Consider the following 119239-nt stretch of genomic DNA (forward strand, 5'->3'; position numbering starts at 1 on the left):
TCTGGAATCTCTCCCATCTTCCATGACTCATCTATCTCCTCAGTCGGCTCCTGGAGTATTCTAGGATGCATTTCATCAGGCCCTAGTGACTTGAAGACCTCTAATTTGTCTAAGTAATTTTTAACTTGTTCTTTCCCTATTTTAGCCTCTGATCCTACCTCATTTTCACTGGCATTCACTATATTAGACGTCCAATCACTACCAACCTTCTTGGTGAAAACCGAAACAAAGAAGTCATTAAGCACCTCTGCCATTTCCACATTTTCTGTTTTTGTTTCCCCCCCATTGAGTAATGGGCCTACCTTGTCCTTGGTCTTCCTCTTGCTTCTAATGTATTTGTAGAATGATTTCTTACCCTTTATGTCTCTAGCTAGTTTGATCTCGTTTTATACCTTGGCCTTTCTAATTTTGTCCCTACTTATGTTGTTTGTTTATATTCATCCTTTTTAATTTGACCTAGTTTCCACTTTTTGTAGGACTCTTTGTTGTTATTTTTAGATCATTGAAAATCTCCTGGTTAAGCCCCAGTGGTCTCTTGCCATTCTTCCTATCTTTCCTATGCAGTGGAGTAATTTGCACTTGTGCCCTTAATAATGTCTCTTTGGATAACTGCGAACTGTCTTCAATTGTTTTTCCCCTTAGACTTGCTTCCTTTGGGATCTTACCTACCAACTCCCTGAGTTTGCTACAGTCTGCCTTCTTGAAATCCATTGTCTTTATTTTGCTGATTTCCCTCCTACCATTCCTTAGAATCATGAACTCTTCCATTTCATGATCACTTTCACCTAAGCTGCCTTCCACTTTCAAATTCTCAACCATTTCCTCCCTATTTGTTAAAATCAAATCTAGAACAACCTCCCCCAGTAGCTTTCTCCACCTTCTGAAATAAAAAATTGTCTCCAATACATTCCAAGAACTTGTTGAATAATCTGTGCCCTGCTGTGTTATTTTCCCAACAGATGTCTGGGTAGTTGAAGTCCCCCATCACCACCAAGTCCTGTGCTTTGGATGATTTTGTTAGTTGTTTAAAAAAGCCTCATCCACCTCTTCTTCTTGGTTAGGTGGTCTGTAGTCATAAGCACTGACTTGCCCTCTGCCCGGTGGGTGCTCGACCCTTCCACCCCTGCCCCACCTCTTCCCACCCCTGCACTGCCCTCGCCCCGCTCCCATTCCACCCCATTCCCCCAAGTCCCTGCCCCTGCCCTGCCTCCTCCCCTGAGCACGCCGCATCCTCATTCCTCCCCCTCCCTCCCGGAAAGTCCTAAGCGCCGCCAAACAACTGTTAGGCAGCGGGCGGGGGGGGGGGGGGGAACAGGAAGCACTGGGAGGGAAAGGGAGGAGTGCGGACATGGTGCACTTGGCGGGGGGAGAAGGAGATGAGGAGGGGGGAGCTTGGCTGCCGGTGGGTGCGGAACACCCGCTAATTTTTCCCCATGGGTGCTCCAGCTCTGGAGCACCCATGCAGTCAGCACCTATGTCTGTAGTAGACCCCTACCATGCAATCGCTCTTGTTTTTTACCCCTTTTATCCTTTCCACAGAGATTTGCAACAAGTCTGTCTCCTATTTCCATCTCAACCTCAGTCCAGGTGTATAAATTTTGAATATAGACGGCAACATCTCCTCCCTTTTTACCCTGCCTGTCCTTCCCTTCTATACCAATATTCCAGTCATGCGTATTATCCCAAGTCTGCCAAATTTGTCATAGTTGTTTATTTACTAGCATTTTGAGTTCTTCCTGCTTATTTCCCATACTTCTCACATTAGTATACAGCCACCTAAGATACTGATTTGATTCCCCCCCCTCCCCAGTTCTGTCTTGTCTCTCCTTTATCCCTGCTATAACAGCCCATGTTCCCCCCAAATTCCGACCCTACTCCCAGGTCTCCATGTTTTTGACTTACCTGTGGGCTTTGGTCACCTGCCTCCTTTGAACCTAGTTTAAAGTCCTCCTCACTAGGTTAGCCAGTCTGTATCCAAATATGCTCTTCCCCTTCCTTAATAGGTGGACTCTATCTTTGCTTAGCAGTCCTTCTTCCTGGAACAACATCTTGTGGTCAAGGATGCCAAAGCCCTCCTGGCGACACCATCTTCCCAGCCAGGCATTCACCTCCAAGATGCATCTGTCTCTGCCTGGGCCCCTACCCTGGACCAGAAGGATCAAGGAGAACACCACCTGCACTCCCAACTCCTTCATCCTTAGTCCCAGAGCCCTATAGTCACTTCTGATCTGCTGAGGGTCATACAGGGAGTTTGCCTGGGAGCCGTCCGAGAGGAGGTATGCTACGTGCTGCATTAGGGGGGCTGTGTTGGTGAGTATCTGAGTGCCTGCTGCTGGGACAGTTGGTCAGTTTGACCGTGTGCTTGATTGCTTGCTTGTTTGTTTGAAAAGTGTGAATTGGGAGTGCTTTGTTCCAGGTGGGCCTTGAGTGGGCCTGACTGGTATATAAGGGCAGTCAGCAGCGAACCAGCTGAGCGGCGAACAGCAGAGGCTAACAGCGGGAGTTTGCCTGGGAGTTCACTTGGGGAGAGCGCACTGAGGCTTTCATCTGCAGGTTTCTCTGAGTAGTTCCTGCAACAGTTGAGGAAATTCTTAAGAGGACGGTGATATGGAAGGTGAGCGATCAGCTGTTGTAACCTGCACAGGTTGTGCCATGTTTGTCTTTCTTCCACAGGACAGAAACGACTTTGTCTGTACAAAGTGCAAGCTGGTCTCCATATTGGAAGAGAAGGTTCGAGGGCTGGAGAAATGAGTATCGACTCTGCGTTGCATAAGGGAAAATGAAGATTTCCTGGACAGATGTCAGGAGATGCTTCTACGGCCGCAATGTTCTGAAGATTCAGAGCAGGCGCAGCAGGGACAGAAGGATTGTGAAGAGGTTTGGCAGCATGTGACCTCCAGAAGGAGAAAGAGGAGTGTCCATGAACCAGCAATGGAGATACAGGTGAGCAATCGTTTCCATGTTCTCTCTACAGGTACTAATGCGGAGAGTGGACTAGATGACCCATCTGAGGGAAGGGAGCAGAAGGAGACTCCACCGATTGGAAGGCAAAAGATGCACTGTCCTAGGGATGGGGGTTCCACGACCACCACTCCCAAGAGGAGGAGGAGGGTGGTGGTGGTCGGGGACTCCCTCCTCAGGGGGACTGAGTCATCTATCTGCCGCCCCGACCGGGAAAACCGAGAGGTCTGCTGCTTGCCAGGAGCTAGGATACACGATGTGACGGAGAGACTGCCAAGACTCATCAAGCCCTCGGATCGCTACCCCTTCCTGCTTCTCCATGTGGGCACCAATGATACTGCCAAGAATGACCTTGAGAGGATCACTGCAGACTATGTGGCTCTGGGAAGAAGGATAAAGGAGTTTGAGGCGCAAGTGGTGTTCTCATCCATCCTCCCTGTGCAAGGAAAAGGCCGAGGTAGAGACCGTCGAATCGTGGAAGTCAACGAATGGCTACGCAGGTGGTGTAGGAGAGAAGGCTTTGGATTCTTCGACCATGGGATGGTGTTCCAAGAAGGAGGAGTGCTAGGCAGAGACGGGCTCCGCCTAACAAAGAGAGGGAAGAGCATCTTCGCCAGCAGGCTGGCTAACCTAGTGAGGAGGGTTTTAAACTAGGTTCACCGGGGGAAGGAGACCAAAGCCCTGAGGTAAGTGGGGAAATGGGATCCTGGGAGGAAGCACAAGCAGGAGAGTGCAAGAGGGGAGGACTCCTGGCTCATGCTGAGAAAGAGGGACGATCGATGAGTTATCTTAAGTGCCTATACACAAATGCAAGAAGCCTGGGAAACAAGCAGGGAGAACTGGAAGTCCTGGCACAGTCAGGGAACTATGATGTGATTGGAATAACAGAGACTTGGTGGGATAACTCACATGACTGGAGTACTGTCATGGATGGATATAAACTGTTCAGGAAGGACAGGCAGGGCAGAAAAGGTGGGGGAGTTGCGTTGTATGTAAGAGAGCAGTATGACTGCTCAGAGCTCCGATATGAAACTGCAGAAAAACCTGAGAGTCTCTGGATAAAGTTGAGAAGTGTGAGCAACAAGGGTGATGTCGTGGTTGGAGTCTGCTATAGAACACCAGACCAGGGGGATGAGGTGGACGAGGCTTTCTTCTGGCAACTAGCAGAAGTTGCTAGATCGCAAGCCCTGGTTCTCATGGGAGACTTTAATCACCCTGATATCTGCTGGGAGAGCAATACAGCGGTGCACAGACAATCCAGGAAGTTTTTGGAACGTGTAGGGGACAATTTCCTGGTGCAAGTGCTGGAGGAACCAACTAGGGGCAGAGCTTTTCTTGACCTGCTGCTCACAAACAGGGAAGAATTAGTAGGGGAAGCAAAAGTGGATGGGAACCTGGGAGGCAGTGACCATGAGACGGTCAAGTTCAGGATCCTTACACAAGGAAGAAAGGAGAGCAGCAGAATACGGACCCTGGACTTTAGAAAAGCAGACTTTGACTCCCTCAGGGAACAGATGGGCAGGATCCCCTGGGAGAATAACATGAAGGGCAAAGGGGTCCAGGAGAGCTGGCTGTATTTTAAAGAATCCTTATTGCGGTTGCAGGAACAAACCATCCCGATGTGTAGAAAGAATAGTAAATATGGCAGGCGACCAGCTTGGCTAAACAGTGTAATCCTTGCTGATCTTAAACGCAAAAAAGAAGCTTACAAGAAGTGGAAGATTGGACAAATGACCAGGGAGGAGTATAAAAATATTGCTCAGGCATGCAGGAGTGAAATCAGGAAGGCCAAATCACACTTGGAGTTGCAATTAGCAAGAGATGTTAAGAGTAACAAGAAGGGTTTCTTCAGGTATGTTAGCAACAAGAAGAAAATCAAGGAAAGTGTGGGCCCCTTACTGAATGAGGGAGGCAACGTAGTGACCGAGGATGTGGAAAAAGCTAATGTACTCAATGATTTTTTTGCCTCTGTCTTCACGAACAAGGTCAGCTCCCAGATTGCTGCACTGGGCAGTACAGTATGGGGAGAAAGTGACCAGCCCTCTGAGCAGAAAGAAGTGGTTTGGGACTATTTAGAAAAACTGGACGTGCACAAGTCCATGGGGCCGGATGCGCTGCATCCGATGGTGCTAAAGGAGTTGGTGGGTGAGATTGCAGAGCCATTAGCCATTATTTTTAAAAACTCATGGCGATCGGGGGAGGTCCCAGATGACTGGAAAAAGGCTAATGTAGTGCCCATCTTTAAAAAAGGGAAGAAGGAGGATCCGGGGAACTACAGGCCAGTCAGCCTCACCTCAGTCCCTGGAAAAATCATGGAGCAGGTCCTCAAGGAATCAATTATGAAACATTTAGAGGAGAGGAAAGTGATCAGGAACAGTCAGCATGGATTCACGAAGGGGAAGTCGTGCCTGACTAACCTAATTGCCTTCTATGATGAGATAACTGGCTCTGTGGATGAGGGGAAAGCAGTGGATGGTTGGCAGCCGGTTTCAAGCGGAGTGCCCCAAGGGTCGGTCCTGGGGCCGGTTTTGTTTAATATCTTTATTAATGATCTGGAGGATGGTGTGGACTGCACTCTCAGCAAGTTTGCAGATGATACTAAACTAGGAGGCGTGGTAGATACACTAGGGGGTAGGGATCGGATACAGAGGGACCTAGACAAATTAGAGGATTGGGCCAAAAAAAAACCTGATGAGGTTCAACAAGGACAAGTGCAGAGTCCTGCACTTAGGACGGAAGAATCCCATGCACTGCTACAGACTAGGGACCGAATGGCTAGGTAGCAGTTCTGCAGTAAAGGACCTAGGGGTCACAGTGGATGAGAAGCTGGATATGAGTCAACAGTGTGCTCTTGTTGCCAAGAAGGCTAACGGCATTTTGGGCTGTATAAGTAGGGGCATTGCGAGCAGATCGAGGGACGTGATCGTTCCCCTTTATTCGACATTGGTGAGGCCTCATCTGGAATACTGTGTCCAGTTTTGGGCCCCACAATACAAGAAGGATGTGGAAAAATTGGAAAGAGTCCAACGGAGGGCAACAAAAATGATTAGGGGGCTGGAGCACATGACTTATGAGGAGAGGCTGAGGGAACTGGGATTGTTTAGTCTCCAGAAGAGAAGAATGAGGGGGGGATTTGATAGCAGCCTTCAACTACCTGAAGGGGGCTTCCAAAGAGGATGGAGCTCGGCTGTTCTCAGTGGTGGCAGATGACAGAACAAGGAGCAATGGTCTCAAGTTGCAGTGGGGGAGGTCCAGGTTGGATATTAGGAAAACCTATTTCACTAGGAGGGTGGTGAAACACTGGAATGCGTTACCTAGGGAGGTGGTGGTGTCTCCTTCCTTGGAGGTTTTTAAGGCCCGGCTTGACAAAGCCCTGGCTGGGATGATTTAGTTGGGAATTGGTCCTGCTTTGAGCAGGGGGTTGGACTAGATGACCTCTTGAGGTCCCTTCCAACCCTGATATTCTATGATTCTATGATTCTATGATACCTTGCAGTATCATTAGTACCCGCATGGATGAGTACCATGGGGTAGTAGAAGGCCGGATGATCCTCGACAATCCCTCCGTAAGATCTTAGCTATGGGCCCCTGGCAGGCAGCATATCTCCCAGAATGCCATGTCAGGGTGACAGATGGGTGCCTCTGTGCCCCTCAGAAGAGAGTCACCAAGCACTACTACCCTATGCAGGGCCGGCATTAGGAAGTGTGGGGCCCGATTTGAATACCTGGCAGTGGTACAGGTCTTCGGTGGTACTTTGGCGGCGGGTCCTTCACTCGCTCCAGGTCTTCTGAAGGACCCACTGCCGAAGTGCCACCGAAGACCCGGACTGCCTCAGGGTGAGTAAAAATTAAAAAGTTAGGCGCTCTTCTTGCAGGCGCAGGGCCCGATTCAGGGGAATCAGCCTAAAGCCGGCTCTGACCCTATGTTTCCTCCTTGGAGTGGTGGCTGCGATCCTCCCAGCCTTGGGGGTACATGGCTTCTCCTCCTCCACCATGCCTTGAATAGTGCACGTAGTGCTGGTCGCCCCATCTCAAAAAAGATACATTAGAATTGGAAAAGGCACAGAGAAGGGCAACAAAAATGATTAGGGGAATGGAAGAGCTTCCATACGAGGAGAGAGTAAAAAGACTGGGATTGTTCAGCTTGGAAAAGAGACGACTAAGGGGGATATGATAGAAGTCTATAAAATCATGACTGGTGTGGCGAAAGTAAATAAGGAAGTGTTATTTATCCCTTCACATAACACAACAACTAGCGATCAACAACCCATGAAATTAATAGGCAGCAGGTTTATAACAAACGAAAGTGCTTCACACAACACACAGTCACTCTATGGGACTCATTGCCAGGGGATGTTGTGAAGGCCAAAAGAATAACTGGGTTCAAAAAAGAATTAGATTGATGGACTATCCTCCACAAATCTAATCTATGGGGTCTTTAGTAATGGGACAGCCCAGCAACACCCAGAGATATTGGGTTTTAAAAGTATGACATTATTATCTAGATCTAGAAGATCTGTCTCTGACCCAATGTGACTCTTGCCCATTCTGGGCCTTGGGCAGCAATATTTTGGGGGAAATGCCACATTTATGGGGAGAAGGAGGAAATGTTTATCTGCCAGGTTGATCTTTTTGAAGCTGTTCTGTTTGAGTGAAAGTATAAGCTCTGGGGACACAGATTAGTTAATGGTCTGAGTGCAGGGGAAGCAGTCAAAGGTGGGCGATACATTCTGTGTCACAAGTATGTCATGCCCACATACCTGGCCTGTGTGCATGTACATGTGTATCTCACCAGACCTGTTGCCATGGTGAGCCTGCTGGCGGAGCAGCCCTCCCATGGTGCCAGGCCCTGCTCTAGTAGAGGCTGCGCCTGCCTTGGCTGTTGGCTACATCCTCTCTGGCTCAGAGTACCTGATCTGAAGCCAGAGCCACCTATTGCAGCCCCCTTCCCCAGCAAGAGGGACGTGGGGGTGGAGGAGACCCCATGCCAGGAAGCAGCTGGGTCAGGGCCTAGCATTCCCCTCAACAAGGGAGAGAGAGGAGAAATTCCTTCCCCCCACACACTTCGGGGTGGAGATGGGGAATGGAGCAGAAAGTCCTAGTGGGGACTCTTTGGAATGCTACTCTGAGTAAGAGAAATGGGGATGGGGAGACAGACCCCCTGAAGGTTGGGAACAGCGTGGGGAGGGGGATTCCCCATGGAGGAATGAGAGGAAATGCAGAGAGAGAGAAGCCCTAGTATGGAGACCAGTCAGAGAGACCCTCAAAGTGGAGAAGGGGAATAAGGGGAGAGAGATCCCCAAGTGGGTAGGAGGACAAGAGAGAGACCCCAATATGGGGGGAGAGGCCTGCAAGAGGGAGAACCATAGGAGAGGAGAAACGTAGGAGAGACCTGTCCCCAGAGGGTGTAAAGTGAGCGGTCTCCCCACCCATATAGGAGGTGATTAAAGGGGGAAGGCGAGTTGGATGAGCACCTGCAAAAAGAGAGAGCCCAGAGCAGAGGCCAGAAGCAAGCAGAAACACCAACAGGGAAGAAGAGGAGAGAGACCTCAGTTGGGAGACTCAAGAAGGGGTCAGGATTGGGTGGGGCAGGAGCTAATAGGGCAGCCAGGGGTGGGAGAGTGCGGGAAAGGAGAAAAGAGGAACATAGGCAGCAAAATTAATCAGACCCTGAATGAGACAGAAGAGGAGTGAGGAATGAAAGATGATTCATAGACTTTAAAGCCAGAGGGGAGAGCTATGCTCATCTATTCCAGGAGTTTGGGGCCACAATGGCTCTGCCCTTCCCATGCTGCTAAATGGGAAGGGGCTCCTGGCCAGATGCCAATTAGATGGCCGGGGGACGGGGGGGTGTCCAATGATGGAGAACCACTTAGTCTGATCTCCTGCAGATAACAGGCCTTAGAATTTCACCAAGTGCTTCCTACAGCTGAGAGAACTAATCTTCCCTGCTAGGTAAGTGCCACTATTGAGCCCAGTAATCTGTGGTTTGAACTAGAGGACAGCAGAAAAATCATCAGAGGCCCAGCACACCACTGTTATTTGTATTATCTGTGTGCCATGTACTTTACAGATTGGCAGGAATAGTGGGAGGTGTTCTGCTATGTGCTACGGCAGCGTATAGGGGCTTTAAATGCCCCTTTGCCAGCCAGGCAAGAATTCCCCTGGCACAAGCCTTATGCAGGACAGCTGCAGACTGCCCTGTGCAGGGCCCTCAGTTTGGGAGGGCATGGGGCTGGGCACAGGTGCTAGAACTAGGGGTGCTGCTGCACCCCCTGGCTTGAAGTGGTTTCCATCACATACAGGGTTTACAGTTTGGTTCAATGGCTCTGAGCACCCCCACTATACAACTTGTTCCAGTGCCCCTGGGGCTGGGAGCGGGAGGAGGCAGAACTGGGGACTACCTGAAAGCAGGCGAGGGAGTGGTGGGGGTGGAAGCAGTAAAATAGAGCAGCTCCTGACTGCGCTGTGCTATACTGAGGGTTGCTTTGGACCACAAAGCACCCTAGAATAGAAGAATCAAGAGTGGTTTAAAGCCACTTGTGCCCTCCCTGGGCTGCGCCTTTCTGTACTGAACCTCCTGGAGGCACAGCACAGCATCTCTGCCAAGGTGCCTGCCCTGGAGAATTGGATCTAAATAGACAGCCTACATATGACGGGAGAGGGCAGCAATGAAAACCAGAGTGATGGAAAGGACATGTGCAGGATTGCCAACTCTTCCCATTTTATTTCAAGTCTTGAGATGTTTGGAGTTTTCTTAAAGCCCACCTCCTGGAAGATATCAGTATCCGTTTGCATTTGGAAAGGAAGATGATATCTGTCTGTATTTGTGCAAGTTTCTTCATGAGGTTGATAGATTTCCATTCCATACGGCTAAATGCAGTGCCTTGCATGGTGTCGAGTATCAGTTGCTCTGTTGCTCCTGGAAGATGGTGATTATGACAGCTTTTAGTTTTCAGCTTTTAGTTTAAAAAAGAATAAGTTTCTAGTCCTCATGATTGCAGAGAAGAGCTGGAAAAGATGACCTGAATTTAACCTAATGGCTCAGTAAATAACAGACAAATAAAAGGAACCCCAAAGTTATTACTTTTGAAAAATTGAATGATTTTTCACCAATCTCATGATTTTCTGTGGCCTGACTCATAATTTCTGACCATTTGGGGCTGGCAATGGTGGAAACTGTGCTTCACTCAGCCTTTAACTAGTCGGATGTTTTAAAGTTTTAAAATATTTTTATAGACTGTTGCCTAGAAAATACAACCATACTTTGATTTTGTAAAGCAGGAACCCTATGGGGCACAATTCTGTACAATGAGGGTGAGGTGTTGAGTTTTGTAAATAAGAACCGGAATGGGTGCTCCACATCCCTGTGTTCAGGAAGGAGTATGATGCTTTGGTATTATGTTGGGTTTTGTTTGCTTTTTTAACAGTGATGCCATGCTTCTGAATCATCTTTGTATGTTCCAGTGTGCGACTGGTAGGAAACAGGCCAGCGTGGTTCAGGCCTGCAGTTCTGTTGGTTTTGGTGTTTGTTTATCAGTGTTTTAAAGGAAGCAAAATATTAAAACACAGAGATAAATAACAGGCAGGTGGTTTTGCTTAAAAATTATTTTTAAATATCTTAAATATCTTCAAAATTGTCCAGTGAAGGCTCACTCGACCCTTCCTTTAAAAATCCTCAACGGTTCTTTTATAATCTCTTGCTTTGCTTGGCTGTATGTGTATTTCTATCATCTGCATCTGTGTTTGTCTGCATAACCTGAAGAAAGACTGACTATTCCTGCTCAGCTTCACCATAGCTATGCCATGCCTCAGCTATCGATTTGTTTCCAACAAAGAGAGGGAAATGTCTGGGAATCTAATCTCAACACAGATTGTTGAGTGTATACAATGTTTTAAAACCTGTCATCAGGGCCGGCTCCAGGCACCAGCTTCTCAAGCAGGTGCTTGGGGCAGCCGTTCCGGACAGGGGTGGCAGTTCCAGGTATTCGGCGGCAATTCGGCGGAGGGTCCGTCACTCCCGCTGAATTGCCGCCGCAGATCGCGATCGCGGCTTTATTTATTTATTTTTTTTTGGTTTTGGCTGCTTGGGGCGGCCAAAACCCTGGAGCCGGCCCTGCCTGTCATCAGGTAGTTAAACACAGAGAAAGGGAATAGTAAATAATATCTAAAAGGAAAAAAAGAGGTTTGTGATGCTGCATAGACCCCTAATCATCACAAGAGAAAGACCCACATAAAGAGAAAAGGCAAAGCAGAGCAATAATCGGGAGGAGCAGGAGTGGCTAGCTAGTGGCACTGATTTGCTCCAAATGTAACTCCATATGCAGCCCTCCATGGGGGTGGCCAGCATGGAACAAAGTGCTAAGGTGAAAGCTGTACTCCTGAGGGAATTCTGTGCCACTTCACAATGCAGAATTTTGCGGAAATTAACGTTGTGATGCAGAATTTCCTTCCCCCCACAGAAATTGGCTGCAGTGCTGTTAGCTGCCACTGAACCCGACAGAGCACAGTTTGCACATAGAAGATACTGCGGGGGGCGGGGGGGAGGGGGGAGCGGGAGCTAGAGGGTTCCTGACAGCTGCAGTTCCCAGCATGCCCTGAGGGAAGGAGAGGGTGGCATGCACGAAACTCCATGCAAGGCTGGGACCCAGCATGAGGCTGTTTCTTCCTCTGGATCCCTGGGCTCTGGGGGAAGGGGGTGCGGCTATCTGGGCCAGGGGGCTCCCACGGCTGGGATCTGGAGGGGAGGGAGTGTGGGTATCTGGGCAAGTGGGGGACCCATGGCTAGGCTCTGGGGGGGAGGAGGAAGGGTATCTGGGTCAGGGGGTCCCATGGGTGGGCTCTAGGGAGGAAGGGGTTGCGGGTATCTGGGCCGGGGGGCCCGTGGCTGGGCTTGGGGAGTGGGGGGAAGGAGGGAGTGCAGGTATTTGGACTGAGGGCCCCTGTGGCTGGGCTCTGGAGGGGAGAGGGTTGGGGTGTATTGGCTGGGATGGGCCCCGTGGCTGGGCTCTGAAGGAGAGGGGTTGTGCATGTCTGGCCACCCGGCTGGGCTCTGTGGGGGAAGAAGGCAGAGAAACAGGACTGGGTTGTCATAGGGTTGTTTTTAACTCTCTACTCTTGGGGGAATTTTTGTGTGTGTCTGTATTGTTACAGACATACTTGCTGACAGGTATTTTGAAATAAATTACCAAAATAATTGAAACCGGCATGATTATGTAGTGTTATTTTGACAAATAAAATTTGCAGAATTTTGCAAAATTTTAAAATATTGTGTGCAGAATTTTAATATTTTTGGCACAGAATGCCCCCACAAGTAAATCTCACCAGGGGTGAGATCAGAGAGACACACATGTCACACAGATGGGCTGAAACGTTGCCAAAAGCTTAACTAAAACAGTGACACTTAATGGTTAGCAAATTGGCTACAATTGGTTTTGTGGGTGCCCAGCATGTTGTCAAATCAAACCCATTTTTGTCTGTTAGATGGAGATAACAAAATTTACCCATGCAACACAGCTTGAGGGTGTGAGAATTAATGATAGATATTGTTTGTAAAGAGCCTTCAGAAATGTAGATGATATAACGATTCATAGAACTTAAGGCCAGAAGGAACTTTTCTGATAATTTAATCTGATCTGCCGGAGGCCATGGGATTTCACCCAGAAATTCCTGCAATGGAGGGAAATATTCTTCCCTAGTATGTAAGTGACTACTACTGAACTAGCTCATAGAAATATGCTGCAGAAGGGCATAATATCGATTTATTTACATCACCAAGACTTGAAGCCATTACTGCCTATAGGTAAATTCATGTGCAGAAGCTGATATTTTTCTGAAAATTCATGAATTACAACCTGGGGTAAAGGGCTGCCTTTTCCTTCAAGTGAAATAAATGTTTTCATGGCAATAATTATTGATTTTGTAGAGAAATTTTGCAGTTTTTGCAACAAAATGGCCATTTTACAGGAGAAAAATGCTGAAGTGGTTTCCCATCATTGAGCCTGATGTTCCTCACAGTTACAGTGGAGTAAAGAGAGAGCAACTCCATTAAGACCAGCAGAGTTTCACCAGTGTAAAACCAGTGGGAGTGAATGGAGAATCAGATTAGTTGCATGGAGAAACTGCCATTAATTTGTATGAAGAATTTCAGGCAGGAATGGAAAATGATTTGCCTTTTAGTGGCCAGATAAACAGGTGATGTTTTTAACTAGTGATCATGTATTCTTTTCTTTATTATTGTGTCCTAATAATGCAAATTACAGAAAAATGTGCATACCCCAAGGAGTTTATCTTGTAGGTGTGTGAGGGGTGTGGACTGGGGAATATGGAGAGCAGGAGGTCCTGGGTTAGCAGTTTGGATGGCAATTAGAATCTCTCTGCATTGATTTCATATTGTTAGGGTTTGAGTGTGTCTCTCTCTGCCCCAACACAACTAGGGTGACCAGATGTCCCAATTTTTATAGGGACAGTCCCGATATTTGGAGCTTTTTCTTATATAGGCACCCATTACCCCCCAACTCCTGTCCTGATTTTTCACACTTGCTGTCTGGTCACCCTAAACACAACAAAGAGTTCAAACCCACTGGGGCAGATTCTGTCCCCAGCTGAGACCCCTTTATGCTACTATGGGGCCAGAAGAGCTCCCTGATATAGGCATCCCTACGCTGTCTCCAGGCCCGGCTTTAGCAAGTGCGGGACCCGATTCCTGGGGCTTGTACTCACCAGGCGGCGCTCCCAGTCTTCAGCGGCACTTCGGATTGCCGGCCAGGGGAGGTGGGCCACAAGGCTTGCCGCGCTCCGGCTGGGGGAGCGGGGCTGGGGGCTCTGGCTGGGGTCGTGGGGCTGCCGCGCTCCAGCTGAAGCTCCAGCCAGGAGAGCGGGGCCGCGGGCTTGCGGCGCTCTGGCCGGGGTCATGGAGCTGAGGAGCGGGGCCTCAGGGCTTGCCGCACTCCAGCTGGCGCTCTGGCCAGGGGAGCTGGGCCACCGAAGACCCTGAAGCGGACCGCCGGCGGGATGAATAAAAAAAATTAAAAGGCGCCTAAGGCGCAGGGCCCGATTCCAGGGAATCGGGCGAATCGGCCTAAAGCCGGCTCTGGCTGTCTCACATACACAGGACCCTGAGTGTTTGGCGGTATAAAGGAGTGCTGGGGGAGTGGCTGAGGTGGCATGGAACAGTCAAAGAGTGGCTGTGAGGAAGCCACCATTAGCTCAGCCCCTTGTCCAGGAAAGCCCCACACACTTCCTGTTGAGATGCTGGGAGCCCTTAGCTGTCACTGAACTTAACTGGAGTTGAGAGCACTCAATGCTTTGCAAGGCCAGCCCTTGGGGTATGTCTACACTGCAAAAAAGAAAAAGAAAGTTAACTTGAGTTAAAATAGTAATGAAGACACAAAACTCCATTTTTAAATTTGGGTTAGCAGCTCAGGTCACAGCCTAAAGCTAACCCCAGTTAAGAACACACCTTTGCAAGTGCACTTCACTTCATTGGAAGTGGTGGTGTGACTGTAGTGCAGGCACACGTATCTGTGCTAGCATGGGTCCCAACAGTAGTGTAGATAAACGTGGTAGCATGGGCTTCAGCCGGTCCCCCACATCAGATAGCTTGAGAAGCACTGAGCTAGCTCACATCATCCCTTGCAGAGCATTAGGAGTAAGGTGGTTGGAGGCTGGCATGGGGTAGGTGCAGCTTGCTACTGTGGAAGTCACAGGGCTAAGGCGAATTCCCCAGTGGGACTGAGTAGGTGCAGCTGTGGAAAGGGGCAGCAGTATAGGTTAGAATATTAATGATATTTCAGTGGGCTTGTTTGTGAAAATACCTTGTGCTCAGGCTGTAGCTCCCTCACCTCCTTCTCCTCAAGGCTTCTAGCCTAGCAGCTGGATCTCAGGACTGAGTGTTGATTTGGATGGCCCACTCTGACTGGGAATTGCAGGTTGGGAAAAGGCTGGCTAGGGAGACCTGTTCCCAGGCAGCAGCCAGACCCTCTGCTCTGCAGTGCTGTAAAGGCTACTTTGATTTGGGGATGACTTCAGCATGGCTTTAAAAAGGGGATTGTTTGCAAATAAGGAATGAATTTAACACCCCGACCTGTGAACGAAGCACTCGCTGGGCACAGCTCTTACCAGTTTCAAAAGCCCTGCACACAGAGATAAACACAAGGCAAGAGCTGGGGGCAGATTTCACAGCTGGCCCCTGGCTTTCTAATGGGCTGATTGAAACCCCCTGCTCCAGCCACCCAGAGCCAAGTCCCAGCCATCTCCCCCTCCCAGGGCTGCAGCAACAAAGAACGTGGCCCCCTCCGAACATATGTCCGGGAGGGGCCCCTTACAATGCAGAAACTGGAATGCGGTATTTATTTTATACAATATACAGGGTTCATATTATGTGTACACAGGCCTACAGTGTACATGTATTCCGTATTTATGCAAAGCGCTTCTTTCGAGCCTTGTTCTCCGCAAATTAGTTAATCAATGCATCATAGTCCAGAGATCTGGCAATCTTTATTTCGATTGAGATAACTGCAAGCGCCGAAAGCCTGTCATCTGTCATGGTTGAGCGCAGGAAATTCTTGATCAGTTTCATTCTGCTGAAGCTCCTTTCAGCAGCAGCGACAGTAACTGGTGTGGTCAGAAGAATTCTGATGCAAATGCAAAGATTCGGATATATCTCCTGAAGGCTGTTCTTGTATATGTACGTTAAAAAATTGTTTGCCGTGACAAGTCCTCTCTCTTTCTCGATGACATAAATAAAACGATTCAATTCCATTATGAGTTCGTTGGCATCAATGTCTCCCATTTTTCTTTCAAAATTTTTGCTGTGATTCTCCAGTTCATTTTCTCTGTGACACTGCTTCAGGCTGTTAGCGTTGTACAGAAATCCAAACAACTTATACCACTCCACGAGTTGGTCAAATCGCGACAAAACAGAAGATATGGCCTGATCAGTGAGAACAAGAAAGAACTGCGATTTGAATTTTTCTTCGGCAGAAAGACGACTCAAATCATCAGCACATTCGTAATCAAACATTCTCTTCTTATGTCGCACCCTGGTTTCTGGAAACACCTGATCAATACCCATATGCTCTGCTATTTCACGTGCATTTGTGACCACAGAGATATATCCTGTATTTCGATAGTCTTCCAAAAACTTCTCTGTAGCACCGACTTCTGCCTGCGGTACGTCAATTGACACATCTGGTGACTGAATTAATTTGCTGGTTTTATTGACATGAAATAGTATATCGCACCACGTGTACACAGTCAGAACAAAAGGCCATGTGGTAAGGGTCTAAAAGCGCACCGGCTTCTGTTGCTGTATTGCCATCTTTCTTTTCGAGCGCATATTCTCGCAAAGATGACAAAGCATTGCACAATTCTTCAAGGTGATAACGCAATGGCTTCACAGCATCAATTCTCGACTCCCAATGAGTTTCCAATAACCCTTTAACAGATATTGGCATATGTTCTTGAAGTATATCCCAACGTGAAGGTGAAGAAGAAAAGATAACGTATATTCTGTTAATCAGACTGAAAAAGTCAATGGCATATTTCGATGACTTTGCCGCGTCTGAGATCACAAGATTCCAAGTGTGAGCTCCACATGGTACATACAAGGCACGGTCATTTATTTCTAGCATGCGGGCTTGAACTCCTTTATTCTTTCCTCTCATATTTGCGCCGTTATCATAAGCTTGGCCTCTCATGTCAGCAATGTCTATTCCTAAATTGTTTGCCTTTTCAAGAAACGCTTCCAATAAGCCCTCGCCAGTTGTATCATGAACATTAAGAAAACCAACAAACGCTTCACGAATATTGACACCATCTTCACCGTTGCATTCAACAAAGCGTAACACCATGGACAGCTGTTCTTCATGTGACACATCGGGAGTACAGTCCAAAATAACTGAATAATATTTTGCTTTTTTAAGCTGCGCTATGTTGGCCTCTTGAATGTTACTGGCAACAAGTTGAATCAGCTCGTTTTGGATCTGGACTGAGGTACTGAACATGTGTCTCTGCCTTCTTAATCCTCTATAAAAGTTCGCTGAGGACAGTATCATACTTTGCAAGCAATTCAAACAGTCCCAAAAAGTTGCCATTCGAAGGATCACCGAGCTTTTCATTACTTCCTCGAAATGCCAAGTTTCTTTCGGACAAGAAAATAACGACATCAACCATGCGTTTGACAACATTTCTCCAGAAATCTCTTTCTTTCAGAAAAGCCTGCAATTCGAGTTGGTCAAAAGATGTACGGTTTACTATGCCTGACCGAAGGTCAAACCATTTCACCATACAGTCTTGATGACCTTTGCCTGTTTCATGCTGCTGAAGTCTTTTTGACAGTGCTTTCCAAGCAGATGTTCCACAACGTAGCGGTATGTTGCCAGTGCCAAATAATTTACAACAAAAACAAAAAATGGCATCTTTCTGAACTGAGTACATTAACCATGAACGTCTTATTTTTTCGCCATTTGCCATGGTTCGATAGAAATGAGTACTTGTGAACCTCCATCTTTCCTCGTTAAATGGAAATTCGTAACTTTCATTCTACTGCGGTGAGCCACATGCAACAATGTCACACACTTGCCTGTCCGATATTATAGACGGCCAATCTCCTGGATCATCAGTCAGTGGTTCAGATTCAGATACTTCTTTCCCGGCAGCAGCTGGAATATCTGTCACAGTTTGTTTGGTAGAACAACTGGCTTCACCTTCGACCTCACTTGAAGCACTTCTGGATATTTCTGGATACGATTCGTCGCTGCTAGCGCTGTCCGTTTCATGTGCCTGTACCTGTACGTTGGATTGCAGCGCAAAATACGTTGACAACTTTGGAATTTTCTCAAGTTCCTTCTCGGCATCTTTTGCTGCCTTTCGTTTACTAGCTCCGCTCTTATACGTTCTCTTAGACATCACAAAGCACACTTCTGCGTTGGAAACGAATCGTTTCAAACGATAAAAAATTAAACAACTAAATTAATAACATTTATCCGCCGACTGCCATTATGAACGCAAATACACATTCTTTGAATGGGTCCAACTAAAATTCGAAACTGACCGACAGACAACTGATGTAGCCAATAGCATTATGACGTATCATAATGACTTCACGGTTTTGTCAGTAAAACCGACATGGATTGTGCAATAGCGTCAATAAATGTCACTTACCTAGTTATACCTTATATATTTTTTGCCACTTTTAGGGGCCCCCTTCCTTGCGGGGCCCCCTCCGGTTGGAGGATAGGGAGGGCGCTCGCTATGCCTCTGCCCCCCCCCCACGTGAGCAGCCTTTAAGAGTGCTGGCTTCGGAGGAACTGCCCCAGCCCTGTCCCGAGGCACCTGGGCCCGGGTCAGGGTGCACACAGCTGATGCACGCGTTGTGAAGTGACACAAGCGAGGGCTGAGGTTGCTGGAGCAGATGCATTTTGCCTGCGCTGCCCCTAGCCGGCGGCCTCGGTTTCGTTGAGTCGCATCCTTTTCTCCTCGCGCTGGTTTTGCAGCTTTCACTCCTCGCTGCTGAGCGCCCCTTTCCCTGGAGACGAGCCCCCTTCTCCCCTCCTTCACATGCCTTCCATGATGTCAGCACGGCGGGGAGGGGAAGGGAGGGGGGGAGCTTCCTTAAACCTCCCATTACCCAGCCTCCTGCAGCCATCAATGAGAAGGCAGCAAACGGGGAAACAGGCAACGGCTTTTACAAGCAAGAGCCGGGTCTATTGTGCGTCTCCTTCAGCCTGCCAGGAGATGAATGGCAGGAGGCAATACAGATCTTGTGCCATGGCAGGGCTTGGCCCCTTGAATGCCAAGCTGGGATCCTGAGTACACATGGCTCAGCGACAGGAGGAATAAAGCAGCAGATCGGGGCATACTGCAGGACTTCTTGCCGTCTCTTTGTTATCGCTATTTCCCCTCAGCGTTATGGGCAGAGGTTTTGTGCAATGAATGTTGCCTCCAAAGCTTTTCTCCGAGCGAATATGGGCACAGCTGTATCCAAAAGGAAGACTCTGAGGAATGATGCTATGTCTTCTGTAGCAGCGAAAGTTAGGTGAGTGATCACCTCTGTCTAGACAAGTTTATAGCAAGGGTGGGATAAAAATAACTACCCAAGAAGATTCTGGCAATGCTGGGAAGAAAACAATGCCTTGCTCAACGAAATGCCAATTCAATGTGATACCTGGGGTGTGCAGTCTAACTGGGCTAACTGCATTACACATGTCAGCATAGAAGCAATCTGGGCATTTGCAGAGGGCAGGGTGTGTGTGTGAGGGGGCATAATGAGACTCAATATTGCAGGTGTTTGCATTTGTCTCCTCTCTTTCTTTCCGGTGAAATTCACCAGGCGAGTAGTGCTCGAACATGCAAACATTTTAGATGCCTCATTGTTTTTCCAGACAAGGTAATATCTCTGCAAAGCAAACTAAACTGACAAGACAATCAGGCTGGTTTGTGTGGGTGAGGAGAGAATAAGATGCTGGTTTCCTTGCTCCCTTTAACTTAGGCTGACCTGCAGGCTCCAGTGGAGAATACTGCTTATTTATTTTTAGCTTTATTCTGGCTTTCCGGTGGGTTTAAATAGCAAATGACATGAGGTGTAAGGAACCATCTGCTTAGCGGGAGGCCTGTCAAAAAAAATCACTCATGGGGAATAACACAAACAAATCTCAAGTAATTAATGGCATTGATTTGCAATCAGGAAATCACATTTGGGATATGAACTTTACATATATAATGACATAACTTTTTGTGTTCCTCAGAAACACCCTGTGGGGGCAAAATCTCACTGTCCCTTTGGTTACTGTATGTGTGAGTGAGCACCTCAGGACTAATAAACAGTGCAGTTCATGCTGCATTTATTATGAGTGCATTAAGCTAATAGAAATAATCTCTCTCTCTCAACAGTCCTTCTGTAGGTAATGTAACTAATGGCTAGTTAGAGTAGGAACATTGTTCAGTAGAAACTACATTGTACCTCTGCATTCTAGAAATGCTGAGATATACATGCCATATACGTATGGCTAATATTTGAAAAATGTCTAATATATGATAAATATTTGCTTATCCTGTACAAAACAGAAAGTTCACTCCTAAATGTCTGACATGCATGATCATACCATGCAATTCTCTCAAGTGTGGTATAACTGTTTTCAAATTAACAACCTTCAAAGAGTTAATTCATCTGTGAAGGTTCTACCCAGGGCATATTCCCCAGTTCTGCTAGCATCAATTGGTATTGCTCATTATGCCCTCTGCCAAATGCCAGCCCCACTGAGGCAGGGGTTTAATGCTTTAATGAGCTAGTCATCAGAGTGGATCCTTTCAATCCTTGTAAATGGCAAATACTTTGAATTTGCCTAGTTTGATTTGCATCTGAATGTCTGACCACACAGCTGGTGGTAGCTTTCTCAGTGAGGTGATCTCCTGTAATAAAAAAGCCATCCTGTGAAAAGTCAAACCTACCAAATATCCCCATTTATTGGAATGTCTCATTTTACCCTTTTACCCTTTGAAAGGTTTTCTTTTCTTAGTACTTGGTCCATGCTATAGAATTTGGGTGTATATTGCCCATTCCTGTTACCTTTTAATATGGTAAAACTTATGAGGAAAGATTAATAAAACTGGGAATTTTCAGCTTGGAAAAGAGACGACTAAGAGAGATACAATACAGGGCTATAAAATCATGACTGGTGTGGAGAAAGTAAATAAGGAAATATTATTTACTCCTCCTCATAACACAAGAACTCGGAGTCGCCAAATGAAATGAATAAGCCGCATATTTAAAAAAAACAAAAGGAAGTATTTCTTCACACAATGCATAGTCAACCTGTGGAACTCCTTGCCAGATGATGTCGTGAAGGCCAAAATAGGGTTCAAAAAAGTCTAGATAAGTTCATGGAGGATAGGTTCATCAATGACTATTAACCAGGATGGACAGGGAGAGCCTCTGTTTGCCAGAAGCTGGGAATGGGCAACAGGGGATGGATCACTTGATGATTACCTGTTCTGTTCATCCCCTCTGAAGCATCTGGCCTTGGCCACTGTCAGAAGACAGGATACTTTGGTTTGACCCAGTGTGGCCGTTCTTATGGCTCCTGGGAGATCCTGAAAAACTTCTCTGTTGCTTGATGGGACTTGGGATTTTTTTTTTTTAATATAGATGAGCTTCACATCTTAAACTGACTGTGGAATATTGGCCATGAAGATGGCAGAGAGCTGGCTCCATCCCTGCTGTGTGGCAAACACAGCTGCAGCCCTCTAAAGATATTTTCCTTTTGCTTCTTAGTGGCTGCTGGGCTGATATTATATGGACAATCATAGAGGGAATAGGTCCATTAGTAGCACTGGCTGCTTCCCCAGTCTTAGCCGTTCACTGCTAAGCAGATTGGAGGAAGTGAACTTTTCATATGAACCCAGGGGGAGGCTCTTTTTGCTAGAAAAAATTATAGCCGAGTTCTCTGTAGAGCTCAGTCGATGCTGCACTGACAAATGGACTTAAAGCAACTTGTCACTCTGAAGCTCTAAGGCACAACATTAAATCCCAATGATGGTAATAGTGGGGTAAGAAGAGAGGAAGTGATGTAGTTAGAAATGGACATGCAGAAGGCAATATAGTTCAGATTATTTTTAGGGCTGTCAAGCAATTAAAAAAATTAATTGTGATTAATCACGCGATTAAAAAAATTAATCACGATTAATCTCACTGTTAAACAATAATAGAATACCATTTATTTAAATATTTTGGATGTTTTCTACATTTTCAAATAGATTGATTTCAATTACAACACAGAATAAAAAGTGTACAGTTCTCACTTTATATTTTTGATTACAAATATTTGCACTGTAAAAAACAAAAGAAATAGTATTTTTCAGTTCACCTCATACAAGTACTGTAGTGCAATCTCTTTATCATGAAAGTTGAACTTACAAATGTAGAATTATGTACAAAAAATAACTGCATTCAAATGTAAAACTTTAGAGCCTACAAGTCCACCCAGTCCTACTTCTTGTTCAGCCAATTCCTCAGACAAACAAGTTTGGTTACAATTTGCAGGAGATAATGCTGCCTGTTTCTTGTTTGCAATGTCACCTGAAAGTAAGACCAGGTGTTTGCATGGCACTTTTTGTAGCTGGCATCGCAAGATATTTACATGCCAGATGTGTTAAAGATTCATATGTCCCTTCATGCTTCAACCACCATTCCAGAGGACATGCTTCCTTGCTGATGAGGGTTCTGCTCGATAACGATCCAAAGCAGAGTGGACTGACGCATGTTCATTTTCATCATCTGAATCAGAGGCCAGTAAAAAGTTGATTTTCTTTGTTGGTGGTTCAGGTTCTGTAGTTTCCGCATCCGAGTGTTGCTCTTTTAAGACTTCCGAAAGCAGGCTCCATCCCTTGTCCCTCTCAGATTTTTGGAAGGCTTTTCAGATTCTTAAACCTTAGGTCGAATGCTGTAGCTATCTTTAGAAATCTCACATTGGTACCTTCTTTGCATTTTGTCAAATCTGCTGTGAAAGTGTTCTTTAAATGAACAACATGTGCTGGGTCATCATTCGAGACCGCTATAACATGAAATATATGGCACAATGCAGGTAAAACAGAACAGGAGACATAAAATTCTCCAAGTCTTTCAGTCACAAATTTAATAAATGCATTATTTTTTTAATGAGCATCATCAGCATGGAAGCATTTCCTCTGGAATGGTGGTTGAAGCATGAAGGGGCATATGGATGTTTAGCATATCTGGCATGTAAATACCTTGCCATGGAAGCATTTCCTCTGGAATGGTGGTTGAAGCATGAAGGGGCATATGGATGTTTAGCATATCTGGCATGTAAATACCTTGCCATGTGAACTCCTGTTCTCACTTTCAGGTGACATTGTAACTAAGAAGCAGGCAGAGGTATCTCCCATAAATGTAAACAAACTTGTTTGTCTTAGCGATTGACAGAACAAGAAGTAGGACTGAGTGGACTTGTAGGCTCTAAAGTTTTACATTGTTTTGTTTTTGAGTGCAGTTATTGGGAGAAAAAAAATCTGTTTGAAAGTTACACTTTCTCGATAAATAGATTGCACTACAGTTCTTGTATGAGGTGAACTAAAATACTATTTCTTTATAATTTTTACAGTGCAAATATTTGTAATAAAAATAATAATATAAAGAGAGCACTGTACACTTTGTATTCTGTGTTGTAAAAGAAATCAGTATATCTGGAAAATGTAGAAAAACATCCAAAATATTTAATACATTTCAGTTGGTATTCTATTGTTTAACAATGTGATTAATCGCAATTAATTTTTTTAGTTAATCGCATGAGTTAACTATGATTAATCGACAGCCCTAAATATTTTAGTTTATAAAGAAATCTGTCCATCAAAGCTTTCAATGCAGCTTCTGGAATGTCTGCCCACAACATGAGGCTAAAATGCACAGTGAGTAGTTTTTAAATATACATATTCTATAAAGAAGATGAAATTCTCTTCAGCATATGACAGCCCTGTGAGTTTAGCAAGAGGACAGAAGCTGGAGTGTAGATGTTTTAATGTGAAAAATACAACTTTGGTCCAATGGGATTAGAAAGAAATTCTATTGTGGGCCAGAAGAATTCAGATGATGGCATGGATTTTTGACAGATGGCTAATGCTGGGTGTATGGGAATCATTTTGGGGTGCTACTGTTTGTGACTTCATATCTGGAGGAGATAGGTGTTACCCAAATAATACAAATACCGTGGAATCCAGGATTGGGCCAAGAGACTCTTGCTTACTTTGGCATCTGCTATACAGGTATGACAAGATGCTGTGGTGATTCTTATGTAGGAACTTTTAGATGCCCCTTAATCGGTTCCAGTTCACATGCTGGGATCAGGAAGCATAGCTGCGTGGGCCTGTTCTGGGTGTTCAGCCAGTCAGGTCACAGCTCTGGCTGTTCCTAGCTATGGCCTGTGGACCCCCCATACTGCAGAGACGCCAAACTGAAGGGGAGGGAAGGCAGAAAACCTCCTGACAACCCCCCTGCAGAATTCTCCCTGAACTGTTTTTTGGGGGGGGGGCATGTTCTGTGTGGCAGTGGTGCTGCCCCCAAATCCTATGGAACTGAACACCAATAGCCAGGGTCCTCCATTCCTCTGCCCTGGTTCTGTGGTTCTCTGACAGTGTGACAAGGGTTTCCATGGCAAGTGCTGCCCCCTGGATTTCTGCAGCATGGAGGGGGCAAGGAAGTGAAAATTCAGCTCTGTTTCATTTCATGCTGCCACCTTTTCCACAGGGCTTTTAGGGGAGGATGATGCTTGGTTCGCCAGCTCCATCCTTGGCCCTTCTCCATTGGCCCCTGCCCATACCCTCTTTATCTAGGGAGAGGGCTCTGCAGGGCAGGAGATGGGCCCCAGTAGTGGATTGCACTATCCTCCACACAAAGAGAAGAAGACTCTCCATGCGGGCCTCCAGTCCCCTGTGATTTTATGTAGGCAGCCCAGGGACCATACTCTGCCCTCAGGAGGGAGATGCTCTGTGACTGTGTCACTGTAGCTGCTGAGCGGCTTCCCTTTAAGGTTTCACCTGAGGTGCGGCAGACATTTTTACTTAGAACAATTTCTAGTAGACAGCTTTTCTTCCATGTGAGATACATGAATATATCACCCTCAGGGGCGGTTCTAGCTTTTTTGCCGCCCCAAGCCCGGCAGGCAGGCTGCCTTCGGCGGCATGCCTGCAGGAGGTCCGCCGGTCCCATGGCTTCGGCATACCCACTGCCGAAACCGCTGAACCAGCGGACCTCCCGCAGGCATGCCGCTGAAGGCTGCCTGACTGCCGCCCTCGCAGGGACCGGCAGGGCGCCCCCCGCGGCTTGGCGCCCCAGGCACGCGCTTGGCGCGCTGGTGCCTGGAGCTGCTGCTGATGACCCTATTACTGAGCAGGGTACAGAATTTGTTTACTGTTGTGTGACAAGCACGATAATATGGTCTCAGCAACAGGTCTGAAATCCCTCGAACCGTAAATTCAAATCCCATCAGGTTTGAGTCAGCCCTTCAGCTTTCCCAGGTGGATTCATTAACTTCCAAGCAGTTTACTGCAAGTTGTCTCTTTCAAACAAGTCTTTAAAAACCAAGGCCCTATCTGCTCTTCATGGACATTACCAATACCTTGATAAGAACAAGTGATTGCCCTGACATTCTTGGTCAACATTACCTCCTCTTCTGATGTAGTTATAGTATAAAGTGTAATGATCAGGTGCAATCTCCACTCCAGAAGTGGCTGCAATTCAATGTTGCATTGCTCATACTTATAACGTATGAAAGATCCTGTATAAGTGTAAGAGGGGTAGCCGTGTTAATCTGGATCTGTAAAAGCAGCAAAGAGTCCTGTGGCACCTTATAGACTAACAGACGTATTGGAGCATGAGCTTTTGTGGTATTCACCCACGAAAGCTCATGCTGCAATACATCTGTTAGTCTATAAGGTGCCACAGGACTCTTTGCTGCTTGTATAAGTGTAAAATAGCATCATTATTATATTGCTTTATTCCTTGTTAGAGCAATAAGTGGGAATGAAGTCTTCCCATGCTGTGTACAAATGAACAGAATGGAGGGATTTATGTTGCATGGCAGGTAGCCTCATATGATTATTCTTTGGGTGGACGTATAGGATGGCTTTCATGCACAACTCTTGTGTCCCTCCCTTGTTATATAGCAGACCTGTTTCGGTTGCTGTTGTGCTGCAAGTGAAGTCTTTACAATATACCAGCTTCTGCTAGGGTTCATGGATCTCATGATGTTTTGTTACAATTTTAGTGGGAAAATGTGTGTCAATTTTATGAGCTTATAGCATAATACATGTGACCATCCCTTTGCTTCTTCTACACAGCTGCTGGCATGCACACAGGATACCCTCTCCCTGCTCAAGACCCCTTTTATGAGGTTACATGAGATACAATATCCTATAGTATAAAGTCCTTCCAGATTCACCATATTGTACAGCATGCCAGCTTCTTGCCACCTACTGAACCTGTCTAAATCTCCTATATTGCTTTGAAAATGTCAATGTCTCTTTTAAAGAGCTGAGCCCAGTGCTGGTACCTATGATAACAAATAGCTGCAATAAGGAATCTGTTTTAACCAGCCAAAGGAAGCAGTGATAGACTTTGTATGTGTTCTCCTTGTCAATCTAGGCTAGGTGGAGGAAAATCTAAAGGCGTACGTTGCTCTTGGACATTAATAGTACCCTGGTTACGCCTTCTGACACCTCTGAGTTGGGGCAACATGTTTAGGCTCTTTGCAGTCACGTTATTTACCTGAGGCAAGTTTTCTCTTTTCATGCTTGACAGTTAAATGAATATCCCTTGCTCACTGGGCTCCAAGGTGTCAACCACTGTGAACGGTTTTCTGTCCAGGTCATGGATAATTTTGGTGGGTTTTGAACCACATTTGCTGAGTTCATAGTGGCAGAATTGAGGGGTGGGGGAAATGGGGCAAACATAGAATATTAGGGTTGGAAGGGACCTCAGGAGGTCATCTAGTCCAACCCCCTAATCAAAGCAGGGCCAATCCCCAGACAGATTTTACCCCAGATCCCTAAATGGCCCCCTCAAGGACTGAACTCACAACCCTTGGTTTAGCAGGCCAATGCTCAAACCACTGAGCTATCCCTACCCCCCCCCCCCATAAGATATATTAATAAATGTTGCTAATAAAGCTTTATTGATTTTTGGTTTGAATTACAAAATTAGAGCATGATGAGAACACAGTAGCTGCCATATGATTGGTTTTAGTAAAACATTCAGTAGTATCTTATGAAATTGTTATGATTTCCAATTGGATTAGGTAGGAAAACTGCCATGTAGAATTGCGCATTGGTCACAGACTCTAAATAAAGAAAGGGTCATGGTAAACTGCAGTGCATAGGCGTGCACGTGGGGTGTGCCGGGTGTGCCCAGGCAAACCATAATGCAGGGGTGGGCAAACTACGGCCAGGATCCGGCCCCTTGGGGCTTTGGATCCGGCCCGCAGGACTTGCCCCGCGTGGGGCCGCAGGCCACACGCCGCTCTCAGAAGCGGCTGGCACCACGTCCCTGGGGCCCCGGGGGTCGGGGGCAGAGGGCTCTTTGCGTTCCTCTAGGCACCGCCCCCTGCAGCTCCCATTGGCCTGGAACGGGGAACCGCGGCCAATGGGAGCTTCGGGGGAGGTACCTGGAGGCGTGGCAAAAGCAGCGCGTGGAGCCCTGTGCCCCTCCCCCGCTCCCCCAGGGGCTGTGCAGGGACGTGATGAGCGGTGGGGTGTGAGGCCAGAGTAGGCAGCCAGGGAGTGCGTCGCTACCACTCCGAGCCACTTTAGGTAAGCGGCGCTGGGCTGGAGCCCGAACCCCTCCTGCACCCAGCCCCCCAACCTCCTGTCCTGAGCCCCCTGCTGCACCCCTGCTGCACCCCAACCCCCTGCCCTGAGCCCCCTTCCTGCACCCCTCCTGCACCCCAATTCCCTGCCCCAAGGTCCCTGCCTGCACTTCGCACTCCAACCCCCTGTCCGGGGCCCCCTGCTGCACCTTGCATCCCCATGCACCCCAACTCCCTGCCCTAAGCCCCCTGCCTGCACTCCGCACCCCTCCTGCACCCCAATCCCCTTCTCTGAGTCCCCTAATACACTCCGCACCCCTCCTCTGCCCCAATCCCTTGCCCTGAGCCCGTTCCTGCACACCGCACCCCCTCCCACATCCTGCACTCCCTCCCGCACCCCAACCCCTTGCCCTGGCCCTGCATACAATTTCCTCACCCCGATGTGGCCCTCAGCCCAAAAAGTTTGCCCGCCCCCTGCCCTAATGTCTCAAAAAAGTGGCTTTTTGTTTTAATTTAATCGCATGATACGCTCTTTTAGTTTTAAAGTATGGATTGTTGTATTATGCAATAAGCGCCGAATTGCATAATATAGATGTTGTAGAAATGTATAGAAAGCCCACGTTCGCTCGCATCATGCATCCCCACTACTGCGGCGCCACATTACCATTGCTCCTCCCCTCCTCTTCCAACTACTATTCTAGAAAATTCTTTGATCTATATAAGTGGCCGCGTCAGGCGTGCCCAGTGCAGTGTCTACAGTGTTTGTAATTTTGTAGCATGTACTCTACTGAAATAGCATAACAAGCCCGTGGCTTTACGTTTTAATTCAATCGTATGATACCCCCTTTTAATTTTGAAATATGGATCGGTTCGTTGTTAAGATAAGAAAAGGAGCAGACAAACTGAATTATAATGAATGTGCTGACAGTAGTGCAAATACCTCGGTTAAGAACTTACATGAAGATAATGCCGCCACCAGTTCCAGTGCGTGCGATAAACTGAGTAATGACCAACAGAAACAGACTTTGTCTCTTAGGGTATGTCTACACTTACCTCCGGGTCCGGCGGCAGGCAATCAATGTTCTGGGATCGATTTATCGCGTCTGGTCTAGACGCGATAAATTGATCCCGGATCGATCCCGGAAGTGCTCGCCGTCGACGCCGGTACTCCAGCTCGGCGAGAGGAGTACGCGGCATCGACGGGGGAGCCTCCCTGCCACGTCTGGACCCGTGGTAAGTTCGGACTAAGGTACTTCGAATTCAGCTACATTATTCACGTAGCTGAATTTGCGTACCTTAGTCCGAAGTGGGGGGTTAGTGTGGACCAGGCCTTAGTTCAGGTCAGTGTAGTTCCTATTCAAAGCAATCAAACATTCCATCTGATGACCCGGTCTGTGATATGCCAAAAAATAGATTAGAACGCCAGTTTCAATTATCTAGAGGTCCTTATCAGCCTATATTGAGCATGTTTCCTAGAAGTAAAATAGGGAATAAACAAAGAAGTTTTCAGTCTGATTGGTATGAAAAGTATAGGTGGTTAGAATATAGCCCATAAAAGGTCGCAGCATTTTGCTTTTACTGCCGTTTCTTCTCCTCTAATGATGCAGCAAACAAAGGTCACACTGATCCAGCATTGATTGATAAGGGATTCAGAAACTGGCATAGGGCTAATGAATGTTTTAAAAACCACCAACTGTCAAAATCTCATGTGTTGAGCTGTTCTTCATGGTCAAGTTTTAATGAAGGGAAACCTATTGATGTATTGTTGGATGAGGGCAAGCAGGCTTATCTGTCTAAACAAGAAGAATGGTGCCATAACTGAAGTGTAATAGAGCGACTGATTGACATTGTTCTGTGTTTGGCAAAAGGTGGGAGACCATTCAGGGGTCACAATGAGAAAGCTGACAGTTTTGAGAGAGGTTTATTTCTAAATCTTGTCAATATGCTCCAAAAAAATGATCCTGTAATGGCAAAGCATGTGCAACAATCTCCTCGAAACGCTACCTATCTGAGTAATCGCATCCAAAATGATTTAATTGTGGCCTTGCACAACGTTGTGCAACAAAAGATTGTGTCTTCGCTAAATGGAAAAATGGTCTCGATAATTGCCGACAACACTACTGACTGTGGACACCATGAACAGATGTCCATTGTGGTGAGGTATTTTGACAATGAAAAACCTAGTCCAGTTGAACATTTTGTGTCTGTTCAGAGACTATTAACAGTTGATGCTCAGTCTATTTTTGACCAGTTAAATGACATCCTTGGCATTCTTAAAATTGATTGGTCATCAGTGATGTCTGTCTGTTTTGATGGCGCATCTACTATGTCTGGATGTACTGCGGGAGTTCAAATGAAATATAAAGAAAGAAACAGTGAAATACTCTATGTACACTGCTATGCACATTGTTTGAACATCATCCTAGTAGATGCATGCACTTCAAGTAAACAAAACAGAACTGTCTTTCTTTTTTTGGTGTTATTCAGACTCTTTATGCCTTCATGAAGGGGAGTCCTGTGCGACATGCAGTAATTGAGAAGATTTCACAAGAAGTAGGATCCCAGTTGAAGACTTTGAAGTCACTATCAAACACAAGATGGCATGCAGAGCAGAAGCAGTGGCTGCTGTAAAACAAAACTACTCCATCATTTTATAAGCTTTACAAGAGATTATTGAAACAACTCGCCTTGCTGATGCTAAAATAAAAGCCAGAGGTCTTATCCATGAACTAAATTCATTCAAGTTCATCTTTGGCCTTCACATGATGCACCCTATTCTCCAGATGGTGGTAAAAGTGAGTAAGGCTCTTCAAGCTCCAGATCTCAACTTACTTACTGCAATGACAGGGGTGAAAAGCTTGCGTAACTCTTTGGCTGCGATGAGAAGTGGCCCAGAATATTTTCAGTCTGTTTTCAATGACAGTGTGAAAATGTGTGTAGAGAATGATATATCGATTCCCCCAGTTAAGAAGAGAAAAACGTCCACTCGTATTGATGACGCGTTTGAGTCCCAGCATCACTTTGATACAAAAGAGGAGCAGGAAAGAATAACTTAATTTTACCCACTCCTAGACTCAGTGATTACCGGCATTGACCAGTGATTTGAACAGGAGATTTGTAAAATTGTGACTGCAAACGGAAAACTGCTGAACTTAGACACTGGTAGGGACGATATGAGAATCATTGGCAACAAATTTAAAGTGTCCTTGGATGAGTTGGAAGCTGAAGTCGGATTGCTTCGGGGTTATGACGGATCTGTTCCTAAAGGTAGCACTACGAACACCACCAGAGAGTGGCTTGATTGGCTGAAGGAATCGGATCGGTCTTCCATGTTCCAGGCCTTTTACAAATCTATTCAGTGCTTTGCAGTCTTACCTGTTACAAGCTGTTCATGTGAAAGAGCCTTTTTGAAACTAACACATGTAAAAAACAAACTAAGAAGTACAATGTCCCAACAGCGCCTCGACTCACTCATGGTTTTGTACACTGAACAGGAATTGGCTTCGTCAGTTACTTACAATGATGTGATTGAGGAATTTAAGTCCATAACACCTGGTGAGCGATGTCTAGTTCCTTGACTGTGCCAGGACTTTCAGTTCACCCTGCTTGTTTCCCAGGCTTCTTGCATTAGTGTAGAGGCACTTAAGATAACTTGCTGAGCAAGACGATCAGCAAGTTATCTTAAGTGCCTCTACACTAATGCAAGAAGCCTGGGAAACAAGCAGGGTGAACTGGACGTCCTGGCACAGTCAAGGAACTATGATGTGATTGGAATAACAGAGACTTGGTGGGATAACTCGCATGACTGGAGTACTGTCATGGATGGATATAAACTGTTCAGGAAGAACAGGCGGGGCAGAAAAGGTGCGGGAGTTGCATTGTATGGAAGAGAGGAGTATGACTGCTCAGAGCTCCGGTATGAAACTGCAGAAAAACCTGAGAGTCTCTGGATTAAGTTTAGAAGTGTGAGCAACAAGGGTGATGTCGTGGTGGGAGTCTGCTATAGACCACCAGACCAGGGGGATGAGGTGGACGAGGCTTTCTTCCAGCAACTAACAGAAGTTACTAGATCACAGGCCCTGGTTCTCATGGGAGACTTTAATCACCCTGACATTTGCTGGGAGAGCAATACGGCGGTGCAAAGACAATCCAGGAAGTTTTTGGAAAATGTAGGGGACAATTTCCTGGTGCAAGTGCTGGAGGAACCAACTAGGGGCAGAGCTCTTCTAGACCTGCTGCTCACAAACAGGGAAGAATTAGTAGGGGAAGCAAAAGTGAATGGGAACCTGGGAGGCAGTGACCATGAGATGGTCGAGTTCAGGATCCTGACACGAGGAAGAAAGGAGAGCAGCAGAATACGGACCCTGGACTTCAGAAAAGTAGACTTTGACTCCCTCAGGGAACTGATGGGCAGGATCCCCTGGGAGAATAACATGAGGGGGAAAGGAGTCCAGGAGAGCTGGCTGTATTTTAAAGAATCCTTATTGAGGTTACAGGAACCTCCAGGAACAAACCATCCCGATGTGTAGAAAGAATAGCAAATATGGTAGGCGACCAGCTTGGCTTAACAGGGGAAATCCTTGCTGATCTTAAATGCAAAAAAGAAGCTTACAAGAAGTGGAAGATTGGACAAATGACCAGGGAGGAGTATAAAAATATTGCTCAGGCATGCAGGAGTGAAATCAGGAAGGCCAAATCACAATTGGAGTTGCAGCTAGCAAGGGAAGTTAAGAGTAACAAGAAGGGTTTCTTCAGATATGTTAGCAACAAGAAGAAAGTCAAGGAAAGTGTGGGCCCCTTACTGAATGAGGGAGGCAACCTAGTGACAGAGGATGTGGAAAGAGCTAATGTACTCAATGATTTTTTTGCCTCTGTCTTCACAAACAAGGTCAGCTCCCAGACTGCTGCACTGCGCAGCACAGCCCTCTGTGGAGAAAGAAGTGGTTCGGGACTATTTAGAAAAACTGGACGAGCACAAGTCCATGGGGCCGGATGCGCTGCATCCGAGGGTGCTAAAGGAGTTGGCGGATGTGATTGCAGAGCCATTGGCCATTATCTTTGAAAACTCATGGCGATCGGGGGAGGTCCCGGATGACTGGAAAAAGGCTAATGTAGTGCCCATCTTTAAAAAGAGGAAGAAGGAGGATCCGGGGAACTACAGGCCAGTCAGCCTCACCTCAGTCCCTGGAAAAATCATGGAGCAGGTCCTCAAGGAATCAATTCTGAAGCACTTAGAGGAGAGGAAAGTGATCAGGAACAGTCAGCATGGATTCACCAAGGGCAAGTCATGCCTGACTAACCTAATTGCCTTCTATGAGGAGATAACTGGCTCTGTGGATGAGGTGAAAGCAGTGGATGTGTTATTCCTTGACTTTAGCAAAGCTTTTGATACAGTCTCCCACAGTATTCTTGCCAGCAAGTTAAAGAAGTATGGGCTCAATGAATGGACTGTAAGGTGGATAGAAAGCTGGCTAGATCGTCGGGCTCAATGGGTAGGGCTCAACGGCTCCATGTCTAGTTGGCAGCCGGTATCAAGTGGAGTGCCCCAAGGGTCGGTCCTGGGGCCGATTTTGTTCAATATCTTCAGTAATGATCTGGAGGATGGTATGAACTGCACTCTCAGCAAGTTTGCAGATGTCACTAAACTAAAATTGGAAAGAGTCCAGCGGAGGGCAACAAAAATGATTAGGGGGCTGGAGCACATGACTTATGAGAAGAGGCTGAGGGAACTGGGATTGTTTAGTCTGCAGAAGAGAAGGATGAGGGGGGATTTGATAGCTGCTTTCAACTACCTGAAAGGGGGTTCCAAAGAAGATGGATCTAGACTATTCTCAGTGGTAGCAGACGACAGAACAAGGAGTAATGGTCTCAAGTTGCAATGGGGGAGGTCCAGGTTGGATATTAGGAAAAACTTTTTCACTAGGAGGGTAGTGAAGCACTGGAATGGGTTACCTACAGAGGTGGTGGAATCTCCTTCCTTAGAGGTTTTTAAGGTCAGGCTTGACAAAGCCCTGGCTGGGATGATTTAGTTGGGAATTGGTCCTGCCTTGAGCAGGGAGTTGGACTAGATGACCTCCTGAGGTCCCTTCCCTGATATTCTATGATTCATTCTCTAGGACAGGAAGATGAAGAAACCTTAATCTGTTTTGATCAATTTGGGTTAGCTCATTATCTGGTTAAAGATCATGAAAATTGACTGTATCTGTGTATATGCCTGGTTATCACTACAGCAAAAAATTGTTATTTTGTGTTGTATTTTTTAAGTAAAGTTTAGTTGTTAATTTAAAAAAAAATAAGTTTAGTTAAGTTTTAGTTTCTTTTGTTTGTTTGATGAATAAAAATAATGTCCTTTATGATTGAGTGTTCAATAAATGTTCGCCGTCTGGGTGCACACCCTAATGAAATCTGCTGTGCACGCCAATGCTGCAGAGTATTGAGGAGTGGGCTGCCTGCTGCAGAGCCGGGAAGTAGGTCTGGTCTAATTTAACTTCCCAATTAAGGTTCTGAAGGAGGGCGTACCTAGTGCAGCAGTGGCATTTGCAGATGGTGCTAAACTGGAATAGCTGTGAAAACTGGTGAGGGTAGAGAAATAACACAAAGGGTTTGGCATAGAGAGATTAGACATAAGGACAGCTACATGAGATGGAGCTTGGCAAAGTGCAAGCTAATACACCTGGGGGAAATATCTGAGACTCTGAGTCCATGAGAAGGGATTGGATACCAGAAAGCAGGAATGCAGGAGACCAAAGGGTTAGTGTGGACAGCAAATTAGACAGGAATTTGCAATGGAATTGGCTGCAATGTATTCATATAAATGGCTGAATATTGTATTGACTGGGAAAAGGCTAATGTAGTGCCCATTGTATTGATATTGTTCTAGTCTCACTGGTTGATAAGCACTGCCATGGCAGCGTTTTAACGTTGCTGCCCCGTTTGCCCCCCCAGGCCACCGATGGGGGGGGAGGGGCAAAAGGGACAGCTGCTCTGGGGCCCAAAGGGACAGCTGCCCTGGGGCCCGACGAGCTAAGAGGGCCTGGGGCTCCTGGCTACCGCCGCCACTACTGCAGCAGCAGCCGGAGCCCCGGGCCCTTCTCAATCGCTGCCGGAGCCCTGGGTGCCACGGGCCGGGCAGCGCAGAAGGGCTGGCTGGGGGAGGCTGACCCCCCAACCCCACACCCCTTCCTGGGTCCCGGAGCTGGCCCCCATACTGGTAAGCCTTTTATGTGACTTTCACCCTTGCCCTGAGGCATGGGTCAGTCACATTAACAGCCCCTGCATCCTCCTAAGTTTTCAAGCTAGACAAATTCAGATGGGAAATCAGGCATAATTTTTTAACAGTCAGAGTAATTAACCACTGGAACCACGTACCAAGGGTTGTGGTGGATTCTCCATCACTAACCATTTTTAAATCCAGGCTGGATGTCTTTCTAAAAGATCTACTCTAGGAACACTTCTGGGGCAGATCTCTGGCCTGTGCTATACTGGAGGTCAGCCCAGATGATCACAATAGTCCCTTCAGCCTTGAAATCTAGGAGTGTCCCAAGTGCAAGGGTGGCTTCCTGCTGGTGTCCCTTGGAGTGCTACCCTGACAATGGGGTGGGGTTCTAGCTCTGCCCCTCCCCCCCCCCACTGTAACGAAGGCAAAGGGGAGAGAGCATTCTGCACTCTCCTAAGGGGTGCTGCAGTGGGTGCTCTGCTGTGTACTTGGGAGCTCAGGGAGGCACAGGAGGGGAGCATTACCCCCAAAACAAGCCTGTCTCAAGGGAACATCCAGTCTTTGGACTAGACAAGTGTGTGGGATGGATGACCGTATCAAAGCCTTAGCACACTACATTTGCTATCTGTAGCTAAGCAGAGAACAAAGCTCTGCTGCTTTCACAGGTGGAATCAGCTCTCCAGCTCAATACATTTTGCATCCTGCAAAGTCCTGGGGAAATCAGATCACTTCCCTTCTTTATTGCTTTGATAGTCTCCATTCCCAGTGTAATATTGTTTGCGGCTCACAAACGGGCCTTCCATTCTTACCTATGCCAGGCACACTTGTGAATACACCCTGGGGAGATAGTGTATATGTGCAGCGAGGAAAACCCCTGACTGCGTGGATGAAGGGCTGTTGCACTGTCCTGTCATCAAGTGGCAGAATAGAAGGGAAGTCAGGAGCTGAGAGTAAGTGTAAATTTGAGCACAAGTGCTGTTGCTTTCACAAGCAGACTCTCATGGCAGCAACTGCAGCTTCACCTTGAGAGACAGAGGCTTACTCTGAGGTCAAGCACCTCCGATGGAGAAAGATAACAAAAGTGCTCTAGCAGAGAGAGAGGAGAGAGAGCTGTCCCCATTGCAGCTCACCTTCCTACTGTGCTACCTACTTGTTGTAAATGTAATTATTGTCATGAGCTTGTTTATTTTATTGGTCCTAATTACCTCTTAAACAATCCTGTTCAGTAGCACCAGAGGAAGTGTAATGGGTGCCCCATAGCTTTGGGTAAGGTGAATGGATGGCTATTCATATTGTAGGAGCTGGAGCTGCTAACATGTTGGAACATAAAGAAAAAGGACCAGAAGATTGGTTGGGACTGGAATATAGAGGCTCTCTCCACTAGGCTACCAGTCTGAATTTGACCCAAGCCAAGCTGGTAGCTGTTACCATCTCAGGGCCATTCGGCAGCTCTCGGAAATGAGGCAGTGCAGCCCAGTTCCCAGTGTTTCAAAGTCATAAGAAACAAGACCATATTGTACAACAGTTGGTCCCCTTGTTTGCAGTCTCACCAGAGGCCAAAGACTGAACAAACCATGGAGCTGCACTTCCATCTCGCTCCTAGAGATGTTCCAGACCGATACAAGTTGAGGCACCCCTAGCCATCATAGTATACTTGTGTTGGCATCAGCTGAAAGTAGAGGGAGGAACAAGGAGACTTTTGGGAAATAGCACTCATTAAAATGCTCTTTGTGATCGCAAATAGCTGTTCCTACACTAACCTTTACTCCTCTCTTTTTGTATCTGCCGCTGTGTGTTCCCTGGCATTTGGACTTTCAGGGCAGCAAGGGCTTTTGGAGAGTATCTTTCACAAAACCACCCTGAGGGCAGAAATGGCTCAGGTAAGAGAAATCTTGTGTGACCTTTATACTGATGTGTGGATGGTGCTCGTGTGTCATAGTGGACTTTATACCAGATGCCCTATTCTTATAAAGAGTCAGCATGGGGTGTCAGCATCTGAGAGGGGAGGGCCCAACCCCTTGGAGCCCATTATTAAAGCACTTTAGAAGAAAAGGCTGAGATAATCTACACATGGTGAGTTGGGGGTATAAGTTCTGTTCATAGAGGACAAGTGCCATATCACAAAACCATCATGACAGCTGGCCTCCCTTGAAGGAAGTCTCAGCAGGGAGGATAAAGTCTGAAATGCACAAGGAGACTGAGCTGGCACCTCATGCTTAGGCCTTGTCTTCACTTGGAGAAAAGGTCTGTTTTAATGTGTTAAAAACCTAGTGCAGGCAAGGCAAGTTGTAGTGTTAACCCATAGTCGTTGGTTGAGATAAGCTCTAGGCTCGCTCCTAGGGTTTACCTTCACCAACGTGTTAAAATTACAGTTACCTTGTCTCTATTAGGATTTTAGCATGTTAGATAATGTGTTAAAATAAAAACACACTTGTGTAGTGTAGACACCCCTAGAAGTGGTCCCTTGTAAGCATGTAGGTGGGTGTGGCTCTCCGTCGCTGTCTTTCTCCGAGGGAGGCCATGCCCCTTTGCTACATCCCCACAGATCAGTGTTGAGGCATTTTGATGGGAGAAGCGTGCCCGGCTGCTCCCTTTGGTGTCCCTATTCTGTAGAGAAAGACAAGAGGCTCCAAAGCTGTCGATACAAAACATTTCACTAGCAGTGCAGCCACTAAAACCCTCATGAAAACATCAGGCTCCTCCACAGGGGAGGAAGTTATTTAATAGGATGTAAAACCTAGCATTTGCAATTTGGGGCCTCAGCAACACAGCTGACATTTTGCATGTGTGGGGAAATATCTTTTGCCCCAAATGTATAAAATAATATGTCAGCTTTTGCCAGACAGCCAGATAACTCCCTGCTTAGTCAGTGCTGACAACCTACAGAATTGGTCTGTCTGCTGAAGAATGTTGATTTAAAACAATGCCCCTCCTGCTATATATTCTCTTCCCCATTCACAGAGTGTGATGTCCCTTTGCATTTGTTAGGTATGATAGTCTCAGACAAAATGACTCTGGGGTGCCGATGATTCATAGGTACCAAGGCCAGAAGGGACCATTGTGATCCATGAGGAGATCAGTAATGTCTGCTTCAATGCCGCATGTTATGGACAACAGGCAAGTGCCTTCAGCACAGTTGCCCTGAAACTGACCTAGCAGGAATAACAAAGAAACGATGGTTTTAGTATGCTCAGCATCACTGTACATGGGGGAGGGTGGTGGTGGGGAGAATGGAACTAACGGAGGCTCGTTATTCTCAGAACCTGTAACATGTATATGTGCACTTACAGTGGTGCATGCTCAGAAAGATGGTCTCCTGTTTCTGTTCCCATGTTCTTGGATCCATATTAGCCTTGAGGGGACAAATCTGAGTGCTTGTGAAACTATCTGTCTGTGGGCACGGATCGGACAGTGAAAGGGTAAAATAAATTTACTTGTGCCTGGAGCCCTTATGGAAAAATCTTAGAGACTTGAATAGGAACTAAATCAATAGGATTCAATAGAAATTGGTCTAAAAGCCTGTAGAATATAATAGAGAATGCAGTCTTTTTTCCATAGATTTATTAATCATCCTATGACATTCTATATAATTTAGCGTATTCTGTAGGATATGATGGAGCAAAAATCATTACAGTAGGAAGGTTATTCTGCAAAATGCAGTAGGGATTTTGTGAGTGCAAAATGTGAGCACAGGTTTCTGTTGTCCTCACAAGCAGAGAGGTCAAATATCAGCCTTTCTGCAAATGTTCCATGCTATGGGTTTGATCCTTGAGCACTCTGTCTTTAATCCAGCAAAGCCCTAAAACGGTGTGCTTAACTTTAAGATAATAAGTAGTCCCATTGACTTCAATGGAATAAATTAAATGCTTAAAGTGAAGTTCATAGAATATCAGGGTTGGAAGAGACCTCAGGAGATCATCTACTCCAACCCCCTGCTCAAAGCAGGACGAACACCAACTAAATCATTCCAGCCAGGGCTTTGTCAAGCCGGGCCTTAAAAACCTCTAAGGATGGAGATTCCACCACCTCCCTAGGCAGGGCCGGCTCCAGGCACCAGCTTAACAAGCAGGTGCTTGGGGCGGCCAAGGGAGAGGGGCGGCACCTGCGGCAATTTGGGGGCGGCAGGTCCCTCACTCTCTAGGAGCGAAGGACTTGCCGCTGAACTGCTGCCGCCGATCGCGGCTTTTTTTTTTTTTTTTTTGCTTGGGGCGGCAGAAATGCTGGAGCTCTCCCTGTCCCTAGGTAACGCATTCCAGTGCTTCACCACCCTCCTAGTGAAATAGTTTTTCCTAATATCCAACCTAGACCTCCCCCACTGCAACTTGAGACCATTGCTCCTTGTTCTGTCATCTGCCACCACTGAGAACAGCTGAGCTCCATCCTCTTTGGAACCCCCCTTCAGGTAGTTGAAAGCAGCTATCAAATCCCCCCTCATTCTTCTCTTCTGCAGACTAAACAAGCCCAGTTCCCTCAGCCTCTCCTCATAAGTCATGTGCCCCAGCCTATACTTTATTGCTTTGCTGGATTGGGTCCAGAGTGCTCATCATCTTGCAGGATTGAACCTCGTGGGTGTGATTGCACAGCATGTGTGTGTGCACTATATGTGCGGCTGTGTTGTATATGTATTGGCACACTAAGAGTCATCGATTGGTGAGACCTGCAGGCTTTTTAGTGTAAAAACTGGTGTTCTAAAAAGGGATCATAGGTTGCTCTTTTTATTACTTACTATTTATACTGTGGTAGTGCCCCAAAGCCGCAATCAGGATCCAGGCCGCAGTGTGCTCGGCATTTCACAAATGCATAGTGAGAGACAGTCCCTAACTTAGAGTCTACCGACTAATTTAAAACCAGACAAAACAAGTGTGGGTAATGGGGTAGGGAGGACCAGTCTGGCAGTGATAGAAACACCTGGCTACGTAGACTAGCTGTGCACGCAGCATCACCACTTAACTTCCCACGCTGCTGGTACGATGAGAGAAACAATGGGGGGGAGAATTTATATTCTATTTCCTTGAAGTGTCAGGAACGGGCACTGCTGTTTACACTCCTTCACTCATTGGGATAGGACTGATTCTGAATGATAAGAGAGGCCACATGTATGATAAATCCTCAACTGAGAGAAACTGTTTCACAGAACCCCGACTCGCACCCCATTGTACTAATCCACCTGGGTATCCCTTCGACAAGGGGACTCACGCAGCCATGCACACGCTGCTGGCCAGCTGTTTTAGTAGCACACTGCTAGATTGAGAGAGAGCTGAGGCATCTCTTTCAACCCTTGCTTAACAGAAGTAGGAGAATCCTTCATGTTACCCATTTAAATCCCAACCAAGTCAATTATAGATTTTTTCCCCCCCCAGCTGTGTTGAAGGGCCTTCATCCAGTCTCCCTGCACAGCAGAGCTCTCCTGAGCACCCTGACTCATTCTCCTGTTTGGGAGTACCTGAGATATGTCTTGGCTTTGGAGGTGAATAGATTTTTGCCATCTGCAAATCACACTTGTTTCCTCTGGTGGGAATATGGCAGCTTCTTTCTGCAGGAGAGAAAGTTTCCAATGCTCTCCTGCCTACGTGTTCTTCCAAACACAGCTCTCATCTCACCCTTAAGGCATGCACTTGAACAGTCCATGCTCTTTGAAGAGTGCTTGCCAAACTCTAACAAATTTTGCTGTCTTTCATCCATTCTCTTGAAATAGCTGTGCAGTTGGTCTGTGCTCCCTTTCTCATGAGTGCTGATTACTAGGATTGTGTGTTGATTTGTTTGTGGTTACAGAGATCCTTGTGTTTGATCAGAAACTGCCTCCTTTCTCACTAGCCTGCTCCTATTGTCTAGTGCCAGGGCCTGTGACACAGCAATCACTTTGTGGGGATGGTTGTGACATCACAGAATGGACCAGATGATGGCTAAACTGGAGTTTATTTTCAGGACTTGAAGTATTTGAAATACGCATTCATGTTTCTTATATATTTCAGGAACCCTGGTAGAGACAGCATGGGTAGTCCTGACAACTATGGGAAACATGAATGTGTATTTCACTGCAATATTTTGGCTCTAGATTTTTCTATGCAAATTATATTTTTCACTTATTGAAAAAGAATTTCCATTTCTTCCTCTTCCCTCTTGTAACTCACTCTATTTTCATTGTTCTGCCTGCCTGCCTGCCTCTTGTTTTTTAACTGCCCCCCTTTCTTCAGTCTAAATTGCTCCTCTGTTGCCTTCCTCCTATGTTCCACCATTACATCCACTCCAATCGGTCCCTGCTCTCTCTCTCTCTCTCCCCCCCCACCCAAATTCACTCCCCTCTGCCCCAGATGGAGTCCCAGGAGGGCAGAGGGAGCTGATAGGGACATCTTCTTGCCCCTAGGATCAGACTAGTCCTGCCTTTTCCCACTAGAGTCAGGGGGAGCCAGAGGCACTCAGATACAGAAGTGATAGAAGCCTTATAGCTCTCTGGGTAGACACTTGGGTAGCAAGAACCTCATTCCCCTAGAAGCACTGGGGACAGGGTTTCCTCTTCTTCTGAAGGAGGAAGAGCTGGCAATGGTGCAGACTTCATGCTGAAGGGCAAGCAGATAGGAGTCTTCCAGCTGGGATGCCCCTTCTTTTCCAACTGCAGCTAAGCCTTCAACTCTGAGGCAGAAAGCTGGAGCCCAGAGACTCCCCATCCAGACACAAGCTCCTCCATTGAGATGCCAGCAGCATTGACACCCTCTGAATTCATTCCACCTGTGCCACACCCATGATCGGAGTGTGATATTCCCTTTTGGTTTTGTGTTGACAGAGGCTGGGGAGGGAAAGCGGCTGAACCTGTGGCTTTGGCAGTTCCAAACTGTTGCTTCATGTTGCACCAGTGATCTGATAATCTATTGTCTTTCATAGGTAGCTTTTGCCTTTGAAGTGTGTGTGTGTGTGGGTGTGTGTGTTCACGTGCATGTGTCTGGAGAGTTTATGTGTGTGATAGGGCAGGGACCTGGGGGTGCGATAAATCATTGCAAACCAATTGTATATCAGCAGAATGGGCCAGCTGCCACTGTCTGGATGGTTTGGCGAACTGTGATTTATTTGGAAGGCTTTGGTTGGGGTGCTGTTTTTCAATGCTTGTGCAGTTGGATGCCCATCCCTCAGTCACTGAAGCTATAAATGGTAGATAGTCTCCTCCTTCCCTATGGAATTAAATTCCAGTCTTAGGTATAGGCAGACAGGAGTCTGCAGAGTACTGCAGTGTGTAACTTTAGCAAGAACGATTTTTGTTGGAGGAGTGGAGAGTGTTTGTGGGTTTTTTTTTTTTAAAGGATCAGAAAACGTTGGGTCACTTTTCCTTTAATTATTTATTTTTTGCACTAGGTTTTAGCTGAAGTGAAAACACTGAAATATTATGAGTGAGAGGCTGTTTCAAGCTCCTCCTAGCTGAACAGCAGCAGAGACTACTGGAAATCGCATAATAAAACCTCTTCTACTGAATTGGCCGGGCTGGTTTGTTTACCTGCCATGTCTGCAGGTTTGGCCGATCGCGGCTCCCACTGGCCAATGTGGGCTGCGGGAAGTGGCGTGGGCTGAGGGATGTGCTGGCCGCCACTTCCTGCAGCCCCCTTTGGTCTGGGATGGCAAACTGCAGCCAGTGGGAGGCGCGATCAGCCAAACAAACTGGCCCGGCCAGCCAGGGCGCTTACCCTGGCGGGCTATGTGCCAAAGGTTGCCGATCCCTGATGTAGATGAATTAGCAGTGTTGGGAGGAGCAGAATTGAAATGGCCTGAGGCTGTGCACTGTGGCTAAGATGCACTGGCAGAGCTTCATGGGAGCCCAGAAGAGAATGACCACAGGTGTTGCAGGTCAGGACTGAGGGGCGTCAGCAGAGATGTATGATAGTTCAGGATTGGAATTGCAGGGGTATTGTGTGTCAAGCAAGACTGAAAAGTGTTCCCAGAGCTCTCTGAGGGAAACTTGCTCAGTTCACATTCTGCCCGATTCTGACCGGTCCCCATCACTCTGCCCGATTCTTTCAGATGCAGCCTGTATCTCCATAACTCATGAACATTCATTTGCCCTAACATGAACCGCATGGATGCATTTTTGAAAGAAGCTGCAAATCCAAGTTTTCAAACCCTGCTGTTCCTTTCCATCTCACATTGTTAAGGGCCCAGAGGCAATAGCTGTCCCTTCATTTAATGGCAAAGCTATAATATAGCTGGAGAAATATAATAGCCAGAGAAGCATCACTGCAAAAAAAGGAAACACACATCTTCTGAAATCTGAGGTGATAGTTATTTCCTCTTTGCTCCCTAAGACGGTGGGGTTTATCTAGATGCCCATCTCTTCTTTGTCTCCAGTGCTGGGTTTGGGATTCTGGAGCCAGGATACTTTCATTCTCAGTTTGGTTGCTAATAGATTTGCTCCTTTTTATCTTCTGCTGTCCTCACTCAGTGGGCCAAATTCTGCTCTGACATACAACCTGTGCAGCCTCACTGAAGTCAGAGGGCTGATACAGAACAGAGTTTGGCCTGCTATATGGGGCCAGATCCCCAGCTGATGTAAATTGGTGACAGCCAGCTGAGAATCTGGTCCTGAGTCAGTACAACAGTGCAAGAAGGCAAGGGCAAGGTAATGCTGTTTTCCTCATTTGACAATGTCTCTGTAAAAAAAAGAGCATTTAAAGGAACATGTCATTGGGTCAGACAATGCACTCCATTTGACCTACAGTGTTTTAAAATTATTTTACGCTGAGAAAGTCCTCTGGAGTCTAAGTATGTGATTTTTAGCTGGTGAAAATCCAGACTGCGCTGACAGTAACCAAGAAATATTTTTGTTCTGTTTCTGTATCCAGTCAAGGGATCACAAATGGGTTAATAAATGTTATTCACAGAATTATGCTGGTGTCACTGGCAATGTCTAATCAGTGATGCTCATGATGTGAGAGCTGTGTGGGCCTGTGCTCCATGCAAATTGGAAAAAGAAAGACCACTCTTTGCCAGATAGGAATGAGCAAAACCAGTATGGAAAGAAGTGTCACTTCGAAACTTCTGAGGAAGATGTTGGAGTGAATAAACCAACGCTAGTGGGCTGGGCTAGTGGATGGATCACAGGGCTGATAATGGGATATTGAACCTTCAGCCTCTTGATGGCCTGTTCAGATCCAGCTCCTGTGGGCAGCTAGGTAACATCTGTTACCATCTGCTCTTTGGTCTGAGGCTTCGTGGTCTCCTGTTCCTAGTGGACAAGTATCCCCACTAAAAAACCCACCACAAATGACACTACCTGGTGTCAGCAATCTCTGCAGGACTGGCCAAGCACAGATTAGACATGGAGGCAGAAAGCTAGATCCTCAGCTGGTGTAAATTGGCATCGCTCTGCTAAGTGCCATGGAGCGATGCTGATGAATAGCAACTGGGGTCTGGCCCTGAGATTCAAACTCCATGTGTCATGCCATTGCATACCAGTCAGTGTTACCAGACAGCCAAACTGAAGCACTGGAATGGGTTACCTAGGGAGGTGGTGGAATCTCCTTCCTTGGAGGTTTTTAAGGTCAGGCTTGACAAAGCCTTGGCTGAGATGATTTAGTTGAGGACTGGCCCTGCTTTGAGCAGGGGGTTGGACTAGATACCTCCTGGGGTCCCTTCCAACCCTGATAGTCTATGATCCAAAGGGAGCAGTAATCAGGATGAAAAGGAATCCACTCTAGGAGCCCTCATCTTCCTGCTCCAATGTACTTAAGTAGATAAGATTCTATAGGGCATGCGTTTATTGTGTGTGTGTGTAGGGGGGGGGGGAAGCAGTGAGAACAGGAGTGATTAACAAGTCAGTTTACACCATTCCCATTTGCCTCGAGAGAGAGGAGGGCACAATGCCAGGTTTCCTGAGTCCCTGCCCTAGGGCTGGCATAGCTATTGGTGGAACAGTTGGTTGTGGGAGAGGTGGCAAGAACAACGTGGAGATGAAATGAAACTGAGCAGCAGTAACCAGGAAGAGGGTGTTAACAGAGGTCTGCTTCAGATGACTCTTAGAAGGCAGTTCCAAAAAAGCTCCTAGTTATTGCTTCTCTGCTCCCTGCAGTGAACATCACCACAGCTAATGTTTTATTCAGCTTTGGAGGGAAGTAGCTCTGCCTCCTGTATCAGCTCTGACTTGCTCCCCTTGGGGGAACAAACCATAAACCCAGCGCTCTGCCATAACCAAGCCAAAGCCACCACAGTGCTCATCCGCCTGGCAACTGAACCTCATCTCTCTCAGGAACAGAGGCGAAGACGGAACAGGATTGCAGTTGCAAGATGGACTCTTCAAACGCCCAGTGAGCACACAAAGGCACAGGACTACTGATGCATAGCAGGAGGAACGATCCAGCACACAGACTCAGCATACCTGTGATGAGCGTGGGTTCATTTCTGAGCAGGGTGGTGATTTCATGGAATTGATGGATGCATGAAAAAACCCAGTTTTTACATTTTTATTAACTTTCCTTTGTGGATTTAAACTTTCAGTTGAAAAAGAATTAATTGACTGTTCCTATTCCCTTGGCACATGAAATTGTTTTTCCTACATGTAGCTAAGCATTTGGCTAGGAAGAGAAATAATTAGCCACCCAATTGGTTGAGAGAGGCAGCACATGGAGGTGGCCTATAGAGATGTACAATATTTCTGTGTGAAAATTCCTTGCTCTTTAGAAGTCAAACCATTTTTTAATCAGGGAAAAGGAACAGACGTAGGAAAATCCATCCATCCCTCCAGTTACAACTTTAACAAAGTCCATCACACTTTTTAAGTAGTTAGAACTAGGAATATTTTCACAAGAATTTTAACTTTCACAATTTACAGGTTGAATCATATGTCAGGCCAGTTCTGCTGTCATTTACACTGGTGTAAATCTGGAGTAACCCGACAGACTGCAGTGTCAATCATTGAAGTTCTGAAATCAGAATTTGAGACTGCTTAGAAATTCACACTATTAACACCAATATACAGGCTTGTCTGACAGATGCACAGGGTGGGCCTATCAATGAAGTGTATATAATTAATATCATAAGGATGTGATTAGGGCTGTCAATTAATCATAGTTAACTCAAAAAAAATTAATTGCGATTAATCACACTTAGAATAGAATACCAATTGAAATTTATTAAATATTTTGGATGTTTTTCTACATTTTCAATATTGATTTAAATTATAAGTGAGCACAGTGCTCACTTTATATTATTTTTATTACAAATATATACACTGTAAAAATAATAAAGAAATAGTATTTTTTTAATTCACCTCATACAAGTACTGAAATGCAATATCTTTATTGTGAAAGTGTAAGTTACAAATGCAGATTTTTTGTGGTTACATAACTGCACTCAACAAAACAGTGTAAACCTTTAAGAGCCTACAAGTCCTCTCAGTCCTACTTCTAATTCTACCAATCGCTAAGAGGAACAAGTTTGTTTACATTTACAGGGGATAATGCTGCCTGCTTCTTATTTACAATGTCACCTGAAAGTAAGAACAGGCATTCGCATGGCACTTTTGTAGCTGGCGTTGCAAGGTATTTACGTACCAGATATGCTAAACATTCGTATGCCCCTTCATGCTTCGGCCGCCATTCCAGAGGACAGGCTTCCATGCTCATGATGCTCATAAAAAAAAAAGCGTCAATTAAATTTGTGACTGTACTCCTTGGGGGGAGAATTGTATGTCTCCTGCTCTGTTTTACCTGCACTCTGCCATATATTTCATGTTATAGCAGTCTCAGATGATGACCCAGCACATGTTTATTTTAAGAACACATTCACAGCAGATTTGACAAAACTCAAAGAAGCTACTGATCTGAGATTTCTAAAAATAGCTACAGCACTCGACCCAAGGTTTAAGTATCTGAAGTGCCTTCCAAAATCTGAGAGGGATGAGGTGTGGAGCATGCATTTAGAAGTCTTAAAAGAGCAACACTTTGATGCGGAAACTACAGAACCCAAACCACCAAAAAAGAAAATCAACCATCTGCTGGTGACATTTGACTCAGATAATGAAAATGAACATGCGTCGGTCCTCACTGCTTTGGATCATTGTTAAGCAGAACCTGTCATCAGCATGGACGCATGTCCTCTGGAATGGTGGTTGAAGCATGATGGGACATATCAATCTTTAGCGCATCTGGCACATAAATCTCTTGCAATGCCGGCTACAACAGTGCCATGGAAACACCTGTTTTCACTTTGAGGTGACAATGTAAACAAGAAGCAGGCAGTATTATCTCCTGCAGATTGTAACCAACCTTGTCTGTCTGAGCGATTGGCTGACCAAGAAGTAGAACTGAGAGGACTTGTAGGCTCTAAAGTTTTACATTGTTTTAATTTTGAATGCAGTTTTTTTGTACATAATTTTACATTTGTAAGTTCGTTCAACTTTCATGATAAAGAGATGGTACTACAGTACTTGTATGAGGTGAATTGAAAAATATTTTTTTTACAGTGCAATCAACAATAAATATAAAGTGAGCATGGTACACTTTGCATTCTGTGTTGTAACTAAAATTAATCCATGTGATATTTAATCCATACAGGTAACCTTTGAATGGGCCATGAGTATCTATAGCTGTCTGTGTTTTGCTATGTATCACGATTCCTCTAGTTTGAGTGCACCCAGATAGATCTTGCAGTGCTTGTGCAGGCACTAACGTGTAACACAGAGAGGTACAGGCCTAGCACTGGTCTGAGCTTTTAACACAGGTTCTGGTGTGTGTAGCCCTTGCCAAAGCTGCAAGTGCTGTACGGTCTGGGTGGAATAGAAGCCAGAGTGGTGGTGGTTTGCCGAAGGCATGCTGGTTCTGGATCACTGCTGGAGGTGGAGCTGGAGAAGAAATGGAAAGCTGCAGTGTAAGAACTCCTTTCTCTGGTGTCTTGCTGCATTCTTAGGGGTGAAGAGTGACACAAGCCACTGCGGAGTCTGTGAGCTTGTACTAAACCAGCTTAGTGTGGGATGTCCAGTCTCCCAGTCCTATCTGAACCCAGGGAACAAGGAGTCTGCTGTTGAGTGACAAGCTACAGCTAATGGAGTGACTCCTGTCACTTGAGCACTAGGGGTTCGTGCTGTTGGTGATGGAGGTCCTATCCACGATACTGCTGTTATCCGTGGTGCATGTCTGACTGTAGCAGAAGGTTATCTGAATGCTTCTCTTCCTCTACCCTCCACATTTTCAGTGTGTGACGTGGGGTCATGGGGAGCAGTTAGATGATTTGCCAGCAAAACCTCCCCTGTGAATGCAATGAAAAGATGATCACAGCTGCCACTGGGTGCAGGAAAACTGTACTATCCCTGAGGCCTCACCAAGTCACAAGTGAAATGAACTGGATGGGTCTTGACCTGAACTGTTCCTTAAACCGTTTCAGCCCATAGCCATGAACAGGATGACCAGTTCGGCCCCCCAGAAACACTTTCCTCTGACAGGGCCCAGTGGCTGTTGTGCTGTGTTCCTATGGAGCAGGGAAAGGAGCTGAGGGTCACGTAGCGTGTGCTCAATACCAGACATCTTAGGTGGGGGCAGTGCTGGGATCAGTGTTCAGCCCTTGGAACAAACCATACGAGATTAGTCCTCACTGCATGTGCAGGATCCACACTTGCCTCTAGTCCGAGAGCCATGGAATCAGGGGCGGCTCCAGGCACCAGTACAGCAAGCATGTGCCTGGGGTGGCAAGCCGTGGGGGGCGGCCTGCCGGTCCCTGTGAGGGCGGCAGTCAGGCTGCCTTCGGCGGCATGCCTGCGGGAGGTCCGCCAGTCCCACAGATTCGGTGGCAATCTGGCGGCGGGTACGCGGAAGCCGCGGGACTGGCCGATCTCCCGCAGGCCTGCCGCCGAATCGGCATGACCAGCGGACCAAAAGCCGCCTGACTGCTGTGCTTGGGGTGCCAAAACACATAGAGCCGCCCCTGCATAGAATAGACACAGCTTGGAAGGACTCTCCTCCCAGTCAATCCAGACAGTGTGTCACCGGCACAAGAGCACCTCCCCCAGTCAAATGGAGGGACCAAATGGAGGGGAAAGGAAAGTGGGGTCGAGTGTAGGGATGAGGAGATGGGTTGGATGATTCAATGGAGCAGACTTATTTGCAGATGCATCACAGCCAGTCTCTGTCCTAAGGCTACTCCATTCATCCAGGCCAGCTCCTGCACTCTCTGGAGGGTAGTTACGGGGCTGGCCGGGATCCTGAAATCTTTTAGAGGTTCTTTCTAATCACAGCTCAGCTGCTAGAGGAAACATTTTCATTAAAAGTCTAATGAAGCAAAGGTTTGGGTTTGGTTTTTATTGTCCATGTTAGAAGTTAGTATCTCCTTGCGCTTCTCCTTCCTTCAGTTGGGAAGCAGCTAGGGGTCTCATTAAAAAGTAATTGGCAGGGAATGCACCTCCTTTGCCCAAAACCCCCACAAAATGATTAAACAGCTCTCTTGGAAAAGAAAGAAAGAGGCTGGCAGATGGGTGGCGACAGCTGTTGGGTCTGTGCAAAGAATAATGCAGAGATTTCCTGGCATTTCACTTACTGCATGTGCTCTGAAAGGAGATTACATTTGTAATTCCCCTCCACATGCTGGGCTTCTCTCTCTTGCTCAGCTCTGGCTACATTTATTCCATGCAAGGAGTCATTGCTTCTTCCTTTCAGTGCAGCTTTTGTAGGGATGCAAACATGGTTTACAAACAGTGATGATGGCTGTTTGCTGGTGGTGTCACCTAGAAAAGGGCTTCCCATCACCACTCCTCTTTGGATTTGTTGTGCATACAGAAAATCAGCCTGAAATCTCTGATGCTTCCCCCTCTCCTTCCGTTTGTTTTTAAATAACAGATGCAGAAAACAATTTCGTGCAAGAAGAATGCCCATACCAATAGCTTGTTCCCAGAGTCCAGAGGACATATACTCTGCCAATATGGCTGCCCATGTCTATACACCTGACCTAGGCAATCCCTGCTTTCTGGGAACAGTCTGAAGCCATGTGCATTGTGGCAGTACCAGAGCCAAGTTGGATGGTGTGTACATGTCTGCATGCCATTATTCAGAATGCCCTTCCAACTCTCCTCCCTCTCCCATGGTCGTTGCTGGGGTCTGCTCTCTGGGAATAGGCTGAAAGGTTTGGGCATGCTTTTGGGTGCATGCATGCCTTTGGTGTTTGTTCCACAAGTCAGGGCCTTGTCTATGAACCTTCCTCACCTAAGTAGCCCCTATTTAGGTGGGCAGCTCTGTTGAAGTTGATAGGACTGCTCAGGGAGTAAGCATTTGCAAGTTCAAGACCAGAACCATGAAGATGTTTGTTCCCCTGCTGTCAGCTTCCAGCCCTTTCTTGTATTTGGGACATTTGCAAGGAAATAAAATAGGCACAACTGCAAGAAATGCCTCTTGTTCAGCACCAGTTGTCGAGATTTATGAGGGCAATGGGTACACATTCTACTGCCTAGTTTCACAGGTGTATCTGCCCTCCTCTCTTTCTCCCCCTTCTACACAGATAACACAGGCTACAGCTCCATAGCACCTACTATGTCAGTGCCTGGGGTAAGCCAAGGGTCTAAGCGATAAATACCAAGTGTGCCCTCTGTTTCAGATCACCTGTTAGCGGACTCCTATATTGGACAGGAAGACTCCCCTGAGATGCAGCAGGCAGCTCAGAACAAGCGCAGGCTGTCCGTCATCTCAGATGGCAAGTTTGAGAGAAGCTTCTCTGAGGAGCAGGCCGAGAAGATCCCGAGCGAGGGGCCGAACGCACGGGTGTATACTATCTCCGGTGAGAGGCCGATGCTGTCAGACCACGAGAACGAGAGCATGGAATTGGTGGTGATGAAAGGCACTGGCCGAGAGGACTGCCACCATGGCCAGCCTCTGCAGAGCGCTGGCAGCTCTCACAACATTAGCAGGCATTGCAAAGGCTGGGCAGGCAGTCGGCAGGGCTCCAAGGAGTGCCCAACCTGTGCTCAGTTGGCAGCCCACTCCCAGCACTCCTTTGACCTGGAGCAGCACCAGTCCAGCGAGACAGGATGGCGTAGGAAAAAACTGGAGAGGATGTATAGTATTGATCGAGTGTCTGGTAAGTGAGTGTGGATGTTGTGTGCACGAAGGGTACAATGGTTCCTATTGACATGGACTGCTGCACCTCTCTCCCAGCTTCAGAAATGAATCTCCAGGGAACAGTGATTGGCCTAGAGAACTTGAACCAGTATCCCTTGGGCTTTCCATTGAGTGCTTTGCTAGTATGTGGTGCCAGCACTGGGCAGAGGGAGGTGGCAAAACAGTGAGCATAGAATAAGTCAGGAGGATGCACTATTGGGATCTTCTGTTTGGCAGCAGGAGCAAGGTCCTCAGAGTGGAGAGCACCCAGCCTTAAACGCTCCTGATGTGACCAATGGGAGTCCTGCTGTTGGCTCAGCTCCCAGCCTGGCAGCAGCAGCAGCACTAATTGGTGCCACAGAGTGTCCATAAGGAAGCCTATTGCACCATCCAATAAGCTCTGTATGGTGATGCTGTAAAGTGTCTTTGATGGACGCTACATTGGGCAGACACTCTGTAATATACTGCTTCCCTGGAAACGCTATTGTGGGTGGAGTGACATAGTTCAGTGCTCCCTTGCAGTGTGATACCATACAGTGCCTTTCTATGGACACGGCAGTGATATAAAATTGTACTTCTTTCCTCATCAGTGGTCTGTTTGCCGCTCACGCTCGCACCATGAGCATCTTCAGGCAAAATGATATATAATGTCCTCATCTGGGACTAAGAAATTCTTTGATTTCTTTAATATCTAAAGCTTTCATCACATTTTACACCTCAATACGTACACTGTGTGTGTGTGTTACATTTAATGCAATACTTGTATGTCTATCTCTATCTAGTCTATGCCAGTAAGAAAGGAGATGTTTGACTGTGTGGCAAAGGTGCTCACGTTGTTTTCTTGACTATTTTTTTACAAACAGCACAGACTTTAAGAGACAGGAGTCAAATTAACTACAGGAGGGCTCAGGTCTTGTTTGCAAGAAGAAGAAAATATAAGGGAGCTCAAACGATGGCTCTTCCCTGGATCATATCCTTATCTGTGTGCATGTAAAATGTCATGAAGATTAGGCAAGGGACCACGTTTTCAAACCTGGCTGCCTGAAGTTAGGCACCAAAATTTATACGTAGACTATTGTAAAGAAAAATCCCTGGATTTTCCAAGTTTCAGAGTAGCAGCCGTGTTAGTCTGTATCCGCAAAAAGAACAGAAGTACTTGTGGCACCTTAGAGACTAACAAATTTATTAGAGCATAAGCTTTCGTGGACTACAGCCCACTTCTTCTGATGCATATAAAGTGGAATAAATATTGAGGAGATATATATACACACATACAGAGAGCATAAACAGGTGGGAGTTGTCTTACCAACTCTGAGAGGCCAATTAAGTAAGAGAAAAAAAACTTTTGAAGTGATAATCAAGATAGCCCAGTACAGACAGTTTGATAAGAAGTGTGAGAATGCTTACAAGGGGAGATAGATTCAATGTTTGTAATGGCTCAGCCATTCCCAGTCCTTATTCAATCCTGAGTTGATTGTGTCTAGTTTGCATATCAATTCCAGCTCAGCAGTCTCTCGTTGGGAGTCTGTTTTTAAAGTTTTTCTGTTGTAATATAGCCACCCGCAGGTCTGTCATTGAATGACCAGACCGGTTAAAGTGTTCTCCCACTGGTTTTTGAGTATTATGATTCCTGATGTCAGATTTGTGTCCATTAATTCTTTTGCATAGAGACTGTCCGGTTTGGCCAATGTACATGGCAGAGGGGCATTGCTGGCACATGATGGCATATATCACATTGGTAGATGTGCAGGTGAACGAGCCCCTGATGGTATGGCTTTAGGTTGGGGGGTTGTCTGTAAGCGATAGATAGAGACAAGTACCTACAAGATCTCTATCAAGCATTCTTAAAACTACAATACCCACCTGCTGAAGTGAAAAAACAGATTGACAGAGCCAGACGAGTACCCAGAAGTCACCTCCTACAAGACAGGCCCAACAAAGAAAATAACAGAACACCACTAACTGTCACCTTCAGCCCCCAACTAAAACCTCTCCAGCGCATCATCATCAGTCTGTAGCACTGCTACAGACTAGGGACCGAATGGCTAGGTAGCAGTTCTGCTGAAAAGGACCTAGGGGTCACAGTGGACGAGAAGCTGGATATGAGTCAACAGTGTGCTCTTGTTGCCAAGAAGGCTAACGGCATTTTGGGCTGTATAAGTAGGGGCATTGCCAGCAGATCGAGGAACGTGATCGTTCCCCTTTATTCGACATTGGTGAGGCCTCATCTGGAATACTGTGTCCAGTTTTGGGCCCCACACTACAAGAAGGATGTGGAAAAATTGGAAAGAGTCCAGCGGAGGGCAACAAAAATGATTAGGGGTCTGGAGCACATGACTTATGAGGAGAGGCTGAGAGAACTGGGATTGTTTAGTCTCCAGAAGAGAAGAATGAGGGGGGATTTGATAGCAGCCTTCAACTACCTGAAGGGGGGTTCCAAAGAGGATGGAGCTCGGCTGTTCTCAGTGGTGGCAGATGACAGAACAAGGAGCAATGGTCTCAAGTTGCGGTGGGGGAGGTCCAGGTTGGATATCAGGAAAAACTATTTCACTAGGAGGGTGGTGAAACACTGGAATGCGTTACCTAGGGAGGTGGTGGAGTCTCCTTCCTTGGAGGTTTTTAAGGCCCGGCTTGACAAAGCCCTGGCTGGGATGATTTAGCTGGGAATTGGTCCTGCTTTGAGCAGGGGGTTGGACTAGATGACCTCTTGAGGTCCCTTCCAACTCTGATATTCTATGATTCTATGATTCTATGATCAGAGATCTACAACCTATCCTGAAAGATGATCCTTTACTCTCACAGATCTTGGGAGACAGACCTGTCCTCGCTTACAGACAACCCCCCAACCTAAAGCAAATACTCACCAGCAACCACACATCACTGAACAAAACCACTGACCCAGGAACCTATCCTTGTAACAAAGCCCGATGCCAACTCTGTCCACATATCTATTCAAGTGACATCATCATAGGACCTAATCACATCAGCCATACCATCAGGGGCTCGTTCACCTGCACATCTACCAATGTGATATATGCCATCATGTGCCAGCAATGCCCCTCTGCCATGTACATTGGCCAAACCGGACAGTCTCTACGCAAAAGAATTAATGGACACAAATCTGACATCAGGAATCATAATACTCAAAAACCAGTGGGAGAACACTTTAACCTGTCTGGTCATTCAATGACAGACCTGCGAGTGGCTATATTACAACAGAAAAACTTCAAAAACAGACTCCCAACGAGAGACTGCTGAGCTGGAATTGATATGCAAACTAGACACAATCAACTCAGGATTGAATAAGGACTGGGAATGGCTGAGCCATTACAAACATTGAATCTATCTCCCCTTGTAAGTATTCTCACACTTCTTATCAAACTGTCTGTACTGGGCTATCTTGATTATCACTTCAAAAGTTTTTTTTCTCTTACTTAATTGGCCTCTCAGAGTTGGTAAGACAATTCCCACCTGTTTATGCTCTCTGTATGTGTGTATATATATCTCCTCAATATTTATTCCACTCTATATGCATCAGAAGAAGTGGGCTGTAGTCCATGAAAGCTTATGCTCTAATAAATTTGTTAGTCTCTAAGGTGCCACAAGTACTCCTGGATTTTCCAAGGTGCTGAACACCACAGCTCCCAGTAATATCCATGGCCAGCGAAAACCAGGGCACTTTTATTTGATGTCTATCATATGGGTATCTATGCTTAACCTTAAAAATACACATTTGAAAATGTTGGCCTTAATTTATTATTTTGGTTTCTTCTGTACAAAAAATGATTAGTTTTCCTTCATTTTTGTCACGCATGACTCTGCCCTGGTAAGGGATTGTTTTGTGTGTAATGACCGAGAGAAGGGTTGTGTGAGAGCACAATAAGAATGTAGTTTCTGTGGCTGGACTTATCAGAGTGAGAGCCCAGATTCTCTTTGGGATTTGGTTTTGTATAGGTAGTAATGGGAGTACGCTGCTCATAATTTGGGTCCAGTGTGAGCCAGGAAGGGATAACATTCTAAACTTGGTATATTTATGTTTTAAACCATTTTTTTGGAATATTAAAGAATGCACTTTGCAGGAATGGAGCTCTTACAGATTACTCAATACGAAACAATGGGACAAAGCCATGAGAATGGTAGGTTGTAAAATTCAGTTATCAACATCACTTGTTGGAAAAAAAACCCAAAACAGAATTCCCAAAGCCAAACAAATGCTGTACTTGGAAGATTCCGTTCTCCATTCTGATCTTCTCCATGCAGACTTTGCCTCCTTAGACTTTAAGGGATATATTTTCAGCTATGCAACCTTGTGAGGGGAAATGGCCTCTGCTAAACAGACAAATGGCCTCTACCTTTCTGAAACTTTACTTCTGAGAATGAGAAAAGTAATGACTGTTTGCTCAGAAGAACTAGAACCAACTGGGTGGCATTGGGCCTGATCTTGCAAACCCTTACATTAATAGTGCTTTCTCATGTGAGTAGCACTGCTTACCTGAGTAATGATTACACAGATGTGTAAGGGATTTGCGAGACCTGGCTCTTAAACCTCAGCAAAAACAGCAACTTTACATTTCTTGATATTAACTGCATCAGTTTTCCTCACTTATATGTGAGCTTATTGAAGGCCAGTTGGCTTCTGTCACTTCTTGTGCTGCCTTCTCAATGGCAGGCAGAAACCTCAGTCGCTTGCTCATCTGTGTCTCATTCTGCAATTCAGAGATCTAGTCATGTTCTTTGCAGAGAGGGGTCCTGTGACTTGTTTCACAGCCTGAAAGTTCACATCAAACCCTGCCTTGGTGTAAACAGCCAACAGCTGTCCGGTGTGAGTGTGATAGGCTTCATAGCACGCTCCATGTGCACCTCGCCAGAGGTTTTGGATAGAGATGTGAGGATCTGCAAAAACTGGAAACTTTTTAAAGGGAAAAACAGAGGGTTTTTTCTGGGTGTTTTTCCCCCTGAGGCCTGGTATGGGAAAAATTGAAAAGAAACTGTTACCTGGAATATTTTCTCTCAGAATGACCAGTAAAAGAGAAAGGAAAGAAGGAAAAACTTGAGCTATGCTAGCATTTCCCAGAATACATTAGCAACTGTTTGAATTATATTATACTGGTTCATCGGGTGGCTAGTTATGTCTACAATTTCAACACTTATGGCATATATGATAATGCACTATTAAAGAATCTGGTGTTACTAATATAAAGTTTGGCTATATATACACATTTACTCTTAGTCCTTAATATTGTACTTTGTTAACTAAATTATAAACGTTAATTTTTGGGGCTTTTTCTCTACAAGCATGAATTTCTTCTGTATCTGCCTGATAATGTCAGGTCAGCGCTATTTACATACATTTTTCTGAGCCCAAAGGACATAACCTTCCTTTTTGTTTACAACAATATTGAGGCTTTCTATTTTCAACTTTTTATATATTTTTCCTGTTCACCTTGGTGTGCAGCTGCAACCCCATCTTTAACACTAGATATGTTTGTCATTATTATTCAAATAAAAACTAAATAATTTTACTTTATTTATTTAATAAGTGTAACCCTTCTGCCTGTTGGAATTGGCAGTAACAGGGGCTGGGTTCAATATCTAGGGGTTTCTCTTCAACCATACAACACAAAACCAACTCAAGCCCCCACCCAGTAACATACCACCCTCTGGGCGCCTCTAAGAGGCAATACTTCCTCTCTCGTAAGCACAGAGTCTGAGTGTAGAAAATAATTTTTTAAGAAAAGGAGGGAATTAACCTGGTATTAATTTGGGAAAACACCACAAACAGGATTCATAAACATAAATCATGAGCAAAAGTCTGATCCCCAATAAGTTGGGCAGTGTCCTTTTCTGTCAGGTTCTTAAGTTCAGCAACCACAAGTCCCTTTAACATGCCCGTCCCTTCTCTGCACCCCACTCACAGTTGTTGTCCTTGGTCAGTGCAGACCCAGAGTCCAGAGGTGTATCTGCAGAGTTCACCTCCTGCCCTGAGTGGAGGGGGTGGGGAAGGCACTTTACTTGCTCCACTGCCCAGACACTTGCTGCTCCTCTTCGCCACCACTCTGCCGGCCGATCAGTGCTCCGTTCCTTCCTGCCAGCTGCCCTGCTGGTCGATCACTGCACCTCTTCACTGGCCTCCCTGCCAGCCTCTCTGCTGGCTGCCCGCACGATCGCCACACCTCTCTGCTGGCTACCCTGCCAGCCACTTGCTAAGCCACCTGGATGGTCCCACACCTTACCACAGCTCTCAGTGATGTCAGCTGTTACTGGAGAGCCTCACTGCTGGTGCACACTGGGCAGTCTCTTGCATCAGAGACACTTTCCCAAAGCAGGTCTAATGCTTAGACCTAGGTATCAGTGATTTCAGCTCTGCAGGGTGTAACAATACTCTCAATGGAGTCTGAATTAGCTCTGTTATTATAGAGTGGAGAGAGGAAGGGTCAAGTAGTGTCTGGGGCCTACACCACCAAACACAAATACCTATCCCCACCATCTCTCAATTCACTGAGCTTTGGCGCCCATGTCTCCTGCCTAGCAAGTTCCATTTATATGAGGGTGAGTCCCTCAATCAGGCCATGCCAAGTACAGTTCTGCTGCCCTTGATTCACACAAGGATAACAACCCTTTGTTACTCCTGCCCCAATAACAAGGAGACTGGGGATCCAACACCAGCCAAAAGTGACCATTTGGGCAAGCAGTCCCATCATGCTGAGCACCTAGGCAGGGTGGGTGCAAACAAGATCAGCTCCTGATGTCCTTTCCACAGCTCACCGCTAGATGTCAGGGGAGAGCTCATTCAGACTCTGCTTACATAAGTACACCAAACAGTACTTTTGACATTCTAACTAAATTATAGATAATACATTTCTCATTCTTAAAGAAGTAAATAAAGTTTAGTTTTGATAAAGCAAGTAACTACTGCAGATATTTTGGTTTTGCCCAAAATTTCTATTATATTCCAGAACTCCCCTGGAAAAAAAAACCTGCTTTTTTCCCATGCCTTCAAAATTTCTGGAAATTTTACACCCTTAGTTTTTGATGGTTGATTCTTAGTTGACAGTTTATCATACTCTTGCCCAAAACCTTCAATGATCAAACCCCATTATACATATTGGCACCACATCCTGAAAGACTTTTCAGATCTTGTCTACACTAAAGGTTAATTCAGTATAACTTATGTTGCTCAGGGGTGTGAATAATCCACACCCCTGAGCAATGTACGTTACACTGACCTAAGCCTGGTATAGATCGCCCTACGTCAGTGGGAGAGCTTCTCCCAGCGACAAAACTACCACCTCTCGCAGAAGTTATTAAGCCGATGGGAGAGCTCACTCCCATCAACTTAGAGCATCTCCACAACAGGCTGCATTGGCGCGGCTGTAAGTGCTGTAGTGTAGGTGTAGCCCTAGCCGTCTAGAAATTCACATCTGTACTGTAGTGTTACAGCCCAAGGCAAACCCATGGCTACACAGTGGAAATGCAACAGATTATATTAAATGTTGCATAGCAAATCATTCACACGTGGCAAGAGCAAAAGTTATTGGAACTGTGCCCCTAGCAACGCGAGGAAGCAAGAAATATATTCCCTCATTTCCCCAAAGGCTTGAATTTTAGTGCTGCGCTTGCCCTGCAGTGTAGGGATTCATGGTGTGAATTAAAGCTGCAATATCACCGTGCTGCCTACAGTTCAGTCTAAACCAGTCTCATCCCCTTGGTATCTGAACCCCATTCCAGAGGGTTAGGGGCTCTTGTCTATTGTGCAGCTGCTGATACAGCCACTGAAAGGAATGTTGAGATGTTTCAGGCAATCTGGCTGGCTAATACAGAGGACATCGTTGCTAATTCAGACAACATCACCCCTAAATAATTCCCTACGCCTATGACCATCCTCCAATTTTCACCATACAATAGCAACACCTGCACTGGCTCTAGTCATTTCATGGGGGTTAACAAATAAGTGGATTCATCATCTGCTTATAGCAACTGGTCATTAAACTCCAGGAAAAGCACTGCACCTCTGTTGTTTTTTGGTTAGATTGACATTTACAACTCTCAGTTTACACTGCAACTCTCAGATTGGGTGGAGTATGACCTGCTTTAAGAAAAGGAGAACTTCATGCTTATAAATTAAAGTTTACCCTGCCAGATGAGCCCTGGAGTCTGAAATCTGCTCTCTAATTACCGAGCAAGCATAGCAGACGCTTCCCGGATGCCACTGCGCCTCAACCCTGACTTCTTTTAGGAGTGAGAGTATAGCTCAATCCTCCTATTCACTCTCTCTGCTGAGGATGGAGAGCAATGGGGGCAATTAATGTCTTTTGTGATGTGGACCTGTTTACTGGGAAGTAGATGGAGACTAGCAGCTCCCTTCACCCAGGCTATTCCCGGAGCTGTTGTCAGATGGTATTGACTGTTGCCCATAATTTTCCTGGTTTGAATCTGAACTAGTGACCTAGAGCTGAAAGCCTCCATAGCATAATCACAATCCATTACACTATCAGTCCCTGAGGCATCTATTCAGTAGGTGCTCTTCATCTAATTGTGGGATAGGCAGGAATTCAGAGCCCCACCTGCTGGCTGTGGGTTCAAGGATCACAAACAGATATAAACTGTTTAAGGTCTGTGCTCCATTTTGCATTGGTTTCCTGTTTGTGTTTCTGGGACAAGCAGACTCAATGCTCAGTAATGATTTTGTTGCAAGCTCTTAGTCATTAGCAATGATGTGGAGATTGAGGTCCTGTTGCAAGGGAGCTGGGAAAAAAGTAGCCACTGGTTGGTGCAGGATAGTTTATACACAGAGGCGCCAAATGAGTGCCGGGGTGTCTCGGGTGCCTCCAGTCTCCCTATCGGATGTTCCATTTGAATTCTAAAGGGGGGACAATCCAGATATACATGGCCTAAAACTGGTGACATTGCTTCCCAGTTTTCCTATCTCAAGAGGCATCTCTCTCCCTTTGATAGTTTCCCTTCAGAGTAACACATTAGGTAAACACATTGGAGAAGGTACAGCACAGTCCATGGCAGTTACATGTGCACATACATACACACATGCACAAACATGTCTAATGTCCCATTTAGCACAGGGCACAATATAGGTGAGGCTCATGTGTATTTCAAGCTCAGCTGCTCTTTCACATTACTACAGAAGGTAAAAGATAATTTGTGTTGGCATGGAAGTAGCAAATTGTGTTCAGGATTCTTTCCTATGAATGGAAAGAAATTGCCAGCCTTCAAGCTTGTTTGGTTGTTGAGAAGACTGTTTTGGAAGGATGTCCCCATCACTAACTACATCTGTGTGAAACCTATGTATGTCTGGTTGGCACTCACTTTTAGCTCTGTCTCTTCCAGATGATGTCCCCATACGGACCTGGTTCCCCAAGGAGAACCTCTTCAGTTTTCAAACTGCTACTACAACTATGCAAGCGTAAGTGAAATGGCTGTTGCTGCACCAACCTCTTTTCTCAGAGTTAGTGTGTGGCCCATGCATGACTGCATCTTAGGATATCAAAACTTTGGACAGTCAAGTTCTTACGAGCTCCGGTTCTTGTTTGGTTGTTGAGAAGACTGTTTTAAAAAAATAAGTGTGTCATCCAGGTGAGCTACCACATATTGGCCCAGAATGTCCTGGAGAACGTCATTAATAAAATGTTGGAACATTGCAGGCATGCTTGTCAAACCACAGGGGCACCACGAGATATTCAAAGTGACCACAACAAGTTTGAAAGGTAGTCTTCCATTTATTCCCAGCTCTAATACATACTAGATTATTTCCCCCGGGAGGTCTAGTTTTGTGTACTCCCAAGCAGTGCCCATGTAGTCCGTTAGCTTGGGGATCAGTGGTAATGGATATTGGTTTCTAATAATAAACTGATTCAGTGTCCAATAGTCCATGCCTAGTCAGAAGCAATCACCTTTTAAATGTGTGAAGTGGACTTATGAATAAACCGATGGCTAGGTTCTCCTAAAAGGTAGCTGTGCAGAGCAGATAGTTAGGGTTCAGACATGGCATATGTATGCCTGAACAGAACAGAACTTTTATCCTGGGTTGTAGCTTGATTGGGCAATCACAGTCCCTGTGCTGGAGAAGGCATCTGCATTTTTTTTTCCTCATTGTAATCACTGTTTTTTTGGACTGAAGTTAAGGACTGGGATCAGCGGGAAACTACTGTGTGCTGCCCATTTCCTGGGGTCAAGCAGTGCTGCTGGTAGAATTCTGAGAGAAAGCTGACTTTTAGTTCCCGCTGATCTCAGTCCTTGACTTCATAAGAATTCTGTGGGGGCTCTCCTCCTGCCAGGCTCCTGTTACACCTGTTGCCCCACCCCCCACATTTTAGATTTGTCTCCCATATTCAGTTCATCCCAGTTTTTTTGGCTCCGACCCTCTTCAGGGGAAGTAGCTTCTGGGTGGGGCCTGCTTCCTGCAGCTGGGGGGTCAAAGAAGCCAGAGCCTCCAGCCATCACGGAATTGAGCTGAAGATCAAAGACACAGCTCAACACACAAGGTTATTTTCTACAAAGAATCCTGGCCCTGAGGGACCCCAGCTCTGTTACCGAAGGGGAGGTACTACATGGCAACCTTTAAGGGGTGGAGGCTGAACTCCTTACCTCGTGGAGGACAGTGACAAAACTCCCAGTGACTTACTGGGGCCAGGATTTCATCTGCAGAACGTGCAGCATGAGTCGCTGTCCCTGGCAGACAGCTACCCGCCACACAACCATGGGAAGGCTTTCACACCATTTATGCCCAAATAAATTTGTTAGTCTTTAAGGTGCCACCAGACTCCTTGTTGTTTTAGTACAGATCTATGTATCCTCTTGCAATGTTTGCACCCACTCCAAGATACAACACAATAATCCCTTCAGACTCTTTCAACCCCTCGAGATTCCACCTGGCCCCTACATGTCATTGCCCCAGATTTTGTAGTAAAAGTACCAGAGTCCAGTGGGTTCATGACTGTTCTGACCGTCATGGACTACTTCTCAAAGATGGCTCATTTTGTCCCTTGCATTGGTCTACCCTCTCCCAGGAAGCCTTCCAGCTCTGGGTGGATCAAGTTGTCTGCCTCCATGGCCTCCCGGAGCGCATCATCTCTAATCATGGTACTCAATTTATTTCTTGCTTCTGGTGAGAAGCTCTCCAGATTTTGGGCATCTGCTCCTGTCTCTCCTTTGCCCATCACCCCCAGACAACTGTCAAACAGAACTAACCAGATCCTGGAGCAGTATCTTCAATGCTACATAAACTTCCACCAGAATGGCTGGTCCTTGCTGGAATGCCTGAGACAGAGTTCACGTATAATAACGCAGAACACCCCTCTAGAGAACAAAGCCCTTTATTTTCAAACTATGGGTTCCACCCTCAGTTCTACCTGGAGCTACCACAACTTCTCAAACCCAGCAGTCCTGGGCTAAATACAACAGAAATGTCAAGTCCAAGATTACCTAAAGGTTCACCTGGAGGACACCAAGAAGTGCTACAAATAATATGGGACTGTTGATGACAGGAGGGCCTGCGTTTTCAGTAGGCCAGAGGATATGGATCTTAATGAAACATTTATACATGGAAAGCTATCTAGTAAATTGGACTTCCACTTTCTTGGCTTTTACTGAGCTCACCTGTAAATTAACCCATTCACATCACTCAACTTAATCCATTCCCTCTGAATACACTGTTTTCCATATCTCTTCTGAAACCCTACATTCAGGACCCATTCCCTCATCAATCCTCACTCTATGCCCCCCCACTATGCAACTATGTGTATATTGTCCACGAGATGCTTGAAGCCAGAATCAGATGGGGGGGGGGAGATACTTTGGTATCTTGTGGATTGGGAAGGCTACAATCCTGAAGAAAGCTCCTGGGAAGCAGTGGAGAACATCCATGCCCCTGACCTGGTAAATGCCTTCCACAAAATTGCCCCGGGAAACCTGTCTCACTACCACCCAGGATGGGAGAGGGGTGATGTGAGGGATCATGGGTTTTGAATGCAGGCCATGCTCAGGCTACGGCTGCCACTCAGCATCTCACTGGAGCTGCTGGAGAAGGGGACTAGTGGACCTCTAGCTCACCAAGGGCTCCACCTACAAAGCTCCTGATTGGGAGATGTCCAGCCCCACCAATTGGCCTGGATGCTCTACGCTAAGCAGAAGGAGGCACAGGAAGTTGTCTGGCAGCCAGCCAGGAATTCACCTAGTTGCTCAGTCACTACAACTCTGCCTACTGGCCTAACTCCTGAGCCTGCCTTCCTGGCTGTTCCTGCTTCCCACCGTCCTTATCCCACATCTGCATTTTCCCCTGGTTCCTGCTTTTGCTCCAGGTCCCTGCTCCTATGCCACACCCCTGGCTCCCAACTCTGGCTCCAACCCTTGGCTTGACCCTGATTCTGGCTCTGGCTCTGGTCCCTGACTCCCAGCTCTAATCATTAAGCATGCCTGCCCATGCCCCATCCTTGCACTCTGATCCCCATTCCACCTTGGTACTGAGGGGATAATTCCAGCTCTGAAAAGAAGCCAAAAGTTTTTCCTGTGATGTTCCTGAAGCCACGTCAGAAACGTCAGGGGCCAGCACTCTGATGGCAGGTAGACGCCCAGGGAAGTGGTGAGGTGTAGGGTTGGTGCAGGAGGAGCTAGTTGCTGAGGTGTGGAAGAGGTGTGGACCAGAGAACAGTTTTCACCCACCTCCTGAACTGAGCCCTGCATCGCTTGCCTGGCATATGAGCCTACACAGGGGAAGCACTTCCTGATCAGAGCTGGTTGGCAGGTTCTGGTTAAGACCTTTGGGTTCAATATGCAGAATGCCCGGCAGTGGCTGAGCACTAATGCATGTCTCTTCTCTTTTCTTTCTCCGCTTCTCCTGGGATCTCTAGCATCTCGTAAGTATGGCCTTTGTTTCTGTTTCCTTGTTTGTTGGCGTCTTGGACAGAACCCCCCTGCCATCTCATTTTTCTCTAGGGCTTCCCCTGGTTGAAGGCTGCATGGTCAGCTTGCCAGATGATTGATGGCTGCACCTGGATGCCTAAATAGAACAGATTTCAGTCACCCTCATCTCCAACCTGGAGACTACAGGTCCCAGCATGCTTTGCCCTAACTTGATCCAGGCAAGAACAGGTGTTGCCATTGGAGCTGGAACTAGGAATGCTGGGGGTGCGGCCGCACCCCCTGGCTTGAAGTGGATTCCATCATATTGAGAGTTTACAGTTTAGTTCAGTGGCTCTCAGCACCCACCCTCCACAAATTGTTCCAGAACCCCTGGGTGTTGCATGCTGGATCTGTAGTCTCTAAGGTCCAAACCTCCATGTTAAGAGTGAGGACTAGTGTCAGCCATTTTGCTGGCCATACTTTGGGTATCCTTGTGCTAGCTTTGGGAGCAGCCACCTTCCCAGCCTCCTGTAACAGCTGTAAATAACTAGTATGCAATGGTTTGATGGTCTCTTCTCAGTCCCTGACTTCTGAATGGTTCCATGTGGCCTGGGTCTCTTCCACAGAGCCAGACTGTGTGTTGGGAGGGTCATGCCTCTCTCTGTTGTCTGGTGAGAACTTGCTCTCTCTGTCTGTCTGTTTCATGTCTTCTTCAGTTCAAAGCTGTGTAGTTGGTTAATGGCTTAAAATGGTTTCCCAGGGCATTCAGGGGCTACGCAGAGAGGAAGAGACGGAAACGAGAAAATGATTCGGCAGCTGTTATTCAGAGGTAGGGCCTGTTTTCCTGTAACCTTGCCTGGCATTGCATGGGCCCGTCGGGTGTCATCAATGACGCTTGATGATGTTGAACATGGTTGTCCCTTGTCTGTGTTGCTGTTTTAGTGAGGACGCTAGCGGTGGCCATGCTGAAAGTCTGCAGGGCAATGAGTCTATGGTAAGCAAGCTAGCCAGTCTCCAGCCTTCTTAAAGGGACACTGTCAAGTACTTTAAGCTCCAAATCAAAACAGACAGGATCTTAAAGCTCAGATATGTAATAATGTAGGTGCATAACTTACAGATGCAATGAATTATATTAATTCAGTAACTCTGTGTGATGATGGCCAGTTAAATGCCTAGCGGGTCATTTCCATTTACAGTTGTTGAACTTTCTAACATCACAAATGTACCAGCACATGTGTATTTTTGGCAGCTGGATGGGCAGGATAAGACTCTGCATTAATGACAGCTGTTAAAAACAACCATATTCACTGCAGCTCTATTCAAAACAGAGGGAGAAAAAAACAATGTTTCTGCAACACAAAAGGATGAAATTGGCAGGGAAAAGAAGGCATTTTCTAGTGTCTAAAGTTTTCTTTTTTTAATCAGAATGGAAAGAAACGAGAGACAATTACAGACCCTATAAATGACTAGGCAGTGTTTCTTTAAAAAGGAGCTGGCTCAGAGTTCTCTAGATGGCGATATGACTATGTTAGAAAAGAGAGAGTCTTCATTGTTCATCCAGCCTGGCAGTATTTGAGCTGTGCACCTGCCATTGATGTACACAACAGTCAGGTAATTCGGTTACTGGGCCTTACCCTGAGTTGTTAGAGGAGAGAGTAAACGGAGGGTAGAGTGATGTGCGCTTTGTGGGACTATGCAATGCATCTCCTTACCTCCCACAGACCCTCGGGATCAGGGCAGGTTGTGGGGTCCAAGTCGGTTTGTATTCTCTCTTGTGGTGGAAAAGAGACAGGATTTGGTTGCAATGAATAAAGTGGATCCATTACTGAGGCTGCAGGACATAGCCAGGTCCCTGTGGTTCTCTCTAGCTCTTAGTGCCCCGGCTAACTCTGCTGCCTGCTCTAAACTAAGGGGTCAGTGCCATAAAGTTGAGCTCTCTATTCAATCCCAGCTTCTCCTCCATCTCAGAGGCTCACCCCAGCGTCCTTTCCACTGTCAGGAGGAGTTGTAAGAATTTAAGCAGTGGAATTGGAGCTGCAGCATTGTGCTAACCATGGCAATGCGTCTGGTGCATTGGCAAAAACACTGCCTCAGTCGCTGGACTTGCACCTCGGCATTGTACATCCCCGTTAAAAGGGGTATGTGCCAGTGAAACCCTGGGGCTTGAGATTGCCTCAGGCAGCAACTGCAGGGGAATGGAGGGGTCCGTGGTGGTTGCAGTTAAATGTCAGGATTGTTGGGTTTAGGTCCTGTATTGCAGCAGAAGGGATCTGATTGAGAAGCTAAAGTACTTAAACAATTCTCCTAATAAAAGTGCTTCTATTGAGCATGCAGAGGAGTTCAGGAGAGCTGGCTGTATTTAAAAAAGCCTTATTTAGGGTGCAGGAACAAACCATCCCGATGTGCAGAAAGAATAGCAAATGTGGCAGGCTACCAACTTGTCTTAACAGAGAAATCTTTGGTGAGCTTAAACTCAAAAAGGAAGCTTACAAGAAGTGGAAACTTGGACAGATGACAAGGAAGGAGTATAAAAATATTGCTCGAGCATGCAGGGGTGTAATCAGGAAGGCCAAAGCACAAATGCAGTTGCAGCTAGCAAGGGATGTGAAGGGTAACAAGAAGGGTTTCTACAGGTATGTTAGCAACAGGAAGATGGTCAGGAAAAATGTGGGACTCTTACTGAATGGAGGAGGCAACATAGTGACAGATGATGTGGAAAAAGCTAATGTACTCAATGCTTTTTTTGCCTCGGTCTTCACAGACAAGGTCAGCTCCAGACTGCTGCACTGGGCAACACAGTATGGGGAGAAGGTGAGCAGCCCTCAGTGGTGAAAGAACAGGTTAAGGACTATTTAGAAAAGCTGGACATGCACAAGTCCATGGGGCCGGATGCAATGCATCCAAGGGTGCTGAGAGAGTTGGCTGATGTAATTGCAGAGCCGTTGGCCGATGTAATTGCAGAGCCGTTGGCCATTATCTTTGAAAACTCATGGCGATCGGGGGAGGTCCTGGATGATTGGAAAAAGGCAAATATAGTGCTCATCTTTTAAAAAGGGAAGGAGAATCCGGGGAACTACAGACAGGTCAGCCTCACCTCAGTCCCTGGAAAAATCATGGAGCAAGTCCTCAAGGAATCCATTTTGAAGTACTTGGAGGAGAGGAAGGTGATCGGGAACAGTCAACATGGATTCACCAAGGGCAAGTCATGCCTGACCAACCTGATTGCCTTCTGTGATGAGATAACTGGCTCTGTGGTTATGGGGAAAGTGGTGGATGTGATATGCCTTGACTTTAGCAAAGCTTTTGATACGGTCTCCCATAGTATTCTTGCCAGCAAGTTAAAGTAGTATGGATTTGATGAATGGACTATAAGGTGTATAGAAAGCTAGCTAGATCACCAGGCTGAATGAGTAGTGATCAACGGCTCGATGTCTAGCTGGCAGGCAATATGAAGTGGAGTGCGTGAGGGGTCTGTCCTTGAGCTGGTTTCGTTCAAAATCTTCATTAATGATCTGGATGATGGGATTAATTGCACTCTCAGCAAGTTCGCAGATTACACTAACCTGGGGGGAGAGGTAGATACGCTGGAGGGTAGGGATAAGGTCCAGAGTGGTTTAGACAAATTAGAGGATTGGACCAAAAGAAATCTGATGAGGTTCAACAAGGACAAGTGCAGAGTCCTGCACTTAGGACGAAAGAATCTGATGCACTGCTACAGGCTAGGGACCGACTGGCTAAGTGGCAGTTCTGCAGAAAAGGACCTGGGGATTATAGTGGACGAGCAGCTGGATACGAGTCAACAGTGTGCCCTTGTTGCCAAGAAGGCCAATGGCATATTGGGCTGCATTAATAGGAGCATTGCCAGCAGATCGAGGGAAGTGATTATTCTCCTCTATTCAGCACTGGTGAGGCCACATCTGTAGTATTGCGTCCAATTTTGGGGCCTCTACTACAGAAAGGATGTGGACAAATTGGGGAGAGTCCAGCGGAGGGCAACAAAAAAGATTAGGGGGCTGGGGCACATGACTTATGAGGCGAGGCGGAGGGAACTGGGCTTATTTAGTCTGTAGAAGAGAGGGGGGGGGGGAATTTGATAGCAGCCTTCAACTACCTGAAGGGGCTTTCCAAAGAGGACAGAGCTAGGCTGTTCTCAATGGTGGCAGATGACAGAACAAGGAGCAGTGGCCTCAAATTGCAGTGGGGGAGATCTAGGTTGGATATTAGGAAAAACTATTTCACTAGGAGGGTGGTGAAACACTGGAATGGGTTACCTAGGGAGGTGGTGGAGTCTCCTTCCTTAGAAGTTGTTAAGGCCCGGCTTGACAAAGCCCTGGCTGGGATGATTTAGTTGGTGTTGGTCCTGCTTTGAGCAGGGGGTTGGACTAGATGACCTCCTGAGGTCTCTTCCAACCTTAATCTTCTATGATTCTATGCAAATTCCTCAATTCAGACAGACCTGCCTGCTGTGTAGTGTAGGAAATTGTACCCCGGGATGGGCTGCATCTGTCTCAAGAATCTTTGGATGGAACGCCTCCCAGGGGCATGGAGTCGTGGCTGTACAGACTGTGGTGGAAAGTTGGTGCTGGCAGCAGTAGGAGCGATATTTAGGAAGAGAAATAACAAATAGCGCCTCTTTCCATTTTTAACTTAACTGCTGCTTTCTGCATGTGGATGGACGAAGAGATTTTTGACAAGTTAAAGGATCAGATTGTGTTGTGTTGGTGAGTGCAGGCATTGGTAATTCGCCCCAAGCCCCCTCGTCACGAGTCCTGGGTGGGTCTTCGTATCTCCTGTGACTTCCGCTCCTCCAAGGGTAACTGCGTCTGCTTCTTGGCTCTTTGGCTGCTCCTTATGGATAAGGACAGAGGTCAGACTCGAGACAGAGTGACATAGTTGTACAAATCAGTACGGATGGAGAGGCCCAGCCTGCTGCCTAGTGGATGGGATGGGATCATGTCACTCCTTTCCAGAGCGTTTCTTTCTAGAGGGGCAGGGGAAGGGATCCTTTTACTCCCATGTTTACTCTCTCCTGATCTCCCACGGGCTTGTGTCATGGTGACCTTCCCTCCAGCTCTAGAGAGTGGGATACAACTCCCACGAGAGCCTGTTAGTGCTTCTCTCAGCACTGCTCAGGGGATGTCTCTGGAGCTCTCACTTAGGGACAGACCATGCTGTCCTTGTAGTTTTCAGCACAGTGAGAGAATGCTCTCATACTGCAGAGCCCTGTTCCCATGGGGCTGGGTCCATCCTCCAAGGGGAGCTGATCCTTTACAGCACCCTGGGTGGTTGAGATTAGCATGTTAGCTCTAGCAGGGCAATGCAAACATTTCAGCATTAACCTGGTACAATGTAGGTTTGAAAACTGCATTTTACTGGGCTCCCTTCCAGAAATGTGCCTATTTCCTTTCAAGGATGAGACGTTACACTGACACCTCTGGCTGGGTACTGGCCAGTCGCCACAGGGATCAGGAAGGAATCCTGCCCCCACTCCAGATAGAGCACTGCACAATAGCCAGGGGCAGCATGTGTTTAGGAAGCCACAAGTCTAGGTCACAGCTAGGGACTGGATACCCATCTAAAAGGGGTGTGACAAAGTTCCTCCTCTATCTTGGTGAGTCCTGCGCTTATTGGCGGATTTTCTTGCCTCAGAAATTCACCATGTGGGTTGGGGAACAGCCCAGAGACCTTCCCCTCTGGGAGAATCCACAGTCCAGGTCAATTGGGAGGTTTAGGGGGAACCTGGGTTCCAGCCCAGGGCCCTGTGGACTGCAGCTGTCTATAGTGCCTCCTGTAACAGCTGCATGACAGCTACAACTCCCTGAGCTACTTCCCCATGGTCTCCTCCCAACACTTTCCTTATTCTCACTACAGGACCTTCCTCCTGGTGTCTGATAACACTTGTGCTGCGCTGCCACACCTCTTGCTCCCAGCTCCTCACACTCACACCACAAACTGAAGTGAGCTCCTTTTAAACCCCAAGTGCCCTGATTAGCCTGCCTTAATTGATTCTAGAAGCTTCTTCTTAATTGGCTCCAGGTGTCCTAATTAGCCTGCCTGCCTTAACTGGTTCTAGCAGGTTCCTGATTACTCTAGTGCAGCCCTTTTCTCTGGTCAGTCAGGGAACAGAAAACTACTCATCCAGTGACCAGTATATTTGCCCTCTACCAGACTCCTGTACCCCACTGGTCTGGGTCTGTCACAGGGGCCAGGGGCCTGACCCATGATAATGAATATTGTGACCTCCCAGTAAAGCTGATCAGTCCTGCCAGGTGCCAGATGAGTGTAATTTACACACCAAGGAGCCAGATAGAGAAGCAAGTTGAAGTAGGATGGAGGCTTTTCTTTGTCCCCTCCCACATGCGTGAATTACACCAGCTGAGTCCCCTTGGAGCCAGCTCTGACATACTGCTCAGGTCCCACTGTGAGTCGGTGTCAGTCTCGGGGAACCTAGAGATGGCACAGTGTACCTTCGGGACTCCATCTGCATTTGGGCCTCGGCCTTGGTCTCTCTCAGGGTATATTTGCCCAGCCCACGGCAGCGAGCTCGCAGCCTGGGCCAATAGAGGTGGTCTGGTGGGACTCATGCTAGTGCCCTGACAATGGCTGTGTAGACAGGTTTCAGAGTAGCAGCCGTGTTAGTCTGTATCCGCAAAAAGAAGAACAGGAGGACTTGTGGCACCTTAGAGACTAACAAATTTATTAGAGCATAAGCTTTCGTGGACTACAGCCCACTTCTTCGGATGCATATATCATATATATGATATATGCATCCGAAGAAGTGGGCTGTAGTCCACGAAAGCTTATGCTCTAATAAATTTGTTAGTCTCTAAGGTGCCACAAGTCCTCCTGTTCTTCTTTTTACTGTGTAGACAGCGCTTTGAAGTTGCGACTCAGGCTGGGGCTTGAACTCTGAAGCCTGGGGAGGGGGCTGGGCTCCCAAACTCAGCCCCCACTCGAGCTGTGACTAAAGTGCTGTCTACACAGCTATTTAGAGTGCTAGCGTGAGCCCCACTATTGTCCTGGGCTGGGAGGCTCCCTGCCGTGGGCTGTGGAGCTATATCCTCTGGGCAGCTGCTGACACTCAAGTCAGATTTATATAGAACTGAGTCTGGGGTGATTTCCTGGGGGCAGTTGCCATGTATCAAGGTGCCATCCTGTGGCATCCTTTACCTCTGGGGTCTCTGCTTCCTCTGTATCCCCACCCATCCCCTGGCCTGTGAATCCCAGGCAGGAAGGTGCATGTTGAGAGATGCACTGTTAGCAAGTAGAGGCAAAACACCTGCCCCAGGAGGACCTTCCTGCTTCATGACTGTCCCATTCTGGGGGGCAGTCCAGACCAGTGAGCCCTGTACCTTGGAGTGGAATTTAAAGATGGAAGAGGCCCCTGGGGGGGTCAGCACAGGAACCCACCTGCCTAGCATTCAAGTCACTGTGAATGTTAGCACTGGAAGCACCCCCAAATGTGCTTTGGGAATGGGCAGAGCTGTGAGTGTGGCATGAGCCTGGGGTGGGGAAGAGGACCTCTGCACTCCTGCTGTACTGTCTGGGGCAGGGAGGAGTGGAACACCTGCCTTTGGTTTCCAAGTGAACAGGAAGAGTTAGCAGCTCCTCGAGCCCTTTGCCAGCTAAGGTGGGCAGCATGCTCTGGGGCCGTGGGAAGGTAGGTGGGGAAGGGTGAATCAGGGAGAGTGGAGGCAACAGCCCAGAGGACGTTGCGTGAGGATGGCTGATGCACAGCAGCTCCGTGGCACAGGATTGAAAGGGAACACAGCCGCTCCCTTCAGCTGGCAGACGAGCCGCACTCTGGCCACTGAACAAATGCAGCTGGAGTTGCTCTGGGAGTTCTGTGGTGCCCTGTGTGACTGCATTTAAATGCCTGGAAAACGAGAGCCTTCCCCCTGCTGCTACTGCTTGGGTCAGTTGGTTTCTGACCCCAGCGCTCATCACTGGGTTTGTGTTACTTTTCTTTCAGGAATTTTCGGAAGCATTTGCGCATGGTGGGGAGCCGCCGGGTGAAAGCGCAACGTGAGTAAGAAGCCACAAGGCATGGCCGGGAGATGGGAGGCAGAGGGTTAATGCTGATGGGACATGAGGCTGGAGAACGGTGCTGAGGAACCAGACTCCTCTGTAATTAGTCATTGTTTTGCTGTCTGTTGTAAGTGGAGGGCTGGAAAGCACCAGGCACAGGTGCTGAGATGAGGTTTTCCTCCCTCACACTGCTGTGTGTAGAGAAGAGGCCAGCTGGTCCCCCAAGCCTCCATACACACCAATGTATGACACTGGCCTTTAACTGTGTGATGTGGCATAGCATAGCATAGCATAGCAGGCAGCGTGGCGTGACGTAGACCCCTTCCCCTCATTGGGTAGGAGTCCCAACATGCAGAATCCCACGTTGTTGTCAGGGCCATGCAGGAGCAGTCAGGAAGGGGTCCCCAGCTCTGTGTGGGATACAGGTGCAGGTGACTCCTGTACTCACTAATGCTAGAGATGGGTACATAAGAGGGCTGCACTGCACTACAGGGTTAGACTCCCCCATTAAGTCGCTCTGAGAGAGATGCAGCGCGTAATGAGGGCTGCTAGGCTTCTCACTGCTTCATGGGGCACAGCTACAAACCTGGGAGGCTTTGTGTTTTCACAGGGCTGAGCTGTCCCTTTCGCACCTCTCTCCTCCCATTCTGCTCACCGCTCCCCACCCCCAACCTGCTGCCCTCACCTCCTGCCTGCCTGAATTTAAGCTAAGAGGAAAACCCAACTCTGCCACTGTAGTGCGACTAGTGGGCTCTGGCAGCTGGGGAGCATGACAGTTTGCGCTTAAATAAAGAGAGTTATATCCATGGGCCTGAAGGGTGACTGTAAGGGCTACAGACAGGGTGGCAGACATATGGGCCAGGACCCTGTCCTGCGGCCAGCAGTTCCCTCTGTAATTACCAAGGCAATCTGATTTGCAGCTCAGAAGTTGGGCACAGACCCCTGTCCCCTTCTTTCACCCTCCTCTTTCCTAGTAGTGGCCATTTGTACGCACCATGGCTGTGGGGGCCCATGAATCCCCAGACTCAGAAGGAGTTGTTTTCCAGCTTCCTTCCCCCATCCCTTCTGCCGGTGCTGAGCCCTGTGATACCTTCTCTCTGCCTCTCCCCTACCACTGAGCCCAGCAGCACTGGGCCCACGGAGGAGGCTGCTTTCCTACCAACCCTCCCAGCTGTTGCCACTACTGAGCCCAGGTTCCGGAAATCGCTGCTTCTTTCGCTGTCTCCAAGAACAGGACCCAGAGGGAGAACCCCTCATGGGGAGGTGTGAGATGGGTAGGAGTGGAGTAGGAAAAGAGATGTGAGGAGAATGACCAAGTGGGCCATGTGTGGAAGGGAGGAGGTGGGGGCCAGAGAGAGGCAAAGGTGGGGACCCTCATGAAAGGTGACTGGTATTAGGGACTGGTGAGCTAGTCAGCAGCAGAGGGGAACATTGAACAACACTTGCGGAAGTAGTGCCCTTTGCAGTCACACTGCCACATTTTTCTCTTGCCAGTGAACCGTTTACTTCCGGCCCCCAAGCCCTATCAGCAAGGGCAGCTCACCCCTCAGCCCAGCACGTGTGTGACACCCCTGCATGGCCTGGTCCAGTTAGCTCCTGGGGGCTTGTCCAGGGAGGCCATTGCCATTGGGGTAAGAATCGAGTGTGCTGCACACAGTCATCCAGGATTTACTAAGCTCTCAATAGCTGAGCTCCCCTTCAGGCAGGTGACACAGGTTGTGCTCCCACTTGGTGCTGTCGTGCTGCTGGTCAAGGCCTGCCAAGAATGAACCACCACTCCTAGGAGAGGGGTGTGTCTTCCCAATATGACCCTTCCCCTCCTTTTGTACACACTGTGGGCACGTCTAACTGCACTCCCGGCGAGTGATTGCCACTTGAGCTAGCTATAACCTAGCTTTTACCAGAGGAGTGAAGCTACAGCAACATGTGCTTCGGTGTGGGCTCTACGAGACTGTCAAAGCCCCACGGGAAATTACCTAGGGTCCAGTCTGCGCTGATGCGGCTTCACTGCTTTGGCACCTGAGCTAGCTAGATTAAAGCTAGTCTGGGTGTGTCACATCAAACTGCAGTCACGCCCCCTGATAGCAGTCTAGACAATTCCTTTGACAAGTAATGTAATAATTAACAGTGGTGACATTTGAAGTGGCATTACTGGTATCCAAGTTAGCCCCCTTTGAAATGGATTGGGAACAACTCATCTCAGAACTATTGTTTCAGGCTCTCTGCAGACTCAGGCAGACAACATTGCGGATAACACTCAGGTCATGTTTTCAAGAGAGATGTTTTTAAAATGAAAGCTGAGGCTGTAATACAACTGCGAGGCTTATATGTGTCCCTCTACCTCCCAGCTAGTCCTTTACATCTCCCCCAAAGGTGCCCCCACATCTTGGGAAACACCCCAACAAATAATAAGGATCTTCTCAGACTCTCATAGTGCATGTGCATGGAGATGTTGGAACTATAATTAATAAATTCAAGTTTGAGCAATAATGTTTAGGGGCAGATTACCAAATTCCTCTTCTGTGTCTCACTCACCAGCACACACTTGTGTGCAGAAATTGACACCTGTATCCCATCATGCATAGGCTGGGCACTTGTTTGTCACATGGGATGGACTCATGTTTGTCACATGGAAGAACAAATATGCAAGCGTGTTTGTGATCTTTAGCTTTGATGGAACCCTGCTGGGCGTTTTGGTTTTTGCTGGCAGAGCAGTGGTGGCTTTGGAGTCTGTTAATGTCCCGGTTTGGTTTTATCCTAGCATTTGGTGAGCGGCGAGAGAGAAGCTTCAGCAGGTCCTGGAGCGACCCAACTCCCATCAAAGCTGATTCCTTCCATGACTCTCGAGAAAGTGAGTTCTGAGACCTTTGAGCTTCTTCCCATGGCCAAAGCTGCCAACCAAGGCATTGATTGGAATCTCATAGGAGTGAACTGTCCATCCTTCTAGCCCCCTGTGATTGCTTCCTTTCATTAGAGCAAAGTAGTTAACACTCTGCATATGCACATGTAGCCTTACCTCTGGTGCTCTTTAGTTGCAGAATGAATGCCCATCAAAGTGTGGCCCATAGGCTTGTCACTACTTCCTGTGTTCCATGAGGGCTAACCACTGCACTGCACTGCACTGCCATGTTCACATACGTCAGCATTCCAGGGGTTAATCGATCGCAGTGAAGCAGGCTGGCGCACATGAGGGCCAAACACCTAGTGCCTACCTATCCCAGGCTGGCAGGAACTCGGGGCACAGGAGAGGTGCCCTTGAGATGTGTCTTTTGGTTAACAGGTCTGCAGGTGGCACAATCTGGATTTAAAGTTTCCCAGCAGAGACGGTCTACTGGGGGGACCTGGTCTCCCATGGCCCTGCAGAGGTTTCACATAGGTAACCCCGCCCACACTGTGTAAACGCCCTGCATAGGGGATCAGATGCTTGGGTGCAGACGTCCCCCAGGGATTTTTAGTGCCCTCTCTCTGCCTTTATAATGGGGCTGTTGTTTTGTCTCAGCATGTTAGAAATAGTCCAGTGAAACCACTGCAAGCCCCTGGATTCCTGTAGATCACTGACATATTCCAGGGTAGGGAAGTTATTCTCATGGTCGGGTAGGCCTGGGCCTTCCTGTTCTAGGGGTGGATCATATTGTTTAATCATTAAACTAATAAGCAAGGAACCAACTCCCCAAAGCCAGAGGGCATTGTGGGAGAGGGTGGGTGGGAAAAGTGTTAGAAGGACCAGGTTCAAAACATGACCTGATTGTTCCCAGGCAGTCTGAATTCTGCCCCTTCCCCAGCCATCTTAGCGACTAATGGAAAGGGAGCATTTCAGAAGGGGTATGTTCTCCTCTGCACCTGTCACTGACCCTCTGGCTCCCACAGGCCTAGCACTGGGGGCTTGGCTCTCTTGCCTGGGGAGGTTTAGGTTGGATATTAGGAAAAACTTTTTCACTAGAAGGATGGTGAAGCACTGGAATGGGTTACCTAGGGAGCTGGTGGAATCTCCTTCCTTAGAGGTTTTTAAGTCCCGGCTTGACAAAGCCCTGGCTGGGATGATTTAGTTTAGTTGCTTTGGGCAGGGGGTTGGACTAGATACCTCCTGAGGTCCCTTCCAACCCTGATATTCTATGATTCTATTGCTTAACAGTGCCTGAGTTGCTGGCTTCAGGAACCATTCTTAGCCTGTAGTGTGGTGTTATTTTATTTTGATTTCGAAGTATCTTTTCCCCAAGGAGCATCAAACAGCATGAGGCAGTGATTTATGGGAGCAGATTGAGGCCTGCTGGGTTTTTCTGGGACAGCTGCTGAGTGACTTTAGAGGGCTGCACCATTACAGTTTGGCAGGTCCTAAAAGTCCGATGAGTTTCTTTGACCTGCAAAGAAACTCTGAATCCTGGGGTGCCACGTTGCCACAACCTGCTGCGACACGCCAGTTCAAACGCCATCGTCTCTTGAACCGCAGGATTCCAGCTCAGTCTGGGTAGCATGTACCAGCAGGCGAGCTGGTACAGGCTGCACTGCAGCCCAGGCTGTTGCGGCTTCACTGCTATGTTTAGTCCTGCTAGCTGCATTCAGGCCAGCGTGGCTCTGCCTAGGTGTGTTGCAGTCAGCCCCCCAGTTGCAGCACTGGCACACCCTATCGTTATCTGCCTGGTTAAACCGCCCAAAGGTTAGGGGTGAAGCACTGAACCCTTTGGAATGGTCCCTGTGCTGACTCTTGTCACTTTGGGAATGAAGGTTGTAAGTCATGATACATTGAACAAGTTAGTCACCCTGCCAACAGGATGGGGTGGAGAAGGCAAGAAGCCCTATGGCCTGGTGCCTGGTGTAATGCTTCTGTCCTGCTGTTGTCTGGCAGGCCATGATCTTCAGGACTACTGCTGTGCTCTGGATGATGACTTTGACTTGAACTGGGAAACAGAGAAGGAACTTGAAGCTATGGCATGTGATGGAGATGACTTTATTCCACCCAAAATAATGGTGAGGGCTGTTCCCACCCTCCCTTGCCCATGCACCTCATTCATCTTTTCACAGTTGCTGATTAGGTATTCATGGAAGAAGGGCAGAACCTTCAGATCTCTCTTGGGGCTACTAGGGGGTAAGGGAGGACGCCATTTGTGATGAGGCATAGAAAGGAAATTACCCAGCTTGGTTCTCAGATCCTAGGGGGAGTGTGCACGGCTGGCAGTTAGAAACACCCTCCCTTCCTCATTTGACTTGTACACTGCAGCTCCACGATGCCGTTTGTGCACTTTAACCTGTTCTTATAGGCTAGGCCCTTCAGCCTTCCCTCCTTTACTCCTGTTCTCGCTGGTCTGGTTTAGTGATGTCCTTACGTAGGGTCAAATCCTGACATCCTTCCTTAGCCCTCACTCAGGCAAACGACCATTGACTGAGCAAAAACTGAGTACAGAACTCTGAGTTTGACCTCTACTCAAGTGGTTAGTTGGGCAGCAGAACCATTAGGGCATTGCTGATGCTACATCTGAATGGGCCAACTAGCATGCCATTGGGTTACTAATATAGAGGATAGTGGTGGTGAGGTTGTCTTTTCCTTATACTCCTCCATTTTATTCTTTCCCTGGCATCCCCCCACCAAGGCAGACTTTTTTTTCCTAGTGCAAGGGATGGGGGGTGTCAGGGTAAGACATCTCCCCCTAGGTTTAACAGGATATGGAAATATGGGGCCCAATCCTCCTTTAACTTACTGTCTGGGTCTAGATGAAGAGGGACTTGACTTGTGTCAGCAGAGCCACGATGGGGTGTACTCCCACTGAGCTTTGTCACTGGGCTGATGCTCCAGGCACTTCCCTAGTTAACATTTCACTGGTGCAGCTGACTAGCCTCCCTCAGTGCTGATGATGGCTGGCTTGCTGAGCTGTTCCCTTGCTACAGCCTGAATGCAAAAGGACAGGCTGGGGCTAGAGAGGGTTTCTTAGTATGGCCGATGAAGTGAGCAGGCAAGGAGCTCAGGGGCTAGAGGGGGCCTAGCAGAGGAGTGGCCAAGATATTCCTACTGAGCAGGCTTTCACTTGAGTTACCAGCAGAGGGAGGAATCCCAGCTTTCCCCAGATACCAGTTATGAATTTTGGCTTGACGTCCTAGTTGATGCCATGTCAGGAGGGTGCCTTTAAGCAAAGGCCCTTGCTGCAATCACAACCATATTACATAATGTGTTTGGGGTCTTAGGCCATACCACTGTTTTCTATACATGGAGGGACTAGCTGGGCCCAGGGTCCCCACTATTTGCTTTCTACAGTGCAGAGAGAAAATAGAAATAGCCTCTTTTAGCAGCTTATTTCTGACCTGAAAGAAGAAATATTTGCATCCAGAGGCATTATGGAGACTTCTTATGGAATGAGGATGCAGACAACATCACTCCCAGTGTACAGTGCCTGCCCACAGTCCCTTTGTGTCTCTGCTCCTGACCCATTTCTATTTCTCATTTCCGTTCCTAGCTTATTTCTTCCAAGGTCCCCAAAGCTGAGTACATCCCAACGATTATCCGCAGGGATGACCCCTCCATCATCCCCATTCTCTACGTGAGTAGCCTAGCTCTTTGCATGTTCATTGGGTACTGGAACGTTGGGTTGGCTCATAAGTGGAAATGAGTTTAGTGATTGTATCCTAGTCCCTAGATGGCATCCGAATGCCTCAGAAGAACCATTGCACAACTGAGCAAAGCTGGCAAATACCTGCTCAAGAGAGGCACAGTATTTTGGCAGCAGACATATTAGGTCAGGATTCAGGTTTATTGGCAGAGCTCTGTGGGGTGTCCAGGACTGGAATAGTGGGGTGGCTGCAGGACACTATCAGAAGCATGTGTCTAGGGACCTGGGACTGGAGTAACAAGGGGGCTATGAGCTGGGACTGAGGAACATCGTCCATGCTGTGTGACACCAGGAGTTGAATAGAGTCCAGGTTGCAGGTCAGGACTGAGGCACATTAGCAGAGCTCTGTGTGTTGGAAGGCTCCACAGTTCTTTGCTGCATTTGACCCATTCCTAGACCATTCAGGACTCCACGTATCTCTGCAGTAGACCTCAGTCCGGGGCTCACTCAACACATTTCCCTATTCAACACACAAACAATGTGCAGTATTTACTTTTTGAAGTCCACCTACTTAATGTAACTTACAAAGTTTATGTTTATAGTCACACATGGGTCTTAACATAAGGGCAATGATGCTTGTGATGTTGACTGAGACCACCAGTTGGTTTAATTGAATCCCAATTTATGTGCTTACCTAGTGTAGCATTGTTCTCTGTTGCATGAGGAGATCTCTTTAAATGATGAGTATCTAGCAGCACCTAGGTTTGAAATATCCTTTCTGTTCGGTTCCAGGATCATGAACACGCCACCTTTGAAGATATTCTAGGTACGTGAGTGTTATTTTCTGTGTCTTTTTCCCCCACTCAAAGTTTCACGTGAGCAGTAACAGGGAACTCTCCAGTGCATGGGGGATTTCATTGTAATCCAGTGTTCTGTTGTATCCAGCCTCCATTGGGAAAAACTATGGATTCCTGACTCCCAAAGTTCTAAAGTCCGGGGCCTGTTTTGAAATCAGTGGGACCTGTGGGTGTTCAGTGCCTCTGAAAGTCAGGCCCATGATGTCTTACAGAATAAACACAAATGAGAGATAGTGAAAATCTCTGTAGAAGAGCCAGTGTTTCACCTTCTGTGTGGCTCACGTGTCTTTCCTTCACTGTTTTCTGCAGAGGAAATAGAGAAGAAGCTTAACATTTATCGGAAAGGCTGCAAGATTTGGAAGATGCTGATTTTCTGCCAGGTACGTGATCGGCATTGGGGCCCTTGGCACTTTGTTAAAAGCCAATATTTTCTCCAGGAACAAATTAACTCCAGAAAACAATATTCCAAAGCCAGCCTGCAGCAGGCTTTTATTAAAGCAATCCCATCTATTCAATTCCCATTTCTCATTTGTTGACCTCTGAGCATCCTCAGCTTGCTGTGATGGCAGCAAAGGACATTTGGCTTAGTGCAGCAAATGCAGGTTTGGCAGCTTTTCAACAGCTTTCTAGCAAATCCATGCAATCTGACTTCAGCAGGAAACTCACAGACAAAGGGGCAGGGATTTGGAGCTTGATAGTTATTGATTACTTTCATAAAGCATCCTGCAGTATGCGTTAATACAGGAACATAGGAACTTCTATACTGGATGAGGCCAGGCTTCCCGTCCCTGCCAATGGCCAGCACCAGACTGTGCTGTGAGCAGTTATGGAGTGACTTGCCCAAAGAGAGGTTTTTGCTGAGTCTTCTCATGCCCTGGAGCAGGAATGTTGCAATCCAACCAAACTTTTGAGAGTTTTGTTTTTAATTCTTCGTGGAATAACTATGGATTTTCTCACAATCCATATAAATGTTGAATCCTTGTGTCTCCTACAATTAGAGTAATGATGGTTTTCCATGCCTCTGTTTGCCTATCATTTCCCTACCCCACACCATCAGAGATCCTTAAAGCAGCAATACCAATACCAGTCAAGTTTCAGAGTAACAGCCGTGTTAGTCTGTATCCGCAAAAAGAAGAACAGGAGTACTTGTGGCACCTTAGAGACTAACAAATTTATTAGAGCATAAGCTTTCGTGGGTGGGCTGTAGTCCACGAAAGCTTATGCTCTAATAAATTTGTTAGTCTCTAAGGTGCCACAAGTAATACCAGTCAGTGATTCAATGACTTTATCATTTTTGTGTAGGCTGTACTTGCTTACTAGATAGATTCATAGATTCCAAGGCTAGAAGGGACCATTGTGATAATCTAGTCTGATCTCCTGTGTAACACAGGCCAGAGAACCTCCCCAAAAGATCTTTTAGAGAAACAGCCAATCTTGATTTAAAAATTGCCAGTGATGGAGAATCCAACTCAACCCTTGATAAATTGTTCCAATGGTTAATTACTCTCACTGTTAAAAATTTAGGCCTTATTTCCAGTCTGAATTTGTCTGGCTTCAACTTCCAGCCATTGGCTCATGTTACACCTTTGTCTGCTAGATTGAAGAGCCCATTATCAAATATTTGTTCCCCATGTAGATATTTACAGACTGATCAAGTCATCCGTGAACCTTCTCTTTGTTAAGCTATAAAGATTGAGCTCCCTGAGTCTATCACTCTAAGGCAGGTTTTCTAATCCTTTCATCATTCTCCTGGCTCCTCTCTGACCTCTCTCCAATTTATCAACATCCTTCTTGATAGGAAATATCCCTGAATGTTCAGATAAAGTTTCCAAGTGAGATGAATTTCTTGGTCTCCCTTATTATTCCCCAATCTTCATACTTACACTGTGAAGATTTTAATCCAGAAATGTTATTGAGTCCTTCAAGAGCAGAGTTGGCTAAATAGTTAAAGAAAAACCCGAACTCTGATTATAAATATGTGCATGAATAAAGTGCAGAGTTCAGTTTGCTATGATCTGTGGGGGCATCCTGTTTACTATTCAAAAGTATAGGGGTGGCTACTGGGGGAAATGTTTTATATATTTTAAAACTTTCAAGAATTTAAGTGTTAAGGCTATTTGGCTGAAAATTCATACTGGGAACTGCATCTGTTGCCATTCACTATTCTCCTGTCTCAGCCGTTTGAGTCATCCAGTCAGGAAGAAGAAACAATACCATGTGATTTAGGCAACAATCACTCTGCATGCATAGCAAAGAGGTAATATTCTAAGCGAACAGTTTGTGGACAACCTGAAAGCTGAAAATTATTCAGCAACTCCTAATGTAGCAGCCGTGCTCCCAGAATCCAGGGGTGGTTCTCACATGAGACAGCAGCTGAAAACGGGACTAAGTTCACACCAAATTCAGGGCAGGGTTCTGTGCAGCCATGCTGCAGGTTCACAGTGGGGAAGCAGTGGCCATAAGGAGCCTTCCCCCCCCTGCATGTGGCCGTGTAAGAGCTGAGCAGAGCTGTAGCCCCGGCACTGTCCGGAGCACAAGGATGGCTCTCTAATGGCTCCCCTAGGGATATCTCGTGCTCCAGAGAGGAGGGGTGTAATGTAGGCTGAGCCAGGGCTCCATTCCCAGCTGGCTGGCTGGCCATCTACAGGGAGAGATCTGGGGGTCCCTCACTGAGGCAGACTGCCTCCAATGCTGCTCCTGGGCAGATTGTGCCAAATCCTGAAGCCTTTGCTGAGTTTTCACTCAGTTGTTACTCAAGAAAATGTCAAAGGGAGTTTTTCCTGAGTAAGGGCTGAGTGAAAACTTATTTGTTACATGGATACAGGTGCCCTTTGAATTCTTCAGCACCATACGGTCAGAATGCTGCACATCCGTGAGCCACACAGCTAGCCCTGACCACTATATTTGCCAGTCAGTTAACCAACATCTCTCAGGCTAAGATCCCACCTAAGGTGAGAAGTGGAGGCCAGGGCAGTTTATCCATCTGCCTGGAGCAAAGTCAACCTGCTTTGTGATTTTTAGTGTCACTCACAGACTGGAGAGTGTCAGCTCTGTCCCCTCCAGTGCTTCTCAAACAGTCCCACAGGAGCCTAGTGACTAGAGATGGGAAAAGCCAGTCCATTTCTCTGAGGCCAGGGCAATGTGGTGTGCTACCTTCTCTCTCTCTCTCTCTTCTCCTTGCAGGGAGGTCCTGGCCACTTATATTTGTTGAAGAATAAAGTTGCCACCTTTGCCAAAGTGGAGAAGGAGGAAGATATGATCCTGTGAGTCGCTTTGTTATTTCCCAACCCTGGGTGCCCTTTCTCTGGTCTATTTAATGTAGATGGGGGGTGGGTAGGCTAAAGTTTTATTCCTATATTCATTGTGACAATCCAGTCTGACCTCCCGCGTAATACGGGCCAGAAAACTGCCCTGCATTCATTCATGTTTGAAGTAGCGCAGAGCTTTTAGAGAAACACCCCTTCTTGAATTAAACATGGCCAGTGATGGAGCTCGATCATGATCCTTGGGAAATGGTTCCGATGGCTAATTCTCCTCACGATTGTAATGTGCACCCTAGTTCCAGTCTGGATTGGTCCGGCTTCAGCTTCCAGCCATTGGATCTTGTTACCCCCTTGTCTGCTAGACTGAAGAGCCCATTAGCAAATCTCACCAAGTCAGCCTTTAACCTTCTCTTTGTTAAGCAGACTAGCTTGAGCTCCTCGAGTCTCTCGCTTTGTCTACTGGGGTTCTCTATCTGGGCCTTTACTCACTACAACTGCTTTCGGCTGCTTTATTGCCCTCAGCATTCACCGATGCTACATTGTCTTTTTTAAAATGTCAATGCTGGTAATATCATGCAGCACAATTGTCAGGGGCAATTGGGACAAGGGGAGAAAAGAGGAAATCAGAAGGGAAAAGATTAAAGGAAAGTGTATTTAAAAACCCTGGCAACTATGAAGATGTAAAATTTAAAAGGTTTGGGACCAGTATTGAGGGGAGAGGAGTCCAACTGTGCTGCCCTGCTTGGCAGAGGTGAGTGGTCAAAGAATTATTCTGTGGGGGGAAATGCCAATACTTGCAGCAAGTATTATTCACAACAATCAACTGGCCAAGCTCTGCTTTGAGCTCACCACTGTGCCATCGTGGAAGAGCATCAACAACCCACCACATGTGAGTGCAGATGCCCTGTGCTGCTTCAGACAGGTTCAATCCACCTTACAGGCATGGAACAGGTGAGGCAGGGGGATTTCCATGGAAAATCTTGCAAATGAGCTCAGGGAGAGAGGCTTGTGTCTCCTCCAGGGTGGTCCCACTTTGTCTCCCTGGACAGCATGTGTCCAATGCCAGGGTGCCTGACTCTGCAGAGGGGGTGGATTTTAAATGGTAATTTTGTTTCCTCATATTACTTCCAGCTTCTGGAAGCGGCTGAGCCGATTGATGAGCAAAATCAACCCTGAGCCAAATGTCATTCACATCATGGGCTGCTACGTTCTGGGAAACCCCAATGGGGAGAAGGTAGGCGGCCCTGGGCCATGGCCAGAAGCTCTCTGTGGGCAGGTCAGCTGGTGTGGCACAGAGTTGGGATATTTGATTAAAGGGCTTTCCCCTCTAATATTGAGGGGCATGTTGTCCTTTTCCCAGCCACTCTTCTCTAAGGATTTGCCTGCTTTGCAGACATGTGCTGCACATCCCACCTCATGAAGAGAGTAGCTCGGCTGGTGTGTGTCTGTGAAAGGATAAGCCGCCCTGTGGCCATACCGTAGATAGGCAGGAAGGGACTGTTCAGTTTGGCCTGTGAGTGCCTTTCGGGAAAAGGGAAGAATGGGAACACAAGACTCTTCCTTGCAGCCGTAGACAAAGATCAGAGAATCCTAGAAATGTTGGGCTGGAAGGGATCCCGAGACATCATCAGGTCCAGCCCCTGGGCTGAGGCAGGACCAAATAACCCAGACCAGCCCTGACAGGTGTTTGTCCAATGTGTTCTTAAAAACCTCTAGTGGCAGGGATTCCACAACCTCCCTGGGAAGCCTATTCCAGTGCTTAACTAGCCTTCTAGACAGAAAGTTTTCCCTAATAACTAACCTTGCTGAAATCTCCCTTGCTGCAGATTAGGCCCATTACTTCTTGTATTACCTTTAGTGGATGTGGAAAACAATTAATCACTCTCCTCCTTATAACAACGCTTAACATATTTGAAGAGGGTTGTCAGGTCCCCCCTCAGTCTTCTTTTCTCAAGACTAAACATGACCATAGGCCAGGTGCCCAGAACTGGACACAGTACTCCAGCTGAGACCTCACCCAGGCTGAGTGGGACAGTTACCTCCCATGGCTTACGGACAACACGCCTGCTAATACACCCAAGAATATTAGCTCTTTTCCCAAGTGCATCACGTTGGTGGCTCATACTCCGTTTGTGATCCACTATAACCCACACATCCTTTTCAGCAGTGCTACTGTCTAGTGAGGTTTTTCCACCGTTTGTCCCTACCAATAACCAAAAGGGCCGATCGGGTTAGCCTGGGATATTCAAAGGGAACTAGGGTCAATGTGAGTTGGGCACCTAACTCCCTTAGGTCCCTTTGAAAATCACAGCCGTACTCAGCTACCCCTTATAGGCAGGATTCTTCCAGTGGTTGTGTGCGCTGGCTCCTATTGTCCAGCACAGGAGCTGTGAGCTGCTGGGGCATGGGTGGAGCAGGACCTTGCCTAGTGGTTGTGGTGACAGCTCAGCATAATAGTGAGCATAGATCCAGGAGTCACCTGGAGGGTGACACCAGAGTCAGGGGCGAGAAGCCAAGCCAAAGGTCAGGGCAAGGTGTAGACTGGAGTGGACAGGAATCAGGTTGGAAGCAGAGGCTGGAGCAAGAGCAAGAGAAGGAAGTGGAAGCCTGCACAGCTGCAGCATGGCATGCTTTGAGCAGCCACTCTGCTGCTGCCACTGCAAGGCTCAAGTAGCAGGCTGCTGGCTCCCTGCCCGATCAGGAGGCATGGCCATTTGGAGAAGACTCACTGTGCTTGCTGGGTGGCCTAGCGACCAGGCTGGGATCCAGCTGTTCTCCTGACTGGGCTGACCCAAAGGTTTGAGTCTGACTGCTCTGAAGAGTGCTGAGTTCTCTCGTTCCCCATTGCCCTGTGCCTGCCCATCAGTTATTTAATTTGAAGCACCTGGGGGGGCTCTTTTGAGTCAGCTACTAACTTTTAAATCTCGTCTCATTTCAGCTATTTCAGAATCTGAAAAACCTAATGAATCCTTATAGAGTTGTCTTTGAGTCACCACTGGAACTTTCAGCTCAAGGTAATTTCTTCTGCTATAAATGTGAGGGTGAGCTTCTCCAGCATCACTGCCTCCTCCATGGGCCTCTTTCACAAAGAAGCACTCTTCAACTTCCGGAAGCCCTGCCCCAAAAAGCCAAGTCGCTGAAACCTTCCCCGGTTTGTAATGACTTTATCATTGATTTGTATGGTGGATTCCTCCTGGTCTGGCTTTTCCCCTTTCATATTTCCTCCCCTTTTTGCCTTTCAATTGCACCTATCATTGTGTTTGTAGCTGGAGAGTGCTCTCCAAAGCTAATGCAGATCAACAAAAAGGGCCTGTAACAGGAGCTGAGCTAATAATTGATGTTTTGGTTTGATGGCAGTTCCAAACAATTGAAAAAAAATTCAGTTCGGGTTGAATCGAATCTGAAATTTTCAAAATTTGTGGTGACTCAAAAGAAGTCCATTTCAGGTCTGTGCCAAAGCAGGGACTTGAACCTTGAGCTCCTACATGAGGTAAGTGCCCTAGCCACTGGGCTTAAGGGGTGGAAAAGTTGCACCTCTTCCTCTGGCTGGTTTGTGACTGACTGAAGCTTTGTGTCAAATTTGCAAATAGTTTCAAGTCAACAGAAACTGCATTTTTTTGTCAAATAAACTTTTCTTTAAAAAAATGTTGCCCAGTTCTACGTGGAACTAATACTGACCCTTCTGGGCAGAGGTAACTTAGGAGATTTGGTAAGTTACCAGAGCATGCTGAGCTCAATAGGAGAGAAGCACATGCACATCTGGGAGAAGAATCTTTTCCTTAATGATGCATGTGAGTATTTCTCCTCCAGAGGATGCTAAACAACAGCACTAATTCTGAACAGACTTTCCATGCTAACAGGAGAGCTGAGTGTGTAGTTTGAAAGACTTTAGAGGCTATAGACACCTTTTCTTTCCTTGTATGGTTGATATCTGGCTTGTGGCTTCTATCCACCTGCTGTTTGGTGGATTTTCACAGTTTAAACAGTCATAAATACAAGGGATGCATTGTTGGACTTGCTGAAGTTATCCACTGTGGTTTGCCATTGCCAAAATCATAGTGATTAAGACCAGAAGGGACCATCAAATCATCCAATTTACCATGTGGTACTGTGTCCACATATTTTAGATCTATTTATTTGTATTACTGTAGCACAGAGGAATCTAGGCACTGTACAAATACAGAACAAAAAGACAGTCCCTCCCTCAAAGACCTTACAATCTGCAAGAAGCTGAACACCCTCATTCTGTTTGACCTTAACAAGATCATCCTCAACTCCCACTGACTTGAGTTGAGGGTCCTCAGCATTTGCCAGGAGGGGCCCTGCATTTTCAAAGTGCATGCCTAAGATCCACAACAAAACCATGCAGTGGCGCATGGCCTTGTGCAGAGAGTTAATTGTATCAATTCAACAGAAAAGATTGTGCTTTCTGCAAACAATACATGTTGTAGGTGGTGCCCAGCAGAGCAGTTCTTGGCTCTGCAGGAGAGCAGGGCTTGAGACTGCATTGCAGTTTTTTCATCTCGATAAATCTAGGACACATAACGTAACCACTTTAACCCCTGGCTACCCATCATGCAGACATCTCAAACTGACCTTAATCAGCTGTGAAAGAGAAAAGTCCTTCCCTCTGTTTTGCTTTTTAGAATCTAGGATTGTTTGTTTTTCTTATGCTTTGTGGGGGTTTGGGTTTTGTGAAGCTACACTGGCCACCTCCATTGCTGGATTTCTGTAAAGTGACTGTCCTAGTGAAATACTTCAATCAAGCAGGTGCAAAAAGGATTCACACCAGTAGCGAAACCACCCAAGTCCACATTTTCCCCCAAAGTGTTCTGCTGAACTTTTCACTTTGGCAAAAGAGAGATCTGGGTAGTTAAAGTGATCTTTTGCCTTACCAAACTCACTGCAGCCATGGAGATTGGAGGTCTCATAAGCATGAAGGAGAGGAGCCTCTGTTACTGTCTGACAGGTCTGACTGTACCTTCTTTTGGTCCATAACTTTCCTATAGACCAGTGGCGTGTTCCCTGCTGTCATTCTAGCTAGTGTCTCCCAGAGCTGGAGTGAGTTGTACTGTGACTCTCAGCACCCACTGATTATCACCTTTGCTGGTAGTTTGTGCAGAGAGGCCAAGAACAGAATGGGACATGGAGACAGAGCTGTATCTCACCTTCTGGGTGCGGGTGGGCACACACTGGCAGGCTGTTAGGAGGGGAGCCCGTCTTGCTGTTGCCTGGGCTCTCCAATGTTGAGTATGAATAATATGATCACCCATTTTGGGGGTTGTCAAGGCAACACCTTTTATGGTTACTTTCAGATGGGGCATGTGATGCCCTGAGTGAGTGACAGCTGTCAGCAATGTCCCTACATGAGACTCACAGACAGACTCTCCTGTGCGCATCCATGAAACAGGGAGAATCAATCTTTTTGGCTGCTGCAGGCTGCTTGGTCTCTGCTCCGCCCAATGCATCACTGGGGTAATCTGTGCTTTGTTTTGGTTCTCATCCTAGGGAAGCAAATGATTGAAACTTACTTTGACTTCCGTCTTTACCGCCTCTGGAAGACTCGCCAGCATTCCAAACTGTTGGATTACGATGACGTTTTATGAGCTGGAGAAGCCATTGCATGAGGAGAGTGATCACCAGTATCTCACAAGTCATGCTTGTGGCAGAGACGTTTTTCATTGGCACGGGGAGCCCTGCAGGAGGCAGCAGTGCTGAAGGGATGGAAGGAAGGGCTGTCCGGACGAAAGGCTTTTGGGTAAAGACAGAGGCTTGAAGGGGAATGGTGTGACTCCGCAGACACTGCCCGCAGAGCCTTTGTCTCTCAGAGGGAGCTGTGTCAAATGGGAAATTTCCTTGCAGGACTGAGCTGTTTCAGGTCATGATGGGCCAGAATCAATTCCAGGTCCTTTTAAAGACATTTAAAGCTCAGGTTTTCTTATAAAAAAGTAAAACAAATAATCCTTGCACTATAATAAAGCAGTGACTTGAAGCCCAGAGCGGGAAGGGCATTGTACTGATGGGCGCTCCCCAGCAGCGATCTTTGCTGTGTTAGGGATTTTGGAAGGCAAGGAACGCCATACTTAATCCTGCAAGCTTTGACCGGCAAAGTTCAGCAACCTAATGTCAATACACATTGAAATACAGAATTAGAGTTTAACGTATTTTGGTTTAATAGAAAATAAGTGCAATTTTTATACACAGAGGGGAAAACCCTCCCAATATTTAATTAGTTACAAATAACACATCAGTAATCAATAGATGAGGTATTTTTTAGTCTGCTTGAAAATATATTCGAGATCGTAATATATCTTCTGTAGACATATTTAATCACCAGCAATATGATTTTAATGTTACTTAGCAGACATGCAGGGTCTGCTGCATTGATCAGTCCTGTTTGGTTTTGGTTTTATTTTTAATTTCAGAGTAGCTGTGTTACACTAATTGTATGTGTTCTTATGAATGTATTTTGCACCTCCAGTTAGACACAACTTTGTTACTTTATCTTTGCTACTTGCAAAACTGTATGGTTTTAGTTTTGCTGAAAGTTTAGATTAGAAATACAGTACATGACTGAGTGGAATCTTGGTCAATTTCATTAAGATATAACAATGAAGTAGAAATTAATAGCCATGTTAATTGTTCACTCAGTATATTGCTACATTTTAGAAAGATGAGCTCTTCTTGCAGACTGCAGGATGGAACAGAAGTTTATTTGAGAATGAGAAATCCTCCGAGGAGGTTTAGGTGTTTGAATTAATAGAATGAAATACTTCTTGACGTAAGTAGCATTGGTTAGTAGCATTTTGAATCTTTCCCACATTCATCTAGTTGCCAGTTTTTTCCAGCAAGCTATTGAGCCGTTTGTAGTTCTCAGCTTTCCCTTCCAAATCCTCTTTGTCTGAGACAAACAGCTTATATAGCTCTCATTTGTGAGCAGCTATGGTTTTCGAATCTGGATTTGTGCTGAATAGCTTTTAAGATATTCCACAGTATATCCTTACTTTTTTTTAGTCTTCTAGTCTCCTGAATGTCTAGGGGCTAAATATTACTGTAGTCTGCACAGGTCACCCTGGCCATTTGGGGCGATTATACCCTTTCTCTTTCAGAGAGGTAAAATATACAGGAGAATAACCATGGAGGGTTAGTTTGGGCTCCTGATGTGTTCATTTGTAAAAGTACCTGGCTGTGCAGTGCAGAAAAAAAATATGTATAAACCTTCTTTTGAATCATAAAAAAAAAGATTAGTTCTGATCTGTGGAAAATCCCCTTTCTCTTTCCTGCCCCATGTGTTGTTGTAATACTAGGGAGCAGGCCACCTGCTAAAACTGCTGACCCATGTACATTAATGACCTTTTATGTCAAATTTTTATGAAATAATCCACGTACAGTTAGTAGTGGGGGAGAGGGAGAGCCCGTTTCCGATCATTAGAAATCACCATGCCGAAGCAAATAGTTCATCAATAGCTGTTTGCGAATGACATGGCCCCAGCTTTCGAGAAAGGTGAGCACGTTGCTCTGCTTCTCCAGGCAGCCATCAGGATGCTCTGCTAGCTGCTGGTCATAGGGGGCGCAATTCTTTTTCTAGCTGATTTATGCTCAGATTTTCAGACTAAAAGGATTCTTGGCATCACTACGGTGGCTTTGGAAGAAAATGTCATTGCACATTTTTTTAAAGCTATATGTCACTGAACTAGCATTTGGCATGTGATCACCTCTCTGCTACATCAGGAGGAGGTGTGAGTTGGATATTCTACGACAGCCTAGAAATGAAATGACAGTGACAGCATTAAGATGTTGACAGAAAAACGCATCCATATTTGATTCTGTCACTTTCCAGTTTGCTTTCGTGATTTGGGTTGTTGCTTACAATGTTAAGTGAAGAATGATAAACTGCTCTCTCATCTCAAGTAAAGCCCCACTTCAGTGAATGTGATAGCATAAATGTAGCATTGTGAAAATACTATGTCACTCAGAAAGGGCCTTTAATATATACACTTTGGTAATTTATCTGTATAACTATTGTATATCTATTATGATTGAGCTCTTCTAGAACTAGAGTTGCAGTAGAAAGGTAGACTGTACAGTGCATAACCTATCCTATACGGAGATGTGAGTTTGAATGACTATTTCAGACTGTTTTACTAGTCCAATTGACTGTATAGTGTAGTATATTGAAAATAATGAATGCATTTCTCTCTTTTCCAAAGATTTATCCCATGTAGTTTTATATTATTATGACATGAGCAGATTCTTGTATTTGCAGTGATCATTTGACTAAAGGGATGAAAAAATGTTCTAAAAGCTATAATTGGGAGGACAGTATGGGGATTTTATACCTCCTGCCTATCAACTATTTAAAGCCTTTTGTGCTAATATCACTTTGCAAGTTAATTTTGAAAGGAATAAATTGTGTTTTCATCCACTTCTAGCTGGCTGATCCTTTAGAATGCCTGATGGAACAGGAAGGAGTCAGCAGGGTGTAGGATGAAGAAAAACTTTGTAGCTATTTAGGCCTTAGAGGAAAACACATAGAATGTGACATCTTCCATTGGAACCAACATGTCAGCAGTTACACACAATGGAGCCTGCATTCATCAGTCAGTATATCATATGCACACAAGGTGAAATCCATCCTATGCAGAGGGACAGCCTCAGTTCTATGCACCACTTCAAACCCACCTAAGCTCTATGGAATGGGCTTTGGGTAGTGCATAGGCCTTGTACTGTCATGCTCTGTTGTGTACTCATTACGGCATGATGAGATACCAGAGGTACGTTTACTGACTGATGTGCGCATCCTAGAGTGTGTCATTGCACCTATAAAATGGTTCTTTTCAGTTTAAAAATTTTTTTTAGCTATAAAGCTGTATTAAGCCATGCAATCTGTTCCCCAAATTAGTCCCCTCTCTAACAGTACTCTTATTTATAATTGCTATTTGAAACTTTTGGTGGAGCCCACTTCTAATAAATGTAGTGCAACTCTGTTTATAGTGGTTTCAGAGTAGCAGCTGTGTTAGTCTGTATCTGCGAAAAGAATTAGGAGTATTTGTGGCACCTTAGAGACTAACACATTTATTTGAGCATAAGCTTTCGTGGGCTACAGCCCACGTCATCCGATGTATAGAATGGAACATATAGTGAGGAGATATATAAATACATACAGAACATGAAAAGGTGGAAGTAGCCAGACCAACTCTAAGAGGCTAATTAATTAGGATGAGCTATTGTCAGCAGGAGAAAAAAAACTTTTGTAGTGATAATCAAGACGGCCCATTTTAGACAGTTTGGCAAGAAGGTGTGAGGATACTTAACATGGGGAAATAGATTCAATGTGTGTAATAGCTCAGCCATTCCCAGTCTCTATTTAACCCTAAATTGATAGTATTTAGTTTGCATATTAATTAAAGTTCAGCAGTTTCTCATTGGAGTCTGTTTTTGAAGCTTTTCTGTTGCAAAATTGCCACCTTTAAGTCTGTTAGGCTTGGTCTACACTAAACCCCCAAATCGAACTAAGGTACGCAACTTCAGCTACGTGAATAACGTAGCTGAAGTCGACGTACCTTAGTTCGAACTTACCGCGGTCCAGACCCGGCAGGCAGGCTCCCCCGTCGACTCCGTGTACTCCTCGCGGCGAGCAGGATTACCGGAGTCGACGGGGAGCACTTCTGAGTTCGATTTATCGCGTCCAGACAAGACGCGATAAATCGAACCCAGAAGTTCGATTGCCTGCCGCCGAACCAGCGCGGTAAGTATAGACAAGCCCTTACTGAATGACCAGGGAGGTTGAAGTGTTCTCCTACTGGTTTTTGAATGTTCTGATTCCTGATGTCAGATTTGTGTCCTTTTATTCTTTTGCGTAGAGACTATCCGGTTTGGCCAATGTACATGGCAGAGGGGCATTGCTGGCACATGATGGCATATATCACATTGGTAGATGTGCAGGTGAACGAGCCCCTGATGGTGTGACTGATGTGATTAGGTCCTATGATGGTGTCATTTGAATAGATATGTGGACAGAGTTGATAGTGGAATCAGGTGAAAGTCCCTAATTGCTTAGCTACTTTTCATTTGGCTTTCAGTCCTTAAGAGCCTTGTCTACAGTGAGTTTTTTGTTAAGATTTCCCACCATTATGCTACAGCAGGTCAGCTCCACCAAAGGGAGTGCGCTAGTATAGACCCAACCACAGGTATTTTAACACCTGTTTTGACTAAACCTGCTGTGATCAGGGGCTGGATGAAACAGTGGTAAAATGCCAGCATCCAGGTTATTCTGGCCCTTGTTCTGTTGCTAGCACAGTGGAAATGCACCTGGGCTAGGGCAGTGGTTGGAAATTTTAACAAAGATCACATGGTAGACACATGGTAAACTGGGGAGACTAATGGTAGACACAGTTTATTGAGAACCATCACTCCACTCTAGTGAGTTTGAGTGCATGCAACAGTTATCAGTTCCCATGTAAATGTTCAGTACAGCTTTCTAATGGGATTGTCATCTCCTCCTCCTCCTCCTCTGCTCTGGCTGAGCAGGAGCAGAGAGAAGTTTGTTGGGCCCTGGATGGAGAAGTAGGGAGGAGTCTTGCAGAAGCTGCTTCCAATAGGAAACTAAGGCTTTGTCTACGCTAACACTTTTGCTAGGAAAACTTTTGTCAGTCAGAGGTGTGAAAAAACCAACCCTGTCCGACATAAGTTTCACCAACAAAAGTGCAGGTGTGGACAGTGATATGCTGGCAGGAGACGCTCTCTTGCCGGCATAGCTACCACTGCTCTTTGGAGTGGTTTGATGATACTGGCGGGAGAGCTCTGTCGCACCAGCACAGAGTGGCTATGTGGGAAAGCTGTGCCACTGTAAGGTCTGTAGTGTAGACAAAGCCCAAGATACGGGTTTCCATAGAATGCCACTCCACTCCCACGGCAGCTACCAGCCCCCACTAGCAGGGGGTGGGGTGGTTTGGTAGGCAGGCCCTCTGTCATTACAGTGCAACTCCACTTACAGCGAAACCAATCAACCCCCCCCCATTTTGCTGCCACATGAGGGTTCCACTGTGCATGAACAGGAGAGCCCACCTAACTCTGCTTCTCCCCTATCCCTATCCAGGGGTCTCAGGAGTAGTTTGAGCCACACCCCCTGCAGTCTGTACTCAGCCCAGCTTTGCCTCCAAGGGCTGCTGCTTCCCTGGGTGAGACTCCAGGAACGAATAAATTCTTCTGGCTCGGCTCAGCCTGGGCCTCCCCTCCTGCTTGCTTGGGGCTTGTCTGAACCCAGTTCTGCCTGCTGTGATGCTTCTTGAAAGAGATGATGTGTACAGTATACAGGTGTTTTTGTAGACAGGCTGCCTCTCTCCCATTGTGTGTGTGTGTGTGATGCATGTTCCCATCTGCTCTGTTCCATGCAGCAGATTGCAAGAGTTGTCTTAGTGCCTCCTTGGACTCTCCAGCGTAACTGTCCAGTCACAGAATGATGATGTGTCTCCAGAGAAGGCAAACCCGAAGACACATCCACAAACTCCTCTTCTTAACTCAGCCTAACTAATACAGGGCCTCCAATACAGGGGTCCAATACAGGGTGGCTTGTTGCACAAAAATGAACCCTTCTAGGTCACTATAACAGGAATGGCATTGGCAGGAGTTGCCAGAACCATGCCTCAGAGATTTTCGAGGAAGTCCCTTCCCTTCCCAGATCACAAATCGATTTATTTTGAGGATGCTGGGTAAAATCCTCTCTAAATGACTCCCTCCCCCCACACACATGCGTTCAGATGAGTTGCAGCAATATAAATGGGAGCACCTTCTTGCCTAGTGTTGGCTGGGGTCTATTTTGAACCAGTTTCCCATCAGTTAAACAAAAATTACAGGAGGCAAAGATCACTGAAAACAAATATAGATTGGCACTAAATTAGAGTAGCACATGCACATGTGATCCCAGAAACAGTCTATTCATTTTGTCCCTGCCTTGCCTCTTAAAAGAATTGTTTAACTCTAGGAGCGTTCGTGATCAGAATCAGAATGTCCTTCATTCAAACCCTGCTGGCTGGACTTGTTATAGGAGGCTTGGACTGATGCAGCGAAAATCTGCTGAAGCCTAGGTTTGTTGCAGCTTCAAAGCATTAAACCAGGGAGTTCGCCTGCTGGGAGACAGGCGGCCAGGGGCCTACAGCCTTCGATTTGGGGGTCTGAATGAGACACCATTGTCCAGTATGAATTTTCCTCCAACTGTTCTGTTGGATGAGGAAGTGCAAGCCAACGGCAATTGGAAACCAGTGCACCCACAGCTATGGGTCAGTCTGACTGCTGATAGCTTTGTCTGGCTCCTGGGAGTTTAATGCATACATATGAGACTTAGAGATGAGAAGCCTGATTTTGATCTCAGGTACACCACTGTAAACCGGCTGTGAAACCAGTGATGTTAAGTAGTGTGAGATTGGAGTCAGGGCCCTGGGTATAAAAACTAGAGCGCAATCTCTTACCGGTGCTGGGGAGAGACAACTGGAAGTTTTGATTCAGACATATGATACATGGGAGAGAATTTGTGAAATAGTGAATTTAGAGGTGAAAATAATGGATATTAAATTCTAAGAACCCATGTGAAGGGAAATTAAATGGCTTTTTCCTTAAATATTTAGTAAATGTCAGAGTTAAAAAATAATGATTGCTATTACATTGCTTTTAAAATATATTTTAAAATTGACAGATGAAAGGAAAAAGATTGGTAAAACATCTATGGGTCTCTTACCTTTGGTAAGTGATGTTACCATTCTGTTAGCACTCTAGCCTTTCTTCCTTATGTTCTGTGTTGCAAAGTGGTGGTGTCTTTAACTGGTCCCAGTATTTGACTGGTCCCTCTGCAGCTGGGGCCCTGTCCAACTCTCACTAAAGTAATTGGAAGTCTCTCCATCAACTTCAATGGGAGCTGTGTCGGGGTTTCTGTAACATGAAAACTTTTGCATAGAACCTCAAGCAGCTGCTGGAGAGGATTTTTTAATTGTGTACAACTGTGAGTCCTTCATGAGACTCCCAGTTCCTTCTGGAGTTTATATAGCAATAATGTGCCCATCTCTCCTCCACTGTTCCCACTCCCCATGTGATATACATGTTTTTTCGGCTTTTGAATGTAACCTTTCGCCTACGGCTGTGCAAATCAAGTTGTGGAGTTCTACTGATGTACCCCGCGCTCTCCCTAGGGGGAGGACAGTTCAGTGTTATTGCATTGACGGGCCTTTGGCAATTGGCTTTAAACCCTTCTGGCCTCTGGCTCCGGGGAAGAGCACATGGCTGGAGTTGGGATTCACAAACCATTGAATAGAAGATGGGGGAGCTAGAGTTTTGACTCAAACTCCAAAGACCGAGGTTGCATCTCCCTTCAAACATCCTGCTTACTCTTAAATGAGGCAGAGCAGAGAGTTTCAAGGGATACCACCCCAGAGATTAATCCTCAAATTTGAGATGTCATAAAAACATCCTAAATTAGTGTAGAAGAGGAGGGCTTCTGGTGACTAGGGAGAATTACACATACATCTATATAAATAAGTTAGTGCATGTATACACACCCATGGAATCATGCCATTGTTTCTTGTACCCAATTATTTCCCTCAAAACCATGCACTGGTTTGTTATCAGAGCTGCTAGCACAGCCTGGATTCCTGGAATTGATTTTCCTTAAAGAAAAAAGCCCCAAGCAATTATTAGAAAAAACCATACAGAATCACAGATCTACAAAGCAAAGAGAGAGTAATAGTAGCTCATGTCCTTTTATATTTGTGTATATCTGTTAGGAATATGGGGGAGATGGGCAAATTACCTTTCTCCCAATAGGAAGGAGAAAAAGTAAATACAACTGGCAGCATTAATGAAAACAACAAAATCTAATGTATAACCATTACTTGACAATGCCATGCAAAAGAACACATGTATAGGGCCCAATTCTGTAAAGGGCACTCAGCACAAAACTCCCACTGATTTCCATGGGAGTTGAGGGCACTCAGCTTCTTGCAAAAATCAAGCCTTTCCCGAGGAGGAGTGTATGTATCCAGCTTCACACATTGTGTGGCCTCCTCAGCACTGCTCTGAACAAAGCAGATGGCAGTAGCTGAGGATTTCATTTCAGCAGGCAGGCAATATTTTGGCGGGAGGAACAATCTTTCCTTTCCCCATCCCATTTCAACTGGAAATTCTAGTTGGCTCAGTCCCATGCAGAGTGCTCCAAACTCTTCATCCCAAATTTCCAAAAACGGCCACTGCTACTCTCGAGTGCCCAACATGACAGCTCAGGTGCACAAATTGGCTACAGAAGATCTGAAGCACTCAAAATTAGTGGAGAGTTCTGAAGTGTGGGTCTTGCCTCTGTGGGGGATTTGAGCTGCGTTTCAGGGCAGATCTGCTAAAAGGCTGAAAGAAGAATCTTTCTGAGCATCCACCCCCCCCCACCTTAAATGCCGTTTGCGATTGGTTACAGTGGTCTCCTTCCAGGTGAGATTTGCTGTGAGGTGGGCTAGATCTACCCTATCCACTGGGTACGTTCACACATTTCTTTGAGATGATTTGCTGCTTTGTGTATGATAACCATGTTTCAAATACATTAAAGTTTATAGGTTTTAAGATGTGATTTAATAAAAACTGACATTTTGGGGAAAGCAAGAGAAAAGCTTTTTTCTTTTCATACCCTCTCTCTCTCTCTCTGCCTGGTTACTAACACGATAACCAAGTGCTCCTTGACAAATCTGCTCTTTTGTGTCCAGCGAGGGTCTAAAGACTTTTAACATTTCTAAAATTGCAGCAGGCAAAGAAGTGCTGAAGCAGAAACTCAGGGCTCTTACAGAGGGGAAGACAAGCCAGAGTGCTCGGTCCCAGGGGCCGGAGCAGTTGTGTGACAGCATTAAACGATCTATAGAAAAGCACTGGTCCTTTTACCAACCACATGGCTATGTGAAGGGCTAAGCTGTGACAGCCATTGTGGCTCTCCTAGCAGAGATGGATGCACTTCTCAGCTGCACAACAGCTCCAAGTGGGTGATTCTCTTCAGAAACTAAGTATCTAGCTGCATCCTCCTGACATCTTTTGACCTTTCAGACCTTTCACTGTCTTTGTCCCTAGGTCCAACGTAATTGCAGTGACAATACAAGGGGATCCCTTTATAGAAACCCCTGGAGCCCTCCTGTTTTAATTCCCCATGTCTCCAGTGTAGACTTCTTTCCTAAACCAACACTTCACACTCCGCCCACTTGGTGGTGCTGTCTGACCACCATCCCCAGTCCCTGATAGTCTCAGAGCCAGCAACCAGAGCTAGGAATGAAACCAGCTCCCACTCCTGCAACTCAGGGAAAGAGGGGCCAGGACTAAGAATCATGCCCAGGACTCCCTTGGGTCAGTGGACAGCACTAACCCCTAGACAAACACTGTTGTCAGTTGGCTCGCGCTTGTGTTCTTTCCGTGTGCTGGCCTGCTTTGCGCAGATAGCTGGCTCAGCACTACCCAGTGTGGTTAAGGGCTGGAGGTTGGAATGTTACTGCCTCAGTAGCGCTGCTTAGGCTGCTCACTCCTTGCAGCTTCAATGCTGTTAGTCGATAGTCTGCTGACCTGCTGCACCTCAGTGTTACTCATGAAGAAAGACCCCAGCCACAGCTCAGTGACAAAGGCACGCGGACAGGTTCATTTCCCCCTAGACGCTGGCTCCATTGTTACAGGTACACTAACACAGGAGTGCCTGGTGTAGGGTGACCATACGTCCCGTTGTGGCCAAGACAGTCCCTTTTTTAAGACTTGTCCTAGCTGTTCCAATTTTTTTTTTTTTTTTTTGCAAAAATGGGCATTTGTCCCGTTTGCTCTTGCCAACTTAATCAGTTGGGATAAATGACCACTGGTGTCAAAAAGGTGGGGTGCGGAGGAATGTGCGCAGGGGACACCAGCAACCCCAGTCTCGGATGGGGGGCAGGCAGGGCTCCGGTGAGCGGTGACGTCAGCCTTGCGCTGGGGGCAGGCAGGCTCGGATGAGCCCTGTGCTGTGTCCCATTTTCCCTTTGGGAAATATCGTCACCCTAGCCTAGTAGCAAGGAATCGCTCAGTCAGCAGCTGAGGTCTCTCATTGATTTTGGGGATGAGGAAGATGAGGAGGTGGAGGAGGATGAGGATAGCACACAGCGCGCAAGTGGAGAAACCATTCTCCCTGACAGCCAGGAACTGTTTATCACCCTGGAGCCAATACCCTGCCAACCCTCCCAAGCAGGGCTCACGGACCATGAAGCCAGAGAAGGCACGTCTGGTGAGTGTGCCTTTGTAAATATAATGCATGGTTTAAAAGCAAGCGTGTTTAATGATTAATTTGCCCTGAAGATTTGGGATGCATTCGCGGCCAGTACAGCCCCTCCTTTTAAATGGCCAACCCAATGGGTGCTTGGTATGGGAAAGGAGGACGCTGCTGTTTGAAACCATAACCACATGTTGTGAAGGTTGAAGAAGCCGAAAGACTGTGGCTTACCATGGCTGCCTGCAAGCCAAATTCTGTTGTCCGGCCCTGCGTGTGTGATCTCTCACACCAAACCGGCAGGCCCTCAATATAAGAGGCAAAATGCGACCTTGTACTGAAAGCACATGTGATATGTAATGTTAACAGCTTGATAGGTTTCAGAGTAGCAGCCGTGTTAGTCTGTATCCGCAAAAAGAAGAACAGGAGGACTTGTGGCACCTTAGAGACTAACAAATTTATTAGAGCATAAGCTTTCGTGGACTACAGCCCACTTCTTCGGATGCATATAGAATGGAACATATATTGAGGAGATATATATACACACATACAGAGAGCATAAACAGGTGGGAGTTGTCTTACCACCTCTGAGAGGCCAATTAATTAAGAGAAAAAAAACTTTTGAAGCTTGATTATCACTTCAAAAGTTTTTTTTCTCTTAATTAATTGGCCTCTCAGAGGTGGTAAGACAACTCCCACCTGTTTATGCTCTCTGTATGTGTGTATATATATCTCCTCAATATATGTTCCATTCTATATGCATCCGAAGAAGTGGGCTGTAGTCCACGAAAGCTTATGCTCTAATAAATTTGTTAGTCTCTAAGGTGCCACAAGTCCTCCTGTTCTTCTGTTAACAGCTTGGTTCACGGTGAAAGAGTCTACTTGTTGTTCTCTAAAATGTGTCTTTTTAAATACTACTCTCCCTTTTTTTTCTCCTGCAGCTGCAAATGTTTCAATGCTACCCCTATCATCTCCGTCCCAGAGGCTAGCGCAGATAAGAAGACGAAAAAATGCACTCACGATGAAATGTTCTCTGAGCTTATGCAGTCCTCCCACACCTAAAGAGCTCAGCAGAATGTGTGGAGGCAAACAATGTCAGAGTCCAGGAAAGCAGAAAATGAACGCAAGGACAGGAGGGACGAGCGAGATGAGAAGGCTGGCATTCAAAAAGTTTTGAAATGCAGTGTGGCCTTGTCCTTCCCTCCTCCCCTCATCCACCACCCCGCCCGGTGCTTCCCTCCTCCCCCACCCCTCCTGGGCTACCTTGGCAGTTATCCCCCTATTTGTGTGACGAATTAATAAAGAATGCATGATTTTGAAACTTTATTGCCTCTGCAAGCGGTGATCGAGGGGGGAGGGTGGTTGGCTTACAGGGAAGTAGAGTGAACCAAGGGGGCGGGTTTTCATCAAGGAGAAACTGAGGGAACTGGGATTGTTTAGTCTGCAGAAGAGAAGAATGAGGGGGGATTTGATAGCAGCCTTCAACTACCTGAAGGGGGGTTCCAAAGAGGATGGATCTAGACTATTCTCAGTGTACCAGATGACAGAACAAGGAGTAATGGTCTCAAGTTGCAGTGAGGGAAGTTTAGGTTGGATATTAGGAAAAACTTTTTCACTAGGAGGGTGGTGAAGCACTGGAATGGGTTACCTAGGGAGGTGGTGGAATCTCCTTCCTTAGAGGTTTTTAAGGTCAGGCTTGACAAAGCCCTGGCTGGGATGATTTAGTTGGGATTAGGTCCTGCTTTGAGCAGGGGGTTGGACTAGATGACCTCCTGAGGTCCCTTCCAACCCTGATAGTCTATGATTCTATGATTGAAACAAACAGAACTGTCACACCGTAGCCTGGCCAATCATGAAACTTGTTTAAAAGCTTCTCTGATGCGCAGCACGCCCTGCTGTGCTCTTCTAATCACCCTGGTGTCTGGTTGCGCGTAACACTGGTCTACAATTTTTGAGAAGTCGTCTGCTTCAGAGATAAAATGTGCTATTTATTATGTATTTTGATGTGCTGAATTCAAATATGACAATTAAAACAACTGATTGGCTACTGTTTCTAAGATATTTAAGTTTTTACATTTTATGTCTATGTATATTGTGTAGATGGTAGAGTTTTAATCATAAATTGTAAACCTAGGTCTTTTCATGTGTTTATGGTTGCTTTACATGATAATATTTCACCTGTCCTGTTTATGTAACACTTTAAAAATCAGCAAAAGGGTTATATAAATAAAATTTATTATGAAACAAAAGGCAAAAAACTACCCTGTTTCCCCGAAAATAAGACAGTGTCTTATATTAATTTTTGCTCCCAAAGATGCGCTAGGTCTTATTTTCAGGGGATGTCTTATTTTTCAATGAAGAAGAATACGGTACACATTTTTTTGCCTTATTATCGGGGAGGTCTTATTATCGGGGGGATGCCTTATATTACAACGAGAGGCAAAACTGTAAGTAGGCCTTATTTTCGGAGGATGTCTTATTTTCGGGGAAACAGGGTATTATGTACATAGTTTAGTCCTATTCAGTGTCTACTCGTCGCTTCTTGGCTTGTCTCTTGTATTCATTAAATGGAGCATCTCTTGTCACTGTCCAGTAGTAGTCTGCAAGCATTGATGGGCTCCATTTGCCCTGATAGCGTTTCTCCATTGTTGCAATGTCCTGGTGAAATCGCTCGCCGTGCTCGTCACTCACTGCTCCGCAGTTCGGTGGAAAAAAATCTAGATGAGAGTGCAAAAAATGTATCTTTAGTGACATGTTGCAACCAAGGCTTTTGTATGCCTTGAGGAGGTTTTCCACCAACAACCTGTAGTTGTCTGCCTTGTTGTTTCCGAGAAAATTTATTGCCACTAACTGGAAGGCTTTCCATGCTGTCTTTTCCTTGCCACGCAGTGCATGGTCAAATGCATCATCTTGAAGAAGTTCACGAATCTGAGGATCAACAAAGACACCTTCCTTTATCTTAGCTTCACTTAACCTTGGAAATTTTCCACGGAGGTACTTGAAAGCTGCTTGTGTTTTGTCAATAGTCTTGACAAAGTTCTTCATCAGACCCAGCTTGATGTGTAAGGGTGGTAACAAAATCTTCCTTGATTCAACAAGTGATGGATGCTGAACACTTTTCCTCCCAGGCTCCAATGACTGTCGGAGTGGCCAATCTTTCTTGATGTAGTGGGAATCTCTTGCAGGACTATCCCATTTGCAGAGAAAACAGCAGTACTTTGTGTATCCAGTCTGCAGACCAAGCAAGAGAGCAAGAACCTTCAAATCGCCACAAAGCTGCCACTGATGTTGGTAATAGTTTATGCACCTCAAAAGTTGTTTCATGTTGTCCTAGGTTTCCTTCATATGGACTGCATGACCAACTGGAATTGATTGCAAAACATTGCCATTATGCAGTAAAACAGCTTTAAGACTCGTCTTCGATGAATCAATGAACAGTCTCCACTCATCTGGATCGTAAACGATGTTGAGGGCTGCCATCACACCATCGATGTTGTTGCAGGCTACAAGATCACCTTCCATGAAGAAGAATGGGACAAGATCCTTGTGACAGTCACGGAACATAGAAACCCTGACATCACCTGCCAGGAGATTCCACTGCTGTAGTCTGGAGCCCAACAGCTCTGCCTTACTCTTGGGTAGTTCCAAATCCCTGACAAGGTCATTCAGTTCACCTGGTGTTATGAGGTGTGGTTCAGGGGAGGACGATGGGAGAAAATGTGGGTCCTGTGACATTGATGGTTCAGGACCAGAAGTTTCATTCTCTTCCTCTTCCTCGTCTGACTCAAGTGAGAATGATTCTGGTGCATCAGGAACCGGCAGTCCTTCTCCGTGGGGTACTGGGGGTATAGCTGATGGAATGTTTGGATAATGCACAGTCCACTTTTTCTTCTTTGACACACCTTTCCCAACTGGAGGCACCATGCAGAAGTAACAATTGCTGGTATGATCTGTTGGCTCTCTCCAAATCATTGGCACTGCAAAAGGCATAGATTTCCTTTTCCTGTTCAACCACTGGTGAAGATTTGTTGCACAAGCGTTGCAGCATATGTGTGAGGCCCACCTCTTGTCCTGATCTCCAATTATGCAGCCAAAATAAAGGTGATAGGCTTTCTTAACCATAGTGGTTATACTGTGCTTTTGTGATGCAAAAGTCACTTCACCAGAAACATAGCAGAAGTTATCTGCACTGTTCACACAAGTACGAGGCATCTCTGCTCACTTTGGCTAAACAGAAATGTGTCCCTTTGCAAAATCAAACACTGACAAATAAGAGAGCATGACACTGTATGATTTCTAGAGCTAGATTTGTTCAGCAGAGTGATGTAAGCTTCGTTATGATTGCATCATCCATGACTTCTAGGAATAACATGATGCAATTCAGATCATGTATGACGCAATACCAGCTTCAGATTGCATCTTGATTGTTTTGCCTAAAAAGCAAGTACTGTCCAAACCCAGTCATAGATTTATTCATAGATCCAGTCAAAGATGTATTTTAGTCATTTCTAGTTTAAATTGAGATCCCTTCCCTTTATAACTCACTTATCCTCCGCCATTCCCAAGTCAAGAGTCGTATATACTGACCCAATATCATATCTTGAAAACTAGAGCCAATCAACAATTTTAAGCATCATTTTTGTTCTCAGTGACCCAGAATTAGTAAAGTTTGACTACATTTATTTCAGAAGCATTTTGGCTGTAGAGCAGTGTAATCAGCAGCCAGGCGATTTGCCTCAACCTCAAACCCTGCAATGAACGTCTCCCCGTTACGCTCACAGGTATTGTGGAGCACACAGCAAGCGTGGAATATTGGTTTCACTGAGGTCTAACCGAGTCAGTAAACTGCGCTAGTGCGCTTTTAAATGTCCAAATGCACATTCTACCACCATTCTGCACTTGCTCAGCCTATAGTTGAACAGCTCCTGACTACTGTCCAGGGTGCCTGTGTATGGCTTCATGAGCCATGGCATTAAGGGGTAGACTGGGTCCCCAACATCCCCAACAGTTATTTTCTGGTCTGGGAAGTAAGTCACTTCCTGCAAATGTTCAAACAGACCAGAGTTCTTGAAGATGCGAGCGTCATGTACCTTTCCCGGCCATCTCATGTGGTGTCGGTGAAATGTCCCTTGTGATCCACCAGTGCTTGCAGCACCATTGAAAAGTACCCTTTGCGGTTTATGTGCTGGCTGCCAAGGTTGTCTGGTCCCAAGATAGGGATATGCGTTCTGTCTATCGCCCCATCACAGTTAGGGAATCCCATTGCAGCAAAGCCATCCACTATGACCTGCACATTTCCCAGAGTCACTACCCTTGATAGCAGCAGCTCAGTGATTGCGTTGGCTACTTGGATCACAGCAGCCCCCACAGTAGATTTACGCACTCCAAATTGATTCCCGACTGACTGGTAACTGTCTGGCGTTGCAAGCTTCCAGAGGGCTATCACCACTTGCTTGTGAACTGTGAGGCCTGCTCTCATCTTGGTATTCTTGCGCTTCAGGGTGGGGGAAAGCAAGTCACAAAGTTCCATGAAAGTGCCCTTACGCATGCGAAAGTTTCACAGTCACTGGGAATCATCCCAGACCTGCAACACTATGCAGTCCCACCAGTCTGTGCTTGTTTCCTGGGCCCAGAATTGGCATTCTCCTAGTCTCCTCACCTGCTTTTGCAGGTTCTGGTTCTGCACATACTGCAGGATAATGCGCGAGGTGTTTACAATGCTCACAACACCAGCGGTGAGCTGAGTGGGCTCCATGCTTGCTGTGGTATGGCGTCTGCAGGAGAGCAGAGTTGCAGCAGAAGCGGTGGAGGATGATGCACATTTCCCAAGGAAGAACACACGTTCCCGGGAGCCCATGACAGACAACATGGAGAAATTCGCTATCAAAACATGAGCAGGAGACCAGAGTTGCAGCGGAAGCGGTGAATGACGACGGGATGCCATGAGAATAGATATTTATAAAGAACGACGAGAGGACCTGCGAGGTCGATTCACGGCACCAGGAGAGCAGAGTTGCATTGGAAGCGGTGGTTGGATGACGACGGTTAGCAGTCCTATTGCACCGTCTGCTGAAAGCAATATGGCATCTGCATGGAAAAAAGGCCCGAAACAATTGTCTGCCTTTGCTTTCACAGAGGGAGGGGCAACTGACGACATGTACCCAAAGCCAACCGCGACAATGTTTTTGCCCCATCAGGCATTGGGAGCTCAACCCAGAATTCCAATGGATAGCGGAGACTGCAGGAACTGTGGGATAGCTACCCGCAGTGCAATGCTCCCAAAGTTGACGCTAGCCATGGTACTGTGGACGCATTCCGCTGACTTAATGCACGTAGTGGGGACACACACAATTGACTGTATAAAATCGCTTCCTAAAAATCTACTTCTATAAATTCGACCTAATTTCGTAGTGTAGACATACCCTTAGTCTCTCGTACCCCCAGTGTCGGTGCAATGGACTCAAGCTCTGATGGTTGGTGCGTTTGCCTTGGTTTGCTCTGCTCTCCTTCTGATCGATGTTTCTAATGTGTTTGCAGCTGGGAGGCCCACCATAGGCCAGAACTCCTCCCAGGTTGCTGGTGTTCAGGTGGAATGGGACCCTCTTTCTTTTCGCAAAGCAAACCCCAGGACAAATTTGCTTTTCTTGGGAAGTGGGGCCTGGGTGTATGCCTTGTCTCTGCCCCTCTCTCATTCTGATCAATGTGGCACTCCTGATTGTGACAGGCAGGGGCTGCCACCATTGCCCCCTGTCCTTGAGGTGGGATCCACACTCTCTCCCTGGAGTGCAGCTACTTGGTTGATCTTGCCAGTAGCACATGCTGGCCTCAGAGATTAAGCCATGCGTGTCTACGTACACACGGCCAGTACAGTGAACCTGTGAGTGGCTCATTAAATCTGTTATGGTTCCTTTGGTCATTTCAACTGTTACTTGTATAACTGTGGTCATTCTAGAGATACTGTATGCCAATGAGATGACCTTTGGGGATACATGCCTTTGTCAGACCAAAACCAACCCGGCCATGCTGGTGACTCTAGATAACCTCAGGCTTATCAGACGCCCCCGTGGCAGCGATGATGCATTTGAATATCTGTCCTATCAACTTTACTTCCTGTGTACCATGGTTATCACAGGTAATGGGGAATCAGGGTTCGATTCCGGAGAGGGAACCTGAGAAACAGCTACCACATCCAAGGAAAGCAGCAGGTGTGAAAATTACCCACTCCTGACCCAGGGAGGTAGTGACAAAAAATAACACTACAGGACTCTTTCAAGGCCCTGTAACTGGAATGAGTACACGTCAAATCTTTTAAGGAGGATCCACTGGGGGGCAAATCTGGTGCCAGCAGCCATGATAATTCCAGCTCCAACAGCATATATTAAAGTTGCTGAAGTTAAAAAGCTCATAGCTGGATCTTGGGATTGAGCTGGCAATCTGCCGTAAAGTGATCTACTGCCTGTCCCAATCCCTTCCTCTCAGTGCTCCCTTCACAGAATCATAGCGAAATCATCTAGTCCAGCGCCATGCACTCAGGGCAGAGCTAAGTATTATCTAGACCTTGTTCATGTTCTCAACTAAGTGTCCGTGGGGTCCGAAGTGTTTACTCTGAAAAACGTTGAGTGTTCATAGCAGGCCCCAGCCACGTCTTCCTCCCAGGCATGCTGGGAAAAGAGGGAAGCCCTGGATTCTATGGTGGTGGTTCCTCAGTGCACATTCTGGGATCCAGAACACACAGAGGTGGCTTGTGAGTGCCACACACTACTCTGAGTGCCATCTGTCATGACATACCTTACTGAAGGTGGGAAGCAGCGGTGGGGGGGACACCCCAGAGGGATGAGAACCTTATAATTCTTGACGTCTGATTTGTGTCCATTTATTCTTTTGCGTAGAGACTGTCCGGTTTGGCAAATGTACATGGCAGAGGGGCATTGCTGGCACATAGATTCATAGATTCTAGGACTGGAAGGGACCTTGAGAGGTCATCGAGTCATAGAATCATAGAATATCAGAGTTGGAAGGGATCTCAAGAGGTCATCTAGTCCAATCCCCTGCTCAAAGCAGGACCAATTCCCAGCTAAATCATCCTAGCCAGGGCTTTGTCAAGCCGGGCCTTAAAAACCTCCAAGGAAGGAGACTCCACCACCTCCCTAGGTAACGCATTCCAGTGTTTCACCACCCTCCTAGTGAAATAGTTTTTCCTGATATCCAACCTGGACCTCCCCCACTGCAACTTGAGACCATTGCTCCTTGTTCTGTCATCTGCCACCACTGAGAACAGCCGAGCTCCATCCTCTTTGGAACCCCCCTTCAGGTAGTTGAAGGCTGCTATCAAATCCCCCCTCATTCTTCTCTTCTGGAGACTAAACAATCCCAGTTCCCTCAGCCTCTCCTCATAAGTCATGTGCTCCAGACCCCTAATCATTTTTGTTGCCCTCCGCTGGATTCTTTCCAATTTTTCCACATCCTTCTTGTAGTGTGGGGCCCAAAACTGGACACAGTATTCCAGATGAGGCCTCACCAATGTCGAATAAAGGGGAACGATCACGTTCCTCGATCTGCTGGCAATGCCCCTACTTATACAGCCCAAAATGCCGTTAGCCTTCTTGGCAACAAGAGCACACTGTCGACTCATATCCAGCTTCTCGTCCACTGTGACCCCTAGGTCCTTTTCTGCAGAACTGCTACCTAGCCATTCGGTCCCTAGTCTGTAGCAGTGCATGGGATTCTTCCGTCCTAAGTGCAGGACTCTGCACTTGTCCTTGTTGAACCTCATCAGGTTTTTTTCAGCCCAATCCTCTAATTTGTCTAGGTCCCTCTGTATCCGACACAATACTCCAGTTGAGGCCTAACCAGCACAGAGTAGAGCGGAAGAATGACTTCTCGTGTCTTGCTCACAACACACCTGTTAATGCATCCCAGAATCACGTTTGCTTTTTTTGCGACAGCATCGCACTGTTGACTCATATTTAGCTTGTGGTCCACTATAACCCCTAGATCCCTTTCTGCTGTACTCCTTCCTAGACAGTCTCTTCCCATTCTGTATGTGTGAAACTGATTGTTCCTTCCTAAGTGGAGCACTTTGCATTTGTCTTTGTTAAACTTCATCTTGTTTACCTCAAACCATTTCTCCAATTTGTCCAGATCATTTTGAATTATGACCCTATCCTCCAAAGCAGTTGCAATCCCTCCCAGTTTGGTATCATCTGCAAACTTAATAAGCGTACTTTCTATTCCAATATCTAAGTCCTTAATGAAGCTATTGAACAGAGCCAGACCCAAAAATGATGGCATATATCACATTGGTAGATATGCAGGTGAACGAGCCCCTGATGGTGTGGCTGATGTGATTAGGTCCTATGATGGTGTCCCTTGAATAGATATATGGACAGAGTTGGCAATGGGCTTTGTTGCAAGGATAGGTTCCCGGGTTAGAGTTTTTTGTTGTGTGGTGTGTGGTTGCTGGTGAGTATTTGCTTCAGGTTGGGGGGCTGTCTGTAAGCGAGGACTGGCCTGTTTCCCAAGATCTGTGAGAGTGAGGGATTGTCCTTCAGGATAGGTTGTAGATCCTTGATGATGCACTGGAGAAGTTTTAGTTGGGGGCTGAAGGTGATAGCTAGTGGTGTTCTGTTACTTTCTTTGTTGGGTCTGTCGTGGAGTAGGTGACTTCTGGGTATTCTTCTGGCTCTGTCAATCTGTTTCTTCACTTCAGCAGGTAGGTATTGTAGTTTTAAGAACACTTGATAGAGATCTTGTAGGTGTTTGTCTCTATCTGAGGGATTGGAGCAAATGCGGTTGTATCTTAAGGTTTGGCTGTAGACAATGGATCGTGTGATGTGGTCTGGATTAAAGCTGGAGGCATGTAGGTAAGTATAGCAGTCAGTAGGTTTCCGGTATAGGGTGGTGTTTATGTGACCATCGTTTATTAGCACTGTAGTGTCCAGTAAGTGGATCTCTTGTGTGCACTGGATGGAAATTGTTGAAATCATGGTGGAATTCCTCAAGGGCTTCTTTTCCATGGGTCCAGACGATGAAGATGTCATCAATGTAGTGCGAGTAGGGGCCTTAGGGGACAAGAGCTGAGGATGCGTTGTTCTAAGTCAGCCATAAAAATGTTGGCATACTGTGGGGCCATGCTGATACCCATAGCAGTGCCGCTGACTTGAAGGTATACATTGTCCCCAAATGTGAAATAATTGTGGGTGAGGATGTGATATATGCCAGTGTGATATATGCCATTATGTGCCAGCAATGCCCCTCTGCCATGTACATTGGTCTCTACGCAAAAGAGTAAATGGACACAAATCAGACGTCAAGAATTATAACATTCAAAAACCAGTCGGAGAACACTTCAACATCTCTGGTCACTCAATTACAGACCTAAAAGTCACAATTCTCCAACAAAAAAACTTCGAAAACAGACTCCAATGAGAAACTGCTGAATTGGAAATAATTTGCAAACTGGACACCATTAAATTAGGCTTGAATAAAGACTGGGAGTGGATGGGTCATTATACAAAGTAAAACTATTTCCCCATGCTAATTTTCCCCCCTACTATTACTCACACCTTCTTGTCAACTGTTGGAAATGGGCCATCCCGATTATCTCTACAAAAGTTTTTTTTCTCCTGCTGATAATAGCCCACCTTAATTGATTAGTCTCGTTAGAGTTGGTATGGCAATGCCCATTTTTTCATGTTCTCTCTCTATATATATATCTTCCTACTGTATTTTCCACTCCATGCATCTGATGAAGTGGGTTTTAGCCCACGAAAGCTTATGCCCAAATAAATTGGTTAGTCTCTAAGGTGCCACAAGGACTCCTCGTTCTTTTTGCTGATACAGACTAACATGGCTATCCCTCTGAAATGAATTATAATGTCATGTCATAGCTGCTGGGAGAAGATGTCAGCTGGTGCTCAAAGAAAAGCTCCCTCAAACTGCTCCAAAGCATGCTTTTTAATCAAACTATAGGTATTCTCTGAACAAAGCACAGAACTCACAATAACCCCTCATAGGCTAACAATTTCTCTAGCAACAGCCAGTAATAATTCATCATTCTCCTTCTCAGCATAGCAGCTTCAGCAAAAAAAAAAAAAAAAACAACAACCCACTTACAGACACAGACACCAGAATCAAGGTCAATTTTCCACACTCCTACCCCCCCCAACCCCCCCCCATGACTCTGTCCTTCACTATATCTATCCCAGTCAGTAAAACTGAAGCTTGCAGCCGTTTTTGTCTGCCTAAGCAAAGCCAGATTTTTCTCCAGACTCTGTGGTGTTCTCGCTTTCAGCTTGGGGGTGGAGGGTTTTGTGGATTTAGCCCAAACAGACCACCTTAGGGACCTAGCTAGAGATCAATCCTGGTGCTGCTGGATCTCCAAGGAGCTATGTCCGTTTGGGATGTCCTGAATTTTCTTCTCACCTGCACTAGTAACTCCAGTGAAGTCAATGGAGTTACACAGGCATAAAAAGGTGAGGTCAGAATCAGATGTGCTGTCTGCTAGGAGCAAAATGGGACCCTGCACCATTACCACAAACACAGGCGACTGAACCACCATCACAGCAACTTTCAAAGACCGCCCACCTGCCCGGCATTGACGCTGGTAATCAAGAGGCAAAGAGCTTTGGGGTCTGTTCCAGCCCAGCCCTTTAACCAAAGTGCTCAAAGAAAAGAGCCAGGCCACCTGCCAGCTCAACGTAGTGCACCCAGGAAAGAACTGCAGTACTAATTGTAACTGAACAAGAGTGAGCTCGCTCAGTGGTCAGACAGTTCCAAACCAGACATGCCAAACCTATGGAAAAAACTGCACAAATTGGGATTGTTTTTGGTTTAATTGGCTTGTGAGTTGCTTGTTTGACTTGTAGCTTGTTGTTTGTTGTAGTTTGTTGCGTCTTTTCTTTTTTTTATTGGCTCCCGGCAAGGGGGGCAAAGGGGTGGGCAAGCAGGGGCAAGAGTCAGGGGTGCCCAGCGGGCCCACCACAGTCCCAGATTGCACGCCGGGGAATCTAGTCACATAGAGTGTTGGGGTTCTTAGGGATTGGCTTGTTTTGGCCTTGTTTTGAAATGGGATTAGCTTGATTTTTGGCTTATTGTGAAAGTCAGGGTGCTTATTTACCATGTGAAAGTTGGCAACTGTGTTCCAACTCTATTCAGAGCTAGTGCCCAGGCAATGCCAGCCACTCTGGTGTTTGTGCCACTTTTCCAGTTCACCTTGTCTCCCCAGTTGGTCTGCACCAGGCAGGGCGTTATGGACATATCCTCCATTTCCCATGACTGAGGAAAGCAAGAGCAAATAGCTGTGGTTTGGCCAGGGGGCTGTTACAACCCCAGTTTGAATGCTCAAAGAAAGATAAATATCAACCATGGCATGAGCTCAGCTAGGAACAAATTCCTACTCATATCAGATTACTTGTCATTGCACCATTGGCCAAATAAACTATCTGCCTTTTGCTGTCCTCCAAAGCATCAAGCAGGGCCATGGCAGTGTTCCTTGGCTATGGAAAAGAGCACATGCTCTATTCTTTGAAGGGAGCTATTACAAGGCACATTTTTCATGTGCACGGGAAGCTTGGGGCATTGCACAAGGCAGCAGTTGCTTCCAGGGCAGTTCAATATTTCTGCAAACTGTGCTTGCAAGACACAAAACACTCTGTGCAAATATCAGGATGACTTAGCAAATTTAGGATGGGAGGGACCTACTTTGGGCTAGTGGTGCACTAGCACTGAGGCTCCCCTACTACCAGCTCAAATCACTGAGAGCTGTGTTGGGGGGGGGGGTCCTGAAGACAAGTTGGTGAGTGGCTAGCAGGATGGCTCATGGAAAGGAGTGGTTAGCAAAGAGGCATGGCAAGCAGAGCGGCTAGCAGGGCGGCTGCCAGAGAGACGCAGCTGGCGGTGAAGACTGTAGCAGAACCCCATGGAGAAGCGGGGCATGTAAGATGCCCCCATACCTCCCCCTGCTTCCACCTAGGCTGGGAAGTAAACTCTGCAGAGAACTTCTGAACTCTAGGGGCTGCACTGACCAAGGTCAGAAACTCTGGGTGCGTTGAATGTTGGGTTGTTGGACTTAAGACTCTGAGGGGAAAAGGACACTGCAACTTACTTGGGGGTGGGTCTTCTGCGCATGGATTGTGTTATGAGTCCTGTTTGTGGTGTTTCCCCAACATAATGCCATATTGTTTCCCTCCTTTATTAAAAGGCTTTTGCTACGCTCAGACTCTGTGCTTGCGAGAGGGGAAGTATTGCCTCCTAGAGGCGCCCCGGGGGGTGGTATGCAATTGTCCCAGGTCACTGGGTGGGGGCTCGATCTGGTTTTGCATTGCATTATTAAAATGGAACCCCTAGATACTGAACCCGGCCCTTGTTGCTGCCAACTCTGACAGGCAGAAGGGTTACATGTGCAAACAAAAGTCAGCTCCTCACGAAGCTCACAGTGCCTGTAAAAATCTCAAAGTGATCTCGCTCATGCCTGGAACAAAGAGAGAGTCACTACAGAGCAGCCAAACCAGTCTTGTGTTCAATCAATGCAAACCTCCACAAGTGCACAGTAGGTATGAGGTCAGTGCTTCTGAATGTGGTGTATTTGTAGTTTCAGCACAAAGGCACAAAGGGGTATTCCTAGTTACCAATGCATGTCTGTGCAAGTCAACAGCATGAGGCAAAGTCACCAAATCCCATGTTTAGGGAGATGCTGTCCTGTCTGTGCTTAGGGTCTGGATCTTCCCTCAATGGCTCCCCCTTGTCCTTCTTCCCCTTTAGGCCATTAGAGTACTTCAACAATCTACTGAGCCAAAAAAGTGGCCACAGGGTGAAATTTCACCCTGTGCAGCAGGCCGGCACAAGGCCAAGGCACCACTTAAGTTCTACTTATACCTTCAAAATACAGTTTAAGTGTGACTTAAGTGGCACATACACTTTGTGCTAACCTTCTGCACAGTGAAGCTTTCCATCCTAACAGAGCCTAGCTGGGGTGACTGGGTCAATGAATCCGAGAAGATACCCTGTGTGTATGCTTGTTGCTCTCACAACCCCTGTCATTATTAGACACTGTGCAGTGGCCAGGGCTGGCTCTAACTTTTTTGCCGCCCCAAGCAAAAAAAAAAAAGAGTGCCGCCCTCCATAGCGCCGCCATAATACACACCCTCAGCACCGTGATGCCACCCCCCCGCGGAGCGCCGCTGAGTCCCCCCCCGTGGAGCGCTGCGCCGCTGAACCCCCCCCACGGAGCGCCACCAAGCACCCCCCCCGTGGAGCGCCGCGCCGCTGAACCCCCCCCCCACTGAACCCCGCAGCCCCCCGCGGAGCGCTGTGCCACCAAACCCCCCCCAGCCCCCCGCGGAGCGCCGCACAGCCAAACACCTCCCCACAGAGCGCCGCCGAACACCCCCCCCCCCCACGGAGTGCCACCGAATGCCGTGCCGTCGAACCCCCCCGGCGAGCGCCGCTGAACACCCCCCCCCCCCGTGGAGTGCCGCGCTGCGCTGCAGAACCCCGCCGCTGCCACACACACTGAGCACCAAGCGCCATGCCGCCAAACACCCCCACCACCGAGCCGCGCTGCTGAACACCCACCCTCACGGAGCACCCCGCTGCGCTGCCACACCCGCACCCCACGGAGCGCCGCTGCCAAATCCCCCCCCCAGTGCCCCCCGCGCACCCAGCCGACAAAACAAAAACAACCAACCCCACCCCCAGCGCCGCCCGACCGAACCCACCCAAGAAAAACCCTGAGCGCCCCACCACCACCCCAAGATTGGCCGCCCCTTACCAGGTGCCGCCCCAAGCACGTGCTTGGTCGGCTTGTGCCTGGAGCCGGCCCTGACAGTGGCTGATAGAAAAGCCCATGCTGCTGCGCTGTAAGTAGAAGCAGGACCTTGAGCTGTTCAGATGCTTCATGATCTCATGGTAGGTCAAGAGCACTTAGAACAAGACTCAGTTACAGGGAAGTCCACCAATTTGCTGCTCCTGGCAGTGTCGCAGTCAGTCCTTTATTAACATTCAGTGTGAAAGCCCATTGTGCACAGGGTTGAGCTGGCTCAGGCTCACCCCACTTGACTGGTACAGGCTGGTGAGGATGGGAGAGAATTAGCCACTCTAACCTCATCCAGAGATTTCCCTTGAGCTCTGACGCACGCATGTTTCTAGTAATTTCTGAGACTAACTGGGGGGGGGGGGGGGGGAGGGGAGATACGCTTTGAGATCACTGCAAATTGCTATTGCACCCGAAAGGGGGGGGGGGAGGGGAAATAGTTTGTTGTGGTTCTAGATCAACACAGAGTTTAATTAAAGGCAACCTGCAAAGGTGTTTAAAATACAAAGTGATGAAAGCCCCAAGGAAAGCAGAATGCAGAGCTACTACGGAAGGACAGCATCTGCTCTGTGTGGGGCCCCAGCAAGCTCTCTGCTGTGTGTAAGGTCACTGGCTCAGCACCTCCGACTTGCTGATCTGGTGTCAAGGGCAGCCCCTGTGACATCGCTAACTCAGCAGTTACAACTGCACTGATGTCCAGGCACAGCCTCTGTTGTCACTGACTCAGCTGCTCTAGCTTTGTAGGCTTGAGACAAGGCCTAGGGGTATTACTTCTGGGGGAATTCTGCACCAAAAAATAAAAAATTCTGCAACCAAAAATGAAAAAGTATGCACACAATATTTTTAAATTCTGCATATTTTATTTGTCAAAATAACACAATATAATCACACCAGTTTCAATTATTTTTGGTCATTTATTTCAAAATACCTGTCAGCAAGTATATCTGTAACAACAAAAAGATTCAGGAAATGTTTTTTGACAAGTAGATTCCTTACTAGGCATATTAATATATAACTGAGTAATAATTCATTTAAACTATAGTACAGAACCGTATTTCCCGCACCCCTCAGAAGCAGTGCTAAGGCTTGGGGGAGTCAGGGGTAATGGAGGAGCTGAGAGAAAGAGAAGTAAATTGCTGAGAAGGAGCCTGAGTGTGAACCTGGAGGGTTGTTGAGTATGGGTGGGAAAAGTATGGAACAGATTTTTTGGGGTGGGGGCAGGGAGGGATTGTTAGGGAGCATCCCCTATGCAGACCCTGGCTGACCCCTAGCCTCTCCCATTCAGTCAGGCACATCTGCCCCTGTCCCCATGTGTTCCTGAAGCCCCATGTGCCCTTGCACCCCCTATCCACATTTGTCCCTCCACCCACTCAGACACCCACTCCCCCATCCCCATGTGGCTCTGTGTCCCCACCCAGCCACTCCCCTGTCCCTATGTAGCTCTGCACCCCCTCCCCATCACCATGTGGCCCTGCACCTCCCTGCCCCCTGTAACCCTACCCCAGACTGTTCTCCCCCACTAGCTCTTATGAGCCCATCTGACCACCCCCAGCACCCCACACTGTCTCCCCATAGCCCATGTCTCCTGACCTAGCCTGACAGGTGATGCGAAGAAGACAGGTTTTCTCTTCCTTAGCTGGCCATGAGCTGCTGCTTTGTTCTATCACCACAGCGTCCTCTGGTGAGCAAAAGGCAGAACTGCAGAAATATTTTGGCAGAAGCTTTTTTCTGTGCAAAAATTTAAAAATATGTGGGGCTCATTAATTATGCGCATGCACAAGAGCGCAGAATTCCCCCAGGAGTAGGTTATGTGAGCTTACCAGCTCAGCACCTCTAGCTTACTGGGCTTACCAAGCTATAGGCCTCTATGCTTATTGATTCAACCCTTCTAGCAGACTGAGCTGAGAGCTAGGACTCTCTGAGGTTACCTACACAGCACTTCTACCTTGCTGGTCTCATGTGAAGGCCTAGGTCTATAAAAAAAGTCCCCCAGGAATATAATACAGAGTATTATTGTAGTAGCTCCTGGCAGCAACCACTATAGGTAAGGCTGAATTTCAGTTATCAGCCTATACTAGGCCTTTTGAGCTGCTCATATCTTTTGAGTTGCAGGCTTTCATGCTTGTTGAGAGGATAAAACTCACTGAAAGCAGGGAGTGCTGTGCAAGTGCTAACTCTCATTGGCATCTCTGCCTATAGGAAGGTTGGTCTTGCCACTCCCTCTTGCCAGTCACTCTGTCTCTTTCTCAGTATCGCCAGCCTCAGATGATCGAAAATCGTGAGTCAGACCTCCCAAAAACCATGAGATTGGCCCAAAAAATCATGAGTTTTTTTAAAAAAAACTATATTGTGTTTTTGGTCTGTCTTTGATTTTTTGAACTCCCTCTGCCCATCCTCAGCGTGTGTGACAAGTTGCTGCCCATGCTCCCAAATGTACTGGGAGAGGTGAGTTTGGCACCTGCTACAAGAGCTCTCACTCCCACATTTGTCTGCCCCCACATAGCAATTAATTCTGCCTCTCCAGCCCCCGCATTGGCTCAACCCCCCCAACTCCCAACCCCCTTCAATTTGGCCCCCGAATCCTCACCTCCATTTCCTCAGCCCCCATCAGTTCTGCCCACCCCAGCCTCATCTCTGTTCCTCCTGGGCTGTCCACTCCCCCCTCCCCCAGGCCTGGGGGGCTGTAGCAAGGTTCCCCCTCCTTGGCTGGGGGGCAGCTCCAGGTGCTCTTCACCCCCCTTCTGCTTCTGCCCAGGCAGGTGCTGCAGGGGGGAGAGGGGAACAAAGGAAACACCCTGTTCCCCCAAATTGCTCATGGGGGGGCACCTGAGCTGCTGAGCTCCCCCTGTGAGCATGGCTTTAGTGGCTTAGGGGAAGGGGAGCAGGAGAGAGCTCTCTTCCTGCAGCAGCTCTGATTGGTTATCCTGCCAGTGCAGCAGGCAGTCTGTCAGAGGGCTCAAATTCACTAGCGGGTCTGGAGCTTCCGGCACCACTGTCCAGGACTCCAGCCCAGCCAAACTCACCTCACTCTGAACAAATGGCAAGAGCTGGTGAGGCTGGTGTGTAGGCCTCAGTTCCCCACTCACAGAAAGGGGATAATAAACCTTCCTGTCTGCCAACTCTGGTCTCTCTTGCCTGCTTGCATTATAAATAGAGTGACCTTTTCAAAATGCAAAAACAGGACACATGAAATATACATTTCGGGACTGTCCTGCTCAATTCGGACACATGCAGGAGCCTCGCCCCTCTCCATGGTCCTGCCCCTGCTCCTCCTCTTCCCCCTGAGGCCCTGCCCCCTGCACAGGCTCCAGTTTCCCCTGGGTCCCAACTACAAAAGCAGTGCTTAACCCCCCCCCCACTCTGCCCCAGGCCCTGCCCCCACCCGACCACTTCCCTCAAGCCCCCACCCACCCTCTTCCTGCCCAGTTCCACCCCCACCCCCGAGCATGCCCTGCCCCTGCTCCTCCCCCTCAGCACTTCCTGCACACTGTGAAACAGCTGATCACAGCAGGCAGGAGACGCTGGGAAGGAAGGGAAGTTGATCGGTGTGGTCACTGGTGGATGGGAGTGGGGGAGCTGGCTTCTGGTGAGTGCTAAGCACCCACTAATTTTTTTTCGTGGGTGCTCCAGGGCTGTGCTCCAGTGATGTTGGCCCCGGTGACATTGCTCTCCATATGCTTTGTGAAAATATGCTTATGAATGTGAATATAATGTAACTGGAATATGCTTTATGCAAAAGGTCTCCTGTAAGGTATCATTACAAAGCTTATAATCTACTGAGTGTGTTCATCTTATTTGTATGCATGTATCATTCTTGTATCTGAAGCTAGAAATATGAAGTACAACTCTGAGGTCCTATTGTAATTATGCAAAATATGGGCCATTGATGGTGGTTTAGAATCTTAATGGCTCCCATTGATTAGGACAATTGGTTGCAGATGGTTTGTTTACTTACAAACCTTCCTGTATATGTGTAGGCCAGACCAGGAAGAATGGAGGCTGGGGTCACACAGGACATTTGATCATATCACATGAAACTGGAATCCATCTTAAATCTGGTACTTTTCCATTTAGAAGGAGAGGTGGGGACCCAGAGAGACAAAAGATTCCCACCTTGTGCCAAAGCTATAAAAGGGGGTAGAACAGAACAAAGGGGGCTGCCATTCATGAGAACACCCCCTGCTTTACACCTAAGATGCCTGCTGGAACTAACAAGGACTGTACAAGGGGAAAGGATTGGGTCCAGACTAGGAAGGAGCCTAGTCTGTGAAAGAAGCTTATTGGAACATCTCTGAGGGTGAGATTTTACCTTTAAACAGTTTCTTAATGTATTAGGCTTAGACTTTTGTGTTTTTGCTTTATTTTGCCTGGTGACTTACTTTGTTCTATCTTAGTTACCATGCAACAAAACTCGATGCCAACTCTGCCCACATATCTACACCAGCGACACCATCACAGGACCTAAACAGATCAGCCACACCATCACCGGTTCATTCACCTGCATGTCCACCAATGTAATATATGCCATCATATGCCAGCAATGCCCCTCTGCTATGTACATCGGCCAGACTGGACAGACCCTACGTCAAAGGATAAATGTACACAAATCAGATATTAGGAATGGCAATATACAAAAACCTGTAGGAGAACACTTCAACCTTCCTGGACACACAATAGCAGATTTAAAGGTAGCCATCCTTTAGCAAAAATACGTCAGGACCACACTTCAAAGAGAAACTGCTGAGCTCAGCTCAGGATTAAGCAAAGACTGTGAATGGCTAGCCAACTACAAAAGCAGTTTCTCCTCCCTTGGTGTTCACACCTCACTTGCTAGAAGAGGGCCTCATCCTCCCTGATTGAACTAACCTCATTACCTCTAGCCTTACTCACTCTTGCTTGCATATTTATACCTGCCCCTGGAAATTTCCACTACATGCATCCGAAGAAGTGGGTATTCACCCAAGAAAGCTCATGCTCCTTGTAGTAGGTTTGGGCCGAGGTTCGGCCCTCAGCGGGGCTGTGGGGTGTCCCAGCGCCTCGCTCTGGTCCGGCGGTAGTCCGGGGCAATGGGCACACAGTTAGGGGCTCAGGCCCATAAGCAGGGGCTGAGTCCAGAGGTCCAAAACCCAGGCCCTCAAGCAAGGGCTGAGGCAAAGTCTATAGCGACCCAGGCCCTAAGTCAGGATGGGGCAGTAATCAAATAGTCAATCTGCGGCCCAGGCCCTTAAGCCGGGGCTGGGTCAGTAGCAAATAGTCAATCAGAGGCCCAGGCCCTTAAGCAGGGGCTGGGTCAGGGTTTATAGCAGCCCAGGCCCTAGGTCAGGGTGGGGCAGCAAGCAAATAGTTAGTCAGAGGCCCAGGCTCTTAAGCAGGGGCTGGGTCAGGGTTTATAGCAGCCCAGGCCCTAGGTCAGGGTGGGGCAGCAAGCAAATAGTTAGTCAGAGGCCCAGGCTCTTAAGCAGGGGCTGGGTCAGGGTTTGTAGCAGCCCAGGCCCTAGGTCAGGGTGGGACAGCAAGCAAATAGTTAGTCAGAGGCCCAGGCTCTCTAGGCCAGGGGAAACAGGGGGAGTCTGCCACCCAAGGGGTGGGTGGCAGGGGGGACACAGGCCCTCCCACTCCACTGCGTCCCAGCCCGGGGCCCTAGCAGTGACGGAAACTCGCTGGGGATCCTGGCCGCAACACACCGACATCGGCTCTGGCAGTGCAGCAGCCAGACTGGGGTTGGCTGCCCCCGGGCTACTTCCACACTCCCCCTCGGATGGTACCTGGGCCGTCTTACTGTCCTCGGTGCTCTCCACCAGCATTGGCTCCTCTGGGTAGGTGGCGAAGGGCAGGCTCGGCTCCTCCTCGGGGTAGCTGGCATGGGGCAGGCTTGGCCAGTCCTCCTTGGGGTACCTAGCACTGGGCAGGCTTGGCCAGTCCTCCTCGGGGTACCTGGCAAGAGGTAAGCTCAGACGGCCTGGTGACTCAGCAGGCCGGTCGCGGCCTGTGGCTGTTTCCCAAGCGGGAGCTCGGCCACGGACGTCTGCTCTCTCCGCCAGCCTGGGCTCCACTGAGCTCTGCAGGCGAGCTTTTATACTTCCGGGTAGGGACCGTGACCTCGGAGGGGCG

General features: G+C 47.0%; 1 protein-coding gene across 13 annotated transcripts; it reads left to right on the plus strand.

Annotated features, from left to right (window-relative positions):
- The first annotated feature begins 2804 nt into the window (after positions 1-2804).
- On the plus strand, positions 2805-99637 carry NSMF (NMDA receptor synaptonuclear signaling and neuronal migration factor). Of its 13 annotated transcripts, none has more exons than XR_010593631.1 (16): positions 18611-19000; positions 36310-36371; positions 50044-50523; positions 59886-59961; positions 64156-64224; positions 71368-71420; positions 74185-74274; positions 76267-76388; positions 77867-77950; positions 78752-78785; positions 79126-79196; positions 82000-82079; positions 83211-83313; positions 85018-85093; positions 87588-87837; positions 99258-99637. XR_010593631.1 is itself a non-coding variant. In XM_065572355.1 (16 exons), exons 2-16 carry the CDS (start codon positions 36363-36365, stop codon positions 87683-87685), a joined length of 1503 nt encoding a protein of 500 aa, XP_065428427.1. In that variant the 5' UTR covers positions 18923-19000; positions 36310-36362; the 3' UTR covers positions 87686-89321. The 13 variants fall into 13 exon arrangements, 11 of the variants coding, with proteins under 11 accessions (XP_065428426.1, XP_065428428.1, XP_042711619.1 ...); XM_065572355.1 differs by lacking the exon at positions 99258-99637 and adding an exon at positions 44717-44774 and having other exon boundaries at positions 18923-19000; positions 87588-89321; XM_065572354.1 differs by lacking the exons at positions 18611-19000; positions 99258-99637 and adding an exon at positions 2805-2943 and having other exon boundaries at positions 87588-89321.
- The last annotated feature ends 19602 nt before the right edge of the window (positions 99638-119239 follow it).

Source organism: Chrysemys picta, chromosome 18 (genome assembly GCF_011386835.1).
Source record: "Chrysemys picta bellii isolate R12L10 chromosome 18, ASM1138683v2, whole genome shotgun sequence".
In the NCBI taxonomy this organism is placed as follows: domain Eukaryota; kingdom Metazoa; phylum Chordata; order Testudines; family Emydidae; genus Chrysemys; species Chrysemys picta.

Bases quoted from the DNA above. Each gene is read 5' to 3' on its own strand.
- NSMF (XM_065572353.1), top strand. From the start codon at position 18,894: ATGAATGTTGCCTCCAAAGCTTTTCTCCGAGCGAATATGGGCACAGCT. The intron at 71,421-74,184 runs GTGAGTAAGAAG...GTTTTATCCTAG, and splicing joins CCGCCGGGTGAAAGCGCAAC to CATTTGGTGAGCGGCGAGAG. The intron at 74,275-76,266 runs GTGAGTTCTGAG...GTTGTCTGGCAG, and splicing joins CTTCCATGACTCTCGAGAAA to GCCATGATCTTCAGGACTAC.